The sequence below is a fragment of the Haliotis asinina genome, chromosome 8 (assembly GCF_037392515.1).
Source record: "Haliotis asinina isolate JCU_RB_2024 chromosome 8, JCU_Hal_asi_v2, whole genome shotgun sequence".
Classification (NCBI taxonomy): domain Eukaryota; kingdom Metazoa; phylum Mollusca; class Gastropoda; order Lepetellida; family Haliotidae; genus Haliotis; species Haliotis asinina.
The window spans coordinates 1,909,829-2,054,007 of NC_090287.1; the positions used below are offsets into that span (position 1 = coordinate 1,909,829).

Genomic DNA, 144,179 nt, shown 5'->3' on the forward strand with positions numbered 1-144,179 from the left:
ATGATAGTTTAGCAGTGTAACGGTTTTAAAATTTCCTTTTGAAGACATACAGTTTCACAACCGAATCGAAAAGTTTGGAATATGAAAAGCATGAATGATACACTCGTGTATCTCAATAAAATCGTCATAGTGTGTGTAATTAAATCTGCCTCTTCAGACCACATGAAACAAACGGGTTTTAGAATCAGATTTTACTGGAGGTATGGTCGCTAGCCATTCAGTAGATTTCCTGGCATTGATTTCTGATACATTACAACGCATAAGAAATCAGTTATAAATGTAAAAGGAGAACAATATATGCATCTCCATATTCGTAAGGAATGTGTCACATATTGGACCTGTGGATAACATTACACTGAACATAGGTTCTTGCGGGTACTTCTAAACGTTGATGGTCTCTGGTAGAGCAATATGTCTGATAGTAAAGATTTGTGCATGTCATGCCCAACCTCGAACAGAGGAAGGACCGGGTGCAGGCTATGACACTGTGGGTATTAGGTCAACTACTACGTCCACGTGTGTTATTTGGGTAGGGGAAGTTCGGGCTTCTGAGAACGTTATAATGAACGTAGCGCACAGTTAGTGCGCACAAAAATATTATGGTTTCCGAGAAATTACATAGTTTCCTGTTACAGTTCGAACTAAACAATCGTTCGTCTGTGCATACTAAAATAGAGATAATTGTTTTTCATAAAGCAATATAGTATGTTGAACACTTGAATTCCTTACTGAAATAAAATATGTACTAATAGCTATGGAGGGATGGGTTGCAGAAAAGACATAAGGTGATTAGGGGATGTTTGGGTGAAACCGTGACGATCAGATGACGTCATCACTATCTCTCCTCTACTGCGTTTGGTTTGCTGTACCACCTCATCATGTATACCTCTATACTTTAACGGAGATTGCTCCACCACACACCAGGGTATGTTCAGCTCAACCTTTGACAAATGTCATATGGTGAACATTGCACTGCTTTGTGGAACGGCATCATTTAAAGACTATATAATAGAACATCCCTGAAACGTCCCGCAGATATACATAGTTATATCCGTAGTTTACAGTTGTTCATTGCACGTCTGACCAGCAGTTTTATCAATGTTAGACGCGGTTGTGAGAACTGAACACAGTTTAAATATTCACATTTCAACATATGTGAAGACTCACATCATTTTCAAAATCATTCTTGAAACTTCACATTGAGCAGCCCATGTGCACCAACAGCACGTTGTCACACGTAATCCAGAACGTTGACTTTCAACAAGCAAGTACGATTCCTGACGATATTTATGATCTAATGGAACCTGATTGTTGATAAATTGAAAACAGAGTTTACACAGTGTTTAACTTTTATCCTCTAAGTTTTATATCGTGACGGGTGAATAGGTAAGTGAAATACCTACACGGAAGATTCAGTCTGGGGTTTAGATTCTTAACGACGTGGGGTATAGATTTGTAACGACTTAACGATTTGAATATGCATGTTTGCGTTGGGGAGGCCTGCGTGTTCCTTCCGTGTAGACATGAGACTTACCAGGACACTCTCATGTTAATACTTCACACGAATGGTCTACACAAAACAAAGAACTGCATGTACACGTGAGTCTGCATATGCAAGTGGACATCCACGATACCCGTACTAGTCAGCTATTGTTTATTAACATCGTAGACGTTAATACGTATGAACACATACATGAAGCGTGAATATGATTCTGTTTCAACATATACTCGAAAGGTTGGAAAGGTCAAGATTCATGCTTCCCTAAAAATGATTGTACCACACCTCGCCTACTTCTAAGAAAAAGACCGTGGTCAAGTATTATCATGGTTCCAACTCCATGCGCCCCTCCCTCCCACCTTCCCCTCCCTCTGTGCACGTGACCTGTCTGGACTTTCCCCCATCCGTCACAATAGCCGCTGACAGGGGCCAGACTCCATTTACTTTGTATATCGATTTTAGTTAGCAAGACACGCAAACATGCGTTAGAACCTATTAACACTTGACCTGGTAACTTACAGGAAATTAGTCCATGTCCAATGACTTTATTCCTTTAATGTACAGAAAACATCAAGCTACAGTGCCCGCTATTGACCTTAAATCTTCAACTATAACAACGTGCGTTTTCTAAAATATGTACACAAAAATAGTAAGACCATGTCTATATCACAACCTAAAATGTTTGCTATATTTGTACAAGTCTTATGTTTAGAAGAATCCGTCAAGTAGAAAGATCATAAAATATCATACTATTGGTACCCAATAGGGTGGGATGGTAATGTGCCTGTCACACATCCAGCATACCATACATAGATTGAGCTTTCACAAATGTTATAAGTTGAATTTCACTTTCTCAGTAAAGTACAAATTCTGGAACTTCTTGTGATAGGGCCCAGTCGTATTCTTGCTACTGATAAAGGAGGTAGGAAGAAACACACTCTTCAACACTATAAGGTGCCTAGGGTGGTGACTACTGTTAGCAAACTGGATCCCCCGGAGTGTCGGCCTTTTCTTGTTTTTGTTGTCATTGTTGTTTTTGATGATAATGATGATGCAAAAATATCCTGACATTCTATATCCCCCTAATTTCCTAGGGACATAAGGTAGAGCTTCATGATCATCCACAAAAGGTTCAAGATTACTTGTTGAAAAATATCTATCCTTGATCATCGAAAAAAAATTGTGAAATGCTGAACTTTCTCATTGACGAGAGGCCATTTAAACTAGGAGTAAGCGTACTCGTGGAACCAGGTGTTTTCCACTTTTTGCTGATCCGTATATTTATGCATACCAAACTCAGAATCATAAGAGACGTTTCATGGTTAAATGTTATCATATATATTCATGAACACATACGATATAGGTGCAGTTCAGTCGACGTCTCATTTTCCGTATATTTCATGTACATCTTTGCGATCCGGCTCCGTGACGCCCTGGAATATGGACTCTAGATGTTGATTTTGATATCCATCACTGGTTTGCGTGACCCCGATTCCATTCCCAAGAGTCAGCTATGACACATTGGACAACTGCTGAACATGGTGAAATACCAATGCAAAACTTGCTCATACACTGGCTTTGGATATCAAGTTTCAGTAACCACAACAATGTAAGCATGAAGTACCCCTGGTGTACACAGATTAATCATGGTGATATATGTGTTACCCCTGGTGTACGCAGATTAATCATGGTGGTATATGTGTTACCCCTGGTGTACACAGATTAATCATGGTGGTATATGTGTTACCCCTGGTGTACACAGATTAATCATGGTGATATATGTGTTACCCCTGGTGTACGCAGATTAATCATGGTGGTATATGTGTGTTATCGGGTACGCATGGGGTATAGGTAAGGCAGAATGCCTCTTTGGCTCTGAAAATTTGGTGTCTAAAACGACGATTATATCCGTTAAGGCAATCAACATTTATCACCTTGAAGAACACAATAAAATATGAAGTTAAGTAGTAATTAACAAAATAATGAGTTCATATGAAAAGGAAATTTTTCACCGAATTCTGTTTGAATTGTGTGAAAAAGGCAATCACGTGACTCGTCCAGCCAATGGAACCGTGAATTAATCTCAGTAAATAAACATCACAAAATACTTCAATAACAGCACACCTAGTCTCAGCTCATCAACCAGTTTATTTTCACATTGCTTGGGAATAAGGATCAGTAAGAGCCTTCTTTCGAACAAAAAAGGAAACTTCCCTCGGCTGTGCTGCAGAGCGGAAGGGGTACTGGTGACAGCTTCATGTCGATTCCCGCCACACTCAGAACAGTTCTCAACACCAAACCGGTGCCCGTGGATTTCACCAAAGTGCTAAGTTAAACGTTAGACGTTAGATGTACAGAAATATCAAATAATACAGTAACGTTCAAACTTACTTCGGTTGTGTGTATGCGCGCGTTCGTGTGTTCGTGCGTTCGTGGAGCGCAACATATGCAAGCAACAGCTAGTAATAGACACCTTCCTCTTGGCTCCGAAATCGACACTTATCGGCTTCATCAAACAAAGTTCAGTACTCTAGTGGAGTAATTCGGCATCGTGTTGTTTTCATTTATGTTTTCACCTGACTGCTGTGCGAATCTTATCAAATACTAGATCATAAATTTTGCAGTTTTCCACGTGATGTAAATATTCGTAAACTGTCCTATCCAATGCATTAATAAAACCAAGGAATGTGTCGGTGCTGCCGGTAATGCTTACCCTTTTCACGAACACCTGGTGTCATCATTGATTTCAGATGAGCCATCCATATAATGTTCATGTTATTTTAAATATTTCCCTCGGCGTTTGTAGGAATCATTACAATGATTATAGCAGCTGTACGACAAGTATCCAGTATCACGGGCAAACCAGTCACAGTATGTGTATACTAACCATTTAAATAAAATGTGTATCGTAACAAGAGGGTGACACATATGGAACATGGACGGTGCATCAAACGTAAAATTTAGAAATACCATCCGCACAAGCATATCATACCATCTTTCTAAATTACACAAGCATCGGCTGTTGGTCGCCGGATCAAACAACGGGGTTTGACAAGTTGGAATATAAACGTAAAGCCATACACACGGAATGGTCACGTCGTTTACTTTTCATATTACCTATCAACTATTCCAAATCCAGTTCAACATTATCATTGAGCGTATGACATATGCAGGTTTATGATATGATCCCAGCGTAAACGTATAGAGATCATGTAAGAGCAAGCCACCAACGAGAGTGCCTGACAGGACATGAACTGATCCCCAGCACCGTCAGATGTGTTCATGGATAAGGATATGCTGACATTCTGACTATAAGTGATGGGATCGGGAGTTATAAGGTCAAAGATGTCTGCAGGTTCTACCCAACGTGACAGACCACTAGGGTATTGTAGCTTATCTGTCTCTGTAGACATCCGAGACAGGGGATCAGTCGGGCCATCCCCAACCTTCACAATAACAGATGACAGGCGCTAGCCAAGGTCCAATTTACATGCCGACTGTATTTTAGTATTGTATTTAGGCAGAGATACATATTTAATTTATAGTTTGGTCTAAGCTTATACACTTCATTAACTGACCTTCAGACTTCTAAGTACTCAATGTTCACTCCGCTTTCAAACGTATTAAAGTTTGTTCTGAAACAACAACGTTTTCACGTTTCTTCACATCATTGTTTCAAACACGTGTTTTCCTCACCAGGTGGCAGAGATTCATGCACCTATTCCGTATGCCAGGAATTCGCTCCTGACTCAGACATGTTATAAAAATACACTACTGCATGAACACCGGGTGTTATGTATTTTCAGTGATTCATCCATATGATGTTAGCAACAATGTTTCCTATCAGTTGCAAATGGAATTTGTTTCCGTGGTTAGTCCAAACCTCCTGCACTGCCGTACCATATTTATATAATGTAATCACAGATTTCAGATCATTTTTCATTTCTTTTAATCCTGTTCTGTCCATATTTGACTGTTATTTCGTAAACGTAATTTTATACCAACGACAACATTCCAACCACACGTATTTGGTCACTTCAATCATGGGATAAAGTCCGCGATAACTGACTTTAACTGCACCATGATCGCTGCTTCTGAACCAGGTCACTCGTATGCGTTTGAATTTGGCACGCCACACAAACGCTGTCAAGATCAATTCAGGTTTATCTCAACTGATGCTCTCCAACGTTCTGTTTATGTGGCTCTAGTTGAACAGAGTACCAGGTTTGATTAAATCTAGCATGATTTGATTTCTAAGAAATGTGCTTAATGTGCCATTTGAGGACATTTACTCGATTTTCCTTTGCAATTCCCTATTTTGACTTATATCATGCGTTCAGGCGAACAATTAACTAGATGAAGGATACGGTTATAACGGGTGCCACCAGTGGGATAGATACGTTCATCTCTTCCCGAACACGTGGTCTCATCGCTATTTCAAAATGATTCATACACACATGTCATCGTATCGCATGTTGACAATCACTGGATTGTCTGACCAAGTCTATATCTGTTTACAAGCACACGTAGTACAGCTGTTATACTGCTGAATGAGTACTCATGATTTTGTCAAAATTGTACAATCGACTCTACTCTAGGAGGCATTTCTTATGGATGTGGAAAGTGTTTTGCGGAAAGTGTTGCTTGTTTAGCACACAGTGTCCAGTATGTACGTACTATGACCACACAGTGGAGGAAGAAAATATGTCAGTGTCACGACTTTGACTTATTGAGGTTAGCGTAAAATCTCTACTGACCTGATTATGTCTCGAGTGGGGTAATCATCGATGTCTTAGGAGTACCTATAGTTTGTCAGGCGTGAGCGCTAATGAGTACATTTGAGAACGACAGTAATGTTTTACGTGGTTGGTAGGCAGAATAAGGTTATGTAATGATAACGGTGTTAGTTGTTATACCTTCAAGTCGAGAAGTGTCCGAAAAGTGGTCGGCCTCACCTTGACAAGTTTAAAAATGCAACTGTTTTTACGTTTTATTTTTCTAAATATTATCGGTTAAGCTCAAGCGAATTGTGTTGCCATGTTCCATCTTCACGATCCCCGCCTTGTTCGACTTTTTATCTTGGTACAACCCCCCAAAACGCAAAATCGTCAATAAATGCATCACTAACACGAAACAAAATATGAAAGAAACATTTTTGTGTTTGAGATAAGCAGAAGTCCTCTAGAAGCAAAAGTATATATTAAAGTGCATAAAAATGCAATTTTAACCTACAATCGTATGTTAAAGTGACAGATCTAGATCTTGTTTTGGAGACACTATCCACCCCCACTTTTCGATGACGTAATCAAAGGACATAACTTATTCCTATGTTTTCATTTATTCATGCATGATGCCAAGGATTCAAACGAAAGACTGAAAGGTTACAGACCCAAGTGACAACTCTCAATATATTGTTAACAGTGCCAACTTGCATGTCTGGACAAAATGTTTTTGAAAGATTAAAATGGGGGTGACCTTTAAAAAAGCCTCGTCTTAATATAAATCATGCAGTCCAAATCTTTGAGTGGTGATTTTGACGTGAAGTCATCCATACTATACTGAACATATTTTATATCATATTATCTGAGTCCCTGCCGTCATCCAAGAGGTACCAAGTGACAGATTGTTCTTCACTTTCTGCAATGTGTAAAGGTATATTACACCCCAATATGCAGCAATGACGAATATCTCGTTAACCACATTAACCACATATGTGAAATTCTCGATATGCCTTTGGTAATGATTCTTCCAGAATAAAATGGAAGCTTTTTTAAGATTTGGCGTCGAAAATATAGAGATGCCGACCACTTTTGGGACACCCATCGTACACTGGTATCATTATGGCAGCAGTGGGACCCAGGAGACCTGGAGACCTGGAGACCTGGAGACCGAGGTCATCCCGATTTGTTATCTTGAGCTGTCTCCTTCAGCAATGTCAGAGTTCACCGTTATAATCCTCTAAAACTCTAGATTTTAAATTCGTCCAAAATATGGTGATTAGAATGAGCCGGGATATGGTCTTCAAGTGTACACTCTTTAAATACTTTATATTATTTGAATGCATGGAAAGGGGTCAAATGCAACATATGTATATTTGGGATTATACTTTGTCAGTAAAGTACAGATTCTAGTATTCTTGGAGGTTGGGTTCCTTCTGGAATTCGAACACACTCTACAGTAAGGCACGTAATTGTCAGGATACAAAGTCATCGATCTCACCCAGTGCGGCTTCCTAATCTCCCGCTTTAGGCTGTCACCAAATTTAAAGACATAGGGTATAACAGTCATAGAATATCGCATTAACAAGTTCCCAAAGTGGTAAAAGTTTCGTGGTGACCTTGAAAATATGGTCACGGTTAGCAAAATTAACTAGACTGTGCGTAATCCGTAACTTTTGTTGTCACCTGGAGACATTGAGTAGTCCATGTGATATTGCGTTAAAAAGTAGCAAAAGTGACCGGTTTCGTGGTGACCTTGAAGAAATGGTCAAGGCCACCAAAATCAATTGGTGTCTGTGTAATCCACAATTGTAGGCTATTACCACATTTGAAAACATTGGGTAGAACAGTCCATGAGATATCGCGTTAACAAGAATCGGGACTTACGTAAGACGCCTCGGAATGCATAGTCCCCCGTCCCACGTTATGGATGGGGGGTAACAATAGCTTGTTATCAAGAAAATACTTAGCTATATACTCAACAACTACACTGTGAAATAACTTGCAAACACTACTAATTAGCAATAGTTGGACGCAAAGACCTGCCTGTCTGGGCCTCGTGTATTGGAAGCAAGGGCGCTGACCTCATGATGAGCCCGATCAGCTCCAGTCTGTGCCATTATTTCCCAAACCCCTTTCCTGCATTTATTCTTTTATTCGGCAAGTGCTTATGAGAAGAATAGGAGGAGTGATACCATCTGTTCCAATACTCCAATAACAGTTGAAAGTCAAGCGACGGAAGTACTGTCTGAATACATCATTACTCCTCTGGCCGTTAGTTGTGTATGCACCATTGTGGGTCGACAGTGGATATACATTACTTGGTCTTGGAGTCTGCTACGGAGAATATTCAAATAAGGCTTACGATCACAGAGCCTGGAGATAGGAAATGGCCATGGCACTATTATTTTTAGTTTGGAATGCATGAAAGAGAATCATTTTATCGTTTTCCTGTTGACTTGCTTTATTTGAAGGCTGACCTTTGCAGCCTTTCATCTGACACGACATAAACAGAGGTTAGACACGACCATGCAATCCCGTACATCTTTCTTGGTTCTATAACGCAGTTGCAGACATTCAGTATAGGAGTATGATTCCGTCCTGTTGGATACAACATATACATGACACTGTTAATGAAACCATCTTTATGAAACACTTCCGATAATAGCCCCTGAAAGACTCTGATCGCACTTAATGCTGTATTTCTCAGCCACGTCTGTCAACTGCCGAATTATGAATTCCACTTTTTATCTGAATTCATTGTTAGATCACCCTCCCCGAGTTTCGATGATTGGCGACTCACGTATTTTCGTAGATATCCTTGAATCATTGACTTGGAGGCTGGGTTCACAAGTAACATTTTGTTATGAAATCGTCGGTCATAGTAATACACACTCGTTCCCGCAAACGTATGTTTGTCGCTTCAGTTGAATGTTATGGTGGACATAACATTCACAGTATCCTGGTGGACGACAAGGGACTTAAACACGCATGTATTTTGTGAGTGCCATACGTTTGTTTCTAATTACCGGGTTCTCATTCTGGCAGGTTCTGGTGGCCATGACAAAGAACCCGACTACTATGAAATTATCAGTAGTTTGCAGTACCACACCCTCTTCGGCGGTTTTCCCAACCCCTTAGTTCATCGTTCCACAACGTTGACTCTTGCTCACGCGGCATTTGTTCTGTTCATTCAATGAAGAGAAACAACTAGCCCTGGATGATCTCGTCAAATAAAATGCTGAAACATTGATGTATTGTGGTGCAGTTAATAACCGACAGAGAAACAAGTACTTGACTATACATAAGCTTTGTTAGTCAACCAACCTGGAATATAAAGGATAACACCTTATATATACAGCTTGAATATTGCTAGCGGTATTGTACAACAAACCAACCGACCATCCAAACCACAAGCATAACTAATAGTTACCATATCACTATAGAACTGAGTGCTGTTGCACAAAGCAACCTAAGCGCTAAGACTGACTTAAGTCTATATTAAGATATGAGGTCACGTCAGCGCCGAGAGCGCCTTGTACAGCCGCACCCTGACCTTTGGCTAAGCTGTTTATATAATACCAGCGAGTCGTCATGTGAAAGCAATAGCAATTAATGAACAGTTCTGAATACAAAAACAACCATGCATTGAGACCCTAATGTGGATTCCAGTACATAATATGTAGCTGGTACAACGACCTCCTGAGGTTTCCAGTATGTTTAGACTTTCTTTTTTATGAGCATATCTCCTGTAAATGAACCAGGTGATCGAGAAAAGGTCCTGTCCCACCTGGACCACAAATACAAAGCCGAGTAAAAAGTTCACCTGAAAAAACGGAATTGCATTGGATCATTGCTGTAATCGAATTGTCATCCACTTGCCCCAACCCCCATCCACCGACATACATATTCGAATTAGTCGTAAGATGCTTGATTCTACTAATTTTTTTTCATTTTTCATTTTTTGTCAGGGAGTGTTTGGAATCCACTACCAAAGTGTAACATTCATATGCACAGATTTTAGAGTCACGCCAAAAGTTGATAACACTAGTACTGCTGATTGGTCTTGGCAGCTGTGTTCAGCAAACGTTCTAGATAGATAGATAGATAGATAGATAGATAGATAGATAGATAGATAGATAGATAAAACAAGTTTGATTTGCCGTGTATACCCAGCTCTCTGATTAAACCATTGATATACTGATACTTGATAGGTCATGCGCATCTCAACGTCGCTGTCATTCTGAACAGCTCTATCTTAGAAGATACTCTGAGCGGAATAGTTTGTCCATATATTCACCAAGTGTTTCCGTCTCTTTCCCAGTAGCATCAGCATGGACAAGCCCAGGGCGGATACCCATATTAGGGCCTGTCACTCAAACACAGGCTTATCATGTCCTCTGTGAAAAGTACACATGACATTTGACAACGTTCGCGCTACCTAAACCTTCGTGAACCATAGTTAAGTACGTTTCACTAACCTAATAAACACATGATGTCAAATGGCATATTGAACTCTAGCAGCTGTTTCACTAACCTAATAAACACATGATGTCAAATGGCATATTGAACTCTAGCAGCTGTTTCACTAACCTAATAAACACATGATGTCAAATGGCATATTGAACTCTAGCAGCTGTTTCACTAACCTAATAAACACATGATGTCAAATGGCATATTGAACTCTAGCAGCTGTTTCACTAACCTAATAAACACATGATGTCAAATGGCATATTGAACTCTAGCAGCTGTTTCACTAACCTAATAAACACATGAAGTTCATATGGCATATTGAACTCTAGCAGCTCTATACAATTGTCGGTATATGCCTTCAGCTTGGTGCACAGATGTGACCAGAAATAAGCCTTGAGACGTACAGCTTGTAGATCTGTCGGGTATTACACCTAGCTTATTTGCTGGAAGGAAATCTGTGACTATTTGACAAGGTTGGGACGTCGACTTGGTGCCGTAAGACTTGTGAACAGCCTTACAGAAATAACCTTCGCTCAGAAACATTAAAAATGGTGCAAAAGAAATGCAGTTTTGAATCATTTTTCTTTACATATGAGCACCTAGCTGACGTAAGTCGAAACAGAAGATTGTTTTTTTCTGCAAAATCAGTAAACATGCCATTGTTTCACAGGAGTGTGTAGACTTGTTGACCCTTTGAACAAACACCGAATGTCTCCACTGGTTTTGTTTTTTCTTCAAGTGTTTTGCTCTTTACGCTACATGTAATCTGTGAAGATGACATCTCATTTATATTTGATTATGTATGTGATAACATCATGGTGCCAGACTAAGATCGAAAATCGGCAAACTTTCATGATCACATTCGCCACTTCTTCGAGCATTGTAAAGAATCATAAGGATCCCAGTAATCTTTGTGTAATTAACATTAGCTATATTGATGGGTGTTTCTTTACATTGTCAGGTTTAATATATTGCACAAGTAATGCCCTCTGCATATCTGCAGTTGGCATTGTATAAGCTTTGTATGCATAACGGTGGGTCGACAGTGCGTGCGTGCGTATTTTGGTGTTAAGATTTGAGATGTTATGGCCTGCACAATTTGACAAACTGTATGGATGCGGTATCATATGAAACTGTTCTGGTGCACATACTGCATAACCATTCCAACGACACCACTGTTTTATTGTCTATACGACTGAGGCAGGCTACTGTGTAACAATTATGTAAGTGGTACAAGCAACAGAAAGTGTTGTTTTTAACATTTCCACTCCCACAGGGTGTTCACGTTTTTGGTGCATTAACATCAGTCGCTCGTGGACCGTATGTAACTTACACAAGCAGGAATTGGTGTTTTCCATTAAAACTGCTGGGAAACGACGTATTTATCAAGCTGTTGTTGAGGGCATTCTACAAAATCCATAAACCTGTCTTCTGGCATCGCGATGTGTATGATGTGCTCTTTGTTGAGAGGTAGCACTTCTCCATGTCAACAATGCCATTGCTGTCTGCCTGCTTTGATGGTCTCAGCCGTGTGCCTTGTCAAATAGATCTGACCTTTAGTGTGGGCCTAAGCTGTCTATATAAATGTACGCTGAAAGCAAAAACGATTTAAGAAGATCTAAGACACCAGACACTGAACACAGTATTGAAGACGATCCCTAATGTCAAGTCCTGCACAGAATGCATAGTTGTTATGTGGGCTTTTTGGTGGTTTGAATCGTGTTTAGATTGTACTCGAGAATGTCTTTAATCGACATGTCCCCATACAATGTAAATGCCGTGGAGGAGGGATGTAGCAGAGGACCTGAGAGCTTCTACTGCTGATACACTGTACAAGTATTACCTTTATAGCCTTCAGTTGGTGACCCCATTGTCATGTTCTAACTACACCACTAACACACCACTGTTTGTTTCAGAGTCGCTATCATTACTAAAACCCGTGTGTAAGAAAATATTCTGAGAGACAAAGCTTTCCAGTTTTCTCTTCTCTGCCCACAGAGTTGGTGAATCTGTGCAAGGCAACTGATTTGGTGTCAGACCCACGCCCGATATCTGCATGACAACGGTACAATAATCTGTAACGAAACGTCGCTCTCACGAAACCTACTAAATCTCTTCAACCGGTATGAGAGGGGCCAATATCATACACCACACGTATCCACCTCCTGGGTGGGTGTGGCCAACATCATACACCACACGTGTCTACCCCCTGTATGAGAGTGGCCAACATCATACACCCCACGTGTTCACCTCCTGTATCCGAGTGGCCAATATCATACACCACACGTATCCACCTCCTGTGTGAGAGTGGCCAACATCATACACCACACGTGTCTACCTCCTGTATGAGAGTGGCCAACATCATACACCACACGTGTTCACCTCCTGTATGAGAGTGGCCAACATCATACACCACACGTATCCACCTCCTGTGTGAGAGTGGCCAACATCATACACCACACGTGTCTACCTCCTGTATGAGAGTGGCCAACATCATACACCACACGTGTCTACCTCCTGTATGAGAGCGGCCAACATCATACACCACACGTGTTCACCTCCTGTATGAGAGTGGCCAACATCATACACCACCTCCTGTATGCAGTGTCGGGCAGAACGTTCTCTACAGAGAAGCAAGAAACGCGACTAGTCCCCAAACCAAACATGTTGTGGTTATCATTAAAACATAAATGACATTTGTTTATTTCATGAAGATGAAAAGATGCATACAAAAATATATAAGAAAGAAAGGTATATTTTGAAATCAGTGATCGCAAAATATACTAAACCCAATCTCTAGACCCTATTTCGGATGACTTCTATAACAGGAGGAAAAAAGTGATAATTTCATCATCGTCGCTCCTTCTGTACCAGGTCGCTCAGATGCGCCTCAGTTTGGCACGCCCCACAAACACTGTCCAGATCAGTTCCCGTTAATCTCCACTAAAGTTCTCCAACGCTCATTTCATGTGGCTTGAAGGAGATACTGATGTACCATTGACTTCCAGTTCAACACAGTGTTGGATTCGATTAAGCCTAACCTGATTTCGTTCACAACATTCATGTTTAACGTTTTTATATAAAAACAATCCAATAAAATTTATTCTTGAAAAGATGTTTTCCTATGAGTAAACTTGGTCCAGAACTTCCTTCCAGGGGGAGCAGAAGCTATCTCTTGTCATGACGATACTGAGGTCAGTACTCTCCACTGACATGATATTGTCTCGAGTGGCTAATCATATTCTGTCAGACAGGAGCGTTGAAAAGATGCTCTCTTGCCTCTATAACAGGCATGTCCTAATAGAACAGGCCACTCCCCACGAGCCATTTGCCCTGTCACAGACAGGTATTAGCTTCTAGTGGCGGTATGGTAGTGGTGATAGTGTGTACGCCTACTTGTAAAGAGGTGGTGTTGAAGTATCCATTGATCTCTGCCAGGCTTGTAACACGTGTGTACTTCAATGTTGTGTGACATGTTCAAGCATCTACTAGCCATACCTGGATGATATCTGAACACATCTGAATGGGCACCTTTTTAGATATTGCAGCGAAATGTGTATAAATGTCGCCTTGACGCCAATGTGTTACCGATGAAATTAGTGAACGCGTCGTGACCATTCCTACATGTATCACACAAAGGGTATCACTGATGAGAGTGATTCAATAGACAATACAACTTGTTGTGAGGATAGTCAACACTGGCTATCACTGATGAGAGTGATTCCATAGACAAAACAACTTGTCAGGATAGTCAACACTGGGTATGGCTGATTAGAGTGATTCAGTATACAATGCAACTTGTTGTGAGGATAGTCAACACTGGGTATCACTGATGAGAGTGATTCAGTATACAATACAACTTGTCAGGATAGCCAACACTGGGTATGGCTGATTAGAGTGATTCAGTATACAATGCAACTTGTTGTGAGGATAGTCAACACTGGGTATCATTTTGTAATGACATTACAAATGTCACTGTGATGTCTTAATAACACGTTTTGTCGATCATTCCATGACATGTTCGTATCGCTTTATGTTTGAGACAATGTTGAACAGTTTCACTCACTGCTGTAAGATGAGAATACAGAATAGGTGAATGAAGTGAGGCAAATACTAATGTGTATTCTCGACTGTGTGTACTTCAGAACCAAGCCACCATCGATACTTGTAGACTGGGAAACCTGATCACTGCCAACTGGTTTTGCCTGCCACCATTTCAATTGGTCGTTATGCCAAACAATCTCTGTCTTGTTTATCCTAAGTACACATTTCAGTGTCTATATCTCCATCATTTTGAAAGGAGTCTCATCCATCACAAGGCGGATCGCCAGGACCTAGCAGTCGAACACAGACTTAATATCTCGTCAGTGAAATGTACACATCACAATTGATGAGCCGAGCGTTAACTAAAACACCATGACCTACTACAATCCAATCACCCAATAATCACATCTCAGACAATATACAAGATGTCTGAGAGTCTATACTAAGGTCAGTGTATGACATTAGCCTCGGTGCACATGTGTAAAAGTGACGAGTGATGGTGACGGACGGGTTGATGAACATTTAACCACAGCAGATTTTCAAACGGAAATGGAGGACTATTTAACAATCTTGACGATGTCTTCCGCATGAGCATGAGTTTACAACAGTTATGAAGATTTATTAAGAAATAAATCTAAAACACTATTGGATATGGAAACAATGTGGAAAAGTACACTGAGGAGCAAAGAAAGTACACATGTGCATTTGTTGCTGCAATGCCAAACTTGTGTTCTAACTAATGTAATTATCATAAGGAATGCAAATATCATGTTTCATTTGCCAAAATACAAACAAAAACATGTGTTCGTGTTTTGCACGAATTTTTACAAACTTGTGCTTCATGTCATATGTACGAGTAATTGTCGTACAAAGGGTAACAAACCCGTGTGTCGTGAAGACTGAACAATCACTTGACAATCACTTGACAAAAATCACACGAGAACATACCATGCTTGGCATCGGCGCAACGAGAACGGACCACATGAATGTCACAATTGGGTGCTTCCACCATCCATAATCCACGGGCAATGGGTTGAGCAAGACAAACCATAATTCGGGTGTTTAATCGTTTCAATATGACAGGTCAGACATGTGATCGACCCAGAATTGGACTTAGTAGAGACACAACACCTCAAGAGGATCGCTATCTGCGGTTTATTCATCTACGCCACTGGATGTTGACGGTGACGTCATCATCAGCCACATCATTGGGTCGCCGCGTGAGCCGATTCACCGTGACAAGACGACTTCGTGCTGCTGGCATATGCGCCCAGCGACTGCTGCTTTGAATGGCCTTGAACTTCCAGCATCGTAGGAACCTTCTGCAGTGGCTATAACTAAATCGCTCTTGGTTATTACAATTTCATGTTTCTGATAAAACACATATATTGTAGCGTGCTTCAATATACATTTTCCATTTCATTAAAGGTTTTGTTATTTCTATCTTTTTGGAAGAAACACAACCTGTGTGCTTTCTTTTCCTCTCCCTCCTCCTTTTCCTCCTCAGTTTACATGTAGATGCGTCAGTGCATCGGTAATGCCTTCACTTTTACGGTTTGTTTCTTTAAGTTGGTCAGGCAATTTGCGGACAAAATTGGACAAGCCATTTGTAAACACAAGACCAATACATAGCAAACCAGATGAAGGTTTCAACATTATCGTCCTTCCATTCCTGCAGAAGAGACAGAGAAACCACCACTAGGAGCACGTACTGACCAGATGTTATAAAAGTGTATGGAAAGCAGACAGTGTCCAAAGGTCAAATGAAGTGACAAATAGATCAACTGAAACAGAAGGATGAGTCTGTGAGACCACGCTACAGTTTGGGGAAGAAAAGCCAGCTGGTATGCGTTGATTTGATGAGGTGACTTGCCAAAGGCATCACACCAAAGGAAAAGCTTTTGTTCAATTAACCCGGAAGGACATTTGTAGTAACACTGTTAGGTTTAATGTATTGTGAAACAGATGCCCTGTAATGTAACAAAATATCTTCCTAACTCCTCCTAATGTTGTAATAAAATCAATCAAACAGCGGAGGTATTGTCTGAATGCACCGTTACGTGGCCCCCTGGCCACTTGTTTAGTGTATTTGATGGAGGCAAGACAGTGGATATACTTTACTGTTCATTGATATGGCATGGCTGTGTGCCTCGGAGACTATTCAGATAAGCTTTATGATCACAGAGCTTTTGAGACAACAAAATGGCCACGACACTATTATTTTCAATTTGGAGCACATGAAAGGGAGCCAGTTATTTTCTCATTCCTTTTGATTTGTTCTTTTGTTGGCATGACCGTCTTAGTTATTTTGTCTGCCTGAACATAAAGCGAGCTCAGACAAACCTTATCAGTCCTACACAGTGTTCTTGATTTTAACATGCGGAAGTCGAATGATAGTAAGAGATTTTCAGTGATGAATAAAGGTGCATGATTCCGTCCCGTTGCATGTACGCTGATAAAGAAGTCATCATTTTGTGACGTCTTAAGGAGAATCGTAAGTGGCCAATCGCATTGAAGAGCTCACAGTTGAAGATGTCCCATTTTAGTTCCTTGGTCTTGCCTAGAACAGAGAGTAAAATAGTCAACCTTTCATCTGCTTTAGTAAATCACTAAAATGTACTGAAACTGATATTCAAACATGAAAGAAATATTAAAATCAGTAAAACGCGGCATCAGTAAAATGCATGAAACAGACGTGTTCATATTGAAAAGCAAAGCAACAGTAGTCTTATAAGATCACGGTTGTCAAAAGTAGTTGCTTCACAACACATTTGATGACATGGCTCTGACGAAATAACAAGCTAAACTCAAGAATAGCTAAGTTTTAAAGGTCAAAGGGTGGATTTAGACGGATATTAAATTGCTTCTCTTTTGCAGTTTGTGAAACTTAGAATGGAAAGTGCATCACTGGATCACCGAAAATCAGTAATGGCAACAGGTGTTCGCGAACTATTCCCCTTTCTGTTACTAAATGCACATTAACCATCAGTATGTTAGCATGTTTGCGCATTTGCAGAATTTCGGCCACATGACGAAAACATATAAGCATTCAAGTTTGTGCGAGACAATCAGTAATGAACATATGCAATGATAAAAGCAAGGTCGAGGTCATATACAGTTTTAACCATGAGCATCAGGTTTAGTAAATTCCTCTGAAAGAGGTCGTCGAATGTGTTATTGTGTTATTCAGTGAGTCCATCTCCATGGTCTTTGACATTGGTACTACTGGCATGATATATAAGTCGCGTGACTGAAGCAGAGCAGGCTGACTCCATGCTAAACTAGTGCCCAAAAGAAACGATACCATTTGTTTGCAACGACATAAAATGAAAACAGAACAATAGACACGGTTAAGATTGGTGTTATTCTTTTGATAAATCATTTCTCAATATCTGTACAAGAATTCATTTCAGTCACTTTTGAACACTGAATTTGACAAGACTTTAAAGATGGGTGGGGTCGAAAAATGAACATTTCCTCAGAGCACTAATCAGAGAATCAATATGAAATGTCAACTGAAACGTCTCAAAGTCAAGTCAGTAGCGGGTATGTCCTCCATCAGCCTCAATACACGCCAGAACACGTCTGCGGACTGATGACGTCAAACGTCTGATGACGTTGGGAGTGATGCGTTGCCATTCCTCGAGAAGATATCGTTCCAAGTCCTGAACGTTGACTGGAGGTACAGGGCGACGTCGGATTTGTCGATCGAGGTGGTCCCATAAGTGTTCGAATGGATTCATGTCCGGTGAACATGCGGGCCATGGCAAAACCTGTATGTTGGCGTTGTTAAGGAAGTCCTGTGTCAATCTTGCTGTGTGTGGCCTTGCATTGTCCTGTTAGACAATGATTCAACGAGGTTGTTGCTGAAGAAAGGGCGCCACAACAGCTCGTAGGATGTCATCACGTTAACGTTGCACATTCAGATTTCCACGAATTACGACAAGCCTTGTCTTGACGTCACCACATATGCCACCCCAAACCATTAACCCTCCACCTCCAAACGGCCGGACTTGATGAACACAGTTAGGGGCCAAACAAATCTTCGGTAAACAAGCTACCGTCTATCATTTCTGAAGATGAGAAATCTGCTTTCATCCGAGAACAGAACACGTGCCCAGTCACGATGTTGCCAGCGTCGGAGTCGCCTGGCCCACATCAATCTGTCGTGCCGATGTCGAGGCGTAAGGAGAGGTCCGCAGTAGCGATGACGGGGCCGGATACCATACTGCCGTAGGCTCGTGTAGACAGTCTGTCGACAGATCCGGTGACCCAGTGCTGTAGCCGCCGTGGACGTCGCTGTTGCGGTGCTGTTCCTCAGGTGAATTACCCGGATGTAACGATCTTCACCGAGTATAGTTACTCGTGGTCTTCCACTCCTGGGCCTGTCTGACGTGTGACCTGTCTGTCGTAGCCTCTGCATCAATCTGTTGATGGTGATGCATGCGCAGTCCAACCTTCTGGCGACGTCGACGTGTATCCTTGTTGGATAATTCCAACGGCTCTTTCTTTCTCTCTATGACTGTCAAACGTGGCATGTCTTGTGTTCTTTTTGTTGCTGTGATATCACCGGGTAGACCCATCCGTTTCCTACAGTTTTTATGCACGTGCAGAACATGCTAGAGCGTGAAAAGTCACTTTCACGAAATTTACGTTTTCCCCGAAAGTGGTAAAGTGTTCCCGGTATTTTCCATCAAATACGCTTTGTCTGGGATATGCAATACGGATTGGCACGTTTCCGTACAAAGCTGGTATCGTTTCTTTTGGACACTAGTTTATAAAACGTCCCTATAATCGTGCTCACCTTCACGCTCTGCACAGATGCATTTGCTAACATATGTAACTGGACAAGGACCAGAGAGGTGTGTCCTTGCTCATTCAGGGTATGCGGACTGAAATCTGAAGAGTTTCTATATCTATGATGCAATTCTCCTTTGCTGTAAGCAAGCACATGTTTGTATACGATTACTATGCTTAATCAGTTGCAGTCATTACTACCATGCAGTATACATAACCCAAATGGGCATGCTCTCAGATATACCGTGTGTGTTAATGCTCACAATATGTTGACGTGTAAACGGAACATAATACAGTTAAAATGGGGAATCCCTTTGATCATAATCTTTCAAAGTGTCTCTGAGGAAGGAATGTGAAACCCTACCACTGAATAACTGTGAACTGTGATGTCAGGTTTGATGTCATGGTGTTATCACTATCCCATAAAGATCCCATAAAACGAACAACAAAATTCCAGAATCATAAGAATTTTCAGTGAAATGTGAACGCAACTGTGCTTTGGGTATTCATAATCCTATCAGAAGAATATTAGATCGTCCATCGACTTTACCTCCTGTCCTTTCTTGGGTGATGTTGGCCACGTCATCAGTCAGTCAGTTATGCTATTGATGCACTTCGGCTACGTTTGTATGTAAAAGAATCAGTGCGTGAATCAATAGGGTTTTACATCGCTTTAAGCAATATCCTAACACAGTGACGACTGAGTACGATAAAACAAGGTTTCATTAACTGATCCGTGTTGGGATTCCAACGAATCTTTTACACTTTTTGTATTTTCGAATTAGATTTTGCGCTGATATTAGGTGTAAAGCAAGACTCGTGTACACTGATTAGAACTAGTTTTCCTTCAAAACAAAATGTCTGCGTTTGTCAATTTCAGCATTCTAGGGAGCTTCACACTGTAACAGATGAGCTCTTGTCAGACTCACGGTCTGTGTCACTTCTCTACGGTCGAGTACAAGCTCTTCCTACATGAGAATATGGATATTAACAGTTCCAGGTTCACGAATACATATAAATTTCCGTGGTTCTAAACCAATGAAGAAGTGAGGAAGTAACGCCAAGCTAAAACATCCCTGATTTATGTGTTCGTTTCTATATGCCAGTTGAGAAGCAGGAACTGTGATCTCCGAATTGATCGAGCTTTCATAGATGTTGGTATTAGGCGTTACTAGGGTAACAGATGTAGTTATATATGTGAATCTCTGACGTATTAGCCACATGTACTAAAACAGCGATTGTGTGGTTGTCAACAGTATTAATAATACTCTGTACAGCCGACCAGTACGGTTACCATCATCTGTCTTCAGACAGTTCAGACAGTACAAGTTGGACCAAACATAAATGTTTAACACGAAAATGGTATCCCTAAACATGGTGAATCCTCCGACACAATGAAGTACTGCATATCCTTTCTAGAAAAGACACAAATCCAAAATACAGATGAAAGGCATTATGACTGTATGTAAAGACTATGTCAAGACATGACAAATTGGACACAACGTACTCAACGTTATAACCTCGACCAATTATCAAAATTATCCTAATTTAGATATGATTACTCTTCATCCTTCATTGGAAGGCCTTCCTACAAATGTACAGACGCGCCTTAACTTCAGTTCCCATCGCCGACCACTGTCCATCAAACGTCCGATCACAACTTGAAGGTAGATCAACCGACCCTGCTTGTTATGACAGCTTAATTCAGCCATTCGACTGAGGCCATCTGTAAGCTGTCTCTTTCGGTCTGATGAATGATGAGAGATTAGTAGTATCTCATCCCCTACCACATCGGTTCCAGAAAGAATTTAGAGTAGAACTGTAAACCTTGGAAAATGTCAAAGCGTTCTTCATCTACTTTGACAGTTAAAGGCAAACTTTCCATTTCCGAATCAAATATCTTACAATGATGATCCACGACAATAATGAAACAGACGATTTCCTATGCACTCTTTCTGTAAACATGTCATATGTAGCGTTCTATAAGATAAGTAAACTCATTTCCTGAACACTTCCTGGACATCGGTCTTTCACACTATAATGACAGTAGGTCGTTCACACTGTAAGGACAGTAGGTCGTCACACTGTAATGACAGTAGGTCGTTCACAATGTCTCATACTGTAATGACAGTAGGTCGTTCACACTGTCTCATACTGTAATGACAGTAGGTCGGTCACACTGTCTCATACTGTAATGACAGTAGGTCGTACACTGTAATGACTGTAGGTCGTTCACACTGTAATGACAGTAGGTCGTACACTGTAATGACAGTAGGTCGCCCAGATCTGACCCACGATTGACTCTGCTGTTGCATCTATCGAAATATTGGCTACGGAAGACAATCGAAAGATTGAGTATCCATAGGTAATAGAAATCATGGCTGCCATAGGCAATCGAAATATTAGCTACCACAGACAGTCGAAATTTCCGATGACTGGTAATTCCATTTCTCTTACAGTTTCCAGTGTAAACACGAACGTTGGCGCAATTCGAGTGCACGATTCGAATATTATGAGCAAACGTTTTTGCGTATCATATTGTGATGACATCAGGTGGTAGCTGGTTTTCACCGAAAGGTCAGACTTTGAAGTCTCATCTACCTATCCAGTATAAAACTGTCTGATGTCTTCACTGAGACATTTCATGTTGTAAAATGGACCTAAACTTACAGCAAGAACTGCTTGAAATCCTGGTAGAAACGCCATGCTAGACAAATGTTGTGAAACGTTAACACCAAATGTTGCAACTGTTGCATTATTGCTCCGCATGATAATAGACGACATCACGAGGAGCTGGTTATTGGGAACGTCATCCCTCGTGTGGGGAGTCTATCGTTTCATTGATTCTATGCAAAGATCTGAATATGAAACACATGAGACAGAGTTTCTGGTCTCATTAATTTCAAGTTCACTTGGGTAAATTAGTGACGGGGAATTGCCTACTCCATTGGTATTGAAGGATACCTAATCAAGGATTACCCAGAGCTTAAGTTGGCAAATTTCCGTCATTTGATTTTGTCAGTCCGAGCAGAAATTGTGCTGACTATCACAATGACACAGGTCCGCACGAGAGGAGAGCATTTCCTTTCATTTATCACAATTAGTCCTGAAGGATTGACGACAATATGTAATACTATCTGCCCAGGCCACGTGTAGCAGGTGTCCCGTGAATGAAGGAATGAAGCTTTTCCTTGTGTTTGACACGTGAGATAGTGGTAAAGAAACATTGACTATGGTTGAAAACATCCCAATTTGGCCCGCTTCTGAGACAATGAAAAGAATTCCGTTTACCGCCATTGTATTAGTTCTTCTTTTCTCAACTACATTTTTTGAATATAGTGAGCCCTTCCTTCACGGTATTGTGAACTGGGATCTTTGAGACGGGAATTCGGTTTCATATTTGGTGGGCCGAGCTGTAGGTTTCTCTGATCTGTATGTGAAACACAGGAGCTGAATGGCCTCAGGTTCTCGAGTATATCCAAATGTTGATAGAACGGATCCATATGGTTTGGGACGATTTCTTGTTCAGGTATTATATCGGCGGTTTATGAGTCAAATGCTTCACATGTCAGCGGAAAACCTTTTGTTTTAATCCTAAGCAAAAATCAATTATTCTGAGGGATGATTGTGCACCTAAACAGTGAACCGAACTCACACTGCACTCTGCTAGTACACTTTCACGGGCGTTCACAAAAAGTGGGGACAAACATCATCCTTCACCATACACAAATCAGCAGGGTGTACGGCAGCAGTTTAACTACAGACATATCTCAGTGTGTTGGGGACACTTTGTTGACAGCTGTGGTCAGTTTCATTCATCAATGCCAAACAATATATCTTTATCACATTTCGGTTTGTAGAATCAGATCTTTCACAATTAATTTAGTCTCACTTTTAGTGAGATGAAAATGAATTCAGATATGTAGTTATCAGCAAAAATTGCAAATTTATACGCGATCAAAGACAAGATCAGTCAGTTTCGGTCTCAGTTTTAGTGTCTCACGCAAATAGAGCGAGAAGATGCCGACAAGGCTTTTATGGGCGCCTCTTGCAGCACTGTTCTTCAGCGCAGACAGGCGTTACTTTAAACGTGTTGGCTTGTTGTGAGAGTAAACAAGATTATTTCGTGACAACAGTAAAGATATTAAAGTGATGTATCCTTCAGGATATCAGAGAATGTCTCCCAATAATCTCCTGTGCCAGCGCCAGGCCATTGAGGTTGTCAGACCTCTCTTCCTTGTGCTCATTCTCCGCGGTGCTCCATACTGTTTCACAGTTACAGAGATCGCCAAGTACAAACACATTCTGCTTATACCTTCTTCCAGTTCCACCACTCGATACCTCTCAGACCCAGCCAGAGGGAACAACAACAGACCTGTATACAGAATTCTAGCTATTGCAATTTAGCTTTCGTGTATGCCCCACTTAAGGCTGCATACAAGCGAAAGCGTTCTGGGTTATAAAAAATCTTTGAAGTGTCCCATGAAAACGAAAGAAAATACACATCCACGTGATTTAAATCATTATCAGTAAGCACGCCCAGTTCCTGGAGCCGCTGGGAAGCCTATTAACGCCCAGACTGCAGCCTGGAGGTACTTGTGGGACGGAAACGCTTATCAGTTCAGTTCATTCGTGGAGCTCACTGGGCGCTGGATTGTATCCTGTGAATGGAAGGCTATAATTGAAAGCATGGTTTTAAAATTTTTCTAATGTGAGAAGAGATTGTGTTCTGTTAAACTTGTTTCACTCGTTTTAGTTTCATGAATCCATTGGTCGACAACTTATGTCGTGAGAGTGTGCAACTGAATGTAACCTCGTGGAGTTGAATTTGTCAACAAGAACAATCCCTAACAAAGGAGATGCTAGCAAACAGTAAGGTTTCAGTTGCCGAAACGGGTGGGTTCTGCAGCAATAGAATGATACAAACATTGTTGTGAAAGATAGTATGTCTTGTTTGTATGTGTGAAGGTAAATAATACAGAACTGAGTCTATGTAGAACGGGTAAATTATAGACAATGTGTTGTAAAAGGTAAATAACACGACAACACAGTATCTATCAGTTAAACGTCGACAAGAGGGGCACATATTGGCTATCCGTAAAAAGGTAAATAACACGACAACACAGTATCTATCAGTTAAACGTCGACAAGAGGGGCACATATTGGCTATCCGTAAAAAGGTAAATAATAGATCACGTCTATGTCTAAAACGCAAATACTTCAATTTCAGGTCTATGTCTAAAGGGTAAATAATACAACATGGCGTCTATGTCTAAAGGGTAAATAATACAACATGGCGTCTATGTCTAAAGGGTAAATAATACAACATGGCGTCTATGTCTAAAGGGTAAATAATACAACATGGCGTCTATGTCTAAAGGGTAAATAATACAACATGGCGTCTATGTCTAAAGGGTAAATAATACAACATGGCGTCTATGTCTAAAGGGTAAATAATACAACATGGCGTCTATGTCTAAAGGGTAAATAATACAACATGGCGTCTATGTCTAAATGATAAATAACACAACATGGTGTCTATGTCTAAAGGGTAAATAATACAACATGGCGTCTATGTCTAAAGGGTAAATAATACAACATGGCGTCTATGTCTAAAGGGTAAATAATACAACATGGCGTCTATGTCTAAAGGGTAAATAATACAACATGGCGTCTATGTCTAAAGGGTAAATAATACAACATGGCGTCTATGTCTAAAGGGTAAATAATACAACATGGCGTCTATGTCTAAATGATAAATAATACAACATGGCGTCTATGTCTAAAGGGTGAGTAATAAACAACATGTCTCTGTGTAAAAGGTAAATATTACAACACAGTGTCCACGAGTAAAACATAGACAAGACGAACACGTAGTTAAATAACACAACATGGTGTCTATGTCTAAATGATAAATAATACAGCATGGTGTCTATGTCTAAATGATAAATAATACAGCATGGTGTCTATGTCTAAATGATAAATAATAAACATGTTGTCTGTGCCTAAAGGTTAAATAATGCAACATGGTGTCTATGTGTAAAATACAAATAATTAAAACATGTATCTGCGTCAAAGGTTAAATAATAACAACATGTTGTCTCTGTGTAAAATGTAAATAATACAACACAGTGTCAATGAATTAAACGCAGACAGACAAGACGAATCCAGTGCTGCCTGTGCGTAAAAGGTAAATAACACAGCATGGTGTCTATGTGTAAAGGGTAAATAATAAGCATGGTGTCATTGTCTAAAATATAAATATTACAACATGATGTCTATGTCTAAAGGGTAACTAACACAACATAGTGTCTGTGTATACTCCTCAGGGAGATGAGATTGATGTGACGCTGAGACGGGCATCCAATGATCGAAGGAAACAAATACCAGCGCCGTGAGCAAGCAATAGTTGTATGGACATGTGCGCTATATAAATATAATATAATGTTAATCCTTCGCCTGGACGAAGTCGGCTGGTCTCAAATGTGAAACTGGGGGCTTCCTGTTTGCTGCTCAGGACCAATCACTTCCCACTCGCAATCGCCAGAATGTGATTCTTAATCAAAATGTGAACATGAAATATCGTCTTTGCAGTGAATGTACAGAGACTGTCCAACACCTTGTCAGTGGGTGTCCTTCCTTGGCACAAACAGCATATCTTAAAAGACATGATGGCCTGGCTCGCTGCTTTTACTATCGTCTCCGCCATGCCTGTGGCTTGGGTCCCGAGGTCCATCAATGGTACAACCCTGAACATATCCAGGGCGCCCTGGAAAATGATGCTTTCAAACTTCTCTGGAATAGGCCAATATACAGCCTGAGACGAATTGCTGCCAACAAACCTGATATTGTCCTTTTCGATAAATCCAATGAAATTAGTCATATCATCGAATTGTCTGTCCCTTTTCGCAGCGATGTGACTGGCAAGATTCAGGAAAAGCATGATAAATATGCGGACCTCGCCTTTGAAATGTATCCCAAGTACACTGTCGTCAGGCTCCCCATTGTTCTCGATGCCCTTGGTTTGGTACCTCCTGATCTCTTGGCGCAGATCAGGAGAGTGCTCCACTGGGAGCACAGCCCTTCTGACAATCTGTGTAATGCAGAAGGCTGCAGTGTTGGGGAGCCTCCATATTCTCCGGAAAGTTCTTGGTGGGTCCGACTAGGCAGTGTTTTTTGGTCTGCGTGTAGTGGGCGCGAGGGCCCTGAGCTGATGATGAGCCTTACCGGCCTGACTGTGTCAAGATCACCCAAACACTCTCTGCTGCATACATATCTATCTTAATCTGTAAACATAATAATGTCTAAAAGATAAATGAGAAAACAATAAATAAACTGCAAGCAAAGTATCAACTCGGTTTCGGCTTGGTAAACAAGATTAACACATTTATTTTCTCGTTTCAGCAGACGGAGTTCAATGTCATTTATATAAAGGTTTTAACAGAAGTGGCGATATATTTTCCTTTGTCTTACTCCAGTGCTGCATTGGAAGAATGCGAATATTTGAATATGTATCATTACAGTGAATTTTATATTCTGATACATGTGAGCCTCGCATTAAGTATAATTGTAACTAACTTTCCGAAGCAATAGTTACTGGTCTATATGGATTTGGATCAGGTGTTTGCCCCGTTTCCTATATATCGGTTGAACCTGTGCAGCAACATGACAGTCCTGTGCCTTGTCCCTGCTTGATGGGGCGTACATTGTTTAAAATATTTGCTTGGTTTGAATGTTTTTGCTGCACAATCATTATTTTTAGTACGTATATTTTGCTTTTAGACATCAGTGACACGAGATTTTCGATATCGGGTGATCACTGAATACATTTTCACACCAACAAAGACGTTTGCCAAGAGGACGGCTGAAATGTCACCACCAATCAGGGAACTATATGTATGCGCAAATAAACGGCAAATGGCTACTTAAGACGAAAGTTGAGTATATATATGCAAACGTAGGCTTGTGTTTGGTTACCTAGGACATGATCCGTTTTACAAGTGGTAATTATCCATTGCGTTCGTGATGTCTAACATTCGAGCGAAAATACGTGAGGGGATGAGGGAGGTTAGTTTTACGCCGCACTCAGCAATATTCCAGCTATATGGCGACGGTCTGTAAATAATCGAGTCTGGACCAAACAATCCAGTGCCCAACAGCATGAGCATCGATCGGCACAATCGGCGATCGATGAAATGAGCCAACCAAGTCGCCAGGCCACCCGATCCCGTTAATCGCCTCTTATGCCAAGCATAGTCGACTTTTGTGGCATGCATGGGTTGCTGACGGCCTATTCTACCCGGATCTTCACGAGTCCGAGTGAAATTAAGGCTACTGAACAGATCCACATGAGATGCGTTTGAAATACTAGATTCAGACGTCGTGTGTTGATCATGACTCCTCATAGGTTACAGACTGTAATGACGTAATAGATAAGCACAGCACAACATAAGCACTTTGTAATTTCTATGCATGCAAATCAGCAAGGTTCATGCATATATGTTGGGTGCTGTTTACAAAATATGAAGGGGTGAAAGGAACACATTTCCCTTTCTTCATTATTCAGAGACTGAACATAGTGTATGTGCTGAATCTGCACATGGTCAAGTTAGTCTATATAAGCCACTGATGGAATCAAACCCATTTCCAGCAAATGATGACTCCCCATTCCAAAAAAATCCATTCTGCAAAAGAAGAAACGATATAATGTGAGAATATCAGTGAAAACTGTTGACAACTGATGTTTATGTAAAGGGAAGGATGTCGTGTTCTACACGCAGTACCCCTGTACTTGACAATAGCAAAATTCTAATTATGTGTGACGTAAGGTTTTCCAGTCAACTTGCGATAACATGTATTTTCGGAACCCATTTCCGAAATCAGTGTTGCAAGCAGAATCGTTCCTTCAATATTGAGTGACGATACCAGGTGCGGGTGTTCGTAAAGAGAGCATATTTGCCCCACAGTCGTCTTCACAATAAGCTCACAAAGGAAGCACAAAGTACTTTGTGACTGGGTCGGCAATATCACGAGATATGTGTGGATAACTATGTTTGAAGAGTTTAGACATGGGTCCAATGAAAGTCTATTCAAGTGGACATTTGGAATGTTCTTACTGCAGATTTCACTATCCCTGTGTATCGCAGAGAAAGTCGCTGGATGTACGATCAGAGGTCACTGTGGCCATCTTGTGAGAAGACACATGTACAGAATTACTTCTAATGCGTTTGAATGTCACAAGTACTGAGCTTTGAAAAACTGCAGTCAGACAGAAATGAATGTAACCTGTCATCTTGATCAAAGCAAAGTTACAAGAAGAGACGTTAAGTGCAATACCATGTCTTAATGACTTGCCAGTGCACATGTGTTTGTCTGCGATTGATACATAAAGTAGGAAAATGAATACAAGTAGTCACAGGTGCAGCCTAAGCCATATGAAGGCTCAGCCAAGCTCTCACCATAATCAACACGTCAGAAGACAGCCAAGTGTAAACTATGTCAAGTTCTGAGACTGTCCCCGAGGACAAGTGGGCCCGCCTCGATGTTTGTCTAGATTTCAGACTGCACGCCGGCCCAAATAGATTCTCATTCTCTTACACCATCAAAGAACCATTGAAGACTCCTTCCTTGTGATGAATGGGGAAACCACATGAAGTCAGGGGACTCCAGTTACGTTGTTAACATCGCCTGCAGGACGGACGCTCCCGTGATGAAGATGTCTACCAAGCACTGCCATCATTCATTGCGTCCAGAACACACTCCAGGATCATCCTGGCTGTTGGTATCTCAAGGAGAGGGAAACTCGGACAAAATGCCTGTCAGTGTTATTTGTATTCTGTCGTATCGGTTTCATGAGATGGCTTTGAGAATACAAACACGCTTTGAAGTTTTAGAGGTTACCTCACTTGTCCCTTAAGGCATAAAGAATATTGTCGTTGAAAGGGTTCGCTTGGATCAAACTCTGTTAGCACATACATGTTCGATAACAACGAAAGCCTTACCATTGGGTTACTTCCGATAGTGTTTGGGCTGATAGGCATGAAGGGCAGATTTCAAAAGGGAGAGAAAATAGTCCCAACTATGGTTGCTGATGGCAGGAAAATTGCTTCACTGGAATATAGATAATATAAGTGAATGAAAACGACATAAATCAAGAAAACATGGTTATCTGTCAGAGTCTCAAAACTATAATGATGTATTTGAATCATCTATAGCAGGTTAACACGTACATGCTTTAAATTATTGTAATGTATTTCCTTGTTCATATTTTCCCATGACGTTCTTCGGTCTTTGTTTTTCCTGTTTATAAACGCAAAGTAAGCTTCTTGATTGAAATAGGCGAAATACATTGATTCCTGTCACGACATATATCTACATTATTGATGGCACATTACACTTATTTGGGTGGAAATATACATAACTATAATCTTATACAATTACTGTCTACACCAAAAGTAACATTTGGAAAGGGAAGGTCAGAGGGAAGAGATAAATTATAATCAAATTCTCTCATGGTCACGCAGACACAGGTTTGAATACAACAGTTCTAAATCACACTATTGACTGAGGATTTCCTCATCATTACAACCACCTATGGGACATGCTGACACTTTTTCAAACACAGTGTCATTATTCTTCGAGATCTATGCCTATACACGTCCTAATGGTTTTAACACACATTTCGCATGTCCATTCAGTGTCATCTAATGAAAATATATCAACAGAACATATGTGACGTAATATGATGTACTGCTGTGCAAGATAACTCAACAGTCCTATGTCCTTCACAAACTGGTCCCCTAGGTGGAGTCCTCACTCACATGGGTACAACGCGTGAAGCGCATTTCTGGTGCACCCTGCTGGAATGTCACTAAAAGCGATGTAAAAACACACTCAATCACAACGATCCACATTTCTGGAACAAGGCACCATGTCATTGGGGCACGACAATATATGTGTGAGGTCTCCATCCTAGTGTGTTCGGGTGAGAAAATCTAAGCACTGCAGAGCTATTCATTCTATGCAATAGACAGTCGACCCGAAATTTCACCTCATTCCTATTCGCGTGAGAATAGACGTTATATATTCATAACACAAAAATACAATCTGTTCATTTGTACAACATTCCTTGAGACATATTTCAGTGAAGGTGAGCTTTTTCTCTGACACTATCACTTAACATGTTTTAAACATTGGCAGTCACTTATTTAAAAAGCGCACTGTGAAAAAGATGAATGTACTGATGGAATATTTATAGTGACGCACTGTTTTGTAACATGACATCCATGACTACATGAATCAACTCACACATAGATCAGCGTCACATACATAGACAGGGAACAGTCTATCTCAGTGTGTGAAACAAGTAACTTTGCTATGCCCAGTCAGAGGAAGAACTGGGAATTTGTCAGTCAATGTCCCAGCTAATCCCGGGGAAGCGTCACAGTACACTAGTGCAAAGCAGTGAAACAACATTTGACGTCTTCGGAAATTAAATGCTAAAAAAGAAAGGGGTTCCTAACTCAGTCGATGTATCCAGATATGACCTAATGGACACAGTGTCAATGGCGAGCAGAAGTCATTCAAATTTAAAGTCCCTGTTCAAACTGACACCAAACATGTGATAGGATCGATAGATCCTTTGGCATGATCCTGCAATGGTTGCCCTAATGAGGAAAATTTTTTATAACTAGTATTGACATGTTTCATAGGTAAGGTTAGAGCAAATAATTTATTTCAAAAAATAAAGAAACCGTGATAATAAGTATATATGTTACAGGGAATGTGTCAAAACGGGGATTTCATATAATCCGTCAAAGAATCAGTCATTTCGTGAAATCAATGTGACTTCCAGGAATTTTATGTATTCCCTAAACGTTCAAGGGATTTTATGAAATATCTGAAATACTGGCTAATGGATTTCACGAAACCTTTCTGCAAGCCTTTATCAAAATAGAGAACTCCAAATTTATACTGCATGTACTGCGTGATAAACTTCACTTGAAGGGACAAGATAGACTGTTATGGCACCGGCTATTGACCTTCAGTCAGTTGAGACATTAACAACATCTGCCTATTTTGTCTAGTTCAATCAAGTTTAATCAAGCCACTACATGCCACTGCGTCTATACAAACTGCTTTGGTTGTATCTATATTCATCCTTAAACCAAACATTTTAGAGACATTATTGAGAGTTGAAACTGCTGCCCAGCTGCAGCTCTCTTCACATCCATCAAGGAATAATTTAGTATCATCTGCATATTGTCCTCTGAAGGGTATTAGATTGAGCAATAATGAACCAAATGTTTCTTGTTCAGTGTCAAAGTAACTTTTACCTTTCAGTATATTCCAACTGAGTGAGGGCGGTGTAATACTCCTTCAACTACCGGATTCAGCGCCCGAACACAGGTTTCTGGTATTTTCACAACGTGACACGACACGAATGACGTCTATTTAATAACACTAAGAGGCACTAATAAGAAAGGTATCAAGAGAACGTTCTCAACGAAACATTTTCAAAGGTGTCACAAAGTGTATCTCTTTTTTCATATTTACAGCTGAATACATGTTGTAGCTATCACCGACCAATGGCAATGTGAGTAGCCTCCAACATCGTCAGTTCCTGACTGGGAACTAACTCTTCTGGAAAGACAGCAATCTGGGGCAAGACAACACCTCACCAGTCTACATCGGACAAGTCTCTCCTTCTTACATCTAATCAATTACAGAATTTCCTTTCTGGAAACGACGCAAGACTGTAATGACAACATGGAAGTGTGCGGAGAGCCAAGGAAGCTCCCTAGACGTAATGTATTGATCACTTTGTTTCCTCCAGGATCACCGTTACTCTATCTTAAGTCTTGTAATTGTAGATCGGTTGATAATTACATTCGGCAGTCTTTGTAATCTGGCGGTACGTGTTTTGGCCATCTTGATTTATTGAATGTGACATGACTTCTTACCACATGCACGGCAAGTCCTCGTCCAGTTTTTGGTGGAGTTTGCAGTGATTAGTGCAGAACACGGACACAGCATCATGTTGTTTCCTTTGAAATTCTCTATGAAGTTTCAGACTGCACAACTAAGAAAGCATACACCTGAAATATACGACGGAACACTGCAAATCTAAGCTCCAAAACACAATCAGTATGTAATACATCACCTTCAAATAGTAATTTAATGTATGTTTCATTTTAGCTGTCATAAAAAATAGTGAGTGGGTTACAGTGTCCAGTATATTTTTTGACTGAAACGTTTCCAATGTTTCCGTCAATCTGCCCGGGTGGACGGAGTAGAAACATTCTGTCGGCGGCACCATTCTGTCGGCGGCACCCGACACACGTCTCTGTCATAGTTATACGGACCAGGAGCGGTCAGTTTATATGGTTACATCCACTGGATCAATACCATATGCATGGCTCCATACACATCAATAGACAAAGCCTGACGTCCGGCCGGACCAAACTGTTCTTCTCGTATTACAATGACCACTGGTATTACAAGGAGATACTGGCGTTGAAATGCGAGGCAAATCTTTTCCTAACTATCGCTAGCGTTTGCAGACGACACAAGAAAACAGATTTAGAGTTATCTCCCTTACATCGGTTTGCATTTCCGTGCATCATGCGTGATTCAATGTTATTACCACGAAGCACCGAATGAGTTGCCATCGGCGGCGGGGTACATTGAAATGTACATGGCTTGTAACTCGAGTACATTGAAGTTAACAGAAGAGTTCTTAGCCAATCAGAAAACGACATTTATGTGTGAGGTAAGATAAAAGGTTATGTAGTCTATACTCTGTATAGACTCTGTGGACACTGGCTATGTAGGTTGTGTGGTTATAGATCGTGCAGGTTGTGTGGTTATAGACCGTGCAGGTTGTGTGGTTATAGACCGTGCAGGTTGTGTGGTTATAGACCGTGCAGGTTGTGTGGTTATAGATCGTGCAGGTTGTGTGGTTATAGAACGTGCAGGTTGTGTGGTTATAGACCGTGCAGGTTGTGTGTTGTGTGGTTATAGATCGTGCAGGTTGTGTGGTTATAGACCGTGCAGGTTGTGTGGTTATGGGCTATGTAGGTTGTGTGATTATAGACTGTGCAGGTTGTGTGGTTATAGATCGTGCAGGTTGTGTGGTTATAGACCGTGCAGGTTGTGTGATTATAGACCGTGCAGGTTGTGTGGTTATGGGCTATGTAGGTTGTGTGGTTATAGATCGTGCAGGTTGTGTGGTTATAGACCGTGCAGGTTGTGTGGTTATAGACCGTGCAGGTTGTGTGGTTATGGGCTATGTAGGTTGTGTGGTTATAGACCGTGCAGGTTGTGTGGTTATAGACCGTGCAGGTTGTGTGGTTATAGACCGTGCAGGTTGTGTGGTTATGGGCTATGTAGGTTGTGTGGTTATAGACCGTGCAGGTTGTGTGGTTATAGACCGTGCAGGTTGTGTGGTTATAGACCGTGCAGGTTGTGTGGTTATGGGCTATGTAGGTTGTGTGGTTATAGATCGTGCAGGTTGTGTGGTTATAGACCGTGCAGGTTGTGTGGTTATAGACCGTGCAGGTTGTGTGGTTATGGGCTATGTAGGTTGTAATTAGATGCAGAAGGTTTTACCTTTACATTTCTATGAGAACGTCTGTTAAAGGTTACCGGAACCATGACCACAAGTAAGAACTGGCTTCACTAAAAAAAAACAATCAATGACATGTATGTCCGCTTGGTGTTAAAGTGTATCTTGCTGTGCTGCCCCGGCGTCGTTTGCCTTTACCCCAGCCACAGGCCTTATCACCGAAAAAATCATCAATATCAACTCAATCACTTCAGTGATCCGACATCACCAGACATTACCAACGGCCTGTATTTAAAGGGCCGTCATTCCAGATTCGTCCGTGGTTTCCGGTTCTCGTCTTACAATCAACCGGAAATCGATGGCAATAAACCTTCGTCTTATTCCGATTGGTTGATGGGCGGAAAGATATAAAAGAGGCACGGGAATATTGACTGGAGTATAAAAGGTCACAGAGTAGTGTAATTGGTACATTGAGGCACTCACAGAGCAAAGTCAACCACGTACTAACCACATTCCCTGAAGGTTTACTTCACTAGCTGAGTCAATATTTGCATGCCTGAAACTTTCCACACTGTAGACAATGATGCAATTCAGGCTTTTGATACTGGAAATGTATTACGAAAAATTCCTTTTGAAATCTGCTAGACGTCACATTGAACGCAGTGATTGAAAAATAGGTCAGTAAATACAGCAAGTAGTAAATGTAGCACTTTCTCAAATCAAAATAACTGTGTAAATTGAAAGAGTAATTGGAAATTGGATGAAACTGTTGTTTAGGTATCAGTGTTGACTGGAACTAAATACAACTAATATACCAAGACACTGGACAAAGGCCGGGGAAGGTATAGAACACCAGTGAGAATGCATACGTACATTATCAAATTGTTCAAGTTGCCCAATACCATATAATAATGCTGTCACTGACATTAAGAAAGAAACTGACTAGAGAAATGTGAATACACAGACCTGATGGTAACAGTGATACGTTTTGTCTTTATTTATTTAGTGTATTTCTGTTTTGGTCAAAGCAGGGGCGGATAAAGCTTTTTGAGGAAACCTATTGAAAACCCACTGAGGGTGCACCCTTCATCAACTCACTGAGTTTCAAAAGTCATTTAACAAATTTCAGGACGGAAGGGTGGGGCGAGCACCCCTGCACCCCTACCCACCCTGCTTTGTGGTTCCGCCAATGGGTGAGAGATAAATATCCGTGACGAATATGCACACCCATGGGGCCAATGTTTTGTCCTATTGTCCGACCGACTGTAATTTGGCCGCCGCCTCGCAACTGAAAAGCAAAGGAATGTGGTTGTAAGTTCCCTGTACTCGAACTCAGGACCAAAATGCCGACTACTCATTTCGGCAATCGTCAACCTGGTGTTTCCTCAGTCTGTGTTTCCTCTGTGTTTCTGTAACTTACACATGTCGCTTTGCATGAAAACAGGAAACAGCAGTACAGCAAATACACGGTTATTTGTTTGCATAATATACTGTGTTTACACTCAAATACCACAACAGCAAAGTAGGAAATGTGGAATCGGAATTATTTTACTGACGCTTCTAACATTGCCTGTTCCACACTTAATGTGGTTGCTCGCCACAAGCGTGAAGATTGGGAGTCAGTGAGTTGACGTTTACGCCGCACCCAGCAATATTCCACCTTCATGGCGGCGGTCCGTATACAATTACGTCTGGACCAGCCAACCCCGTGATCAACAACATAAGCATCGATCTGCACAACTGGGAACCGATGACGCGTCAACCAAGTCAGCAAGCCTGAGCGCCCGATTAGTAGCATCTTACGACAACCATAGTCGCTTTTTATGACAAGTATGGGCTACTGAGGACCTATTCTACCCCAGAATCTTCAGGGGTCAAAGACTGAGGTTAGAAATGTCTTCAGCAGCCCATGTTTATCGCAAGAGTGAAGGAGTGAGTATAATATTATCCTGCTTTTAGTAATATTCCAAATTGTCAATGTTAGACAAGTTTTATCTCATTTGATTTTCGGCGGCAGCACCACGGCGCATGAACTTTACACGTCGTAACCATATGGGACATCGAACCCGTGATTTCGGCGTGACGAGCGAACGCTTTAACCACAAGGTTACCACACAGCCCAATCACTGTCGTGAAAGTGTAGAAGTCATGCCTTGCCATGTTTCTGTTTCAGGAGCTACTGACAACTGTTAATAATGAACTGGGAAGTATAATTAAAGGGGGACTACGTTGTGATAAGTTGGTGGTCCCGATTTCATTCTGATGCGCCCATCCTGCGTATGTTGAAAACGTTAACCATGAATACGGAAAGAAAACTGAAATCACAACTACCCTTGTGTTTTAGGGCTCAAATCTAACTTAACAAATATCTACATGTAATTCAAATCTATCAGTATTAAGTAAACACTGAACTGTATATGCATCCTTTTTAACCAAAAAACATATATTCAAACATCCCTCAGTGCCTTGACTTGAATACCACAACCTCACTCACAACATCAACGTATTGTCTCTTGTGATTTCAGTCTGGCCGAATGTGCCAGCGCAATCCAACAGAGAATGTTGTACATTCTACAACTGCTCGTGGCTTTGCGTGCTGCACAGTAGCAGCTGGTTCAGTGTGTGTTAATGTCGGATATCACAGACGGGGACAAGTTGCTATATCTGTACATTAACCTCATCCTATCTCACGTATCAACACACGGTAATAAGCTAGGTACAAGCATTTCCCCTTGAGCGAATATCATTCAAACCCCATGATGTCTAAGTTTCCTTAAAACTGATACATGAACGCTGAACGAGAATTACGTTTGCGCGGCACGTAATCTACCTACGACCACAAGATTAACAGATATGTAGATTCTTTAACTGCCTGTGACGCTCCTACAATATCCAGTCCGAGATAATATACATGTCTTGTTATCTACAATCTGAATGTATCATTTAACACTGAGCACCTTAAGCCACGACAGTGGGTTTGATTGTACAGCCTGCAGAAGATTGTTTGTCTGGTGCCATTGGGATAGTCGCATTTTTATGTCAACGTCTTTTCTTCAGATAAGGGGCTTGGGGGATATTACTGTAACAGATGGGTTATCACGACTGTTCACACAGTGCGGCAAACCTCAGTTCACCTTCTTTCATTACATCTACCCACTGAAGATATGGCGAGAGTTTTTCCGCCTGCCACTCATATTTTTCTATGAAATACTGGGCCAACTTTCCTCTTCTTCTGCTCATTCGCGCAGTGTCATATAAGTCCATCCTTTTATCTCTTTGTTTATTTATTTCATCCTGACCAGGACTTGTGACGTCATTAGCAATGACGTCAATGGGCAACATCTCCCATTCCGGATCATCAAACTTCAAATCTTCCATGACGTCATACGGTCGTAGTGTTTGAGAAAAAAAACCATGAGTCTCTGTGTCATCTGTTTTATCTGACAATTCCGTAAGTTCCGCTAGGGGAAGCTCTGCGTCTGCTGTATCAAACTGCTCCCAATCTATAATCCACATCCTTAAAACCTCGGGTTTCTGGCCAATATCTTTCGGCAAGGGAAACGGTAGTCCATTAGGGTCACCTTGTCGGTGGTATCTGTCCTCAGGGTCGATATGTCGGTACGTCGCTAGCCATCTCTGCAGCTGTACCAACAGCTCTTGTTGATAAGGAGATATGTCCTCAGCTCGCCTCAACTCCTGCTCGAGTCCTGCTACATCTTCCCTGACATCCCTCCAGAACTCCGACAGTCGTACCTCCACCACCCTCCCTATCACACACGGCGACAGTGCCGCGTGTATTTCAGCCGTGCTGAATCCAATAAAGCCCATCAGCAGGGGGACATTTTTCTTCCATGTGTCCTCGTCTCCAAAGTCAAGATGAAAAGAAGGATAATGTTCCATCTTCCTTTGAAGAATCATATTCAGGAAGCTCGCATTGCCCCTGATCTTGCTGCAATCGTAGATTCTTTTACCGAACACACCCCACTCTACCCATCCCTGTTCACTGTTGTGATGACTTATCTGCCTGTGTGAATATGGTGGAAGCTTCAGGAACCTTTCTTGTTCCTTCTCTTTGTCGCCCTCTGCTGTCATCTGCTCGATTGGGGCCCAGTGCCCCTGGGGATGGACCTGGTGCGCACCATAGCACTGACCACTATGCGCCACATTTGGATATACCACACTGTAGGTTTGGGTATGTGATGGTACAGTTTGTGGAAGCTTGTTTGCCTGGGAATACTGACGGTAACCAGCGTCAGTGTTGGTGTTTGCTGTGCCGACAGTAGTGGCAATCTTACTTTCAGTACAACCCATCACGTGCAGCTAGGCTTGAATTATTTGGCCATGAATACCTGCAAACAAACAAACAAACAGTATCTGCTATATTACCAAAAACATCATTACCCTTTTTATCTAAACACATGATTGTTTTTCTGTGGTGAATGTGATCAGTGCCGTTGTGAAATTAACTTTTCAACGAAGTTGACGTATAGATCCTTGTAACATGTCCCGTTTTGTCAAATAATACCTTGTTACGTGACAGATTTATTATTCATCCATGGATGTACATGAGGAAAGGTGCCCACAGTTCTACTCCTTTCCTCAGCTGCAGCTTGGATGCTTATGAGCAATGGTGTCCACAAATCTACGGTGAAGAGAATACATACAGCCACTGCTTGTATAACAGCAGTATTAAAGTGCAGCTGCACTTAAACTCACGCTTATTTAACATCGATACATGTTGTATCTAGACCGATATATTCTCCACCCTATATTCTCCTACATTCGTTGATGTGTGTTCACTAATGTTGTACCATTACTGAGTCAGTACCAACCCTATCGTCATATGAATTGAAATTAGTGAAATATGACGACACTTTAAGTGACTTGATGGTTTCCTTTATGTTTTTGACAATGTCGTATTATATCTCACCTAATTACCCCCAAAGAGTAAAACTCCAGGTTTGTCAGTCAACATTTGAAGCAAACCATGGCTTTGTCTATATCAGTTTTAACCATTCTTATACAAATGAAGTTAGGGCACACTTCAACAAACGTTTACGGACAAAAGGTGGGGTGCGTACTCCTGCAACCCACCCCCACCCCTTTCGGATCCGCCTATGCAAAACCGAAACTGTAACCAGCGGGAATGTGTCTATTTATATTATGATGTATTTCGTTTGAACTCTTAACATAGATGACAGAGAACTTAGTTTGTTTTTTTGTTATCTCATTCTAAAACCGACCCGTGAAGGTCCCGGGGTAGAATAGGCCTTCAGCAACCCATGCTTGCCATAAAAAGCGACTATGCTTGTCGTAAGAGGCGACTAACGGGATCGGGTGGTCAGGCTCGCTGACTTGGTTGACACATGTCATCGGTTCCCAATTGCGCAGATCGATGCTCATCTTTTTGGTCACTGGATTGTCTGGTCCAGACTCGATTATTTACAGACCACCGCCATATAGCTGGAATATTGCTGAGTGCGGCGTAAAACGAAACTCACTCACTCATTCTAAAACCTACCTTAAATCCAATGATGTATTTGTCGCAGCTGAATCAAATACAAAATGAAATAGGCGTTTCGTGGTCGGACTTAGCCAAGCGTGATTTTGTAAACACTATCCAATATGGCGAAAAGCTCATTGAGTGTTCGTGTTCGTGTAGTTTCCAAAACATTACACACGATTCTAGGTTTATCGGCGACGTTTTAGAACCACTGATGATTTAATGAGAAACAGATATTGATCAGTGATCACTGATATTCTACTTTACAAAATCAAACATCCGTGTAATTATTCTATTTTCCAAACATGCACCAAATGTGTGTCAAAAATTTTCGGTGTACCCCATTTTTCATGGTCAGTTTCAATATGTTTCCTTTAGAAAATTCCCGCAGAAGTCGAAACTGTGAAGTGTGTTTGTGTGTGTATTATATTTTAAGTTGCATTGGACATCAGCTTGAGGGTTGAAGCGGAACGACAGGGGCTAAAACGAACACGAACTAAAACAGATCCAATAATACCGAATGGTAATTATTATATAATTATTAGGAAACTGTAATAAACGTCTGAGGAATTATACAATTTCCAAAAACTATATCTCTCAGACATATGCAACTAACAGTCTATCTTGTATAGGTAACGTCAAGTCTACTTCCGGAAATGCCATTTGTCTACCCAGAGTTCTATGCGGTTAGCATAGTACCTATACCCACACCACATTCAATCGGAACTGTGGATAAGAAGGTGTCTGCCATAGGCCAGAGAGATGAGACGATTTAGTCCGTTGAAATACTGTACATGTTTCTTAAGTCGTATATTTTAGTAGAGTCTACATATCTGATTAAACATCTTTCGCAACCACCAGTTTTAAATATTTTTTTTTCTTTTTTGACAAATATGCTCATATTTCTTGGTATTAAGAGGTGCTGAGGTATTATATTTTGTGTATTTATATATTTTCTATTGTTAGATTTAGTAAAAATGACTTACATTGGTCACATTGCGCCATGTTTTATTATTCGTAGTTTTGGTCAATTAAAATAATCTAAATATATTCTATATTTCGGTTTCAAACGTAACTATTTGGATCAAATGAATTATAACTGTAAACTAATGTACACATATATCTTTGTCATGCAGTAATTTACACCGTTACAAAGAAATGTTTATTTCTCGAAGCGGTAAGAATTCATTACACTGGATACGTCAGCCATTTTCTTGCCGGTTCGGTGAGCGTATTCTGTTTATTAGAATTATTCCAAGGGTTAGGGTTAGGGTTAGGGTTTAGGGTTAGGGTAAGGGACCTAATCCAATGTAGTAGGTACATGTATGAGTACCAATTGTTTTCCTGTTCCATTTTTAATACTTTGTTCGCAAAGAAAAACGAGTGAGTTAAATAAACGATGAAATGGTTTAATGTCGAAATTTTGGGCTGAAGGAAATCGGCCTCCAGCAACTTTCACCTCTAGATCTACATATTTTCAAGAATGATTCGAAGTCTAACTCACCCTCGTGTCGTCACCAAACATGCCCATGTCTCACACATTCCTTAGCGCGATCCACGTTATCCTTACTGTGTTCCCTACAACACTTTTCTGTCACGAAAGCACACAATGATTTTTATACAAGCACGCCATTCATGCATGCACCGTGAAATCAAAGTCTGACGCCTGACGTCAACAACTGTTTTCAGTTCGAACCAGATCGGCTCATTCAACACAGCATGGTATCTTGTAGATTATGGAATAGGGCGATCGTGCCAAATGACATCGGGACCATTCGGCAACCGTCAGAAGATTGAAAGCACGAGGCACCAAGTCTACACGTAAACTCCGTAAGTGTCAGTCAAGATGATCATGTATAGTGGGTCATGGTTTCTCTGTGGAAAACCAATGATCATCCTTTCTTATTAAAATGAATTTCTAGTTTAGCTTTTTCTGTTACCCGCCAACCTTCCAGTTTTGTCCTTTATATAAGATCACATTACCTAAATACATGCTGCAATGTATCTATTTTGTAGGAACAAAAGGAGTTTCCATATCATTTTCACTGAGAAAATCCCGTTTACATAGGTTGTGCGGTTCTGGCTGTGGTCGGCGCCCTAAGGAGGTAAAGTCACTGTGATATATAAATATGTATTGTTACAAACCTCACTTTCGCAGTTGTAGTAGAATATTTGTAATACTCAGACCCGTCTCTAATCTATGGCGGCTTTCGTAATCCGTGGAAGGTTTGATTTTTCTATTGTTACATGACGCCACAGCGTAATGACGTCATTACGCGATGGCGTCACAATCGTTAACGGTTCCCTACGTCATACGACGCTAACTGTTTATGGCGATAGCAATCTAAGGAAAATCTTCAAAGCTAAGAAAGTGGAAACCACTGAAAGTGCCGGGAAACATATCTGAAACACCACTAGTCTTACCATTACCAAATTCTAGATAATGTTGCAATGCCCGAATAATCATTAGTCTATCATTTTAGCTGTGTGTGAAATATGTGCACTAGATCTACATGTATCCACTTTAGTCTTATGAATTATGTCGACTATTTTCTTTCGACTACCATCTTAATCACAAACCTTGGTTCGGCTACACTGATTCTTTCTAAACGTAAAATAGAAGTTTCCATATCTCATTAACCCACTGACATCAGTAATCGTTTTATCTTTTACAGATGACAGTCTCGTCGATGGGAACCTTCACTGAATGCGGGGGCCAAAACATCGAGACTACTACAAGGTTCTCTACAACAGAAGTTTCAACAAGGACGAGGTTGGTGAGCTCACTGCTAATGTGTAGGTATTAACGATTAACAGCAAAATATTAATTCAAAATTGTTGGCGACCTTTGATGATAGAAATGTTTGCTCAATTACAAACGACGATTAGGAGAAATGCTCAGGTATAAAGAGTTGACACTGAAGTTAACAGATCCTTTGTTTTAATCTTCCCAGTTCGAATCTTCCTGCACCACAGCCGGCGACAGCGTGCTACACCCCGAGACTTCCCGCTGGAGCAGTCTGCAGACAAGCTCGAAGATGAGTTCTACCCGCGGGAGAGACTGGTGGTCTTTTTCAAACCAAACCCCGCAGTGAACACGGGCGGAGCACCTTTATAACTTCTCGTGAGGACGTCAACCCTAACCCTAACCGTAATCACCTACAATTACTCCTGGAGACAGAGAACTGTCACCGCATCTAAGAATTCTAACTGTGGCCGAGAGCACGAGGTGACGGACATTCAAACCTCCCAATAGGTTCCAGTTGAACAGACATCAAATCTGTGATGGACAGATTTAGATTTATCATCCAAAACTGTGTTCGACAGATCATATTGCTTGACAGTAGATTTTGCACAATGTCCAGACAATGCCCTAACGTCATGAACTTGATCATGTCACAATGATATGACATCGTTGCACTGTAAGTCTACTCGCAGTACTGAGTTCAGTGATGTACATTTTTCACTGGAAAGTAATGAAGAGTGATTTTGGATGTTAAATAGAATCTCACCTTCGTGTCTCCTGACATCAAATACATCCGATATCAGAGGACACTTGGGTGAGATTCTCAATGTATAATAAATCCATGTTTTTACACTTTAGTCACTTTTTTTTCTCTTTCTTTTTTCTTTCTTCATGTGTTTTTGATCAGTAAAAGGAGAGCAAACGCATTCGATAATAAGTATGGCCAAATTTTAGGACACTTACGTGCCTTCACACCACAAACTAAATGTTGTCAAAGTCAAAGTTTTCGAGTTTGAGAGTGTGAACATTCCAACAACTCGCGATCATTACCAGTGTCAGAGTTGTCAAACTGTTGTCGACAAACAGGATCGGACTCTATTCTCACCAACTTTTCCATCAAACACTCGGTGTGGTCAAACTCGAGTTTTACGTGTGAAGTGCCAAACTGCCAATCGCAGTCAACGAAATTGTCAAGTTACCACACCGATAGAGATGAAGCGCTCAAATGACTCGAAAGTTTGACAACAGTTGTTTGCCGTGTGAAACGTCGAGTTGGACAAGTTTTAAAATTTCAGCAACACATGTTGTCAACTTTAAGTTTGCCATGTGAAGTCTGCTTTAGTTGTGTGGTAGTCGTAAACATTAGCAATATGGGAAGATAATCTTAGCTCTAACTGAGCTTCGAAAAAAAATCTAAGCCCAGAGATATCAGTCAGTTAGAAACACAAAGATGAAAATCCAATAACCCCTAGTCTACCGAGCTGAAGTGTTCTAATTATGATGAGCAGGATATCCGCCACAGATTTGGGTAGGAACGCCAACTAGCCATGGACCCTCCGCATATTAGGGCAAGTACGACAACTAGCCATGGACCCTCCACAGATTTGGGTAACTAGGGCAACCAGTCATGGACCCGCCACAGATCTGGGTAGGAACGCCAACTAGCCATGGACCCTCCACAGATTAGGGTAACTAAGGCAACCAGTCATGGACCCGCCTCAGGTTAGGGTAGGAACGCCAACTACCCATGGACCCGCCTCAGATTAGGGCAGGTACGACAACAAGTCATGGACCCGCCTCAGGTTAGAGTAGGTACGGCAACTAGCCATGGATCCTCCACAGATTAGGGTGACAACGGCAACTAGCTGCGGATACGAAAATATTGGATTAGAGGCCTGCCATGGTTCCAACGCCTATCTATGTAAACGATATGAAGAGCGCACCTAAAAGTTTACATTAATGCGGTCTCTTGTGATTTACTAATATGTGCGTTTGTGTACAAACAAGAGAAAAGACCGGTCACGTGATATGCAAATTACCGGTGACAGTGATGTTATGCCTAGTCATTACTACACCTGAGTGTAAACTAGTAGCGACAGACGTTAGGAGAATGCCATTTACGCGGACGGAATCTACCAAATAACATATCGAGGAAGAAGTTTGGAATATTCATTTATATTTTAGTAGATATATAACGCAGGAACCTGGAGACCGAGGAACAGTTTCAAGGTGATCCCTGGTGCTAACTATATCTAGTATATATAACGATGATACACTTATTGAATTCTATAGCCACATTAAACATAGTTTGCACACACACACACACACACACACACCACACACACACACACCACACACACACACACCACACACACACACACACACCACACACACCACACACACCACACACACACACACACCACACACACACACCCACCACACACACACACCACACACACCACACACACACACACCACACACACACCACACACACACCACACACACACACACCACACACCAGACACACACACACACACCACACACACACACACACACACACACACACACACGACATGTATATAATCGTTTACGATCGAGGCTGTTCATTTCCGAGGAGACACGTCATTCTGTCAGATATAAATATCATGTCAATAACTGCAACGATACCTTTTGAAAGTTAGGCAGGTACTTCAAGCTGTTTCGCTGTTTCGACATGCCATATACTATGCCATATTTTTTCTCTACATGGAAACGGATTGCGCGATGCATATTGACATTACTTCTGATTACAATATGGCGACAAAGAAAGGCTTCTAACGTCTATTTCAAGTTGTAATAAATGACAAACATGACTGAAAACATACTTCGTGTGTGGCCGTGTACTCTGAAGGGACTTCCTGACGTGTTGCACTCCTCTTGAACCTCCAATGTATACTTGTTCATCTGCCACACGACCGCGTGTGAAATAGATATATTTAAATTATTCATACCAACATAACAAGACACAGCCACATAGATTAGACGTGCATATACACTTGTATGTTCAGTACACCGCGGAGTAAGTCTCACCTGTAATCTACCTGTTTGCCTGTACAGCAGTTCCGTGTGAATGGCGATCTTGAATGGCCGTAGATCAATACACGTACCGTGCTACGTACGTAAGCGAAATAGTCACAATTACCCACAGAGTATCGATATCGACACAGAGAATATCTGTTATGGTTACGAGCATTGTGACAGCTCAACCTGTTGATATCGTTCCATAACAAAGTCGCTTAACATAAGAAGCCCTAGTGACAATACACGACTTGGCAGTGCAGATCTTGATATCCGACATATTACTATAGTTTAGTAATCATGATGTCCAAATATCTGGAAACAACATTAGTCAAGTTTACACTGACATTTATTTCAAGTCGTAAGAGATATGTTTGCACGATTCAATTTGTCACATACGTGGAATGTCCTCGAGAGCGTGATTTCACTTCTACATGTGGTTTCACTCTCATGTGTATTTTAACTCAAATCATAATTGGTTTCACGCCCACATACACCGTGCCCCCTGAAATCAATGCACACACGTGCTACCTTACAACTGTTCAGAAATAGTGACACATATCTCTTAAATATATCTATGTAAATGACTGTTAACAATTGACTATTTGCAGCATTGTGAACAGCTGTTGCTCTAAGGTGTTGTGGTTGTGAGATCAGTTTACATGTCGGCTGATTCGTTCCTAGACAGAAGCCCACTGACACCCCTGAGTGTACTGGCACTCCTGAGAGTACTGACGCTCCTGAGAGTACTGATATTCCTGAGTGTACTGGCACTCCTGAGAGTACTGGCACTCCTGAGTGACCAACCAGAAGCCTCTACAGTCATCTGTTATGTACACATTCGTCCTTGGTAATGACTTTGTTCCAAACTATATTTTCACTGTGTCCACTTGAAGGCATCGTTGTTTAATAAGGAAGCTAGTTGTGCATTAAAGGGCTTGAAGAAGTTATCGAGTACACCACGTGTTTCCGGCCACATGTCACCGAGCTGTTTCCCGGATTCTGTTCTCTCATTCTCGATTCGACGTCCAGCAATGTATTTCATCTCCTTGTCAGACAGCGATGCTGAAAAACCACAATACCACATTTTGTTTAGGCTAAGGCCGTGTACCTTTATTCTTATTCATACTACTTTCTTGGAATTCCCTACATTCATCATGTCACTTTCGTTTAACTCGTATGAGCCCAGTTGTTTTGTGTCTAGTATACCTTTGGTGTATAGAGAAAGTAAGAATTTGGAAACTCTCATTCACGGAAACTGTGGTTAGTCTAAAGTGAGTCGGGACAATGCCATTTTACTAAATGCATTGTGTTCTCGGCGAACTGAGATGTCAGGGAAAGTCCCAAATCCATTCCTACTGGATGAAGTGTGTATGGCCGTGAGAGTTTTCAGAAGTATTCAGGTAATGTGATACACATCATACCTCCGGCGTGGTGAGCGAACAGAAGAACGCCGCCCCAACCACTTGATGAAACTCTGAAACTGTTACACTTCAATGTTTCACACTTGTGAATGGGGAATGTGCACTTGTTACCTCAAGCGTTGCCACTGACCATTTGTGAAGCAGTTTGACTGTAAGATATAATTCAGTGACGTATCAAAACCAAACGTAAGGTTAAACACTTGCCTACTTGGAGGAACTTGTAAACACCAGCCAGAGTGTGTTCAACCTGGTTAGTGTAAGCCTCAAAATGTATCACATGTATCTGTTCCCGAGGGAAGACTTTCAACCAGTCAACCAGGTGAATGTGGTACATGCTGGAACGAAGGCCGATCTGTAACAATGTATATATAATGCATGTCATTGTGTAAGAGTGGAAACGTCTTTTAAAGGATACCTAACAGAGTATTGTAGAAGTGTATCACTAATTATGGGAAATTATGGTGATGTAAACGGAAGTGACAAATGTCTACCATATTACCCGACGACACCTCTTGACGATTGTGAATACGTCATAAGTGGCAAGAAACGACTGGCAGTCCCTGATGACACCTGGTGTTCGGGAGAAATTTAGCACTGCCGGCGACTCCATTCGCAGTACACGCAGAGGTGGGTCAGCAGTTAAGTTGAACATGCCCTTTATAAAGCTCGCAACACAGGCCCTCGTGTCTTTGCGAGGAATATATTTTTGAGTTGAACCCCTCCTCGAAATGCTTCACAGTACAATGAAGTCATGAACAGTTGTACTGTGAAGCATTTCGAGTCAGAGGTCTTCTCAAAAATAAACTTTAATCTTTAGTCCTCGCAAAGAAACGAGAATCTGTGGCTCGCACTACTCACTACTTGTAATGTTATTTTGATACACTGAACGTTAGCGTAATTCCCTCCCACATTAGTCACGCCGTATACAATACAAGTTAAATAACACTTAACTTGGTCATAACAAATGTTGGTTGGCGTTCTGAAAGTGCAATCTTGTACCACAAAAGTAAGTTAGACCCAGTGGCAATAGTTGGAAGAGTATCGCTCGACAGAGAAAGCCGCGTAACAGAGGATATATTACGTCACTCTGAAGCTATGTGTAAAGATTCTGAATCTACAGGTGAGGCGCTTTAACTGTTTTCCTGCAGTTCTAGTAGAGCTGTGTAAATAAAAGGAAAGGGTCTAACTAATTTTTTATTTGACCAATATTGTACAATATCAGATCATCAGAAATATATCTAACTATACAAGCAATGTTTTTTTGCCAAATTCTCATGTTCTCAGTAGAAGGCAAGATGATTCGCATGAATAAACGACTAAATTTATATTGATATGGGTAGAGCTGATTACTAATTCTTGCCTAAACTGGAGTTCATTATTTCAAATGTTTTGTTTCTAAACAAAATGTAACCTGGCCTTTTCACGCTTAACATACTTCCTAGACCTTCTGGAGATACATATGGAAGTGTACACATGGTCAGGCTCGGTGTCATACTGCCCTTCAATCAATGATTACGTTTTACCGTTTACAACCCCATATTTATTGCTATTTTCTTACCAAATAACCAGCCTGAAGGCAAATACCAGCAGCTTTTACCAAGTCAGGAATTGCCTGTCTGCATGTATTAAAAATGTCAAGGCTCACCGCTGTAGTGAGGTAATTCTCCTCTGTGGTGTTCATGACGCAGGAACGGAGAGATGAGTGTGACATGCAGTTTTGGAACTCGGCTATTTCGTTGACCACTAGATTATGAAAATGCTCCTTGGAAATGTTGTACTTCAAAACTCGAGCCTTCATGATGTAGTACGAAAACGACCTGCGACAATAATTAAACCCTGTCAACAGCCAGTCGAAGTATTTCAGGTCCCTGCAGAGTTGGTTAGGTAAGCAGGTGTGGGAGTCGCAGTATCATCGTATACGACCTGGTACCCATGTACTACTGAGCCAAGTGCACCCATGGCAACACAATATATAACATCTTGTGGAATATTTTTGATAATCACGACTAATTATCCTGTAAAGTTGGCATCTCCCTTGACCAAAGCCACTATCAGAAGCAAACGTTCATGCACCTGGACACCCACACATCTTTGAGGTATGTTTCAGCTTCAATAGTGGACTTATAATAAAACATTTACTTGTCAAAATCTTGCAGAAAAATGTTTTTAACCTTTGTGTGAAAGTCAGCATGAAATATGAAGTTCAATTTACATGTTGGTCATATCAAATGTCGTTGGTACTACGGTTGTAGAGAGAAGTCTTGAAAGGGTAATCAGATAAGTCTGTTATGACTTTCTTCTCAATTCCATGATCGTCCTAGCCGAGCATTATGTTTGTGGTTGCGTCGGTGAAAGTTGCCCGCAGCATTTAACCACTAATACCTGGATGTAGGATTCCTCAGCGACACGAGTATCTTGGCTTTGGGGTTCAAGTGATGTACGATGTTAGCATTGGTGATACATGGTTCTACACATCCCTCGTTGCCAGGCAACATGTGCCACCAGGTGTTTCCGGACATCGTGGAGGTTGATCCATCCCCTACAAACAGCTCATAATTAACATACGTTTGTCAACGCTTAAATATCTTCCCAATGTCATATACTTATATGGACGTGAGACATTAAGGGGCCTGTCGCTATACCTCTCATCTGTAACACGTCAGTCCAAAAGACGTTCACACTGAATGTATAAAATGTATATTATTTTGTGTATCAGTTACCAATATCACTTCAGCATCCGATTAGTCACAACCTACCTGTAATTAGTCAAAACCTACTTGTAATTAGTCACAACCTACTTGTAAGTAGTCACAACCTACTTGTAAGTAGTCATGACCTACCTGTAAGTAGTCATGACCTACCTGCAATTAGTCACAACCTACTTGTAATTAGTCATGACCTACCTGCAATTAGTCACAACCTACTTGTAATTAGTCATGACCTACCTGCAATTAATCACAACCTACCTGTAATTAGTCATGACCTACCTGCAATTAGTCACAACGTACCTGTAATAAGTCATGACCTACCTGCAATTAATCACAACCTACCTGTAATTACTCATGACCTACCTGTAATTAGTGAGCTGACGTTATCTGCTAAGTAGTCATCTTTAATCCTGTTGGAGGAGGTTTGTAGAAAGTCTAGGTAGGTCTCGATCGATGAGCAACCTTTTTCTGGAAGATAAACGTAGCTATACTACCGACAAGAAATAAGGGAACTAATGAAATAATAGCGAATTTGAAACTGCTTTAAATATCCACTAAATCAATTTTAGGCGTCAAGTTCAATATCTGGTGTGTCCACCGTGTTGGGCAACACATTCATGGCACCTTGATGGCATGCTGTTAATCAATTTCCGGATGGTTGCCCGTGATATTGCCCACCATTCCTCTTGGAGAGCTGCACCAAGCTGGGCCAGGTTGGCGGGTCCTGGGTCCCTGGCGTACACCCTTCGACCAAGAACGTCCCAGAGATGTTCAATTGGGGACAGGTCTGGGGACTTAGATGGCAGGGGCCGATTTAAACCTATCGCGTAGAGCAATTAACGTAATGAGACGATCCTGTCGTGGTGTCGTTGATTTTGGTCTACCACGCCCAGGTCTCGTTGCAACCCCACCCGTTTGACGGTACTTATCCCACAGGCGTGAAATTACACTTTTTGATTTACCCATCTGCCGGGCAACTTCACCTTATTTTCTGTCGGTAGTATATGTACGGGACACAGTCCGTATAAAGAAAGGGAGGTTTGCTTGAGAGTGATTGATTTGATGACGAAGCGTTACTGTTACAGACAAATAGCGAGTTATCAGCCCTTAGCTGATGTTATGCTCACCTCTTTCTGTTGCATCATTGTAATCTGTCCGGTTCTGTATTGCTTAGTAAACAGTACATCTGTGTCACAAATTCAGTAGGTGATGATAGCGGCCTAAACTTCTCATGCTAATGTTACATACTTACGAAAGCGTAGAGGAAAAACCCAGAATGGTTCCTTTGTTATAGGTGACAGCACACTTGGATGCCGGGTGATTCTGGAAAATATATCTGTTGTTCCACACTTTGCTTGACCAATGAGATAGAAATACGGCAAGCACCTCAGAACCGGCTCACGGCTCTGGTTAGCAGGCAGTTTCAATGCCTTGTTCATCAGCGTCAGTTTGTCACAGGTGGTCCGGTGGGGATGCTGGGTCCACCAACACGGATTCTTCATTGTGTGCACCGTCTCTGGTAGTTTCTGAAATGAATGAGTTTGACATACATCGACATCAACGAGGAGGAGTCTGCAGGGTGTTAAGAGAAACACTTTGCAGTCTATAGAAGATGATGATTCTCACAGACGAATAAGGTTCATAAGTAGGTAACTGGTGGTAAATGAAGAGGGCGATATCAGTCAACATCAGTCAATATCAATGTAGCTGTATTGCTCGTGCAGCAGTCATTGCCATTTACTGAGCATAGCCAGGACAACACACTTGGTGGGTTCACTTAATTTATCCATTATGTAATGATTACTTGATAATAAATGTATAATGCTAGTTTATTTCTCCATGTGATATGATGTGTCCAAACATATTTGTGTTCTATGTATGAATTAAAGTATACTAGTATATGGAATCTGCTATTAATTAGGTGTTGAGGCAATGTGTATGAAATGGCTTAGCAACGATAATTACTGTCAGTGTTAAAGCCGCCAATGTGACGTCACGTCAATGTGCCTTAAGAATACGCCCATAGAACAAGGCAAATCCCTATTGACACATGAAGGCTCAAGTAATGAAGGTGAATCAGTCTAAGTGTATTTCGTCTCAGAGTATTTCGTTACACTCCACCATTGAGTCTAACAAAACCTTATGGGAGGTCGCGTCAGGTAACGGTCCAATACATTGCATATGGACACAAGCACAACCGTCAACTCTGTCCTTCATATTTGGTCTCTTTGATTTGTGTGAAATATTAACAGCTTGTTAATGGTTTAGCTATTCAGTCATTATATTCCTGGTATCTCTCCCATCTTTCGATGTGTGGTCATTAGCCCAGTTGTACACTCTCATTTGTATCATGCGCTTTTTGTTCAGTACAACCTGAATTTACAAGTACATTTTCATATTTCCACGTGCTTTCATCAGGTTATCCCGATTCCGGTCATTTGCACAACATTTAACGTTGTTCTGAAGAGTTTGTTATGTTCTCGGATGTTTTCGGTTTGATAGCATAAACGCATCCGCTTCGCGGCCAGGTCATGGCTTTTCATGCTGCACGAGGTTTTGCGCAAGGTCCGACTGACTGCGCATCGTTGACAGGGTTAAGAAAAAGAGTATACTTTGAGTGTCAGAGGTGAAAGGGTGTTGATGGGTTGCTTTCCCCAAGTATTAGAAATATTAGAAATAGAAACATAGTTGGAGAAAGTTACCCATTGACAATTTGATACTATCTAAATAGGCAACAGTTTCATATTCAGTTTAAAGTTCATAATTTATTAGTTTATTTTCTCATTTCGTTGGTTACAAGGGGATTTCACGTTTAGTTCGTTAAAAGGTAAGTCAAAATTTATCTTAATAAGTTAGTTTAATTTCCACTGCGCAACAAACGTTGTTTTCCCATATCACTTTCTTCATTTTTGTTCTTTCGCCATCATAAGTAAACCACTACCCGAAGAGTTTGTGAAACTTATGTCATCCTTTCAGGCTCTTGGTACCTGGCCTACTGTTGATACTGCAGAAGACTTGGTGAAGTGGATACGAGCATACACTCAGACCAAGGTGAAGGTTGAGGATGGAGTCTTTTTCATCACCAACTGTTGCAAATATAGTCTAGCAATCCCTGCGTGGTAGGACGGCCACGGTTGCCATGTGTCTTGGTCCTGAGGCTGATATTCCCACTAAACCTTTGGATGTATTCTTACAGACTGACTGTGCAGATGGAGAACATGTCCCATATTATGGCCACATTGAAGTTGAACTGCAAGATACAGGAGCCATACCCTCATTTCCATGTATGTTACTAACTGCTCCAGACACATCCCATAACTCAACACTCCCTGTGTTACTTGGGACCAACATCTTGTCCTCATGCATGGACACATGCAAACAACAGTATGGAACTCGTTTTCTCCAACAGGCAGATATTCACACAGCTTTGTACGTGGTTTTTCGGAACATGATGCTCCAGGAGAAGGAACTGGGAAGAAACGATTACTCACTGGGGAAGTTTAGAGGTGCTTAGGACCCGTGAAGGTCCCGGGGTAGAATAGGCCTTCAGCAACCCATGCTTGCCATAAAAGGTGACTATGCTTGTCGTAAGAGGCGACTAACGGGATCGGGTGGTCAGACTAGCTGACTTGGTTGACACATGTCATCGGTTCCCCATTGCGCAGATCGATGCTCATGTTGTTGATCACTGGATTGTCTGGTCCAGGCTCGATTATTTACAGACCGTCGCCATATAGCTGGAATATTGCTAAGTGCGACGTAAAAACTAAACGCACTCACTAGAAGTGCTTAGACTGAACGACTGATAATACCACCCAACACTGAAAGAGTCATTGAAGGATATATATCCAAGCCTCTTGCTTATAAGGATACGTTCGCAATGATACAGCTGACTACTGGATCTGCAATACCATCTGACCTTGATATAGCACCAACTGTCATCAACTACCATTATGACAACAAGATTATGGTACAAGTACACGTTGCTAACGTAACAACAAGGACCGTGGCCATTCCAACCCGTGCAGTTTTGTGTGAACTCCAAGTCGTCAGTATCAAAGATCTTCTCCAGAGTGAAAGCCAGGGTTAAGGTCAAGATGTAATGAATCTCATGGACTTCAAGGAAGCAGCAGTGACACCCAAAGAGTTGGAAATTGGCAAGCATGTTATCTCACAATATTTGGATGACTGTATTTTCCAACAGGGAGACAGACTTAGGGCATGTCCCAATACTTGGATGACTGTATTTTCCAACAGGGAGACAGACTTAGGGCATGTCCCAATATTTGGATGACTGTATTTTCCAACAGGGAGACAGACTTAGGGCATGTCACAATACTTGGATGACTGTATTTTCCAACAGGGAGACAGACTTAGGGCATGTCCCAATATTTGGATGACTGTATTTTCCAACAGGGAGACAGACTTAGGGCATGTCCCAATACTTGGATGACTGTATTTTCCATCGGTGAGACAGACTTAGGGCATGTCACAATACTTGGATGACTGTATTTTCCAACAGGGAGACAGACTTAGGGCATGTCACAATACTTGGATGACTGTATTTTCCAACAGGGAGACAGACTTAGGGCATGTCACAATACTTGGATGACTGTATTTTCGAACAGGGAGACAGACTTAGGGCATGTCCCAATATTTGGATGACTGTATTTTCCAACAAGGAGACAGACTTAGGGCATGTCACAATACTTGGATGACTGTATTTTCCATCGGTGAGACAGACTTAGGGCATGTCACAATACTTGGATGACTGTATTTTCCATCGGTGAGACAGACTTAGGGCATGTCACAATACTTGGATGACTGTATTTTCCATCGGTGAGACAGACTTAGGGCATGTCCCAAATGTCAAGCACCGTATTGACCTTGAGGATGAGCGACCTTTCAAGGAGAGACACAGAAGAATTGCGCCATCAATGTATCAAGAAGTCAAAGAACACCTACAACAATTGTTGGCATGTGGTGTCATCCGACATTCATACTCCCCATGGTCATCTAATGTGGTTCTAGTCAGGAGAAAGAATGGAAAACTACGCCTATGTGTGGACTTCAGACAGCTGAACCGTCGGACCATCAAAGACTCATACTCTCTGCCACGAATAGAGGAGATATGCGATGCACTAGCAGGATCAAGATATTTCAGCACACTGAACATGAAATGTGGATGTCATCAGGTAGAAATCGAGGAAACCCATAAGGAGAGAACAGCTTTTACTGTAGGTCCTTTGGGATTCTTTGTGTACCATTGCATACCATTTGGTCTCTGCAAGAGCCATGCAACACATCAACGGGTAATAAATGAATGTTTTGAAGGACTACACCTTAGAATGTGTATTATCTATATGGACGATATTATCATCTTCTCCACCTCATACGAAGAACACCTAGAACGGCTTGAACAAGTCCTTTCACGGTAAACACAAGTTGGCTGATCGGTGAGAGGAAGATCCTTATGTTGTTCTCTTGCAGCCAAGCCATGACATCCCTGTGTTTGTTGTGCAAAGAGAATCTGGTGAGGGGAGGAAGAGGACCCTCAATAGAAACCATCTCCTGCCCATTGGATCAGTACCAGCGATCACGGAGAACAACGGCATACCAAGAAAGATACTGAACAAGACTGTAGAAGATGACAATTAGGATGATAAAGAGTCTGAGTATGATGCTCCATTCTTTTTTCTTACAGTTACTGAGGATATTACTATCATCAGTGAGGACACTAAAAGAGAGTGTGGCCACTTCAGAGTCAACAGGGGACGATCTACAGTCTCTTGAAGTAGCAGGTGATGCTTCTGGTGGTGACGACTACGTACCTGATGACGAAAACAGCTCAAAAGTAGAGCCCGCAACAGAGCAACCATCACAGAACACCAAAGTGGAGCCAGAAGAATCAGTCAGTGATGATCTACCCCATCCTGCGCCTCCTGATACTCATCCTCAACCCATACCGGCACCAAGAAGAACTAGTAGACTAACAAGGGAAGCCTGCTTGGCAGACCTCGGGAGATTACGTGATGTGCCAGACTTCTGACCAGGATTGGCAACAGAAGAGTCGACGATTGGAACAGCTGGCAGCAACAGGCATTCTGGGGCACCTCAGCACCAGTATCTCCAAGGCATTGCTTTCCCTTGTTGATGAAGAACCGGAATGACGAGAACGTCATTACTCAAGGGAGGGAAGTATGTGCCCGGATGAAATATTTGTAAATATTCTGTTTTATTCTTGAGTTATAACTGAATTGAATATTCAGTTCAGCATATTTTTAAACATTATATAGTTCACTCTTCAGTTTCTCTGACCCCTCTCTCTCAGCTTACAATCATCCTGAGCACTGCCACACAATAGCCAATCCAAGCGTGCCACTTACCGTCCGTTTGTCTTGAACCGTATATGCTTACTAGCTGTCCCCTGTTTAAAGGTTGCAGTCTATTATCCGTTGAGATGAAACATTACTGGTCACTGGTCACAAAGCACATTTGGATGATTTGGACAGTTTGTTGGAGCTCGCGGGATCATTTCCAAAGGTTAGTCTCTTGCAATACTTTTTGTAGTTTGTACATATTCATGTCATGTATACAGTGTGTTTATGCTTTGATAATTTGACTGCTTTGTCACACTGTAGGTATTGAGTAGTTTGTGATAATTAGTTGCTTTGCAGAATGCAATACACTTTAAGTTTAATTATTTACAAATGGTAAATAATTTGGTAAGTTATATATATCATAACACTGAGATGTTTCAGGGAGAAGTGAAGATACACGATTGAAACATGTAGGAGAAGATCTGTGTTATGTTATTATTTCAGAAACTACTTCTTATATATCTACAACTGTACGCTCGGTATTCTCATCACTTTCTTTATATATATTGTTGTGAAAGCCTAAGTGCTAGGGAAAGGCGCTTACCTTGTGCTTGGTAAGCGTTGATGATGGGGAGATCGTAGTCGGTTTTCGTAGTCAATGTACGTCTTGTCTGTTCTGTGTCCAATCTTGATCTGTCATTTGTCACCTGTCAGATTTGGCGGGTAAGTTGATCACGTGCCTCGATCACACACGGAAACATACGAGTATCACTGGATGGCCAGTCCAATGAGACCCGATGTACGAGTGCGGAAGCGCCGATCTGGATTCTTCTGGACTGGCACACACTCTCTGGGACTCAGCAGGGCTGAGTCAGGATCCAACAGGGGACGTCAGCAGGTTATGAGAAAATCACCTAGGGTTGAGCAGCAATGTTGTTCTATCAACCGAGACAGTTCACAAAGCTCATGATTAGAATCATGATTAGTATATGATGCACATCTGAATAAAAAAAATCCCCATCCAGGTTGTTTGGTGGCAACCGAGTCGGTTCACATAACATACCAGACGAAATAATTAACCCAACAGTCATAAAATATAAACCAGATCAAATCATGTCAGAATGGTATTTTTGTGGGTGTCCCAGAATCTAGACCAGGTCGGTGGACTCCGTTCCAGTCCTGACCAATTCAGATTAGGGAATCCCTATTCTCCAATTGTTCCTTTTAGACCCTGCAGAGCTGCCTGGCATTGATGTGGGAACGCTCCAGGACGTTAGCTGAAGTGCTTTGTCTTGCCTTGGCTACCAGAGTTGCAACTTCACCCAGTAATTTCGGACTATTAATGCCTCTGCGACCAGGACGAGGCCACAAGTAGGGGGCATCCATTTCGAGGACAAATCCAAACCATGTCTCGGGGAAGTTCTGGGTCCAAAGATCCTGAGAAGCAATGGAGGTAAACCTTTGATTAGCTTCAAGGCCTGCTGGCTGTGCAACTCCTCGGGCATTCCTGAAAAGGGGCCCTTTGATATTAGTCCTCCACTGTTCTTCGAAGATTATGGGCTTGTTGGGATTAGTCATCCTAAAGAGGTCTTCTAACACCTTACCCTGTTGCTCCCAATCCCCTGCGGTAAAGTCAAACCCTACTTCTCCCAGGGCAATCACATTTGGTGAGGACAGCAGACTTTGAGGTTCCTGCAGTTGACTGGGCTGTGTGGTGCTCACATTTTTCGGATGCAATCCAATGGCAGTCTTCCAACATGGATGGGAGGGGGGATCTTGAGGCCAAGTTGGAGGATCACAAAAGACTTGGACAGCTCTCAGCAACTCAAAGCTGGATCCATCTTGTGGCTGGCCCGCTTGGTCAGGGACTTCCTCCAAAGGCATGGCAGCGTCCAAGGGGAGCCTGCTACACATCCTGTCCGGATGGAAGTGAGTGTCAAAACCTCTGGGCACTCCCCCCAGAGATGATGGTCTGGCTCGCTGTTGTACTGCTGGAGGTGGTGGAGGTATCTCCTTCTCGGACGGCACTGTGGATTGGATGGCTGATACAATCGGAGAGGGACAACTTGCTAGTGGCAGGATGTTTTTAAAATTCTTAAAGTGAATCCTGACCATCTTTGAAGTGATGTTGAGTAATGCGGCTAAAACCCTCCAATGAAGCAAACAAGCCAGGCTCTCCAAGGGCAGATTGATGGTGTCCAAGGGGAGGGGCCAGTCTTTCAGCCGGCATAGCTGTGAAATGTGCTGGATACAACTTCCTCAGAGAGGAATATTCGGAGGTACGAGGCTATTCCGCAGCACAAACTGGTGGAGGTCTACCCAGGTCGCCCTTGCTCCCAAAATTTGCCTACCAGGTCTTCAGTGGCAACCATCATGTTTGATGCTGTCTCTGGTGATGCTGGTAGCGAATCCCGTAGACAGTATGGTAGATGAGCCGTGCAGACATGACTGCGCAATGTCTGTGAGCGTATACCACAAAACTTTATAGGACAAAGGGACCCCAAGCCATGGTGGTGACTACTCTGATAACGTGCAGCTCCCTTGTTGGCGACCATAATGTTGAGCCTGTCGTTCTCTGTTCTTACTATTCTGGTTGGAGAAGATGCCGTAGCATTGGGTTGTTCCTGCCGTGATGAGGGACGTCGTACCGACCTTCTTGGAGAAGAACATCTTTCTCGTCTCCGAAAATCTCTGTCTGCTGAATAGCGCAGTTCCTGCCTTCTGAGGACCAATCTCCTTGGAGAGGAACGCCTTTCCCGTCTTGAGAGCTTTCTCCCCGGCGAAGTACGTTGGTTTTTCAACGCTGAATTGTAATAGACGGCCGTCTGTCGGAGATCGCTGGCTTGGCGTCCTGGATAATGGACCGGCTGGATGAGATTCATTCCTGTGGCGGGCTTGGAGTGGTGATCGCTGGCCTGGCCTCCTGGAGGAGGGACCAGCTGGATGAGATTCATCCCTGTGGTTTGCTAAGATTTATATGACGGAGGATACTGGTCTCTGGTCAGGACTCGGGCGTCTCCGCTTTCGGGGTGATGAAGCTGAGGGTTGATGACTCCGCTTCAGCGGTCTTTTGGACAGCCTTCATCCCTGGTGGAGAGTCTATGCATGTCTGGGACCGGCGACTCGAGGATCTGGAATCACGTCCACTGTAGCCAGGTGAGTCGTACCTCTGCTTGACAGGGACTCATCCACGGCCCAGTATGATGTGAATACATCACGGCTTCGTCCACCTCGTCTTTCATTGGTACGACCATGTCTTTGGAATACCATTTTCTGAAACAATAGCAAGATTCCATTTTAAGATAAATTGTCTCTTTCCGTCTGACAGCCCGGACAAAGATACTTATCCATAGTTTGGGCTATATTCTTGGTAATCCCTACACATGCTCCGTGAAACCATTGGTCACACTGGTCACAACCTGTTATCACCTTCCCATCATCTGGCTTGTTACAGATGCAATAATTAAGTTGATTGCTGAAGAGCCAATCCAAGTTGAGATCCTCTGGAGCCTCTAAGGAACTGTTAGTCTTAGATAACCTTCAGATCCAGCTTGGAATTACACCGTCTCAACAAGGCTAAAGGCGATCGTGGTGATGTACGGATATTGTCTTCCCTTTCCGGACCTCATACAGGGTGTTAGAAGTCTGTTTATTTATTAACCCAGGTCCTTTCCAGTATGGGGACAACCTCTTACACTTCCCCACAGTGGAGGCAGTGTCCAATATATACACCAATGCCCCACCTTAAACTTTCTGGACAAAATCCTCAACTCATAATCCCTCTTCATATGGAGCTGAGTAGTTTGCAATTTTGCACGGGCTAAATGATGCACATCACCAAGAGCTGAGGTTCTTGGTCGGAGTCCAAATATGGAGTTTCCTCCCGAGTTTCACTGAAGACTAGCTCTGCAGGTTGATTAACTTCTCTACCTAGCATCAGCATATTGGCGGTGTATCCCGTTTGCCTATTGACTGCAGACCTCAATGCCCCTACCAGTTGTGGTAGAATTTCATCCCATTCTGGTTTCTGTCAGTGTAACAACGAATAGCTTGCAAGAGGGTGCGATTAAATCTCTCTACCTGTCCATTTGCAGAGGGTCAATATGGGGTTGTTCGAGTTTTGTGTATTTGAAGTAGAGTACAAGGTTCTGTGAACAATTTGCTCTCAAAGTTCCTTCCTTGGTCTGTGAATATTTGAAATGGGCAAAAACTGTCGACGGCAGCTTTGGCTGTCACTTCAGCTGTTTGGGTAGTCAAAGCTATGCACTCCACCTATTTAGTGAGCTGATCAACCATCATCAAGATGTATTGGTTACCTGAACTGGTTTTGGGCAACGGGCCAATGAAATCCAGATGAACTCTGTCCATGGGTTCTCCTGCATGGAAGTTGATCATTGGTGACCGGGCATGTCGCACTGGTCCTTTGTTTCGGCTACAAGTTGAACATGTGCTTACGTACAATTTTATGTCACGTACCATGCCATGCAAGTAAAACCGCGTTTTGACTCGGTAGATAGTTTTTTCCATTCCCAGATGACCTGCTGCTGCCACAACGTGGTTTAACCTTAGCACTTCTTGCTGTAATGATTTCGGGACCACGAGGGATGCCATGGCTCATATTGTCTTTTCATTAATGAGAGGATCAACACGTAACAACCCCTGACCATCGATCCAAAATAAAGTTCGGTTCAGCCAATAGCGCTAGCTTTTTGCTGCAGGACTGGACAGAAAGAGACTTGATTCCCTTGGTTTCACTGCTACGCGGATTCATACAGTTTGCACATCGGTTTTTAGTTTCATACCTCAATGCAACTAAGAAATACACAGTCAATCCTTAAGTTATTTTCATTGCGATTATTTGTTTACTGCCGAAAAGGGATAAATTTATAACTAAAGAGCATTAGGGTATTACTCTAATAGCCATTGAAAAAGGTTAAAACGCTCCATACAGCGAGTTTTGCTTTATATAAGGACATCACGTGACCCATTCATCAATCCTTTCCCATGGTCGTGTGACATATTTATTTTGTCACAGATTTCACACATAGGCTTAATCCTGTTCACCGCACCATTGTGAAAGCCTAAGTGCTAGGGAAAGGCGCTTACCTTGTGCTTGGTAAGCGTTGATGATGGGGAGATCGTAGTCTGTTTTCGTAGTCAATGTACTTCTTGTCTGTTCTGTGTCCAATCTCGATCTGTCAATTGTCACCTGTCAGATTTGGCGGGTAAGTTGATCACGTGCCTCGATCACACACGGAAACATACGAATATCACTGGATGGCCAGTCCGATGAGACCCGATGTACGAGTGCGGAAGCGCCGATCACTACATTATATAATTAAATACATACATACACATACATGTTTATATATATGACGTCAGATTTTGTCTTGACGTCACAATGCGACTGTATATAAATGTTGTGACGCGGCGTTGCCATTGAAAGTAATACAATAGAAGCATAAGAAAAACAAGTACAAGTCCAATACATTGCGTTACTGATTTAACGATGGACACATTTCTTTAATGGAAACGTTTTCTTTAGCTTTACGCAGCATGGCATCAGCAGTATTCATCTTTTAAAAAGGGAATATTTCAAATTTTGCTTCCTTTCCTGCTGCGCATTTGTCGATGTGAGCGCTTAATGGGATGCACCTGGCTTTTGGGTCCTTAATCTGTTGTTTATGGACGCGCATTCTGTCCCTCAAGCACTCCGTTTATCCAATGTATTCTTAATGACACCCTGGGCATATACTAACATATGTTTTGCGGAGCAGTCCATGTTAGAGCGCACATGAAACATTTGTTTCCTGTTTTTGAAATTAATACATGAGCTTTCAAGTATATACTCACAAGTTCCAAAATTTCCCCGTTTACATTTTGAGACACTGACTTCTGTATGTTTAATACATGAGGCGAATTTGGCACTTGTCAGTATGTGTTTTAAATTACAGCTTTGGCGTTTACTTTTTATCATAGTTACATTTGCCATAAAGATGAAAAATGTAGATATTGTTTAGTATCTGTAGGTTTATAATATATATCTGTTTCTAGGCCACGTCCACATAGTTTTACCATGGTGTCTAAAAATGAAATTTCAGAGTAATTTGAATACATGGTAAAATGTAAATGTTTGTTCAAGTTATTTAGGATGTTATGAAACAAAGTTAACTTTTCATTTCCAAAGGGCCATAACATGAAGCAGTCGTCAAGGAAACGTCGCCAATTTGTTCTGAAGTATTCAGTGACTTCAGGTCCTAACTGTTCTTTCACTTTGGTTTCCAGAGTTCGTTCGAAATATCCTAAAACTAGCGTAGCATATGGGTGCCATTTCAGTTCCCATTACTGTACCCTTTATTTGTCTATACTGTTCTCCATCAAAATTAAATGTCTTATTATTCAATATGAATTTAACACTTCCTATGACGAATTCCTTCGAGAATCGTGTTGGGAGTAATGCTGGATATTCGTGTAACCAGAATGATACAGCTTCAGTTCCTAAATTGTGTGGGATATTAGAATATAAATTTTCACATCAAAAGTAACGAGTTTGTTTTTTTCTTGCGTTTGTTGAGGTAAATAGTTTTGGAAATCCATTGCATCTCTAGTATAACTGTGAACTTTTGTAATAAAAGGTTTAAGCAGTATGTCAATGCAATTACTCCACCGATGTGTAGCACAACTAGGTCCTCCAATTATAGGCCTAAGTGTCAAATCATTGGGATGTTCTGTTTCAATGTAGTTATCATTAGAATTTTCACACTTATCTTTAATATCCCGACATTTGTGCACTTTGGGTAATCCGTAGAAGTTCCTTTCTTTGCAAATGAAAGGACAAGGTATGATAGAGGCCCTTACTGGCCCACAACATGTCATGATTATCAAAAGGACAAGGTATGATAGAGGCCCTTACTGGCCCACAACATGTCATGATTATCAAAAGGACAAGGTATGATAGAGGCCCTTACTGGCCCACAACATGTCATGATTATCAAAAGGACAAGGTATGATAGAGGCCCTTACTGGCCCACAACATGTCATGATTATCAAAAGGACAAGGTATGATAGAGGCCCTTACTGGCCCACAACATGTCATGATTATCAAAATTTTACGACACGATAATTTTAACATAAAAAGGGCTAAATTAATTGTTGAAGTTACCTCCAATTGCGTTTTTATGTTTTTAGTGTTGTTGGTTTTCCTCTTTGAAGACCTCAAAGTTAACATATTTTACAATATCTTCTAGAAACCTACATTTTCTGATTTTCAGAGTGATAGAAATGTGAGCAAAAGCCTGACCCATCCCAATTTTTTCACCACATATGAAGAGAGTAAATTAGAATGCACACCTAAAAATTGTGGTGGGTCACGCTTTTGCTCACATCAAAATCTTCAAAGTAAGTACATTTTTCGGTTTATGAAATTGCCCCATACAACATCTAAAAAAATAAACATTGACAGAAAATAACATCTTTAAAAACAATCCATCACATTTACACATCTGTGCCATGGTACACTATATTTTGAATGGTTTTGTGCTCTAAAATACACATATCAAATATCTTTATTAAAATCTTTAATATCATAAGGCTCTCGCAAGGCTGATTTATGAGCGGTAAACATTTTTGGTTGTTGGTCTCTGCTAGAAAAGTAAGAAGACGTCTGAAGAGTTTCAAAATATGATCAAGCAGCACTGTAAAAGTGAGAATCTTTGATATTATGTCAGAATTTGATCATAGTTTTTCTATCATCTGTTTATCAAACACCTTTGAGTCACCTGTCACTGTCAAAATAACATTCAACAGGATTGCCATGTACAAACATATGCATTTGCAAGAACTTATGTACCTTGATGTTTCCATATACGATTTCATTTCACCGAAATGACAACACTTAACTGTATAAAAAGGATTTGTTTTCAGCTATAATAAGAACATTGTATCAAGGTCTAGCAGATGATGAACACAAGCAGACATCAAGTCATACATAGTTGTAAAGTGTAATATATAAGCTTAATTTCACATTGTGAAGCAAAGGAACATGTAGCCTAATGGTTGCAATAGTGAACTGTTGGGTTGGGTTTTTTTGTTATCAGAAATGCAGACTCAAATCCATGTAACTTTTGCTCTTTTTTCAAAGTTTGTTTATCAAGTCTACAATGTTTAACTAAACTCTTTAACATTAAATCCAAATATTATAACTTTTTTCTTAAGTTTGGTAATCTATGTTACAACACTGTTGAAACAAGCTTTAATTAACATCATGTAAATCTTTTCTTAAGACACTGACCATTCACCTTTTCAAGTCGATCTAGTTGCCTTTGTTCCCAATATTTTGAAATTCATATTTAATATATTTTGATCTACTTTAGGTTTATACACTTTTGAATACAGCACTTCTTGACAGTGAATCAGAAACTGAGATTGATGACTGTGTCAATGAAGGGTAATAGTTGATGTTTTATATCCTTAAAGTGGATAAGTTGTGAATAATTACTCTGCGAAGTCTTTTGAATACTGACTTTAACACTTGCATGGTGTTAATATGAACCTGCGCTGACAATGAAATTTCACCCGAAATGGGCCCCTTTGAGGTCAAGACCTGTGATTTTTAGTGCAACATGGTTGGCTATTGTAATAACGTATGATAACTGAGATCGCAACTGTATATTTGCTAAAACTGGTTGTAAATGCTGACTTGTAATACTTACTAGTTAGAATGAAGCTGTGCCCAAAATGTAGCTTTACCCAAAACAGGCCCCTGTTATTCTTACTACAATATGATTGGTTAATCATGCTTACATGTTGTTTTCAGCCCTAATTGGCCCCTTGAGGTTAAAACATTATGACTGACATTGACATGTTTTTCAGCATGACTACCTGTCGTAAAACTGCTGTAATTTGTATGTAAATAAAATGACAGTTGTAAATAAGTCATTATGGCACACTGATATTTCAGACTTCTTGTTATTTTTCATGGGAACTGATAAAACCCATGTTGGGCCTCTCTGCAATGCAATTACACCTCAGATCATTTAAATATAGCATTTTTATGCAAAGCTAACTTGTCTCTAAACAATAAACGTGTTTTCAGCCAATTCTATTAGTGGGCCAAAAACCACCCTTATCATACCTTGTCCTTTGTTAGGTAATCTAACTCCTTTTCAGTTGTTTCATTTGAAAATGTACCAAGAAAACCTTTAAGTTGTTTGTGAACATTGGCAGTGTTTATAACTTCATAACGTTATAGTTTTCCTGATCACTAATTATTTCCATGGACATTGCCGTGCAATGTTGAACGTCCATAATGACAACAGTCCCACCTTTGTCGGCCTCTTTGATAATGATGTTTTTATCATTAAGAATATCTTTAAGTGCAATCCGTTCTGAATTGGAAATGTTAGACTTTGGACATGTTTGTGGTAATAAAGGGACATTGGATACAGAGTCAATGAATTTATCTAGATGTGAATTCCTACCTTTCTTTGGAATCCAGTAACTTTTGTTCTTAACAAGTGATATATCCTCTACTGTATTAGAATCATCAAAATACTCACTATTCCTGAATTTCCGACAAAATTCGAAAATTGATAAGATATATATCTGTCTTAAACTTAATCTTTGCCTAATATACAGCTGTTGTATGAATGTGCGATTGTGTAAACATAATCAACAATCCTTAAACGTATTTGTTTGCATTGTTGTTGCTGCCATTCGATTCATCTACACAGTGTGTAATATATGTTTCATTTATGCGTGCAGATGTAGCTGTATTGTTCGTGCAGCAGTCATTGCCATTTACTGATCATAACCAGGTCAACACACTTGGTGTTTTCACAATATTTTATGCTTTATGTAATGATTACTTGAAAAATAAATGTATAATGCTAGTTTATTTCTCCATATGATATGATGTGTCCATACATATTTGTGTTCTATGTATGAATTAAAGTATACTAGTATATGTAATCTGCTATGAATTAAATGTTAAGGCAATGTGTATGACATGGCTCAGCAACGATAGTATTCTGTATATGGTTATATATATGGTTATATTAATGATTGATATTATCTATCAGCATATAGATAAATTTTGTCTAAAGGATGTTTTAATTGTTTCATTGTTTGTTTTACATGATCATTAATAAAGGTCGTACTGCGAACACCAACGTGTCTGTTCATATATTGAGACAGTTCCGGTTTCACCAACGCCCCACAATTTCCGTTTTTCACGTTTTGAATATTGCACGATTTGCAGACCGCTCCGTTGCATTCGTTGCGTCTCGGCGATTGTTTGGTTTTTTTTGTTTGTTTGTTTGTTTTCTTTTGTTGTTGTTGTTTTTTGTCTGTTTGTTTTCTGACTGTTTGTTTTTAGTTGTTGTTTTGGTATGTTTTTTTTGTTTTTTTTGTTTGTTCGGGTTTGTTTTTTTGTCTTTTTTCGTTTTATACAACCTTTCCACAACCTTTCCACAGAAAATGTTTATGTTCAAACCTCTTGAGATTTGGGGAACCTTGTAATTGATATATTTGCCATAACGTGTTTAGTTAAACCTTTCTAGATTAAAGATGTACTTCCAGAACATAAAAGCGAATTCATCTTATGAAAATGATCATGAACAGTTCAGTATGACAGTAGATATTGGAGCAGATTGCCAGTTCCAGTGACTGGAGTGATATAATATAGTATTTGGAAACTGAAACTGAATCTGTGTAGCTTCAGACAATGTTACATCTGATGAATGTGTCTAAAATACATAACCGAGGAATGAAAACATATCAAACTTTCATCTTCATATTTCCAACCCAGTAAGCTTAGAAAATATTCGGAACTTTCAGACACTGCTACATTTGAAGGTAACATGTTGGACATTGGGCTTATACCTACCGTACTGAGCACACGGAGGTCTCTCCAGAAATCCACGACCATTTTCCCTGCCTTGATATTGTCTTCTAAGTCTCTTGCAAACAAAATCCGTGAATTATTGTCTTCATAGTAACGTTCCTCCAATACGCAAGGTTTTGACAACAGTATTGTTTCAGATGATTGAAACACATTGGTAAGTTCTGAAAATTGTAACATGGAAGATGTACGCAGGTAAGTATAATACATCAGAGTCCCCAGAACTGCTGCAAGGATCATGGTTTTGAGGCCTTTTCCCATCCTGCTGCATTCGCTGGTGCAGACCGACAGTTGGAGAAAGTGGCAGTACTGCTCTGCAGGTTAGCAATCAGCGACAGATGGGGCGACTGTCAAATCTCAAATAATCAATCTGATACTGATTGACAGCTGTGCCTTACCTAATCTTAAGTGTGCCGGAATGAACACTGCACAGTTCTTCCAGCTGTCGATTGCTAGATATTTATTTCGTAAGGATTTGTATTGTTTCTGTTATTCATGACAAGAGAGGCGGCTAATTTGCCCCTTCATCCTTCCTCTATCAGATGCAGTTACAACACTAACAAAATGCACTTATCCGTGTTGGGTGTCTATTTTCCCCTATCCCCACTAGGTCCCAAGCCCAAAGGAGCAGTGTTGTTACACGAGATTAACGCTCTGACTTATAGCTTGTTTCCCCCATATCTTGAGTGAGTGTTCACTCTTTGTCATCCACTACCTTGGATAAAGATCTTGCCTTGGGTGAGCGTTCACTCACTATCTTTAGTGTTCACACAGTGTCATCCAGTTCATAGTATAAAAACTCAGACAACTTAGACAGCTTCTCTCGAAATCGCAAACGCACAGGTACAAGTTGAATATATTGATAACCTTAAAGGTTGAGAAGTGGGTTCAGAAAGGTCGCCAGACGTGGAACCACTTTGACACCCAGGGTCCCCGTACAACAAACCATCTTGAAGGGCGGCACCCTTTATCAATGTGTGCACCATAAGCTCAATAACGTCATCAAGACACCTCATCCTAACTTGTACAAGTTTATCAATGCGTGCACGATAAGCGCAATAACGCCACCAAGACACCCCATCCTAACCTGTACAAGTTTATCAATACGTGCACGATACGCGCAATAACGCCACCAAGACACCCCATCCTAACCTGTACAAGTTTATCAATGTCATCAAAACCACGCAGGCCAAGAATGAAGTTTCAATAATCCGTCTCCATTCCACAGGTAGAGTGAAGTACAAGAAGAATAAGTATTGAGATCTGCAGATTCAACTCCAGACTCTGAAGACCAAATACCAATGTTGCGAAATTGATGCCATGTTTGCTGATGCTGCTTCCTACTTAATACATGTCGACTTATAAATTATAAAGTGTATGTTCAGGTGATAAACTGAAACAGACTATATCAATCTGTATAGAAGTTTGTGTTTATTTAGTACGACTAAGCCCTGAGCCCAAACGTTATAACCATTCCCACACAGCCCAACGTGTTTGTTTGTACAACAGAGTAGTTACAGCCAGTTTGGGCTAGGCGGGCATGTGCCTAATGTCCTACCAGTGGCGCAGAACAGAAACCAGATTGTGGAAATTAAAGAACTTGATTAGATCTGAAACTGAGAGGAAAATATGAATTTTGTTGCACACGTCAATACTTGTCCAATCCTGGAGTGTGCACAACTGCACAACACAGATGGAATACTCGGTATCATCAGCATATGCAGCCCGAAAGATCTTTGAGATGAGAACACTCGTGCCAGTTATCTGCTCTAGTCACTCTGCTGCTGTTGCTGTTGCTGCTACTGCTCTGTAGGAGTGTTCCAAAGAGCAGTACCAGCAGCACCAGAAGCAGCATGGAATGAAATCAACTACTAATTTCCCAGAGCGTCTTCATTAACGTCCACTGAACGTATTCAGAATGAGCACTATTCCTCCGTGTATGAAAGAAATGCATGCTTCGCGTACAATGTTTCGTTAATGTTGATCGCTGGGTTTGGATTCCTCTGATCCCTCTTCAGACCATCAATCACAGCATTATATTCAATTATCCCCTGCTGATTGTGGGAATAGGTATGGGCAGAGGGTGGGACTGTTAGGTTCTTGTGGACTACTATTTTCAACCAAATGAATATAACTACAGAAGATAATGATAAATGATGAAATAAATGCAATAAAATAATAGTTTCTATATTCCACAGCAGAATTACAACTTTATTCACAGCACTAACTAGCTACCATACTCACTTCCAACACAATAAGTCGATCCTGTAGTTTCTCTTTAAACAAAAATACAGCATAGTTAGGAAAGGTTTATTATTGACAACACCATGGGCATAGGATATATTAATATAGGAAGATAATACACACCTACTCAGTTACAGGAAAAGCATATACAAGCTGGTAGAGGAATATATACAGAGTAAACACTGGATGTAGAAGGCAAGTAGTTCACATCGCTCAAAGATGTATGCAATCTTGTGACATGGAAATGATGAACAATATCAGTGCGTTGAGGTCATTGGCAGTATTAATAACAGGAGGTTCTTGACAGTATCAGTGACGTCGAGGTTCTTGACAGTATCATTGACAAGAGATTGGATGTCACGATCCAAAAAACAAATTCATGGAAATATCAGATTCCTAATTTACCTGGTAAAAGGGTAAAAGGCAGATATGCATTGGAAAGAGGTTGCTATCCTTAAGTTGCTGCAAGTCTTTTCATATAAAAGGAAGTAAATTATCTACTAAAATGCAAGACTGTATATCAAAAGACTAGGTCTAAACCTCAAAAGGCACACAATATTTGCGTCATGAAACACATGGCACCATGTCTCCAAACCGTGTTGCTATCTGCCTATACCGATTCGATGCGGAACGTTATTCACTCCTGAAGACATCGTGTATACACCAGTTATGGAACATAGTGGATAAAGTAACATATGTTGAAATAAACAATTTTTTTATAAGAATGACGAGTAGAAACAATTACAGCGGGATATGGGTTCTTCCGAATAAAGCAGTCCATCACTCGAATGCTCGTAGATGTCAGTTACTCATGCATAAAATGCCAATCCTTTCACAGCATGTACTGCGAACACATTAACGCATTGTGTATTGTTTCATGGCCAGAAGTAAAGTACTAATGAAAGCTGTTAGCTTAACTAGGTTAAGGGGTAGCGTGTGATGAATACACTTGACAGATGTATGTACAAATATACAAGCTATATTTTACACGGCAGAAAGGCGGAAGGAACAATTATGCTTGTATTCAAAGCTGAACTGTTACTGCTGTCTGATGTGTCGTGAATATATCGAGAAATACCGCATCGGAACTGATTCAGCTCCACAACATATTGAGAATATCCCGCACTTTTGTTACTATTGAGTCTGGGTTACGGTGTGGACAGAGTGAGAGGCTGTGGTGTAAGACAGGGTACGGGGGTGAGGTGAAGTTGAGGACAGGGTGCATGTGGTCTCAGACCTTGTTCACAGCACGTGCAAGTTCGAAAACTGGGTACATGGTTAAGGGATGGGTGAATGAGTAAGAGGATGGGTGAATGGTTAAAGTGCTGGGGGAATGGTTAAGGGGGTGGGTGAAGAGTTGTGGGAATCGTCTCAGTTTACGGATTGTTAGTAGCTATATCAAGAACCATAGCAGTGCAGGAATCGAAAGTAAACATACCTTTTCTGATTGAAACACAGAAATAAGTACAGATAATTCATACAAAGTACTGACGGACTTACGAGAACTCCCGATCCCGTTATATTAAGTGGTCCTCGCTACAACAATCAACTTAGACACGACACACACCTGCCGAACATTTGTTTATCTTTAGAACACAGTCTTAGACATGTATTTATGTAACCTCATAAATCAAGCAGGAATATCAGACATTCATTACGTTTGTGTGTTCAATATCACCGTCATATGGCATGTTCAAACAGACTTTAGTGTAAGTCATTACAATCAATAACTTTGGTACAGTATACCTATGATCAAAACTAAATTATTATTTATCGCCTAAGGTAACCGTCAGCTGTAGCAGCTATGTATATCTATGTCATTAATATTCTCCCGCTGCCCTGATCGCCACGTTACATTAGTCTCAATGTCGAACTTCGTCGTATCAGAATATGCACATCATCCTCAGTATTGCAGGATAATTATATCTCCACCATTAACGATGTCAAAAAGTGAAGATAAAAATAGGAATTAGAAGAACACCTAACATGGCAAGTTGACATCTGTAGATAGTGCACATGGTATTTAGGGGCGCCTAAACACCTCGTGGACATGAACAATGCTCTCTTCTCGGCGCAGGGCCAGTGACGCTCAGAGTGTCCAGCTGCCACGCTGAATCACGTGACCGTCTCATATAAGGGTGTATCCTTCTAATCCTGTACTGACACAAACAAGGGCTTTGATTGGACAGGTCTTCGGCTCTTCTTCGGGGGGATTCACACTCTGCCTGGTCAATGCTGGCATTCGGACACATGACCGCTGATGCGTCGTCCGCTAGCTGCTGGCGACAGTTGCAGTAAGGTTGCCCTTTGTAGGGGTTCTGGCGAGTCCACACCCTGTCACACTGGCCCATTATTGAGTTGCAGCGTCTGAACTTTTTGCATGCTTGTCTGGTAGTTAAAGGTTGAGATTCGTCGTAGATGCTGAAATATGAACCAACTGGCAATGAAACAACCATGACAGAATTCTTTATGAATATTTCAGGCATCCTGGCTGTTTGTTGTGAACAAAAACGTCGTTGGCGGACTGTAGCACTGAATCTAGAATCCTCATCACGGGGCTAAGAGTGAGTATAGTTTTACGCCGCTTATAATATTCCAGCAATACCACAGTAGGACACACCAGAAATGGACTCAGTCTTCGGGGTGACTAGAGAACGCTTTAACCACTAGGCTACCCCACCGCCCCCGCGGCAATAAGAAGGTAAACATGCATTGTTAGAATCTACTATTGACAAATGGCTGTAGCGGTGTTTCGATGTAGTGGTCGTCCTTCGATACCTCAGGATACATAGACAGCTTATGAGACGTAGAATGCATGTGTTTACTTAGGGAATCATTACAGCTGTAAGAGGTGTAAGGTATTTTTGTTACGATAAAATCGATTGTTAGGACATGTGAGAAGGGCTTTATGAAGATTGTTCCACTACCATGTCAGTGGTTTGGGGTTTTAAATAAATAACTCCAAAAAAATCCAAAGAACTAGACTGGACTGGGTGTTTAGTTTGGCTGTATAAACTGCTCTATCCATACTCCAATAGGAATCGGGTAACGAAACAGCCTTTTGCGTCATTGAAAACATGGCGGATTCGGTGGAGATTTCGGTCGGTTGCAGGATTTGCAAAGCATGTGAGCCGTTAATTGTCTTCGGCAGATATTTCTAAATATTTTCATAATATTTTTTATGAAACTGGTCAAATGACTTGATGACTTTCTCCCCTACTGTGTTTGAAAATAATGCACGTGATATGAAAGATGGACTGTGATTAGTCAATAGACAAAGAAGGGTCATAGCCACTAGTGGAGCTACAATCAAGCCAAGAAAAATCCCAGTCTTGTTAAGTAAGGGTGTGACTACACTCTTAGTCTGCTTCGGGAAGATAGGAAACGTTCAAAACAACATGGAAATCATCAAACGGTCGTAAAAAATACTTACCTTCGTAAGCCTTGTATAAAACCAACAGCGAGGTTGTATATAGTAACAACAAACTGCCATAACAAACATGCCGATGCCTAACTGTAGCACGCGATTATCACAGGCATTATACTTATTTAATCACTATTAAAATTTGATTCACTGTTACCAATTAGGTCAAACATAATCAAATATCGTAAACTGCCTAACCGCTGGTAGAGCGTCTTCTTTAAAACCGTTGTCAACATTGTTAGGCACTTGAATGCGATGATCTGATATGCTCACCTACAGTTGGCTTCCTTTATCTGCTACTGTTGCTTTTGCTTTTGGTAGTTATCGAGTAATAAAGCCTTCACAAAATATCACTACAATATCGAAAGGGAATACGTAATCTTTGAATTTACTAAAAAGTCTTCCCACTGAGAAAATTGTTAGCTTTACAATGAATGCTGCTCTTCCTCAAAGATCAGACATATCTGGCGGATGATCAAATGGTTTCAGTGTAAATTAACATAAAGCACTCTGGACTTATTTGTGCACATGATGAATTGATGAATTGAATGTGCATGTCCTGATTGGCGAGGGTTTGTTCTTCACAGGTTTCAGTGTGGAATACAAACTTGTGCATACACAATTACTTACGGGCATCGTGAATTTTGACAGACAGGTTGGTCCTCTGCATCGAGTTGGACTGTTTGATTTCCTTCACACGCCGTCTCTGCCGATGTATAACAAACATAACTAAGAAGTTATAACGTTTGTGAATTTGTGTGTTTTATTCTTCGTTACACCGCATTTCAGTTTAAAAGAACAGACCAGGTTGCAGAGGATGCGGGTAAAAACTAACTAACTTTGTAATGAACAAGAAAAAGGATACGAAGGTTTTTTGTGAATATCGATATCGACCAACGTGACACGAACAAGTAGATTTCACTTAAAGTGCCATTTTTTCATTGTAGTCGATATCAACATGTTGACACTTTCTTGATATCAATAGTTGTATAACAGTATCCGTTTCATGTTGTAAAAGGAAAGGAAAGGAACCTATCACAAACCAATCACTCACTTCCCTACTGTTGTTTCATCAGGTGATGTCAGTATGTTCAATGTATACTCCCGGTCATAGACCGCTGACAGGAGTTTAACACTGTATACTCCCGGTCATAGACCGCTGACAGGAGTTTAGCACTGTATACTCCCGGTCATAGACCGCTGACAGGAGTTTAGCACTGTATACTCCCGGTCATAGACCGCTGACAGGAGTTTAACACTGTATACTATCCGACTGATCATGTCATGGTCCACGCATAGTTACATAACATCTTGCTGAAATGTCTGGCCCTGCCAATACCATGTATTCATGAGGAACAAATCCCAGGCATGGCAGACAAGCATGTGTTGCAGAATGATGTCGTTATTTACTCTTATTAACCAGGATTCATGTCGAAAACTACATCGTTGCGGACATGTACATACCGAGTGATTTCCATAAGACAAAATATAAAGTTGTGGCAAATTCTTATGCTCTTGGAATTCTAGCTAGAACCTTGTCAGTAAGGGTGCCAAATTCTTATGCTCTTGGAATTCTAGCTAGAACCTTGTCAGTAAGGGTGCCAAATTCTTATGCTCTTGGAATTCTAGCTAGAACCTTGTCAGTAAGGGTGCCAAATTCTTATGCTCTTGGAATTCTGGCTAGAACTTTGTTAGTAAGGGTGTATGTATATTTTGCATCCAGATGGATGTGATCAGCTACAGTTCCAGATAACTATTCTCTGAAATGTACATATTTTACAGAAAAAAGTCTATAATAATAACAAGTAAAATATTATCAAAAGCAGCCTCAGCTGAGACTTTCTTCGTTTTCAGAAGCACTGGAAATCTAGACTTGCCACATATTCTACACTTCCTTGGATATGTTTGTTTCTGGGTCTGCATGACAGACTACAGGTATACTAACGGTGCCTTCAACATACTGACCCTTCTCACGCCACTGAAACACGTCCTGGGGGCGTAGATCGTCACACGACGAGTTGAACACACGAGCCACAGGACCGGTCAGTTTCAGTGGACCTTCAACTGGAGATACCGTGATGGTGACATTGGTACCGCTCACGGTGCCGTACTGTGTCGCCCCATTCCGCTGAAACAAAGAAAAAACTTGTTGCAACATGCCTATAGTCGTTTACCAGCATGACATAATTAACACATCTCTGCAATATGAAGGAAACATAAATATACATAATCTAAATGTTATATATAATACACTCATTGAAGTATTGTATTGATTTTGTAGTTATCATTAACCTGATAATATCTGAAACAAACTGTACCCGAATGATGGAATTATTATATCCAAACTACAAAATGGTCGAATTTTCAGTACATTTGCTGAAACAGTTCAACTCTGCATCCATGTTGGGGCATATAGTTAAGGAATGTAGTTTACGAGCATTTTATGGCCGCTTCAGTTAATATCTGCATGTCCGTAATTAGCCATAACCTAATTTTTTACGGCCGAATGTGGAAGAACCACAAGTGAATGTTTTAGGTCTGTGACTGAAGGAAGCACTGTTTTTGTCATCATGGTATTCACATGGCAGCTCATTGTGGGGTTAAAGCGCTCGGGACGGAAATCTCGGCACTGCTTCCAGGACCAACTAACACATGTCTCACCGCAAATGCCTTCAACACTTTTGATGCGGCGTTAAGCAATATTCAGTCGTTCATACCCTGAAACTATCTGCGTCTAGATACTGGCCATCGAAGTTGGAGTCAAATCCCCTGGCGAAACAGAATAACACAGTGTTCTCGAGGACCCCTGTCCTCGCTTGGTTGGCCTCCTTCTGAATACCGATGTAGATCTGGGACCGCTGAAACAAAAACACACTTCCATTATCCACTTTATCAAAAACAGTCAGTGAGTGAGTGAGTTAAATTTCACGCCACTTTTTGCAACATTCCAGAAATATTATAGCGTGTGTGTGTGTGAGTGTGAGTGTGAGTGTGAGTGTGTGTGTGTGTGTGTGTGTGTGTGTGTGTGTGTGTGTGTGTGTGTGTGTGTGTGTGTGTGTGTGTGTGTGTGTGTGTGTGTGTGTGTGTGTGTGTGTGTGTGTGTGTGTGTGTGTGTGTGTGTGTGTAAAATGCATATACACATTACATTGTGTAGCCAGCACTGTGTATGAGTTGGGACAGCGGAACATTTGGCTATCTATTGACATCAGTACATGTTTCTTATTTTGTCATTTTCATTAGTCTCAGCTGTACACACTCAGGTGGATCGGTCAAGCTCGCGGACTTGGGTGACTGCACGTCACCACGCACGATAAAGTACATACGTTAGTAACATGTACAAACTATACACATTGAAATAGACCTGGAAACAATCTATTGACATGTGTCTTGTCTTATTTTCCTGTTTGGGAGTAATTCATGACATCTTCAATATTGATTTCCGTGAATAGGTTTATATTCTCACAAGTCCAAAGTTATTCAACCACGATTGGGCGATGGGTCAAAAGTAGTTCCAGTGCAAATTAAAAATATCATAATGAGGTCCTTGTCCTTGGCTTTCATTGGTTGAAGATATGATACAGTTTGATTGGATATTTGAATTAGGTGCAAACAGATGGGACATTGATGAATTGCTTGTTCAGCAAAAAACAAACATTACTATTTAGGTACGTTATAAGTCGCTTATCAGAAAATACATTTTGACGGTCACACGTGATATACCTTGTTTTAGTATTCTTGTGTATATATGTATACATAAATGGGGCAGATGCAACTTTGTACATAGAGATTTTATTATTTTAGTGTTTTCTATTCTGCAGATGTGCATATACATTTATCGGTAGGTTAGTTCAAATATAAGTTATGATTCCCTCAAGCCCTTAACACACCCAAGCCATGAAGTGCTCAACTGATTGGCCAAGCCAACTGTCCAAATAAAACCTATTGTTTATCACTCTGCACACAGTCACACAACAGACAGGCTGACAGAAATACTTTCTATTAAACTTAGAGCAACATATCTCTGTATATTTATATTTAATTTTTTGTATCTATATGTTGCTGTACATCAAACCTGTTCTATTAAAGTAAACTAAGTGTTTGCTATTATCTAAATCTCATTCATTACCTATTTACATAAATATGTTAAACCAGGCTTATCAATTGTAAGCTTTTGTAATTACTAAGAAACAGCTTTTTTGCATCTTCACTCTTGTGTGCATGAAACAAGAGTCTGAATGTGTTGTAGAATAGTCGTATTTAGGTTCCGATGTGGGTAGGCATACAACATGCGAAATATAACAAAAGGCATGCAAAATTGTGTAAGTGTATTATTCTTAGTTACAAGAGTATACATATAGATTATTCAGATATATTCTGGATACAGTGTGCTGCTGTGCTGGTCGACACCCCAGTCTCATCCGGGGTAGGCTCATTGCTTGTATTTGAGATGTGTATCAAAATATGTCTTACTGTTTTGTACAATGAACTACATGTATACCCATTACTAAAGAAGTGTAATATAAATCAGTTAACCTCCTACCCTTTTACTACATCATTACAATTTGTAAAACAAATGTTCATAGTCGTATTGCAATTAGACTATTTACGAATAAAATTATATATCTTGCTATATGCTTGGCAAGATTGGTTGTAACCTTACTGTGTATTGTATGTTTTCTAGTCTGTTTACAACTACTAGTCCGAACTACTGCACAATGATGGTTTTATTATATGGACTATTAATGCATCATAATTTCTGTAAATGTTTCAAGATTTATGGATGTTTCTTTATCGTGAATAACACGGCGTTTATTGTATGCTTGCTCCTTTATCAGGTGACCTCAAGCATATACCCCGAAACGTCGTGTTATTCACAATTGAGAAGAGTGGGTGAGTTTAGTTTTACGCCGCACTCAGCAATATTCCACCTATATGACGGCGGTTTGTAAATAATCGAGTCTGGACCAGACAATCCAGTGATAAACAACATGTATCTGCGCAATGGGGAACCGATGACATTTGTCAACCAAGTCAGCGAGTCTGAGCACCCGATCCTGTTAGTCGCCTTTTACGACAAGTTTAGTCGCCTTTTATGGCAAGCATGAGTTGCTGAAGGTCTATTCTGTCCCGTACCTTCACGGGCCCAGTTAAGACGATGGCATCCATAAATCTTGCTTTTCTTATGCATTCCACTTCTAAATTCCATTCAGAGAATAGACATAAAAATAGTAAACAAAATGTAGCCAGTGTACATATATCGAAAAAAGACAGCGTATCTTGGTATAGCAGCCTGCATTGTGGCCATTAAACGACACATGGTCTGACCTGGCAGGCACTCGCTATAGTGGTCTCAACATTTGCTCAGAAGCCGCCCCTTGTTGCTTGTGTGCGTCTCGTTCAGAAATGACAGTCACGTATTTACAGTAAAACCGTGAACAGTGTTTTTGCGAATCAGCTATGGAGTCGGAAGCATTCCTTGCCGGGCGTTAAAGGAGAGTTAGCCAGTAGTCTGACATTCTGCCCACATTTCTAGTTTCTTAACACGAACGCTGCAGGTGTGATTAAATGATGTGAAATCCTAATAAAGACCAGAAACTGGTTTCAGTATATTGAAAGTAGCAGTTGCGTTTCATCGGTGGTGGGTGGCGATATTTGGACTTAAGGACGCTGATCGCAGAAATCAATTGACAACTACTGCAAATATCTCACTGACTGTTGTCAGATCTTTGTTCGATGTATTCGAGTATAGTCAGAAATCTCGTTGGTGTACTTGAGTATTGTCAGATATTTGTGTGGTGTACTTGAGTATTGTCAGATATTTGTGTGGTGTACTTGAGTATTGTCAGATATTTGTGTGGTGTGCTTGAGTATTGTCAGATATTTGTGTGGTGTACTTGAGTATTGTCAGATATTTGTGTGGTGTACTTGAATATTGTCGGATATTTGTGTGGTGTGCTTGAGTATTGTGAGATATTTGTGTGGTGTACTTGAGTATTGTGAGATATTTGTGTGGTGTACTTGAGTATTGTCAGATATTTGTGTGGTTTACTTGAGTATTGTCGGATATTTGTGTGGTGTACTTGAGTATTGTGAGATATTTGTGTGGTGTACTTGAGTATTGTCGGATATTTGTGTGGTGTACTTGAGTATTGTCGGATATTTGTGTGGTGTGCTTGAGTATTGTGAGATATTTGTGTGGTGTACTTGAGTATTGTCAGATATTTGTGTGGTGTACTTGAGTATTGTCGGATATTTGTGTTGTGTACTTGAGTATTGTCGGATATTTGTGTGGTGTGCTTGAGTATTGTGAGATATTTGTGTGGTGTACTTGAGTATTGTCAGATATTTGTGTGGTGTACTTGAGTATTGTCAGATATTTGTGTGGTGTACTTGGGTATTGTCGGATATTTGTGTGGTGCACTTGAGTATTGTGAGATATTTGTGTGGTTTACTTGAGTATTGTCGGATATTTGTGTGGTGTGCTTGAGTATTGTGAGATATTTGTGTGGTGTACTTGAGTATTGTCGGATATTTGTGTGGTGTACTTGAGTATTGTCGGATATTTGTGTGGTGTGCTTGAGTATTGTAAGATATTTGTGTGGTGTGCTTGAGTATTGTCAGATATTTGTGTGGTGTACTTGAGTATTGTCAGATATTTGTGTGGTGTACTTGAGTATTGTCAGATATTTGTGTGGTATACTTGAGTATTGTCAGATATTTGTGCGGTGTACTTGAGTATTGTCGGATATTTGTGTGGTGTGCTTGAGTATTGTGAGATATTTGTGTGGTGTACTTGAGTATTGTGAGATATTTGTGTGGTTTACTTGAGTATTGTCAGATATTTGTGTGGTGTACTTGGGTATTGTCGGATATTTGTGTGGTGTGCTTGAGTATTGTGAGATATTTGTGTGGTGTGCTTGAGTATTGTCAGATATTTGTGTGGTGTACTTGAGTATTGTCAGATATTTGTGTGGTGTACTTGGGTATTGTCGGATATTTGTGTGGTGTACTTGGGTATTGTCGGATATTTGTGTCGTGTGATTGAGTATTGTCAGATATTTGTGTGGTGTGCTTGAGTATTGTAAGATATTTGTGTGGTGTACTTGAGTATTGTCAGATATTTGTGTGGTGTACTTGAGTATTGTCAGATATTTGTGTGGTGTACTTGAGTATTGTCAGATATTTGTGTGGTGTACTTGAGTATTGTCAGATATTTGTGTGGTGTGCTTGAGTATTGTCAGATATTTGTGTGGTGTACTTGAGTATTGTCAGATATTTGTGTGGTGTACTTGGGTATTGTCGGATATTTGTGTGGTGTGCTTGAGTATTGTGAGATATTTGTGTGGTGTACTTGAGTATTGTGAGATATTTGTGTGGTGTACTTGAGTATTGTCAGATATTTGTGTGGTGTGCTTGAGTGTTGTCGGATATTTGTGTGGTGTACTTGAGTATTGTGAGATATTTGTGTGGTGTACTTGAGTATTGTCGGATATTTGTGTTGTGTACTTGAGTATTGTCGGATATTTGTGTGGTGTGCTTGATATTGTGAGATATTTGTGTGGTGTACTTGAGTATTGTCAGATATTTGTGTGGTGTACTTGAGTATTGTCAGATATTTGTGTGGTGTACTTGAGTATTGTCAGATATTTGTGTGGTGTACTTGAGTATTGTCAGATATTTGTGTGGTTTACTTGAGTATTGTCGGATATTTGTGTGGTGTGCTTGAGTATTGTGAGATATTTGTGTGGTGTACTTGAGTATTGTCGGATATTTGTGTGGTGTACTTGAGTATTGTCGGATGTTTGTGTGGTGTGCTTGAGTATTGTGAGATATTTGTGTGGTGTACTTGAGTATTGTCAGATATTTGTGTTGTGTACTTGAGTATTGTCGGATATTTGTGTGGTGTACTTGAGTATTGTCAGATATTTGTGTGGTGTACTTGAGTATTGTCAGATATTTGTGTGGTGTACTTGAGTATTGTCAGATATTTGTGTGGTGTACTTGAGTATTGTCGGATATTTGTGTGGTGTGCTTGAGTATTGTGAGATATTTGTGTGGTGTACTTGAGTATTGTGAGATACTTGTGTGGTTTACTTGAGTATTGTCAGATATTTGTGTGGTGTACTTGGGTATTGTCGGATATTTGTGTGGTGTGCTTGAGTATTGTGAGATATTTGTGTGGTGTGCTTGAGTATTGTCAGATATTTGTGTGGTGTACTTGAGTATTGTCAGATATTTGTGTGGTGTACTTGAGTATTGTCAGATATTTGTGTGGTGTACTTGAGTATTGTCAGATATTTGTGTGGTGTACTTGAGTATTGTCAGATATTTGTGTGGTGTACTTGAGTATTGTCAGATATTTGTGTGGTGTACTTGAGTATTGTCAGATATTTGTGTGGTGTGCTTGAGTATTGTGAGATATTTGTGTGGTGTGCTTGGGTATCGTCAAATATTTGTGTGGTGTGCTTGAGTATTGTCAGATATTTGTGTGATATGATGAGTTTCATGTAGAGACACCACTGGTTAATGGCGATCCCAGACGTTCGAGTAAGATAGACGTCGTGAATGATAGGTATACATGTAGTTAAGTGGACGTCCTCTGATTACATATTCCGATGATTTGAGACACATACATGTAAGCCGAAACAAACCTTCAAACAGCTGACAAACCTCTAGACACAGAATAGATAGCCTTCAGAAGTCCTAATATGCTATATGAAGTGTTTTTGCATGCTCACGTTTAAAGACGTCAGGAGAAATTCGGTGCAAGAATTCACCTACAGTCATAGAGTTAAAAGCACAATTTAAACCTAATATTAATCACGTACATGAACCATACTTATTTGTTACTCAATTTTTAAGATACACACCCTAAATCTAATCTGAGAAGTATCACACAAACAGCTAAATTCCTGCACGAACTCGACACTATGAACTTTTACTCATGAATCACCTTTCAAAATGGCGGTCAAGCCCGTGACGTCACCACGGGTTGGGCAGAATAAACCCTGCTCTTTCAGGTAAAAACCGTTTCGACTGCCGTTGAGAATGTAACACACTCAAACCATGTTTAAAGAGTTCTGTGTGCCGCTGACCCGCTGGGTTCAAAGCAACCCTGGAGAAACTATTAAAAAGCTGAGGCGACATTTTGTATTAGTTGAATTACATCATAGCGGACATTAGCAAGCCTCCAGCGAAGCCTTGCATTGTATCTCTGGTGAGCTTAAGGTTATTTATTGCCGGTCGCTAAAATCATGCTATATGAATACACTAAAAACTGGCATCATCAGGAAATATCTTCCATGTCCAGTTGCACCTACAGGTGATCGATGTCACATACTAATCAGATTGTAAATGGAGGTATAACTCTAACTTTACAAAATATCGTTTCAGTTAAATGTTGGTGTGGAATAGCGATCAATATCAACTATTAATCTCTATCAGTGTATATATCGGGATATTCGATGGGAAACTAGCATGTATTTGGGGACTGGTGTACCATTCACCACTGGATATGGAGAAGCCGTGGAGGATTGGCTCATTGCCAACAACCTAAAACCCCGTGGTTATTTTGAACAGGGACACACCAATGCATGGTTGATGGGTGTTGGTGGTGACACAACCGCCAAGTTGTACTTTCATTAGGTGTGTACTTAACATGGAAGTCAAAATGTGATCTTATTTCCAGCAAATGAGAGACTCAGTGAAACAGTTAACAATAAAAGCGCGATGCTTTGTAGATAACAATTCCTTTACCATGTTAGTTATCGCCCTTGCCTTCATTAAGACTAATGAAAGTCCAAAATGCCAACCAAAGAAATAAGACATCCGTAACTTGCTGTGAACTTGAAATGTTTCTACTTGCTGACTTTAAACTCAGTCTTATACAGGCTCATACACACAGTTCACCTGCAGATTTGGCTCACTATGTTAGGAAACGATGAAGTGTACCTTATCACAAAACGTTTAAGTAGCTAACATTCACAAAACGTGTATATCATTAAGTTTAACCTCACGTTGGAAATTCAGCTGAAATTAATGACTTTAATTATACCTTTCGGACACATGTCGTTTGGATAATGACTTCTACGAATATGGCTATGGAAAGTGAGAGAGTGAGTGAGTTTAGTTTTACACCACACTCAGCAATACTCCATCTATATGGTGGTGGTTTGTTTATAATCGATTCAGGACTGACAATCCGGTGATCAACAGAATAAGTATCGACCTTTGCACTTGGATACGATGACATGTGTCAACCTCTTTTCGGAGACTGATTCTAACCCGGACCTTCACGGGTATTTATAGAAAGATATTCATCCATAATTTCTCCGAAATGTGTAAGGGGTGGTGGGGTAGACTAGGTTTTAAAGCGGTCGCTCCTCAGATCCGGTTTCGATTCCATGTGGATACGAATGCAATGAGTGAAATCCATTTCTTGTGTTCCCCGTTGTGAAAATGCAGTGGTATTGCTGGAATATTGCTGGAATATTGCTAAAAGCAGCAAAAACCATACACTCTCACTAGGAATTGCTACCGTACCTCTTTAAACTTGACAAGAACGTATACAGTCCGGAAGACCTCGTCGACTTGGATGATGTAACTCTGAGTGACGTCGTCAACTGCCAACATTGACGTCACAGAGGTTCCAAGCTGAATCATGTAGTAGGCAGGAATAAGGAACTCCAGGGCGATGGGATCAGCCTGAAAACATCCACAGACATTCTGTTAGAGACAGTGCAAAATTTGCAAAGCAATACGTCGAAATGATTACTGGCAAAATACTTCCAGTTGCAAAAAGTATAGTATGAGAGAGAAGCGACTTGAACGTTAATTTCAGGAGGGACATATTTCCCGTAATCACTTGTACCTCGTGACTCCCTATTTATAGACCATTCTGTAATTACACCGAGAAAGCAGTATTTATGAACTCAAAGCTGCATCTTGTTATGCACGTCCTTACAACTAAATCAGTAATGCATGGATGACACAAACTGCTCAAGCCTAAACGAATTGCTTACGAACCACAGTACGGCACAGTAGTAGACGATTTTAGTGACTACAGCCCTAGTGAATAGATTAAGTTTACTTTTAGCAGCACAATAACATATTCAATCTGTAGTTTGACGATCTCGCCTAGATCTGCACGTGACATTGACGTAGTATCTTACTTCACTCACAACCTGTCACAAAGTGGGTAACTGTGGTTGGATACAAAACGGCAAAACCTGTACATTTTTAAAGGCCAGCATATAAAACAGTGAAAATCTGCAAGGGATCGACCGAACGCTGGAATTGAAGACGGTACACAAATCCGAGTCCGCGTCGACGACAGGTAAAATACGCCTTATCGGTGCACGTGGTTGATTGGAAAAAAGAATCATTTGAGACATGACAGACTGATTCGACTGACGCTTCGGGGCATCTTGTAGAGAAGGGAGAGACAGACGTGTCACTGGAAGTCAAATCGTCAATGTATCGATGATATATTGTGAATGAACGTAGTGGAGTAAAAGTAGTTCCGGCATCAAGTGAAAATCTACAAATATACGATCGACCAATCAACGTCGATAATCACAAAACTGAACAATGCGCAAAAATCAAAGAGATGTTGCATGCAAGGTATCTCCTCACCCGTATGGGTAGTATGAGGAATGAGTCCTTGAGGTTTGACCACATGTTGTTTGTTATAATCAGTCTCACGTGGCTCAACGCGGTAAGTTAAAGCGAAAATTGAGTTAATAAACGAAGTTTTATCACCAGTATATGTTCATACTGTAACCGACCTCTAGCGAATCCTGGCGTAACCAATAACAAAACACACGGAGAAAACACATGGATAAATGTGCTCTCCAGTTTATGTCTCGGGTCCCTGGACACACTAATCGGACCAAGCCACACACACACCTCACCACACCACACCTCTCTCTAGACACGCACTCACGCAAGCGTGAGTACGTACGCACATACGTACCTACGTACCTACCTGAACACACACACACACACACACACACACACACACACACACACACACACACACACACACACACACACACACACACACACATACATACATACATACATACATACATACATACATACATACATACATACCAAACAGTCATCACAAGGGAACACTAGAATGTTGAAATACTGGAATACAAGTATTGATTTGATTCCTTCCTCTTGTGTTCGAACCCGTGAAGGTCCCGGGGTAGAATAGGCCTTCAGCAACCCATGCTTGCCATAAAAGGCGACTCAGCTTGTCGTAAGAGGCGACTAACGGGATCGGGTGGTCAGACTAGCTGACTTGGTTGACACACGTCATCGGTTCCCCATTGCGCAGATCGATGCTCATGTTGTTGATCACTGGATTGTCTGGTCCAGACTCGATTATTTACAGACCGTCGCCATATAGCTGGAATATTGCTAAGTGCGACGTAAAACTAAACTCACTCACTCACTCTTGTGTTCGATCACCAGTACCTCTGATCTTTAATATACACCGACGTGCCTCCTTATGGTTTAGTTAATTAATTATAATTAATTCTTCAAAAGGTGTGTTAAGATTTTGAGTTTACCAATGTCAATGAACAGATATCGTTTTGAGAAAGTTTGCAATATAGTTTGCAATATAATGTCTTTCTGTGTTTCTCGACTCCCTCAACCAGTGGTCGACAGCAGCGAGGACGAGGACTCGAGTACCATCTCACTGCTTCATAGCGTAAATCAAAGAGTTTTAAGATTGGCAGGCAGGTAAAACTTCACATACAACCTTCACACCATCAGTAAACAGAATGTGTTACTGAAGTCACACTTCTTCCAAGTCACCAAATGTGTGTACCCAGTGACCTTTGAACAAACAGACTATAATACGCCAAGGTGTATGGGAGTCTATCACAATCTTAGCACCGTTACGTCATATCCGGGTCATTGTTTGATAACACGTGGATCTAATTATCCCGGAACTTGAAGAATCCATGTCCCTTCTGTGAGATAATCACCTTTCCTCGCGATTTTAATCACCAGAGCTCCTAAGGCAACCTCAAATCAGGAGACCGTTGTTGTCTTAGACACGCCATTGTAAACAGACAGGACTTCGCTAATGCTTCTCTAACAAAGATCTGCTACTGATCTCTGTCACTGGGGCATTCCACCCTGTCCAGGTCCCAAGTTGGCTGGCACCGGTAGTCGTGAGTTCGAATCCCGCATCATGTTTCCATGTACGTTAGCATTGTTCTCGGAAAGAGTTCATGGGTTTCAGCAAAGTAGTAATATGTTGTATCGATCCAGACTTTCCTCTACCATGCTGGCACTGGGAAGATATGCCTGAAAAAGTTACAGTAAACCAACCACAACCACTAAAATGTTTCCAGAAATCTCCACCTGGATCCAGAGGCAAAATTATGTCTGACATGGACATCCCAGACCCGCAATGAGAGTATGGTCACTAGCGCGTGGCTACAACATGTGACCAGGCTATTTCCACGTCTAGAGGATATGTTCATGTATCATCCACTTCTACGCTGATCTGGCTGCTTTTTGGAAAGTCGACTTTTTCAGATGAAGGCGTAAAACATTATTCTCCTAAGAATGATTTACGAAAAGTGAGATTGTCATGAGAAAGGTATTGGTGATTTCAAAGGAATGCTGCGAAGGAATGGGAGTGGAATTATTCGCTCATCAACGCAGTCGTATGCTAGATAAGCTGGAATATTTATTTTAGCAGCAATAATGCTACTTCATGTCAACAGCAATTACATCTCAAAACTTTGCCTTTAGACGATATTCCAATGTTGATGAATACAAGCACAAGCTCCTGTTGTTAATTAAGGTCATGTACTAGATTCTGATCCATGTTTCTACCCGTAGTGATAAATACCAAGTCCTTTATAAGAATGTTAATGTATGTTTCTACCAGTACTGATAAATGCCAAGTCCTTTACAAGAGTGTTGATCCATGTCTCTACCTACACTGATAAACACTAAATCCTTTACAAGAGTGTTGGTTCATGTCTCTACCTACAGTGATAACCACCGAATCCTTTACAAGACTGTTGATCCATGTCTCTACCTACAGTGATAAACACAAAATCCTTTACAAGATTGTTGATCCATGTCTCTACCTACAGTGATAAACACTAAATCCTTTACACGATTGTTGATCCATGTCTCTACCTACAGTGATAAACACTAAATCCTTTACAAGACTGTTGATCCATGTCTCTACCTACAGTGATAAACACAAAATCCTTTACAAGATTGTTGATCCATGTCTCTACCTACAGTGATAAACACAAAATCCTTTACACGATTGTTGATCCATGTCTCTACCTACAGTGATAAACACTAAATCCTTTACACGATTGTTCATCCATGTCTCTACCTACAGTGATAAACACTAAATCCTTTACAAGATTGTTGATCCATGTCTCTACCTACAGTGATAAACACAAAATCCTTTACAAGATTGTTCATCCATGTCTCTACCTACAGTGATAAACACAAAATCCTTTACAAGATTGTTCATCCATGTCTCTACCTACAGTGATAAACACTAAATCCTTTACAAGATTGTTCATTCATGTCTCTACCTACAGTGATAAACACTAAATCCTTTACAAGATTGTTGATCCATGTCTCTACCTACAGTGACAACCACCGATTCCTTTGCACAATTGTTGTCCTCATCAGAGTAAGGACTGACTTCAGATCGAAACTGCCCTGAATTCCTCACTTTCATATCCACACATCCAGGTTCAGTAGTGTTGAATTCCCCGGCAGTATGCCGGGACGCAACTATTAGTCTCGCATAAGGGTTCAACTTAGGGTTCAACATTCAGAAATCCTGACGTAAAATATCTTGAAAGAAAAACCTATTGTTGTTTCCTTTCCTTATGCCTGTTATGCTAAATTTCTAACAGCTATACTGGGGAAAAGACAGGGAAACGTACAAAAGTACGCCTCTCATACATACGTTCCAGGAACCGGTTTCTAAAGTTCTTTGCATCATAATGTCAGGACTAATTCGAGAATGCCAAGCTTGTATAACCTTTCATGCAAATGCAAACTGTTCGATGATTATTTCAAACGTGAGTAGTGTGTTATATGGATCAAAAGCTTTGCAATTGACATGAGTATTCAAACCAACCATCGTCCAACTGCCCATGAGTCTGGTTTGTCATAGCACACAGTTTTGTTTTTGTGAAACTGTAGCCATAGAATACAGGTGGACACCTGAAAGTGTCGCGTCATTGGGGTATGGACACAGCATTCCGGCGGGATGTTGGCGTTACTGATGACCTTTTTGTGTACTTGACCCCGTGTTAAAGGGCAAAAGAAGAAAACTGGATCACGTGACCTCTTTCTGTTTCTTTGTCACTGATAGTACGCGATACACTGAAGTAACGAAATTGTCGACTAAGGATCATCGAGCATGTATATGAATGACTGTATATGAATGACTGTATATGAATGACTGAATATGAATGACTGTATATGAATGACTGTATATGAATGACTGTATATGAATGACTGAATATGAATGACTGTATATGAATGACTGTATATGAATGACTGTATATGAATGACTGAATATGAATGACTGTATATGAATGACTGAATATTCGTGGTTGGAATATTCGTATGTTATGAGTCAGTGTAGTATTCAGTCTCCTTCTCAGTGTATTTTGTCTCCTTTTCCGTTGATTTGTGTTCTTAGCTAGTACGTCACATTTGCTCTTGTGTAATCAACTTTGCCCTTTAGAATAAATTGCACTTTGCCTTTGATTAAGTGGCCATGAGATTTGTCATCCCCCAAACATTCGTTTCATTTACAGATGGGGGTTTGCTAGGATAAGCGTTAAACGGGTGAATTCACTCAAAATAATATCTCGATTTGGTGCCACGTCGACAGGTGATACACTGAACGTGGTCACTTGCCAATAACAAACATTCCATATACTTCACACAGCAGAGCTACGCGAACAATCAGTATATGAGAATATACATATCTTCCCGGTATTATGTATGAGCGTGTCTCACACATGACGTGTACTCTCCAACTGTCCAATTTCGAAGATATACTCGCCGATGATGAGCTATATTCTTGGCCACTATGTGATATATATACTAATCTGTCACACATGATATACACTCACCCATCATGCATGACATACACTTGCCCATTATGCATGACATATACTTGCCCATTATGGATGGTGTGTACTTGCCCACCATGCATAACATACCCTTGCCAACCTTGCATGTCATATACTTGCCCTTCATGCATGACATATTCTCGCCCATCATGTTTGACATATACTTGCCCATCATGCATGTCATATACTTGCCCATCATGCATGTCATATACTTGCCCTTCATGCATGACATACACTTGTCCATCATGCATGACATATACTTGCCCATCATGCATGACATATACTTGCCCATCATGCATGTCATATACTTGCCCATCATGCATGACATATACTTGCCCTTCATGCATGACATATACTCGTCCATCATGCATGACATATACTTGCCCATCATGCATGACATATACTTGCCCATCATGCATGTCATATACTTGCCCATTATGGATGGTGTGTACTTGCCCACCATGCATAACATACCCTTGCCAACCTTGCATGTCATATACTTGCCCTTCATGCATGACATATTCTCGCCCATCATGTTTGACATATACTTAGGCATGATGCATGATATACACTCGCCCATTGTGGATGGTGTATACTTTCCCACCATGCATGACATACACTCGCCCATTGTGGATGGTGTATATATACTTTCCCACCATGCATAACATACACTCGCCCATTGTGGATGGTGTATATATACTTTCCCACCATGCATGACATACACTCGCCCATTGTGGATGGTGTATACTTTCCCACCATGCATGACATACACTCGCCCATTGTGGATGGTGTATACTTTCCCACCATGCATGACATACACTCGCCCATTGTGGATGGTGTATACTTTCCCACCATGCATGACATACACTCGCCCATTGTGGATGGTGTATACTTTCCCACCATGCATGACATACACTCGCCCATTGTGGATGGTGTATACTTTCCCACCATGCATGACATACACTCGCCCATTGTGGATGGTGTATACTTTCCCACCATGCATGACATACACTCGCCCATTGTGGATGGTGCATACTTTCCCACCATGCATGACATACACTCGCCCATTGTGGATGGTGTATATATACTTTCCCACCATGCATGACATACACTCGCCCATTGTGGATGGTGTATATATACTTTCCCACCATGCATGACATACACTCGCCCATTGTGGATGGTGTATACTTTCCCACCATGCATAACATACACTCGCCCATTGTGGATGGTGTATACTTTCCTACCATGCATAACATACACTCGCCCATTGTGGATGGTGTATACTTTCCCACCATGCATAACATACACTCGCCCATTGTGGATGGTGTATACTTTCCCACCATGCATGACATACACTCGCCCATTGTGGATGGTGTATACTTTCCCACCATGCATGACATACACTCGCCCATTGTGGATGGTGTATACTTTCCCACCATGCATTACAATTTACTTGCCCACCATGCATGACATATTTTCGCCCATCATGTATGACATACACTTGGCCATTAAGAACTTAACTCACCTGTCTTTTCTGATATAGACCTACCCTCTATCATTAACGTTCTAACCGATCGTCTTTGATAATATTCTTGTCAACAACCTATAATATATACTATCTATTACATATTATCTGTTTAACACTGCCCCAAAGGTACGTGTGAAGCGCACCTTCTGAAATGGAAAATAATTGTGCTATTTCCTTCACCAACGGAAAATGTCGAAGTTGACGTTTTGCGTGTGAACTGTATGGTTCATGCAAGCACCTTGCATAACTCACCTTACTAGTACTGGTCTGAACACTGGCCTGAACATCTCCACCATCCGCACCCTCGTCACTGCCCTTGGGGACGACTGCAGCTACGACAATAATCACAACAATCAGCAACAACACTATTCCCACCGCTATGCCAACTTTGAGGAAGAACTTCTTGTCGTCTTTCTTTTTCTTGAAGAAATCACCGATGCCCTTAAGGCGGTCCCCATTTTGAGCTTTCTCTGGCATCGAAATGTTTAAATCCAAGACTCTTTCAGTAAACAGCTTTCCTTCAGATCACGTCAACAGAAAACAAGTTACATAACTAGATTAACACTTTCCAAACAGATTGTATGTTGTATCTTGAATCACATCCGATTAAAAACTAAAAAAATATCAAAATATCCGGAACAATTTTTCTACGAGGATCAAAACTTGAAAAACGCAAATGGCGACAGGTGCCGTCTGCAAGCAACCTGTAACAGACCATACACAGGGAAACAGTTTCAGGTGCCTTTGAGGTTTGCAACACTCCCAGTGACCGTCTCTAACCGCTGAAGCTAGTCATCACATTTACGGAATAGGCTCACGTGCCCGTCCCCGGTGCGTTTGGTTTCGATCAACTGTAAGCCTCAAGCAAACACGCCATCGTGCCACGTCCCTGTCAGTAAACCTGAGTCAATGTGCTGTTGCTCACTGACAGGTATGGCTGCCTCAACATTCAGGATAGGACGACCTGCTGGATGTGCAAAACCGATCTTTCCCTTAAAGCTGTGGCATTTACAGATGACTTCTGTAAGATAACAAAAAAGTGCTATTTCCGAATTGTTAGTGGTCTCAACGAGGAGGCTGTGGAGGTGCCGGATTATCTGGCTTTGATCATGCTACTGATAATGTGCCAGGTATCGCCAAGGGTACCTTTCCTCGTCCACTTCTTTCTGTGTTTGTTTTGCCAGGTTATGAGAGCTATCTATTCAGAATCTGTCCTCACATCTTGATGCACTTGTCACATCTTTACCCACCTGTCCTCACATCTTGACCTACCTGTCGTCACATCTTGACCCATCTGTCGTCATACATTCTGACGCACCTGTCGTCACATCTTTACCAAACTGCCGTTACATGTCGACCCACCTGGCGTCACATCTTGTCCACACCTGTAGTCACATCTTTACCCACCTGCCGTCACATGTTGATCATCTGTCCGCGCATCTTGACCCACCTGCCATCTCATCATGACCCACCTGCCATCACATCTTCACCCATGTGTCGTCACATCTCTACCCACCTGCCGTCACATCTTCACCCACCTGCCATCACATCTTCACCCACCTGTCGTCACACATCCCGACCCACCTGTCGTTAAATCTTTATCCACCTGCCGTTACATGTTGACCACCTGTCGTCACATCTTCACCCACCTGCCATCACATCTTCACCCACCTGCCATCACATCTTCATCCACCTGTCGTTACACATCTTGACCCACCTGTCGTCACATCTTCACCCACCTGTCGTTACATCTTCACCCACCTGCCATCACATCTTCACCCACCTGCCATCACATCTTCACCCACCTGCCGTCACATCTTCACCCACCTGCCATCACATCTTCACCCACCTGCCATCACATCTTCATCCACCTGTCGTTACACATCTTGACCCACCTGTCGTCACATCTTGACCCACCTGTCGTTACATCTTCACCCACCTGCCATCACATCTTCATCCACCTGTCGTTACACATCTTGACCCACCTGTCGTCACATCTTGACCCACCTGTCGTCACATCTTGATACCACCTGTCGTCACATCTTTACCCGCCTGTTATCACCATTCATTCCTTCGGGCAGGTAGACCCAGCAGAGCAATATACCTGGTATCACCATTCATCCATTCCTATAGTGTTAGGAAGATAATCGACAATATTAATGTCTGACCTCAAACCAACAGTGAGGCAGCGCAACCTGAACACAGCCACAGTCAATCATGTTGACCAATATCCGCAGTATCATTACTGTACGTCTTACTGACCACTATCCAAAGCATCTATATTGTGCGTCACCCGGTCATCACTGTCCAAGGTTGCAGTACTGTTTGTCACTTGTTGATCAGTGTACGAGATAAAACACTGACATCAGTCCAGTGATCGCAAGTGCTTATAAATAGGAACGAAGAGCTCCTCTGTGTGCAAACTGGGCACGAAGACAAAGTTTCTTTGTCTGATATCATACTCCGCACTAGAACGTGTGTTGGACAATGCACCATGTTGTCAGCTGTGTTCACTTCTAGTCTGTTCGCTACACCATGTAAGTCAGGTTCATCCCATGTTATCACATCGGAATTGATGGCTACGTCGGTTTGTCAGTTTGCATAGCATTTAGTTATACTACAGCGTTCTGTACCGTACATACATTTTCCACGAATGTTTGTTTGTTTGTTTGTTTGTTTGTTTGTTTGTTGATGTCGCACTCAGCAATGTTCCAGCTCTATGACGGCGGTCTGTGAAAACCCGACTGTGGACCACACAATCCTGCGCTTGACACCTATAGCATCTATCTGCGCTGTTGGGATACGCGTAAGATTACACGTGTCAACAAGTCAGCGAGCCTGACCACCCGATCCCTTTAGTCGCCACTCACAAGTATGCGTTTCTAACCCGAATCTCAAATCATGACCTATGTACGTTAACGAGTGACAGTGTATACTAGTATCACTATTAAAGGGCCAAACGAGTTGTTACGCACTGCGATAATTTCTGTATGACATTGGCTATTCTGGAGTAATATTTGCGCTGCATCACTTTAATGATGCATAAAGACGGGCAATTTTCGCTACTACTGAGGGCGGTTGGGTAGCATTCGCTCGTCTCGCCAAAGACCTGGGTTCATTTCCCCAGTTGGGTAGATTGTCTCCAGTTCATTTCTGGTGTCCACCTTCACTATACTGCTGGAGTAATGCTTACAGCGGCGTAAAACCCAAATTCACTAACTACTATGGACGAACTGGCCTTTATACGGTTACATTCAGAAGCAGCAGTAGTAGTAGTAGTAACAGTAGCTGTGGTAGTGGTAGATGTAGTAGTAGTGGTGGCGGTAGTGGTGAATATGGTTTAACGCTGCTTTCAGTATTTCAACAATATCACAGCGAGGGACACCAGAAATGGGCTTCACACAATGTCGGTAATCTAACCCGGTCCTCAGCGTGACGCGCGAACACTTTAACCACTAGGCTACCCCGCCGCCCAGGAAGCAGCAGCGGCAACAGTAGTAGTAGCCGCAGACGTAGCAGCAGCAGCAGCACCAGCAGTAGTAGTAGTAGTAGTAGTAGAAGCAGTAGAGGTGTTTAAGGCAATATGTTTCTTATATAACGGGCCGTGTTCAGATAAATATTCTTACAATTAACTGAACAAAATTACTTGTATGTAACCTTGTATACACTGTACGTTTTGAAATTTAAACAACAATATCCATGATTAAGCTTGGTTCATTGTGTCAGTTAGATTCACTTGCTTTCCACCAGTGAGACGAAACCACGGACTTATCGTGCCCAGTTTCTGCAGATGCACGTGACACATGATGTCTATAAAAGACATGAACGAACAATGGAGGGAGTCCACTCTCACAAATTTGACGGGTTGAGCTGAGAGCTACCTTTCGGGTACGTTATCACTTCCACTTGTGATCTGAACAGAAGCTATTTTGTAGGTGTATTATATCATTTTGTTTAATTGAACACTAATTCAGTGTCGTTTGTGAAATCTAATACATGGGAAAGTGCATGAAACGACCACACATGCAAGTTGTTAAGTTTGTCAACTGAAACTAGCTATGATATGAGCTTTGATAATCGTTCCTACCATAAACAGAATTGTAGGATTTACATACATTTTCCTTATTTCACAAATAGTTGGGGTTTTTTTTCAAAACATCTGTTTGTCTTGTCCGACTGTCTCGTATTAACAACATATTATTCCTTTCCCATGTGATCGTCCCACTGATTAAATGTTTAACGGAGAAGATTAGTTTAATGTTCAGCTAAACTATGTTGAAAAGACAGAGAAAATGTTTTAGACCACATATTCACATCAGCATGATTTGTCAGATGTTATTACTTTGTCTAATTATTGCCAGATAACTATGTGTATTTTAAGAAATAATGATTGTTTTATACCAGGAATGTCCGCTTTCGGGGTAATAAATCTAGACTATAATCTAGAACGGTCGGTGCAGAAACACAAGACCGGCGAAAACAGCGCAGGCGAGAACCGGGATTTTCACCAGCACAGCATGAACAACATCGTGAAGCGCAAGAAGACGGTCTTCTTCCCAGCCTCGGGGGTCTGCTCAGCTCAACACGTCCAAACGGCGGTCAGGCAACATGTAACCGAAGATCGTTTTTACTTATGTTTGCTTATGCAGAGTCCCAACGTCCTTGGTGACCGTAAACGACAGTAATCATACGGTACAATCATGGTATCAACTGATAGGTAAACAGTGGGTCTCAACTGTCGTGTTATAATGGGTCTCAGTAACTCCTGTCGGAAGATGCGGCCAAATTGATGGGATAGTGAAGTAGCCGGCTACATGACGATGGTGCGGATCGCTCACAGAATGGATCTATGGTTTGTCTGGTCCAGACCTATTCCGCTGTTATATAGCTGGAATAGTGCCGAGTGTGGACTTAAGGGAGGAGCGTAGCCTAAGTATTTATGCGATTAAGTGTCTCGAAGATCCCAATTTCGAAAAGATTTACTGATCTCAGGTTTATCAATGTAGACATGTACTTCTCAAATTTAAATCTTAGAATCTGCCACAATCAATGCAATGACGTCATTGGTGTATTTTAGGAACGCCGTGTGCTTAGCGACAACAGCAACATCTCGCACAGTACAGCAGTCGCCCCTAAACCGATGGTGCAGTGTACTGAATACCCCAAAGCTGTCAAGGCAAAGCCGGCATTTCGTGCAACTCCTGGTAAGCAGGATGTAGATTCACCTACTCCATACATATTTCCATGACATAACCCTTGTCTGTGTCGTTCCTGGATCAGGAAAACCATCAAAACAAAAACATAAGCAATGATATACTCCATTGGTCCTGGAACCCTTGTTCAAAGGTGGCAGATTCATACTGGGCCATAGCCTACTGCATACCCACCAGCCCTTAACTATAACAAGAATATCCCGTCATGGGTTACAGAGTTGTTTGCATGCATTGACCCGATCATAAACAGGCCTCCTTAAACCTCCCTTAAATCATTGTCTCGGCTAATAGTGGACATAGTGTTAACGCTGCAACGAACATAAATGTCCAAATACTATCCCATCGGGAATCGGTATCGTAGTTCAATGCAATGGCTTCTTTCACTGTTGACTATTGACACTGTCGTCATCAATTGACACAGTATGTAACATGGGTGACTGATGACACTACTACGTATGTGCAACTGTAACTTCTAGAAACTTCATCTTGAACCGACAGCAATTTGTCGAGTATAGTATATAGTATTGTATAGTATAGAGTTTCTTAATTATAGATACACGATAAACAGATGGTTCTAGTCACTCTGGCAAGCTGTTGGTTGGCAGGTAATCAAGGATGCCGGAAGGTCAGGAAGCACAGACTCAGTACCAAGAAGAAACTCTGCATCAATGGTCCAGAGCGCGTCATTCCGTTTGGTAAGACGTTCACCTTACAGTTCGTTATCTTGAGTTCTAAATTTCACATAATGAAAATAACTATATTGAACAGCAAAAGAAAGGCAAGTTCCAAAAAAATGAAATATAAGTGTTCATGATTGTCTTGACAAAAATCAGATTTGCGTTTCTTTTGCTGTCAGTATATAAGACATTTCCACTACAATACAGTATATACACTTGACCCCTTGTATAATTCCATCTAGACAGTAGCACATCTCGTCTAGTACATCTAACAGATTTTACGCGATGATCAATGGCATTTGTTTTTACGTCCATATGGAACTACAGATAGAACTGAGGTGGCGAGTTTGTCATAATTAGAATGAAGAGATTTCATTGCCCGGACTACCCAACATTAGGTTTACCAACTGTGGTATTTCCAGACGAGCCTATGGACCTTGATGATCCTGCTCTACGACTCCGCCACCTGCTGAAGACAGTTCCTGTTGGCATCAAGGATATAGACTCGGACAAGGGGGAGCTTTACAGCCCGGCCTATGCACAAGACATCATTGATTACCTGCAGGTCGGTCCGCGGGTCCGTGTTGCATCCAGGAACCTCAGGGTCCAGTCAAAGATAGGGATATTTATGGGTATTTATGGACAGTGGACCATTTGTGACACCATTCTTTGTGTCATACCACAGGATGTTTAAAGGTGGTTGGTTTTACCTGACTGGCTTGATATGAGGTAGGGTTTCCACAAATTGGAAAATATGCGTTGTACATTGCATCTTTAATCCTACACTATTTAGGGAGTCCAGTCCCACACACCAGCGCGCTCTCCAGCAGTGCCCAGCAGTGTCCGACCCGTGAAGGTCCCGGGGTAGAATAGGCGTTCAGCAACCCATGCTTGCCATAAAAGGCGACTATGCTTGTCGTAAGAGGCGACTAACGGGATCGGGTGGTCAGGCTCGCTGACTTCGTTGACACATGTCATCGGTTCCCAATTGTGCAGATCGATGCTCAAGTTGTTCATCACTGGATTGTCTGGTCCACACTCGATTATTTACAGACCGCCACCATATAGCTGGAATATTGCTGAGTGCGGCGTAACACTAAACTCACTCACTCACTCCAGCAGTGTCCAGCACCATCACCGATCTAAGCCATACAACCACAGCATATCGTCGACATTGTGCACTCGTCATAAGGCTGAGTGGGTTCAAACATAACCCCCAAACTACTAAAGTCTGTTCTTCAAATTTGAATTTGTAATGAACTTGAACTGTTTTACTGAACTTAGATTGAAATAGCTACTGGATCTACTATCTAAATGTTTATGAAAGTGCCGTGGTGGGTTTGGATAATGAGATGACCACAGGACTTATTACCACGATCGAACATGTTTGTCCTTTATTTATTCACTTAAGTTTGCAGTTTAGATCCCATTTTGTGTGTTCCCCTATTTATCACCATCAGTATAAAATTATCTTGATCTACAGGCTGTGGAAACTCGGTGGTCATTCCCGACGGACTTCTTGGAGGATCAGACTGAGGTGACGCCCAGTATGAGAGCTGTCCTAGTGGACTGGTTGATGCAGGTCCAGGTAATGTCGCGTTACATCCAACTCACTACTGCCGAGTGTAGCGTTAACCAACACTTGAATTTACTTCTCAAGAAGCCATCTACATGTTCCCAACATCCAGCAATTCCAGCCAATGGTCATTTCTGTTCGGCTTGGTTTTTAATAACGTACATACGTGGTTTTCTTTTATTGTTTTGAGTATTAATTGTACTCTGACGTTCCAAGTTGAGTCCCTTCTTGAATGATTTCCCCTACTCCACTAGTGTCATGAACGTCTCAGTGACGACACGCTGCACCTGACAGTTGCCCTCATCGACCGCTACATCTGTCACATAGTTCCGGCTATACACGAGGTTCAGCTTCTCGGCATCACCTGTGTGCTGATAGCTGCCAAGTTCGTGGAGAGATTCCCACCCGAGGTCAGTTCTTTGAACAGACGGGAAACGTCTTCCCAAATGCAACAGTAACCCTGAACACATACTGGACAAAATAACTTAGGGATATTGGTATTTTTATGATTGATATTCCATCAGTCTGTCGATGAATATAAATAGAGCATTATTCATAATATCAAAGTATTCATACATCCTTACTATTTTTGTCCAGTATATTAGTTTCTAATGCCAGCTAGTCTGTTTAGTTTCGGGACTCGTGAAGGTCCTGAGTAGAATAGATCTTCAGCAAACCATGCTTGCCACTAACGGGATCGGACGGTCAGGCTCGCTGACTTGGTTGGCACATGCCATCGGTTCCCAATTGCGCATATATCGATGATCATGTTGATCACTGGATTGTCTGGCCCTGACTTGATTATTTACAGACCGCCGCCATATAGCAGGAATATTGCCGAGTGCGGCGGAAAACTAAACTCACTCTCTTCAGTTTCGGGAATTAGCTCTGGATTATTTTAGCAAAAATCTACATTTTAACATCTTTTCGATCTCGCTTGATTTGTCTGTGTAAACTGACACTGACACGGAAAGTGAAGAGTCTCAAGTCCGGAATGTGTGTGAGCTGTGGGGACATGTTTTGTTCGTATTGGTTTAAAAGATCAAGTTTCAAAGAGCAGAATATTTAAAATGTTTGGCGACTTATTCGGGTGAGCTTTATTATCAGATTGTATCAGTCATCGTCACATCAGTGTGTGGGTCGAGTACAGGGATGTGATGTTGACGAGTATTGTTTGTTTGAGATATCAACCCTGTGCCACCTGACTGACAACACGTACACGGAGGACGAAGTGATCACCATGGAGATTCGGGTCCTCAAGACACTCAAGTTCGACCTCAATATTCCTAGTCCATTTGCCTTCCTGGACAGATTCCTGCAAGCTGAAGAAAACGATTCAAAGGTTTCCTCTTGCAATATATAGGACATAACTAATTATCTATTCACAATGTGTAACAAATATCCTAAACCACTTCATTTCCAAAGCTACGTTTCGAGTCGCATTCAAATAACACGGTGCTATGAAACTTGTTCCAATCAAATTGCATGTTTGTTTGAGAATTATTGTAATGACGTTGCCTGACTAAATCACAGGGTTGATAAATGGGGAAAGTCGGGTGATCATGGGGCCGAGGTAGCACACACACCTCGGTCTTAAGCTCCTGCTGTTAGATCGAGCGGCTTGCAGACAGTATCGTGTTAAAGCGTCACCATATTTGTTGCAAATCGATGGTATGTAAAACGTTGTCTTCGTGCCTCATGAGGGGTGAACATTGCTAGCCATTTTCCTCCGTTATGTCGTACTTCTTGCAAAATTCAATCAAATCGATCATACGCGTGAATGTATTTCTCCGACCGCTGTAACACTCTGTTCAAATCCATGAGTCATTCACAAACTAACCACTAACAATATCTCATGTCTCAATAACTCTTGAATTAGTCAGTATGGACCAAACAATCTAAACTAAACAAAGTTTGTAATCATGGGTTTGTACTTCTGCCCAGGTCTCCCATCTATGCAGATACCTTCTGGACCTGTCCCTCGTCAGTTCTGGTACCGTCAGGTTCGTGCCGTCCATGCTGGCTGCCGGATCTCTCTATCTCTCCAGGCGCATCTTCCTGTCTCTCGTGGGACAGGTGTGGTCCCCGAATCTCGCCTTTTACAGCAAATATTCGGAAAACGACCTGGTGCAGTGTGTTCGTCACCTCGACAAGCTACTGACTAAGGCACCCACTGGGAACCACAAGGTGACCCGGATAGCCGATGTGCATACATACACGTATCTACTCTTATGCTTGAGAAGAGACGGCAGAGCACTCTTGTATTTGAGATTACACGGTACAAATTATAGCACCTAGTTGAGTACATCCGGATTCGAACCCACATCCTCAGTCAGATACTTGTTGAGCGGGTTAGGTGGCTTACTTTGTGTGCTATTGATTAAGGTGCTGGCAATTCGAAACCCGTGAAGGTCCCGGGGTAGAATAGGCCTTCAACAAACCCACGCTTGCCTTAAAAGGCGACTATGCTTGTCGTAAGAGGCGACTAACAGGATCGGGTGGTCAGATTTGCTAACTTTGTTGACACATGTCATCGGTTCCCAAATGCGCAGATCGATGCTCATGCTGTTCACTGGATTGTCTGGTCCAGATTCGATTGGGTACAGACCACCACCACATAGTTGGAATACTGCTGAGTGCGACGTAAAACTAAACTCACTCACTGTCGTTTCGAATCCCGGGTTGGACTCAATACCCCAAATATAGCATGTTACGTTTGACCTATCTCTAAATGGCGTTGCGTAATGGACAGACAATATAGTCAACAGGTCTGTTTGGTCAAAGCCCTTGGTATTGATTTTGATTAAGGTTGTTTTACACGTCAAAAACTGAAAACTGCATTATTCAAAGTAGTTCATGCAATGTGAATTTGTTTCAGGCTGCTCGGAACAAGCACGCGAAATCTGACTACGGTTGCATATCGTCCAACCCCCTGATATTGCCGGTGATGTGAACACGATGACTGCGTGACTCTGGACACAAAACATAGTGCTATCTTTACAATTTGTACAGACATTCCAAATATTGATCCCTGGATCGGAATGAGACGTTCCCCCAACGCACGTTAAATACATGCACTGAGCACTTTGACCTTGAAATAAAGAAAAAAAAGTAACGCAACGAAGAAAACATAAACATTAAAAAACAATTTGAGAGTTAGGACCATTTGTACAGTTTTTTGTGCGAATTAAAAGCATTTGTATATAATTGCACACGCATCACTTTTCCGTGTTGACTTTTCTCTTCCTAATCTCTGACGGCAGGGTCCGCACTTTAGAAGCCGGGAACAACAATATAGAGAAACCTGATGGAAAACAACGTAATTTCGTTGTGCAATGTTTCGATACATATTGTTGTACCGTAGTCTAACAGGAACGGAATTCATATTTGATCCAAGAATCTATTGAATGTTGTTATCAATTAGGGTTGTCGATATCGTCCACACTCCATATTACAAGCTACCCGTGAACACCCAGGTTAGAATTAAACTTAGTAACCTATGCTTGTCGTAAGAGGCGACTAACGGGATCGGATGGTCAGGCTTGCTGACTTGGCTGATACATGCCATCGTATCTCAGTTCTAGACCGATGCTTCTGCTGTTGATCACTGGATTGTCTACAGACCGCAGCTACATAGTAGCTGTAATATTGCTGAGTGTGACGTAAATGAAATCACTGACACAGGATCAAGAGGTGCGGTAGGGTGGCTTAGTAGTTGAAGTATTGTTCGTCACGTCGAAAGCCCGGGTTCGATTCCCAACATGAGCACAATGTGTAAAACCCATTTCTGGTGTCCCACCCCCCAGCTCCCTAAAGGCCTGTATGAGTGCAGTTTGGACGAGCAGCTGATACCTGATTATATTCGTGCTTAGTTACAGGTGTAACTACACTTGAAATAATATAGCAGACAATATCCGTTTGATTTGATCACAAATGGGTATTATTACGTGCATCGGATATCCTTGGCCTTATCTGCAAAGGGACTGTTTTCATGAAGAACATCTCGCATCACTCCTTCACAAACACCCTACACCAGCGAATCCAAGCCTACACCCACTCGCAAAATACTTCCACTCCCTCCAGTCAAAGCTTCTATCATCGTGGCCTAAATGATGTTCTATGGCCATTGCTTATGTTGGTTCAAAGAAACATATCATTCACATTTTATATAGCTTGATTTATTTTTGTTCATTTCTGCAGTTGGTAAGAATAAACAAAAAAGTGAAATGTTTCTCGGGAATGGGAGCGTCGCCTTTAAAGAAAAAAATAAAGAATTTTTAATTTGCAGCGTCCCGATCATCTATTTGTCCACTATAAGAATGAGTGTCAGTAAGAACTAGTGTCACCGAATCTACAACTCACTACACATGCTTAAAAACTTTCCAAGCTGTATTTCTGAGAGAAACACATAAAAAATGTGTTCCTCCCTTGTCACTTTTTTCTATCCAAAATTAATAATAAGTCCTACCGCCCTCGTCTCTTTTCAAAAAAGGGTGCCCGAGGAACATTTCATCGTTGACAGGACAGACAACACACCCTATCTTGAAAGGGTTCAAACAAATATTGCGGGTTGGTACAAGAAAATATTGACACAATATTGATAGTGCAATAGTAAAAGTAACAAATATCCACCGAGTAAAGAATATCTTTGCAAATTTCAAACAAAACAACTTCCGTATTGGGCTTGCAGTGTTTAAATATGTTTTGTTACAATTAATCCTTTCAATCCTCATAACCATCAGAAATACAACCTTTCAGTAATCATCTCGTATTGATATCTAACATTAGATTTTTATGCTAAAAGGTTAAATTTGAAAATTACGTTTCACCATTGTTTTCTAAGCGCACGACGTGGTATTCCGTACGAACACAATGCAAATCCATGGTGTATTCTTGGCACCCGTCCATACAGGAACAGCTGGGAACCTGAGAACCCTATGCCCTGATGGCGTAGACGGGGTCACCCACCTGGACCCTGCCACCCTGGTCAAGTGCCGAGCTGATCCCGAGAATGGGCGACTTCCCAAACCGAGGAACACAGCGGATCCTGCAACAAAGAAGGTCTCATGCCTGTTGTTTTACACCGCAATCTCGTATCCCTTGTTCTCTCTAAGATTGACTTGGACGATCCTTTATACGAGAGTATGGTTATAAGGTTAAATCAATTTGAAAATGTATAAATGAATAAAAACAAATTTTTTGACTTACCTGCAGTCACAGAGTTACACTTAAAATTAGCACATAACCATGAAACACAAGTTCTATCTTTAACACTAGAGGGCGGTGGGGTAGTCTGATGATTAAAGCGTTCGCTTTACATCGGAGACCCGGGTTCGATTCTCAACATGGGTACGGTCTATAAAGCCCATTTCGTGATGCTGCTGGAATAGCTCTAAAAGCGGCGTTAAACCATACTCATTCATTCACTCTTTAACAATACAATAAAAAAAATAGGCTATAGGTCCCCCTAAACGGGTTGGTCACCATACATAGTACCAGTATAACTGTTACCTGTATGGACACCACCCCTACACATGCTATACTGTACCTAATGTTAGCCAAAAACCTTAAGTACAAATGTTCTATGATGAAAACGAGGAAAGATATGAAGATTCGATGATAGAAATGGGTTTACATACTCTCCTGTAGTACATTTGTATAAGTTAGGGGTAAGAAATAGTCCTCATAGCGGCAGGTGAGATACTGTATCATTAAATGGGGGGCACCTTGTCATCAGGCAGTATCGATGTAGCCACGACTTCCTGTCAGTTGGTGAATATGTATATACGTATATCAGGTGACGGGATCCCGTGTCCGTCCAATGCGGGCAGATACGCAGTGATATCCACTGAATGTGCCTTATCCAAGGTTTTGTCAGTTGATACGATGATACCATCTGTTATTGTGGTGTACACTCACCTCTGCAGCAGGTCTAGGGGCTTCTTATCCTTTATCCTTTGGCCGGTTTTGAAGTCAACGTTCACTTTGATGCATCTGAAACATGAGATACATTGTGTGCAAACTGTAATCTGACCATAACATTTTTACCTAAATACTTACTTTAATACAAGTAAAGTGTTAACTTTCAACTTTATCATGACCTCAGGATTTCTTGGGACCACCTGGGTTCGAATCTGCTTCTTACAGTATTATAACTTACCTCGGGGTACAGTACAGGGTTCGTAGAATGGCCTGGTTGCCGATCCTTACCGACTGCCACTCGTCCTGAAACATGACACGGTGACTCAAGGTCACAACACACAATCATGGACGTTCATTGGTCTGTATCAGTCACTCTGTCTCGCGTTCAAAGATATCCGCTGGTCAATAATCAAAGTAGTATGCCCCTTCTTAGGTGTTCGCTGGTATGTTTTCAAAGTACTTCAGTATTTTCTAGAACATGACTTAATTAAACTGTCAAGAAAAAGAAGTGGGGTCACTTTCTGTTACTCCTGACGAACTGGTTAACTAAGGGCGTTGGCGGGGACCTGATGCGCTGCCATCAGGCCTCCAATGCGACACGATTCATAGGAACCAGTTATCTTACTATGGATGTTTCCATCTGCAAGGACCAGGCACATATACGAAACGCTGGGGACAGATGATACACACTGACACTCTGTATACACCAGGTATCGGTGCTTCCTTCTCCAAGAACCAGGGGATAGACACGACACACTGAAACCGTGGACTTACTTCATCAAATGGTCTGCTTCCCTTCACTACGATGGTGGGTCTGAAGTGGTTGAGGGAGAGGGGCTGCTGCAGCTGCTGGTTCACGGCGTCCTGGGACGTCTGCGACATCAGCAGGTAGGCACAGAAGTCGCTGTAGACAGCCTGGCAGCAACAAGGAATTACAGTGTAGTACAGTGTAACACCCTACATCGTTAGCGGGGACTACTGTACTAGGAACACGTACATCAGTTGACGATAGGTATATATACTAACTATAACAGAACTGTGGTTCATAGAAAGTGATTAGAGTGAGTGAGTTTTGTTTTACGATTAGTCAGTCAGCGTCAATGGCTAGTTTTAATCCTATCGTTAGCGTTTTTCCATCTTACTCAAGACATACTCTGGGGATGTGGGGTACAAACAGCTGGCCTTGACAGAAGCAGTATGTGGGCAAGCATGTCCCTGTAAGCCGGCATTACCCATCTCTGGTTTGACAAAGGGTAGAACATCATTTCGAGCCATCATCTATCAGACTGCCTCTGGCAATGATAACTTCAGTCCTCCAATCAGCTGTTTTGCTATCCCATGAAAGTACACTTCCTAAACTGGCATAAGCGTCACTAAAATATCTCCTGGACGCATAAAGACAGAGTTGTCTAGACCTTGACACCAAAGCTGTCCAGTTCACTCCCCGACAAACATCATACTATCCCAATCTTGAATCTCATATGTTCTTTAACACCAAACTGGCGTGTCTGGCGATTAATTCCAAGCAAAACTTATCTTATTGCTGAACGTCATAGCCGGATGTTGTGACACCTCGACGGGGCCGTACAGCACAAGGATTTAAGCAGGTGTTAATGTGTCAGTTTGGTATCGATTCCTTGGATGCACAAACCAAATGATTCACTTGTGTTTTTGTCCTGCTTCAGACGACACCTCACAGATACGATATATTGTTTCGATGAAAATTCATTTCCATTGCGGCATTCGTGTAGGAATATTTACAGTGCCGCCATATAGCAGGAATATTGCTGAGTTCGGCATAAAACCAAACTCAGTCACTCATTCAAGTTGGAAGCATACCCATGACAATGTATTTAAGCTTTATTTACAATACCACAAGTGATTTTATCGGCTTATGCAAGAAAAACAATCACTGTCAGGTAGTGTAAATGTCATATTGTCTCCGGTGATGCCCCACCTGCACAACACCACCCAGTCCCTTGTTATCTACCACCCACATGGCATTACTCGGACACCTGTTATCCACCACCCACATATTACCCAGACACCCGGTATCTAACACCGACATGGCATTACTCGGACACCTGTTGTCCATAACCATACAGCATTACCCAGACCCCTGTTATCCACCACCCACACGTCATTACCCAGACCCCTGTTATCAACCACCCACACGCCAATACCCAGACACCTGTTATCAACCACTGACACGCCAATACCCAGACACATGTTATCAACCACCTACCCGGTCGCCAGCTATAGCTGGACTACCCCAGGATTTCTTCTCCTGTGTAAGATCCCGCTTCTGAAGCCCGGGGGCTGAGTGGAGGAGCCTGACCCCGTCCCTGGCCAGGTACTTGCTGAACCAGTTGGCTGCCTCATCCCCACAGTCTAGGCCCTCGAGCGTGGCGTTGCCGCTGCTGTGACGGGTAAACAAACACATTACAACAGGAGCCTAAAATGTATCTAATGTAACACACCAAATATTGGGAAGGTTGACGTCACATCCTGTTTGATGTTCACATATACCACCAGTACTACGTGGAGGACAATGGCTGTCGCACTGGGCTACGTCGTTCAACTGGTCTGGGGTCGAATCCGCAGACTGACATTATAACGAAGCTCATCTATCAGTCGGTTCGTCGGTTCGTTACTGTAAATGTTCCCACATCCCACATCAATAGTGGATGGAATGCGGAGTGGCTGTTGACAACTACAAGCTATTACACACATCACACCCGTCGTTCCTCCCACCGCACTACCCACCCGTTCACCGCGATACGTATGTACCAACTCTACCACAGTCGTACCTGCTGACAACATCAACAACTTTGCTCCTATCAACGACTGGGGACGTGGACAACGAGAGAGTCGGCATGTCCGGAGCGTCAACGATCAGCTGTCCATCCCTACACGCAGTTCTGACCAGGGCTAAAGTGGGCATCTGACTGGAGGTCAGCATGTTGTAACTGGCGTCAGTGACCACCCAGTGTCTGAAATGAGACGCAGAGTTCGATTAAACAAAGGAACACTACCCACCTCGTAGAGGCATAAAGCTAAAACACAGGTGCACCACCTATCTGGTAGAGGCATAACGCTAAAACACAGGAACACCATCTACCTGGTAGAGGCATAACGCTAAAACACAGGAACACCACCCACCTGGTAGAAGCACAAAGCTAAAACACAGGAACACCACCCACCTGGTAGAAGCACAAAGCTAAAACACAGGTACACCACCCACCTGGTGGAGGCATCTCGCTGATGTGCCCCCGATGTTCGTCCCTCCCAGAAGTAGGAGTTGACACAGACACAGCAGCTAGAGAACAGTAGCTGTGTTCACCTACGTCACATAGATTTCTGGACAGTGCTCCCCCATCGCTTATGCCCTGTCGCTATACAGCAACATATACTAGTATCACTGCTGGAAAGAGAACACGCATACATTGTCCCTGACTGCTTTCACGAGCAGTAATTTTTTTAGGTATCTTTCAATGATTAACGAAACGTATGTTTATATTTTCTACATACCTTTATGTTTATATTTGTAGTGTTTAGAATATTGCCACTGATCCTTAATGGAACGTCATGCAATAAAATATCTTATCTCATCTTCTCTTATCCTATCTTATCTTACTCGTACATATCTGGGCAATCGTGGGTTTTTCAGGGCAGTGAAACGTGTTTTAACAATATTCATAATGTGTTAACTTATGTCGCGATAATACAGGACACGTGGAGACTCTTGCATCTTTGCTCTCGCTGCGGACATGAAGGATATGACATGTCCTGTAGAGTGAGTGAGGTGGGACCATTTGGTTAGCTGCACATGGCGAACAACCTGTATTCTTCCAGTGGGGATACACACATAAGGCTTTCGTTCCACTGCTGCACAGCAGAAAATACTTATGACGCAATCCCACAAAAGCTGGTCCAAAGCTGTACTTGCAATATGGTTCTAGTTCGGGGAAATGATTAAGGATTTTACGAATGCTTTATCAACTGTATCCCTGAAGCCAGTATATCAGATTCTATGTTCACATTTAATCATATTCACAGCCCATCTGATCACATTATATGAAATCTGGAGAGAACAGTTTAACTGTATTACAATACCTTCAAATCCATTACTTTCACTGAGTATATTAACTAAAGTTGGCTAAACATGTGCATAAATATTGGTAATTAACCAACCGCTAATGTTTCCGTTGTGCTGCTATTCTTGTACTGCCAGTGAACGCTAACATCTCCATGTGGTGAAGATTACTTCCAGTGATAATGTAATGAAAATGATATTTTGCTGAACCTTGGTTCAAACTGACATCCCGACCATCTGTCCTTCAAACAGGTCATGTGGCCTTATGTATAACACTTCCCTCACCTGTCCAGAATACTATCTGCAACTTGAAGACCTAGATTCGTGCAGTATCCGCTCTCCACGTTGAAACCCCCGCAGGACTTGATCGGGTAGCAGGTTAAACTGGCCACCTCCCCAACCAATTCATAGTCTCTCCTCCTTGAACCCACAATGGCTGACAATATGTATTTGATAACCACCCCTCCGGCCAGTGTCAGGAAAACAGCGGCTGGTTGTATGTCCACGCCCGCCATGTTGGGAGTTGGGTCTATTTGTTCGGTGTGGCCCACATGTGGTACTCCTGGGTTACTTCTCCTTGGGCACTATGTCACCGCACATCAGACGGAGCTGGTTTAATATATGTTTGTGTGATATATGAAAACCACAGAGATACATTGGTGTTGTGGTGTTATGTAATGAGATCTGTATCTCTGACACGCTGTACGGACTGTCAGGTTTCTATATGAAATCTGTCACTGTAGATAATCAGTTAACCGAAATCGTAAATCAAGCCCAATCTGGGACACACGATGACAAAATGAAACAGATAAAGGCTACGTTAAGGTAAACAAAACGTGTTCTCGCAGCACCTGTTCCTCCACATACCGTCTCCGCTCTATATATGTTGTGACTTTCTGTAACTTTCTTTTGGCAAGTGGGCTTTTAGGGTAATGTTTTTTTGCTGTCCAAGATTTGTCTCCAATCGTTTGTGCTTTCCGTTTTTGGTATATGGTTCACATCTTACAAAAACATCTAAAACAAATTTCTTCAATGTGTAAGAAGGAAGTCACATTAAATAACACATTAATGTCACATTATACAGACACCCTGAATAACTTACCGTACATTTTCCACGGGATTACACCCGTGGGGATGAACGTTATAGGGAGATAAAACAGAAAACAGTGAACAGATAAAAGTGGAATTAGTAAACGAATACAGCATTCGCATGAGTCTTTTGTTTCTGCGAAATATGTTTCTATAACATTCTGAATGACGTCAGTCGATATGACTTTCTATGTGTGAGAGTCGTGATAGGTCAAAGTAAATACTGTGGTTATAGGTAACTGTCTAGATAAAGTATGGAAATCTTTCTTCTCTTCAATCTTGTCGCTGACAAAAATGCATCAAACATGTTGGAGAAATTGTCACAACAAACAGTAGGAGAAGCACTGTTGCCTGACCTTCACCATGCCCCAGCTTCAGATACAAGGTGTTATTGTATGTCTTAGTCGCGCCACACTCTAACACCTTTTTCATTATCCCAAGCAGTTGATACTTGTACACAGTTGATGGCTATAGTTGATCTATACACGTCAACACAATTGATGCCTATAGTTGATCTGTACACGTCAACACAGTTGATGCCTATAGTTGATCTGTACACGTCAACACAGTTGATGCCTATAGTTGATCTGTACACGTCAACACAGTTGATGCCTATACCTGACCTTCACCATGCCCCAGCTTCAAATACAAGGTGTTATTGTACGTCTTAGTCGCCCCACACTCTAACACCTTTTTCATTATCCCAAGCAGTTGATACTTGTACACAGTTGATGGCTATAGTTGATCTGTACACGTCAACACAGTTGATGCCTATAGTTGATCTGTACACGTCAACACAGTTGATGCCTATACCTGACCTTCACCATGCCCCAGCTTCAAATACAAGGTGTTATTGTACGTCTTAGTCGCCCCACACTCTAACACCTTTTTCATTATCCCAAGCAGTTGATACTTGTACACAGTTGATGGCTATAGTTGATCTATACACGTCAACACAGTTGATGCCTATACTTGATCTGTACACGTCAACAGAGTTGATACTGGGAGTTGGTACAGTTCAGACAAACGTCTATAACTGATTCATTTACATATGTTCAGTAGGATTTAAATTTTTACTCAGTTTGATGAGAACTTTTGAAATAAACAAACTCATTAAAATAAAAACAAACCTGAGATAGGTATCATCCTATCGGAAGGTATAATTGCTGAAACCCTGGCCATTTGAAGACAGCTTCTCGGCTATCGTGGGAGTTGAATATGCCAGTTCGTTAGGAGAATTAGCGCACCGACGTTCAGTTACTGAGTAGCATTATGATGAGGAGTATGTGGATCATATAAATGTATGACTGTCAAAAACAAGGATTGAAATGAAACCATAGTGGTTCATGCCACGGATGTTTAAAAGCTTTTGGAAAAGTGTTTTATTGTAAATGAAAATGTTTTTGGCCATCTGAATGAACACATAATACATGTAAATTTTTCGCATTACACTATCTTTGAAAACACTACTGGGGCACTTGTTTACACACATTATTCATATTGACCAAAACATCAAAGTTTCATCAAAGTTTCAGTAGGCTGTTCAAGAGCAGTGACGGAAAGACGTCCGGCATGACGTCACACCACTGTTACATCACATACAACGCTATGGAATAACTACACTCTTCCAAAGAAAAACACACAGGTGTTTACAGCAGTTCAATTCGATATATTTTGACAGCAATCGTCATTGAGACAATTCCCGTGTTTGAATCACGTTAGTCAATCAATCAATCGTTATTCAGTACTTAAACAGGCCACCGGCAGTGTAGTGTAGTACATATAATGTTTACATGAGTACATAGAAGTCATTTACAAAATCTTTTCTATTTCAAACCCTTTTCTTTAACTCCAAGCGAAATACATTGCCAGATACTGTAGCAATAATGTGGTCGTATCTGTTAATGGTGAAATCAGTTTTCTTATACTTGGATGCTGTAATAGCATGGCTTTAGCTATTTCATTCGTAGAATCGCATTAACAGGAGAGATTAGGGGGAAATATAATTCATCCTCAACACTATTCATATTACATAATTCTGTTTTCTCTTTGTATACCTGCCAGTTACGATAAATTATTTTAGGGAAGAGCAACGAAAACGAGTGAGTGCTATACGAAATTTCTCTACGTCGATTTTTACTAAATAGTCATCAAAACGTAAATCCGATTTCCACTGACTATAGCATCAACATTTTGTTGACACAAGTAATGATTCCAACCGAGACTGGAAATACATATGTTCCTTATTCGTGTAACTGATACCATGAAATCTGCATAGGACTGAACATTATCACCAGGCAGTCTGTTTTCTATAACAACTATAATCTGAGTCACCCGATTACATTTCCCATTTTCTTTATACACTTTCATCATATCATAACATCTTTTCGGAAACCTGTGACATGGCGTATGCAGTCATTTTACTCAGTACTCTGTGGTGGAATATATAAGCAACGGGAATCCGTCTCATTCTCCGTAAACCATGATTTTACATGTGATCGGTTTTACATCAAGAAACCTTGCGTACGTCTATAAATGAACTCTTTCAATACTGTCATATTGCTGTATTTCATATTTCAGAACCATGTAGAAGTATTGGACTTACATTCATATTTTAAAGAATGCATTAAAGGACATATCACCTAAAGATCTCATATTTTTACAAACTTAGACCTTTCAAGGCTTGTACTGACGCTTGTTTTGTGTTCTTGGACCAGGAAATGTTATGAGTCAAATGTGCGCCAAGGTGGTCCCTCGTATAGACCCTGAAGCAAACTTTAATCAAGATAGCCCACGCAAGTCTAGAATGTTTGGCAAGTCTAGATTTCAACAGTTTCAGGGAGAAAGTCTCAGGGCTCCTTTTCATTTCATTTTAGTTTCTTTCACTATGGCCTTTTTTCAGTACAATGTCTTCATTTCAGAGACTAGTTGTCAGTCTAACGCCATGGTACTTATAAACAGGGGGATATGTCCTCAGTGGTAGATGAGAAAGAGTGGTGGTTCAAAGCAATGTTACAGCAAATTTTGAACATTGACCAAATCCTCAACTCTTCCCACTGTTTGACCGCACACACTTGCAGTGAGTGAACTGACTTAATGCTGACAATGACGACTATACATATATGTTCATCCGTGCGTCGAATTTCAGTCATCTATGTTCAAAATCAATCGACTCATGCACACTTAAATACATTTCCTTCTTTTTGGCCTGTGCGAGAGGTTTATTTCTTGTATTTCCAGGGTATGTACATTCCTTTGAGAGGCAATATTGATTAATTACCACAGGCGTTAGTCTTGTGATAGCTGGCTCCCGAAAACCCAATCTGCTCTTGTTACCATCAACCCAAGGGTGTCTAAAATGAGAACAAAATCTGGGATTCGAACACCCACCTCAGAGACCGATGTAATAACAAATATTTTTAAAATATGTAAGCGTCACGAGTGTTACGTTACACAACCCTTCATCACACAACACAGTACCACAAATGACCGCATCCAACATTTGCAAACTTTCTGATGTACAACTATCGCGATACTGGGAAGTCACAAAAGAGTTAAAAACGTGCGCTAGAAGTGAAGTTGGATGAAATTTTTTGTGCTCACCAGAGAGATTTGAACACAGTCATACCAAGCAAACGACATCAGTTTACCTTAGTGTATGTAATTAAGAGTTACCCCCCTTTCACCAGATTTGGGTCTATATACTGTCCCTTAACGTGAAGTATGGGAATAATTTTGTGTGCGAGACAATACCTTCGTGTAACTCGTTGACTGCGTGTAGATGATCCTACGTATTCACATAGTTTAATGTGACCAATAATTAATTAATGATGAACGGTTTGAGTTAGGACAAAGTATTCATGTTTACATAATACAAGATACATGGAAGTGGGGCTGAAGGAGTCCTTGTCGTCACAGGTACTATAGATGTGTACCCAAGGTACGTTTCTGTATACAGAAATGTGCCCTAAAGACAAGATACAGAAACATACCCGGTACCCTACACGGGGAACGAGCCTAATCCAAAACCGTGTGTAGTTGTTCCTGTTCAACAGACTGCGAGTGGTATTGTGCACCATAAAATATTCGCTACTGTGTTTGCTCATGTCATATATAACGCATATTAAATCAAATCAAAAGCACCTGTATTCCGATTTTGTTCAGGTTTGTATGTGTCTACCGACAACGATCTCTTTAGCAGAAGCTGTGATTAGATGATGTCAGATAAGACAAACACTTGAGAAGGACTACCTGCACAATATGGTATTGATAAAGCTTCAAGGTTACAGCTTGTTGATGTAACCAGGTAACATTGTAACCATGTAACCATGTAACCATGTAACCCTGTGATGTGACGACGTTGCTTCGGGACCGTTGATGTGCAGTTCTGACGTCACTTCTGGTTCAAAGATTCTGCCATTTTTACCAAACTTAAGATATTTTTCGATAAATATATTTTCCACACGCTGTGCATGTTTTCAGAGTGTTGCTAAATAGCTGGAGTATTGCGGAGTGCAGCATTAAACAAAACATCAAGCATGTCTGTGAAAGGATGTATTCGCCCAGTTTAAGATGCACTGTTGCGTCGTATGTGACTGAAGCGGTCGTAATATACCCTCTGCCCCTATGTGCAACGCATGATGAGCAATACTATGTGATCTCCTGTACTAAGTATATCAAAGATAGAGAATCATTACAATCCTTAGTCCTGATCAAGAATGTGCTACACTCTGTAAAGTGAACAGTTTTTAACAATTTTCACTAACAAATTTCCAGAAACAATATCCAAAATTTGTTGTCATTTTTACAATTTTAAATGCTTTCTGTTGATTAGCATAGTCTCCTTGTACTGTTTTAAGGTCATTATACTACATATGATCGGTGAAATTGTTATAGTGTACATCATTTATATGTCAAATGTATCTTTTCTTATCTTATCCCGGCACACGAAAGCATCAAGCCGGCCTACTCTTTTCTTGCACAATAAAACACACCTGTTGAAAAAGTGTCACTTTATGAGATGGTCCAGGGGCCTAGGCTATTGAAAGGGTCGCATTACCCACAGAGCCTTCAGAGCCTTCAGAGCCTTGAACCCTTTCCCTCCACAACAACTTCACTAAAAACATAACGAACAACAACAAAGAAATAAGGAAAATACTGCTTTTCCACCTAGGTGGGTGAAAACATCCTGCCCTTCGACGTGACGAGCGAACGCTTTAAGCACTCGGCTACCTCACCATAAAGACAGAGGAATCTTGTGCAAGGCGTATCTCGTTAGGTCTGGTGGCAATGTTCACGGCCATGAATCTCACCCATAACTGATCATGGATGACACGCGTACTTACACTGTCATAGTTTTAATGGGAAGAGACACATTCTAACTGCAATCTTAATACTCTTGAAGATGGAAATGAAAGTCATAACTGGCAGGTGTTGACAGGTAAATATGTTCACAACTTGCGTCCACACAGTGCACTGAAAAGATGTGTAACGGAATTGATAGAGATGTTCTAAATCAGCTCAAGGATTCTATGTCTTTTCGTCACTTCAAGACTTCCCTTGACAAACTTATGTTTTCGCTGAACGATGGTCCTGTGCACGAGTCATATTTCTGCATACAAGCGTCAAAACATACAGGACAACGTCCTGCACAGTGTGCTGAGTCACTCGAGAACCCTGATACCGCACATTCCTAACGATTTCAGCATTAAGCAGTACTTACATCACCTGGTTAATAATTTTCTTATTTCTTAAAACTTTCTTTCCTAGCAACCTGTATTGAATAAAACGCTTTGGAGAAATGTTCGAATCAAATTCTGTCCAAGACAAGATACACAAATAAAAGATTTATTGCGCAAACGTTCTAGATCATCTGCCCAAACTATTGTACTTTATTCAGCATTCGACATACGTTTGGCAAACAACTAAACAGCTATTAAGGACCTCCAATACAATTTACACAGAAATCAAATAAATATGTTTCAAAGAACAAACTGAAACAATTTCCAGTCTACACATTTGGATCACCGTCACTGTGATCAAAATGAAGAACAGTATTTAATGCCTTGTAGTAACTATTCAGATGTAAGTGATACCTTATTTATTTACTTTCCTCTAAAAGCAGTTACTTGGGTAACTCTCCACCGCAGAAATCATTAGCCTCTATTTTACTGATATCGAATAGGATAGCGTAGAAACAACCTGCTATTATATATAGACCTTCTGAAATACCTTTAGACAGTACTAGGTCAAAGCTTGTGTACAGTTATGCTGACTTACAATGTAACTGTTTGTGCAGCCTGTTTACTATTGTCAACACGTGTGTACAGTTATGTTGACTTACAGTGTAACTGTTTATGCAGTCTGTATACTATTGTCAACATACGTGTGTACAGTTATGTTGACTTACAATGTAAATTTATGCAGTCTGTATATTATTTCACTGTTTCTACACTCAGGGTTTGTACAATCAAATTTCTTCAAGTTGTCTTTTGAATATTGTATTAAATCTGACCAGTTGGTGTTATCAGAAAGGGTATAATTCCGACACAACAGGTTCGCTAAACCTCTTCCCTTCTTTAAACAATCAGGAATTAACAGTCACTCTCTGTGGAGATGTGGCTGTGGAACTGTCTGCGTGGATGACCTTCAGGTGTAATCTTATAGACTGTATCCTGCATCACCAGTGTTTATACCAAAATACCGTCACCTGACCCTTGACAAATGACCTTCGACCTGGACCGGTTAGCACATGTTCCGTTAGGTCTAACCTTACAAATACGCGAGAGAATTTTAGCTTTCAAGAGTATCTGTTTCCACAACACACAGAGGGGGGCTGTGTGGTTGAAAAACAATAGTTCTAGAACAAACGTCAAACAATGGCAATTGGAACCTGGCAATATCGCTAAGGGAGACAATTATTGTTCAGTTTCCTTTCCTGCTGGTATTTGCAGTGTGTACCAGGTAGAAACGATAAAAGATATAAGATATATATTTATTGCATAGCCTTCCATTAGGGAACAGTGGCAATATTCTATAAACTACAAATATAAACGTAAAAGGTACAAAGATATAGAAATATTCTGAATATTTAGAACAATACATGAAATAGTGCTGTTCATCTTCAAGGACTGAACATTGAGTACAGGGACGGTCTTGCCCAAGTGTTGGTGGTCATCTTCTCCCGATACGTTGCGTGAACGTTCCATGTATAATCACTGGCAATATTGTATAAACTACATAAACCAGATATATAATAGGCCCAGAGTAACAATACATAAACTAATACAAATTTGTATAATGACATAGGACAATCTAGAGATCTTCTACTAGGGTTTGAAGTGGTTTCAGACTAACATCCAGTTTTTTACAGAAAATACGGTTCCTACATTATAATGATACAATATAATGGAAAGGAGCCCAGGAACTTTCTTAATTTTCTGAAACGGTGGCTGCTTTGGTTTGCCTTATATTGTTGATTATTCGTGGATAGATTTGTTTTAGAGTCTGTATTCAGGGTCTGTAGGTGTGATAGCAGTTTATTTGTAAGCTATTTGGTACATTATTTTTAAACAAGAGGCTAATACATCTGTGGTGGTAAGGCTTTCAGAGTAACTAATGTTAGAGCAAAGGGAACTATACTATGGAGAGTCTTACATGTGAATGTTTACAGCAAGTCGTAAATAGTGGGTGTATGGAAGTGAAAGTTAGTTTCATCTTTTTTAGGAGTTCTGTTCTGTTTTGACAAGAATCGTATGAATAAACGTCCCCGTACTTTATCTATTATAGTTCAGGGCAAAACTGTACTCTATCACACCATACATGGGGTAGAATAAACTGTATTGTTAAAATGTAATTATGTAATACTTTTCGAAATACATTATGTGAAAAACATGGGGTATACAGTGCTACAGATAAGGCGCGTGTTTGAGTATTTTATTAAATAAAAATCACATTTATTCAATTAATTACAAATCTAGGAGTCCAAGAAACGCATAAAAATCACGAACAATTAGTAGACTGACAATTAGTTCCTGAAATGAACATATTTTACTGAAAAAAGCTCTTAGCTACAAAATAATATAATGAAATGGAGCCCTGAGACCTTCTTCGTTTTCAGAAGCAAAGGGAATCTAGACTTGCCACATTTTCTAGACGTGCATGGACTTTCTTGGATATATTTGCTTCAGGGTCTGTACGACAGACTACTCAATTAGCTAAATTGGCTTGCGTATGATTCATCTTGGCGCCCAACAGCCAACAACCCAAACTCTATGCCTATATATACATATACTATTTTAGCCGAAGCCCCACCTCCCAACGAAATGAGCACGTCCAGACTGTGCATTCATGTTGCTGACCTTTGCCCTACCTAGTTACAGACCCGGCGACCGTTTCGTTATTGTTAAAATGTTACACATGTACACGTATACTTCAGAGGAAAGCGTTAAATGGCGTTGCATGTTGCATGTATTTCGCCTGTTTGTTTTTTCTAGTATTACGTATCAAACGATGTGTCTCCAGACGTGGAACAGAATATTGTGTAAGCCTGTCTGGACTTCTTGACTAGTATCGTTTGTGGTCGGATGGAGTCATGTCGCCCCAATACGGCCCTTCTAAAATATCACGAAGCTTTCACAAATACAAGCTCAAACAAACTATGTATTATCTAAAATCTAATGCATTTGAAATGTATTTAGTATTAATCAATTCGTTCCGAGCATATGATGGCTGCAGAATAAAGGTTTCTGTCGGCGTAGAAATACAGATGTATACTTTTTGATAAATGTGTTGATGTTCAATGACCACTTTCTTATCTAGATGCGCTTAGAAACAACATAATGAATCTCTTGGGCAACCTCTAACTCACCCGTCCATCGCCTAACTCACCCATCCAACCATGAAATTACCCATCCACCATGTACCTCACCCATCTACCCTCTAACCGACCCATCCACCCGCTAACTCACCCATACATGCTCTAACTCACCCATCCAACCTCTCACCCATCCAACCTCTAACTCGCCCATCCATCTTCTAACTCACTAATCCAACCGCGAAGTTACACATTCACCCTCTAACTCACCATCCAACCTCTAACTCACCCATCCATGGTCTAACTCACCATCCAACCACGAAATTACCCATCTACCCTCTAACTCATCATTCATGCTTTAACTCACCCATCCAACAAAGTTACCCACCCACCCTCTAACTCAGCCATCCAAATTGTAAATCACCATGAACCCTCTAACTCACCCATCCAAATTGTAACTCACCATCCTCCCTCTAACCCACCCATCCAACTTCTAACTCCCCATCCATCTTCTAACGCGCTAATCCAACCCACGAATTCACCCGTCCAACCACCAACAAGTCAATCTCACTTTTCACTTGTCAGTGAGAATAGAATATAACTGTTTCTCCAAAACAGTTTCGATAATAGCTTAAATTGTTCTATACGTTTTTCAGCCATGTTTATTTTTCACGTATACACCATATCAGCGCCAGTACTTGTGGCATCCCTTCTTTCATTAAGCATAAATATGCCGAAAACAAGAATTAAAAAATCTAAACTTTATTCCCCTCAAAAGCCAAATATTTGCATCTGTTCCTATTTATTTCCCGACTGAATAGTCTGTGTTTGTATAGCGGGGGCTTTCAATTAGATTGAAACGTTTTTGAGTTGAAGACAAGCCAAGGTGATGTCACTGCTGCTTCCGTGATTATGTATCTTCCGTCAAGACGGGGGCGGCGAGGGCGCAGCGTTCATTTGTTAAGTCACCAGACCAGAACCCCATCAGATAGATTTCACTAGGGAAAAACTCGACCATTCAAAAACTCAGCCCTAATGAGATACCCTGCTAAGTGGATCAGAGCAACTCACTAAAAAGTATACTCACATTTGGTGAATATTCTCATGTTATTGACTTTCAGCTTTCAATCTAAGAAACACTGCCTGTGAGGAAGCACACGTGACTTTTCATTATCTACACTCAAACGTGTAGGGTTTGTTTATCTACGAAACATATTTTGTTTAACACCCCACTTAACCATAACGAAGGATCTCCAGTTGAAATTCACAAACATGTCCCGCTCGTCTCTTCAAGATAAACCAAACACATTAAATTCAAGCAACGAACTTAGAATATACAGAAATTTCAATCAGAAATTACACTTGAACCTAAAACATTGCAAGATAGAAAACGCCGTATCTACTTCACAAAGCTAAGACTGAGTGATGACAGACTAAACACTAGACTGAATAGAAACCCAAGAGACCACCTACACGTTTGATGGTCCGTCTCTGTGATCAGTGCTCAGTCCTTGTGAATGAAGAACACTATACATGTCACTCCTTATTCAATTCAACTTCCTCTCCAATTCACTACTATCAAAGCCTTACCACCACAGAATTTATCTTCCGTTTACCAAATAATAAACACAGAAATTATTTGCTTTCATAAGTAATAATGCCAGGTCAGCGTAGGTATTTGAATTAGAACATGTATTGTTTCCAGGAAATATTATACGTTTGTGTATTTCCAGTCCCAAGCCGACAACCCCACCCCGACAGCCCCATCCCTAAACCCTCATCCCGATAGCCACACTACTCTATAAAGTCCACGATATCGGCATCACTCTTCCTAGATGCACAATGTGTGAAGTCCATTTCTGGTGTTCCCCGCCATGATATTGCTGGAATATTACTAGAAGCGGTTAAAACCTTACTCACTCACTCACCCACTCACTCATTCACTCACTCACTCCTACAGGCACACTGCAAAACAACGATTAATTATGTTTCGTGGATACTAGGCGTTGTGCTCAGAGTTTGTTGGTCCTCACATCTGATAAAACTCAAACAGATTATATCTTTCCCAGATTCGCCCACCAGAATCTCAGAAATCTAAAACAGAATGTGAATTTTGAAAACACACTCATTTATTTTCATTTTAAACAAATGTTTACTGGAAACGAATGTCATTAATAAACAATATGCTGTTACTGTCGTTTTTCACCGTACCTATTACACCTGTGATAACAAGTATACATCGCATATTGAGATCACTTGACGTATAATACTTATTTCACTCTGTCACAATCACTTGAAAGAATTATACATTTAATTTAAAATTATTCGCAATTTTCAAACTGCCCCAAGGCGCTGATTCCGTATTAATAGGATGAAAGGAAACCAACAAATTGTATAGTGAAGTGTTTGCTTTGACCCAGATTTGAAACACACATTGGTGCAACTTGCATAAATATTACTTTCCTTCATTAACCTGACAAGCACTGCAGGGTTGACAGAGCACTGTTCGGACACACGGAGTAACGAGTACAATCAGCTTGTTATCGCTGAGTAACCAGGTTCTTGAAACTTACTTTCAAATCATAACTGCAATGTTTCTAAGCACGCATGAGCTCCTTCAAATTTGTAGACAATGTATTGGTAAGCATGGCTGTCAAAACCGAGAGATTAGTGGGTACAGGAAAGTGTCATCAGGTGTAAACAATATGTATCTAATGCTCAACGACGTTGTAACATTGTCTGCGACATCTTGGATTAGTCAGTCCATCACACCTCATTTCTGGTTTATTAATGCACATAGACGCATTGCATAGCCTGGCTCCGAGTGACACGCTCTACCTGTCCAATCAAATTACCTTTATGAGTAATATAAATGTTGTACTTAGTTTAGGTTTACGGTGGTGACACCGAAACAATGACGTGGGAGCCTGGTACGGTTAACCTTGCTCCGTATTAAAGTGCTCCGGGTGCCTCCTGAATTGTAGTTGATGTATGGATGGTAATTTCTTCCTGCCAAGACGCACGTTTAGATGATCATGGGAAAGCACGATGCCATGTTAGAATGTGGTCCTCAGTAAGATACTTGATACTTAAGTCCCATTCGGGATTCGAACCCCAGTCCGTGAGCCCGGCACCCAATCACCGTCAATTTCTCCTTTGTATGGCTTCCACTTTAGTGGAAGTCGCGGTGTGTTACGGTGACGACACAGCACAAAAATGGGGTAGTGGGAAAAGGTTCTACGACAGAGCCCGGGTACAGTCTGTAACAACCTCAGAAATTTCTGACAGGCTTGCAATACTCTTCTGACATTCCGATAAGTATCTGGGACTCAACCATCCCACTGACGGTATTCCTGTCTGTCACGACGTATCAACCCATAGTTATGTAGGTGTATACGTTCGTGAAACCAACGCTGAATCTGGTGGAACATAGGAGGACATAATATTATCTTATCACATCCAGCAGATCCCGACACAGTTAGGGGACACAACTCTGCACTGCGACACCACGTAATTACTTGGAGGCAGATATATCCTCCAGGTCGTTTCATACTTGAAACAGTTCAGTTTCTTACACCTGTGCGAGTCCAACAACTGATGTATATCAAGATCCACGGACTATAACAACTGCATGTGCCCAAACGTGTAAGTCTGGTTTCAACCAAAACCCTACCCTGCTGCATGTTCCGCAGCTACCACGCTTGTCGGTCTCACAGTTCCTGGACCAAATTATATTCCTTTCAGGTTTGTCCATCATGCACCACTAAAGCCTTAAACAAGTCTAGATTTCACCAGGTTAACCTGCTGTTCCATTTCTGTTACAGCGGGTTTATTTGTTACAATCCACATCTTCAGAGACTAAGCGTTAGTGTACTCCCACGCAATCTCTACCCATTGTTGGACATGTGTACACCCCACCTCCGTCAGACCCCCCTCTTTGAACTCCGATAACACCGGTTAGCCGCCTCCAACCTGTCAGACGCCCTGATTGACGAGATACGGCATCGAACCCGACCCCTGTCCTGCCCATGCATCGTCAATAAATGTTAACATGTAGAACTACTGTGAAAACACGGGTTGAGATGGGCGCTACACCTGTTTAAATCCTCACCAGGCCTCACAAACAACGTCAAGCTTTCACAGTACCGTGAAGGTCTTAATTGAACCAAGATTACCTCATTGGCCATCTTGACACATTCTGTCGTAAAGAAAGACGGATGCACCTAACAGAACAAATCAAATTCGAAAATTCAAAAACTCCCGAGACCCCCTCCAGTGTCCTAATTAACTTTGATTGAGGCTAATTAAACCTTGAAGAATGTTTGCTGTGCTCCGACAGCGAACGACGACCGTTGCTATTTGATCTTGGCAACGCGCTACTTACACTAACAAACCGGTGGGGTTATGCGCAAGATAGATATCTCACTTCCGTGTTTTTATCTCCGACCTCCTCCGTGCGCCCCTTATCATATCTAGCAAACTGTACATCATCCGCCTTTGCTACACAATTACATAGAAAACTAGTAGGTTAGAGATTAACTAGAAGAACATGTGGAATATGGCTGATGAGCCACCTAAATTAGGTAACTGTATAACCTGTCAATGAATGTGTCTCCATTCATGACTTTGACCCTTCAAGTCTTTGTCTGTGGAAGCGATCTCCAAATGTTTACGAGTTCGAAAGAAATGATTTCAGTGATTATGTTTCTGGGTTTATTATCACAATATTGTACTCAATAACTTATTAACTTCAGCGAATCTGTGTCCGCAATGGAATGAATGCACAACCGCACACTCTTGAAACATAACTACAACTAAAGACTAGGTGTGGTCCCGAGGTCCTGGGTATGTTCTGATCTAGTGCAGTTGTGGTATGTCCTGCTGTATTGCAGACTAATGTCTCCTCTTTCCTCCTGTCACCATCAACGAATGGAGGCTGTCGCTCCACATGACATAATCAGCTGTGATCATGCTCCCTGTGAAGAGATACTATGTCATTCAAGTGAATGTGAAACCTTCAAAAAGCACGATGTTGCAATTACTGTCTTCTAGCCTAGGATTAAATGTAGCAGTTACCCCGTACCCCCAACTGCTCTGTTCCTATCTCATGTTGACCTTTGGCCATCTCCGCGTGCAGAGCTTACTTTTAGTTCAACGAAGCAGCGGAATTATTTAATATCTCATCTATATGGCGGCTCAGTGTACGGAATCACAAATTGCATGCTCTGTCTTCATACATGGACCACACATCAGAAGTGTGGTCCAACACTTACAGAACTCACTCACTCACTCCATCCACTGGTGTTCCCTGTGTAGAATGATTCAGTGGCCGTATTGGAGAAAAGGGAAACATGTTGCCAAAGTCAACTTTCAACTTTACGGCCGTTGTCGGACAAGGTTGCAATTTATTAGAGACGGCATAAGTGTCGTGTGACAGAAACAAACAGAGCAAACATGATTAAAGGTCGGAGAATCACGGTTTAAAACACTTTGCGGAGATCGGGACGGTAAACATGTGTTCCGGTGTTACGTTTATTTGTTCCCTGTGGTATTGAGTTTCAGGAGACATGTTGCCAATACGTGATGCAAACGGTGGAACAACACAGAGATGACACACTTGCCTCGTTGTGACAGGACGAGACCAAACTGGGCGTTTTTTTGTGCCCCTGGGGATTTTTATACGGTAATTTAATCATCTCACGAATGACTGAGACAATACTTGCATTCCTAGAGCGGGAGGAAGAAATTCCATAGGCCACATGTCAAGAACCTACACTGTTTGATAACACGGAAACAATTTGCCCTGAGCAAGGGTTGTGAGAGAAAACGTGTTAGGAAAGACCCAGTGGAAATATCCAGACCTAGTTGTATAAGTATGCATGCACGTGCATTATGCTGGCTAGACCAGACAGTCTTATCCGATAAGTACCATCCAGGTGTGTGACCAACAAACGGATGTTTTACTTCCGTTACTTCCTTTACTTTACTCACTCTGGCAGTGATAGTTAGGGTGCCGGCTCAGACTTGACCCAAGGTTCTACTGAATGCTGAGCCCATAGACGTATTGTAATTGGCATAGTGTAAAGTATGGAATGGATTTTGGAATGGAATTTGGATTGGAATGACGGAATGAAATTTGGAATAGAATTTGGAGTGACACAAATTTGCTCTTTGTAAACAAGTCTTCATTCTAATATGCTGAGACAGTTTATTAACAGTTGGTCACTGATAGGAGCTAGAAGACATGAGTGTCAGCTTCTCTCTTCAGCCATGGCCCATCCACCACATGCTCGAAGGCACATGACAAGTTTAAATAATACTTTCCAGGTTATGTAGATAATAAGAACAAGATGTCCCAAATTAAAATGGTTTACATGTAGTGTATGTGATTCCTATGTTAGGCTTTTAAGTGGGCATAGTGGAAAATAAAACAGTTGAGGGACTGTGAGACAGGCTGTTGCCACAACTCTGTTTGCCACTAGCCTTATCGTCCATCTGGAGGGGTGTATGCGGGAGGGCAAGTGTCTCCTGAACTGTTTACTGTCAATTTAGTTTTGGTTTGGAGGCCGTCACAACTCTGGTTTGTTTAGTGTAAGATGAGTATATTCCATTTATTTCCATTCCAAATTCCATTCCATCATTCCAATCCAAACTCCATTCCGAAATCCATTCCAAACTTTACACTGTGCCATTGTAATTGTATCCTTCGAAGAGGCCAGTTTACATGAAAGGACACCAGGTTGTTATTAATGTTATCATTTGTTTTAAAAAAAATTGCCATTTAAATTATTACGTTATAGACACGTGCAAGCCTAGGTGACTGGGGTAAAGACAAAGGCCTTGTTGCCACGTATCAGAGCTCTGTATGTTTGTTTACGCCACAATCAGTAATACTCAGACTATATGACGACAGCAGGACATAACTAAGTCATAACTAGTGACTGACGTTGTGAACGATGAACACATTATGAACACACATCACCTTACCACATTACCTGTTAATATCATTGTTGTTGTTGCTTTTGCTGTTGCTGTTGCTGTTGTTATTGCTGCTGCTACTGCCAGATCGGCACCAATAAAATGGCGGCAATGTGTCATTACCGTCACGACATCAGATCGCCAAGTGTGTATACCGTTGTCATTATCAATCACTGGTTTATTCGATTCAGACCTGATATCAGTGAAGTATCCCAGAATGCAACTCATACCGACATTCACTCACTCAGTCTTTATCTTAGTCCGCTGTCCACCCTTTCCACATTCCTTTTATCTCTTAGGAAAATATACAAGTCAGCGAGGTTGTGATGACACTGTACTCACCTCACGCGCTATCAGCGGTGTCCAGAGCAAGGTTGAATTAACGCTTTCCACAACAAGCATATTTCCCAGCTCACAACAATCACACATATTCAATTGAAAGAACATTTAATCATAATATTTTCTCATTAAATAAAACATGAAACTTGCACTAGTTTACTTTTTGAGAAGGGTGTGCCTTATTTTAAATTTATACAAACATCAGTATCCACACTCACTGTTTGTCGTGCGATGTACCATTATCAAAAAAAATACTTAATTCCAGTCACACTGCGTGACGAAGTGTACAAACATATCAACTCCTGCAACTGTTTAAATTTGGCGAATCCCATGACGATTGCCGTCTTTCACGCCATCAGAACATCTTAAATGTACAACACGTTGCCTAAACTAATTATTTTCTTAGATTTTTCAAACTTTTCTTAAAGCATTTTTTTCTTTCAAGGGGTCGCTGAGTAAACACTATGCGAATCTGATACGAGGCTTACAAATGAGAAAAGTCTAACACGTCATGTAAATTTCACAAGGGAGGTGATCGGCACCTGTTGGTGCGCATTTCACGAGATGCTATCTACATCAATAAATAACCCATCTCCGCACAGATCAACTATTCCACGGGGGAAAGTTTAAACATATGTCTATGTCATATTTCATACGATTATTCCCCCGTGTGTTGGCACGAGCATAAAAAGGGAATCTTTTACCGCTAAATTAACAAATTAACCACCGGAGAACTGAAAACGAGGCTCTGGGAATATCATCACAAGGTTCATTTCTTCACTCAATTTGTGGATCGGCGACGGGAGACGAAACGAAACATTCCGCTTCGTCGGGAGTGAGTGTGCGCTAGCTCTAAAGTCTTTGTCCCCGACAACATTTTACGTCGTTGTTCTGAAGAAGCGACAATGCATACGCTGCGATGCTGATGTTATCGTCTTCAAGAAGGAGAGAAAAATGGCTGGTTGTTGTACTGCCGTTTTTCCACTGATGTATCAGCCCCTCTGTCCCTGCAGTGAAATGTTGATGGACAGTCTTGTTAGTGCGTAGGACGATATGATCTTCTATTGTCATGTTATTATTGTCGTTAGGGAAATATGATGTCATTAGACTGTTTCATAGAACATATAAGACGAATAAAGAGGTTTCATTCTGAAGGTTTCTGATGGCTTCACGGTGATATACCCGCGTGCGACAACAATATACTGTCACAGCCAAATATTTTGCGACTGTGATTTAATACGTAATTCAAAAATAAATTTTGAACATTATTCAAAAACAGATATAGATAAAACTAATTCCTCTGGCAGATGGATAGTTATGTTTGTTATGTTTTAGTATTACCATCATGTCCAGGCGCTTGTGCTGCCACATTTGTCACAACTACTTCTACTGTGACTCAAGTTCACAGTTCTGTTTCCGGCAAATGTTCTGAACTGATGTTCTATATGGGCACCTACTGAAGTACAACTGTTGCTAGTAAGTCTGTGTGTAGCTACAGAAGTAGAACTGTTGTTATCAAACTCCAGCCTGCTGCTGAAAATGTTATGTGTCAATCAAGTCAGCGAGCCTGACCACCGGATCCTGTAAGAGGGTTGGGTGGACATTGTCAGAACGTGTTTGGGCCAATACATAGCCCTGATACATGGCTTATCGTTGAGTATGAATGATATGGCGTCTTGTTACAGTGCCGAACAAAAGAAGTATACAGCCATTTTAATGAAGGCTAAATATGAATCAAACAATATATTTCTCAACTGGGAAATTTTAGATAGGAATACCTCAGTTGTGTTTTGCACATCTAGTTTGTAGTTTCTCGAACACTGCTTTGCTGTCAACACAGCAGCGAATCGATAACGCTTGTACACAGACAATTTTTCAATTGTATCCTATATTTTGTCCAATACTGCACCCATCACAGAGCGCGTCTGTAGGGCGAGACTATAGAGTTAATATCCTTAGAATCCTCTGAAGGACCAGAATAATGAGGTTTATGAGAAGATACAGATTTATCCTAATCAAACAATTCTTATCATCAGTTTTCGTAATCACCAAGTTATCATTTCTCATTCTCATGGCGAGTGTTCTGTTGGCACATGGAAACGAATGCCTGCTAAAATAAAGGGAGGTAATTTGGCAGTGAAGCAGGATAACACAGTTGATGTTTCCCGAACGGAGGTGCATGCAAACTTACACACATCTCTAATTACGATTAGCTTGAATAGTAGTTTATAGATTATATAAATAATAAGAACCACATCTTCCCAATGGAAGACCGACTTCTTTAGAGTATACTGTCCGCTTACCAAATCATGCCTTTTGTAATGATGGAACACAATGGACATGGTGTAAGGGGACAGTTAAGTGCGATAGTGGCCAAGGTTATTAACAATGCCCGAAATAAAGATTCAAATTGTGACTGCAGGAACAGTTGATGTATAATCGATTGTGTATTTTGGACTAATAATTTCCACAAGTGTTGTGAAAAATACACGATGACTTCAGATCTTCTCGTTGCCTGACATTGCGACACTGTGATGTCTACTCGATCAGATAAGGATCGCTGGTTATAGTAACCGTGAGATAACGCCGGTTCATCCACGGAAAAAAGCAATCACACCCATAGTATTAAAGTAGCAACATCTGCTCAACTCATTTTCCGCTTTAGAACTTTTAGTTTTTACCTCGCCGCAAGATAAATAAACATATAAATCACGCTAATCCTTAATCCTCTTGGGACGCATTCCATCTTTTAGATAGAGGGTCCAGTTTCAAAACAAAACCCATTTACTTGACACGAGATGGGAATAGATTTTAATTACCGTTAAAGGCTTTACGAAATCTCAGTATATCGCACTCACGCTTCCTCATCTTAAATAACACGGGTCTGAATGTTATCGGATCCGTATTCCGCACGCGAGCTGCGGTTTTGTTTCGTTTCGGTTCAATGATGTCACCTGCTCATGGCTGTAACCACACTGGCATGAGGTGGTGCTGTCAGGGCAAGTTAAAGGATTGATTGTGTCTTGTTACACAAGTATTTTCACAGTTCGGCCAACACCCCGCCATCTCCAGAAAACACCATATGTAAATGCCCCAAGCTAGTTTTACATGGTGTTTGGAATGGAAGAAACTTGCTGTTAAACTAGGTTTCTTTTGTTTGTTGGTTTGTCATGTGGCATGAGAAAACTGATTGGCAGTATTGGTGTAGGGTATTTGTTACAATCTTCGTTGGGGGATTGTCGTCAGCACAGGTACGTACTATAGTTATGTACCCCAGGAACGTTTTTTTATTGTATACTGATATATACTCTGAACAAAATCAAAATATAGAAACTCACGCGTACTTTATACGGTGGAATGAATATATGTGTGCGTGCGTGCGTCAGTTGAATAAAAACAGAATGCCGTTTTCTCCGACATGTTTCAATTTTATCTTCAGGGATGCTGTTCGTGAAGCATATATTGCACAACATAAAACCGTTGTTCCCGTCCAGCTAATAGTTAGTGGTGGGACATATTGTATTAATGCTGATTCTCATATACATTGCTGCGCTGTTTCCAGTTTCAGTCCGAAACATTAATGGTGTCATGTACCTGTTACGACAATTACATACTTTTCAGCTGAGCCGAATTTTTTCGTGTGAAAGTGAAAATTGACATCACAAACAAATATGGTTATACTGAATTCAAATTCTTTGGTATTTACAAATGAAATTTAATTGTAAATTTTAACAACATGGTATGTCTATATTTTATGGCGAGGTATATGCATCACGACCTTAACCAAACCTTTCGAGCGGCAGAGCCTTATTTTGAGATTTCTGCGATTTCCGGGGTTCTGTTTGTCAGAGGACGTCGCATGACAGAGCACGCCGTACGACGTGTGTGCAAGGATTAGAAGGTGCGTAGTGTCGCAATATACAAGTGCTTAGATCAAACTAACAATGCTTTATGGTTCAACTTCTTTATTATACAAGGTCACAACGTTTCGAGACAGTTCCTAGTCTATCGTTCCGGTGAAGTGAGGGTACAACCAAAGGCTTGTAGTATATATACACATAACAGTAGACAGATAACAATGGGTAACAAGATATATAGGTTTCTATTAATTGATGTACATGCTTCAACTTATGTACATGCTTCAAGTGATTGGCGTGCAGGATTGTATTGATTAGGTTAACGAGTTACAGGTAAAGATGTTTGTATAAAGATTAGTCACTGAGGATAAGGTGGTTCCATGCATTGGGTAAGTAAACATCACCGTCTCTGTTGATTGAGGGCTTGTTCCGCTTGATTGCATTGGCATCTAGGAGCTACCGTTTTTTGAAGTCATTGGCGTTCCTAACTGATGTCCTGGTGTTGTCCCAAACAATCTTGTGATTGGGGTTGTACATGATGTGTCCACATACAGCAGACTTCTGAACATCAATCAATCGGACCCTGTATATCAATTAATAGAAACCTATATATCTTGTTACCCATTGTTATCTGTCTACTGTATATACTACAACCCTTTGGTTTTACCCTCACTTTGCCTGAAGAAGAGACTAGGATCTGTCTCGAAACGTTGTGACCTTGTATAATAAAGAAGTTGAACCATAAAGCACTTTTAGTTTGATTCCTCCAACTTCTAAATGCCTTTGAAACAACTTAAGTGTTTAGATGTATCGAATAATACTGATTAATATTTTTGTATCCAGTTAAATGAACTAGTCTAAACATTCTGGACCGGTTATTGTCGTAAGTTGCGCAATGGGACGGAACTTAGTCAACAGGAAACGAGACTGGTGTATAATCAAACGCAGTTGATAGCTGGATGTGCTGAAACAAATGTGTTGTGAATTAAAAATTTAGTACTTTTTCCTTGGAATAAGAAACGTTGTTTACACGGATCGATGTTGTGATGTTGCTTCCAGATCCTGATAACCATTGTCCCCGCGAGATGCCGTGCCTGCTGCCTGCCCAAGGAAGGTTTATTCGTGCTCCGTTTGTCACCCTAGAGTCTTTGTGTTACATTCCTTTAACATCAGTGTCAGCCAGAACGCTTCACAATAAATCCAGAAACTACACAATATTTCTTTAATGTGTTGTCCATGAAACCTACTGAATACGGTCTTCAAAGTATTAATCTAATTAAACTTCAACCCATGCCTACCTAAAGACTTCATAAACCTGTCGTAATAAAATTCAGTGTTATTTAAGAGTCGATCATCCGCTTAATTAGCGCTGCGATTTTCACAACAGTGACGCTGTACCTGACGGTTGTTGATGGACCCGATCACAGCAGTCTCCTGTTGTTCAAGCAGCTGACATTATAGACCACTTGGGTGGGGTGGAAGCACAGAATTGTCATGTTTTGAAAAATGAACTTCAAATTTTAAGTTTGCAGAGTTGAAAGAGTGTGATTTTGTCTTCAAAAACCCTGTATTTCAATTACATGAGGTTTGTGTTTCTGTTTTGTTTGGTTATTTTGGAGTTTTCCCAGTTTTTGGAATGCAGATAAGGCATGGTGAGAACATGAGAATCATAGGACTGTTCAAGTTACCTGGTTTGTCTTTTAGCAGTGGTATAGGCTGGGGGTTTTAACAGTAAACAAGTACTCTATAAAGACATGGATCCTATTTGTTCTTTCTGAGTAAATTATTCGTAAATTTGTCTTTTTGAACGAACACAAAACGTTTTTAATGCTGTTGACTTTTAAACTATCATTTACGAAAATAATGCTAGTTTTCGAATTAAGGACTTGGAACGAAATGCTGAAATCTGAAGGAGCCCGTTTCTCTCGTTATTCACATTCCAAGGCTGTTACACGGGAATACCCAAAATAATGATCCACCGAAAGTATTTACCTAAAAGTTATACTGTTTTAAACTGAGTCAAATATATTATTAAGCACGAGACTGGTAAACACATAAGATCAATCTTAATCAAAGTTCAAGTTCATATGCAAGAAAAGAATGAGATCTCATAGCATGGCCACAGGCCACGACTCGGTAACATTGTTCCGGATTTTAACGATGTTTTTAGCAACCGGATCACCAGGGGGCCGGGCAAATGTCGTGGAAAACAATTTAACATCTCAAAGACCCAGCCCAAAGATCAGGAAGCTCGTTGTGCGATTGTTTAAACAAATGTCAACAATGCCCCTCTTTGCCTGCTTACGTGATTGTCAAAAGAGAAACATGTTGCACTGTCTATGGAGTCTGTTTTGAATGATAACAAAAAATGCGGCTTTTTTGTTTTCGGATCGTTCATTTTAGGTTGAGAATGCTAGGGAAATTTATGAATGTCAGTTGTCCTTTTGTTTGTGGTGTGTGGGATTCATTAAACACCCACCACACCGTGGAGATGACAAATGAAGTGATGCGGCTGTGTACTCAGTTCATTGGTTTTCTCAACAAATAGTTTACATAAATGCATTTTATTGTAATTTACCTCTCCGATACTCGTCAGCTTATTGGGTGGGTTTATTTATATCGCCAAATAATAATCACACAATAGGTAAATGTACTCACCACGAAATGATGCAACTAGACTTCAAAGTCACATGATCCATTCTCCCACCCAACGTGATTTAAGTATCCGGATGGTAACTAGTTTTAGTCATGTGGTATTTTGAAGGCTTTTTTAAATCGCTCAAGATGGTTCTACAGCCGGTGTGCACATTGAGGACATTCTGATAGTCTCATTTTGGAACGATGTGATTTCGTCATGACCACACCTGCACGACTTAACTTATCGTTGTCATGGTCGATGCATCACCCTCGTCAACTACAGCATATTGCACACGTGGTTGCGAGAACTCTGATGGGTGATAAAAATACACAACTCAGGTCATGTATTTGCTGACTGGATCTGCTTGCTTTTAACTTACTAACATGTTCCATTATGCAGGAAAAACGCAAACACAGACGTAAACCTGGCGTCTTTTACGCGTAGGTATGTTGTATAAACGTTATAGAAGAACATCGTGAGCTGGTGGGAAATGGGGCAGTTGCTTTCTATTCAATTCTTATCTCCTCTATTTTAAAGAATGTACTGTAACACCTTTTCTAATCACCACACAGTTAGTCTCAACTTCCGATGTCATACAAGCATTCACATGTGAAAGTAGAGACATTACCAGTCATACTGTACTAGGAAAGTGAAACCATATTAGTGTACTACTTATCTATTACACACAGAATCGCAACCCGAAAACCATATTTCTAACATATTAGGGGCTACAGATATTCATAGGGTGGAAAATACCAGAAAAGTTCAAAGTTGTATGGTTACAAACCCTTTAAAGTTGTCCGTTGTACGTGTGGCCAGGTAGGATATGGTGTTGACCTCATCATTGATAAAATTACAAGAATAAACCATTTTAGTCAATTTCTATGAAAGAAATATATTTTTTTTTATAAAAATTCTTTAAGAACATGCGTAATGGCTATGTTTGGTAGACGGTAATACACGGTGTTTTCTCCAAAATACACGATTTTATATAAAATGTCCGCGTAGAAATAGCGACAATATTCTTTAAACTAACAATATACTCACTAATAAACGTGTATATAGTGACCCATGACTATATAGAGATGTTCTAGAGTACTTGCTTCAGGTTGTACATATGATAGCAATATTGTTAAAAGAGGGCTAAACATTTCGGGTGGTAATGCCTTGAAAGTAATCAATGTGAAAGGAAAGGGAAATAAATAAGGAGTGTATTACATCTGAAGACATGTAGTAGTGTTCCTCATCCTCAAGGGCTGGGCATTGGTCATCCAAAGGTGTAGGTAGTTCTGATGTTATTCCAAGGTTTTAGTCACTCAGTCTAAACTTGGTGAATCGGGTACGGAGTTAATTCTTTCTTCACCTTTCGGTGTTCTAGGTATGCTTCTAATTTAATTTCTCATTGACATTTTCTGAATATTATAATTGTTTTCCTTTTTTTATTTATTTCGCTTATCTTGAAGATCATTGTGCATTTGGAACCAAGCCATTGATTTCGTGATACTGCAGATGGGCGTCTGCGTCACTCTGTTTAGTATGTGGTGGGTGGGCAGTGACGTAGTACAGCCAAATAAATACGATGCTTTCTGAGCTGATAGTAGCGGATATATTTTATTTCACTTTTTACTAATGTATTTCACAAATTCATTTCTAGAAGTTGAAATGAGTTGGGAACATTGAAGTTACACTCAAATATATTGTCTATTGATTATTGATTTTCACATCGAGTAGCGTTTCTTCGCCAGTATGTATCAGTTTTGACCACTGTTTCGGAAAAGCAGGGTCCATTCCATGCCATTCCATACAACCTTTAACCTCTAATCCTGAAGAAATGAACATCACGAGGAAACAACACTCACGCTGGTACTTAAACTATCAAAAATGTTATTTATATCTGTTTTTAAACTCATTACGCAAACAAAACAAACATTCTTCTCCCCGCACCTGTGAAACGTTCACATACATTAACATCTCATGTCGAGTGCACGAGATGACCGAGCGGACAGTCTGTGACAGCATTTCCGAAAAACCTAAATCTAACGTATCAATGATTTTCACAGAAAGTGACAGGCGTCAGTCAGCTGATTTGTTTTCAAAACAAACATTATTCTAGTCAGTGAGAGTGCTAATTGACACCACTGTCAATTTCACAAGACCCCCACGGGGTGGTCGAACAATGTTGTCACTTACTGGAATTTGATTGACAGTTCTGCTCGATGTTCATTGACATATGTGTATTTCAGATATGGCGCTGATATTGTGTGCTGTGCACTGGTAAGTTAAAACAGGTGCGCGGAACTACACTGACACCCTTGAGGCCTAAAGGTGATACGATCACAGAGATGGACTTCATTAACAAGGACTTTCAATGCATATTTTACTGCAGTTCGTACTATTTGACAAATTTGTAAAGTGGCATTTCACTGGTTGAACCATGCAGTGCAAGATGGAAATGCCAGTCTCACCTTTTCTTCATAGTTTGACTTTTCGTTAGAGAAATACAGACTTGAGTCAAATATTTGACACCCTACAAGTATTCAAATATGACAACCGTACAGCTTAGAAAGGTCGCTCAATAGAAGAGACCTAGACGATAAAGGATATTTGTTTCTCAGTGCAGAAATGCCTGTTGCAAATATACTATCAAAAAAAAGAAACGCATAGGCGATTTGTGTTTATAAAAAATCTATTGATTACCTATTGTTTCCAAACAACCGTCAAAATATGTAACAGAAGTGTTGATAACATGATTTTACACAACCGCAAAAGTAAAACTGGATTTTACCTGAAAATGTTGATTTTCATGAGATTTCTTACAAGGATTAGAAAGACATAAATCAGCTTCAATTTGAAATCACTACCTCACGTCTTGACTCTGCGACAGGGAACATCGCCATTGAAAGGATGCATGCTGGAATTACCAATCTTTTGTTACCAGGCGTCTGATTGTTAGTTTGAGCAAGATATGGCTTGCAGCTCGTTGCAACCAAACGGGTTTAACAAATGGCCGTCCCCGTACAGGCAGACCTCGAGTTACCACTGCAGCCCAAGATCGGTACATCCGGGTACTACGGTTGCTTGATCGTACAGCCACAGGTGAGAGCACAGAAGCCAGGGTGCCTGGACTTCAGAGGATCTCCGGTCAAACTGTACGGAACGGGCTGAAAGAGACTGGTCTGAGAGCCAGGAAACCCGACGTTGGGGTCGTGCTCCGTCGTCACCATCGCGCCCAGCGTCCCCGTTATCTAAGAGTACCCACTTGGTTGTATTACCTTCTTCTAAATTTCATGCACTAAAGTCTATTTGTGGACGAGTTATGAAAATACGATGTCACGACTATATCGAAATTTCGCATCATAATGGCATACAGAAGTGACCATAAACGCCATAACTGGGCATGATAACTGTACTGATGAATCGTCTTTTATGCCAAATAATATGTTCTGATTGTACCCCTCAGCCAGGTACAATCGAGCATGCACTTCCTCTGAAGATTATAAATATTTTTTAAAAAGTTGTTTGATAATGGTTGAAACAGCTGCAAAGCTTCTGTAACGTTTTACGATGCATATAAATTTGCTGCATCAGTGACCAAAATATGCCTTTGGAAATTCATTATTTTCACCGAAGGTTTTCTGCTTTTGTCTTCAAGTGTTGACATGCTCTTGCATGTGTTTGTGACGTGTCTCCCTGGTTCCACAGGAAACGCTCACACCCCGCACACCTGGTATCATAACGAGTTGATAGTAATTCATAAACACGTGCTTGTGACAACTTTAGAATCGTACAATAGACTGTTTTTGTCTGTCATAATCGTGTAATAATTGAAAAGGTAATACGTCGATTGTATTTCCAAGCTAATTTCCAGTACCACTGCCACGTCCGAACCTGTGGCAGATAAGCTGCCCACATGCACTCTTCTGCTTGTCATGACAGGTGACTAAGTTGCAGTCGTGAGTCAGGTCCAGCGATGCCGTCGATTGCCTTGTGTGTACCTGACCACGGTCACTTGGCTCCAAACATCAACCACACGTTTGTCTGTCAAGATTTAAATAGAAGAAGGACAGAAGAAAATTAGTTGATTCCGTGTCACATACTTTCCACATATGTAAGTGCATTTCATCGATATGTTGTGGAAAATATCCAGCCTATTCAGGCCTATGAGACACGATTATGCATTAAAAATGCGTTAAAATGTATTGAGTGTACAACTCATGAAACAACTGTCAATACAAAGACGGTGCATATAATATGTTTAAGACGACGCTCAAACATACTGAAAACCCCTACGGCTAAAGTGTTACAGGTCACTTAATAGTATCTTTCATTATGGTAATGAAGAGCTCCGAGGCAGATAATGGTAACAGTGGATATATATAAAGCTTCTTAATTATACCAGTACTGATATCTGTATAGAGATTACATTTCATCAGAAAGTGAAATTCATCTTCGATCTCGCCAAGATCACAAAATGTACACATTCGTTCCTGGAGAGGGATTCCTAGTTCGATCTAGAGGGAGAGTGCCACACCTGTTTTGCTAATATATTACGCCAACGTCGGTTACATATCGAACTTAGCTACAGGTAAGCTTCGCCATTTAGACTGGACTTGAGTAACCTGTATGTACCTAATTTATTTCCATTAATTAAACCTCGGTCGTTCCAAAATTCAATTATCCGATCTTCTGCATCAATAAAAAGTATCCTCCGATCTTTTAATCAGTATGAAGTCGGGTTGGGATATATTCCTAACATTGGAGATATTCAAACTAAGAGACTGTAACCATCTCACAGCAGTGTTATACCATGACTTTCAAAAATCTTTCGACCAGTTGCTGACAGCCCAGACGAGTCAGTCCGGATTTTTACTTCAACCAGCCCAGTTCGCCCCTCCCAGTTAAATTCGACGTTTTACATCCAACTCCTAAGAAAATATCGGCAGGCACGATGCTGAACATTATTCAAACATTTGTATTCATGTCGTCCCCTGATACCGACCCCGTACGACAGTATAGGTCGCACAATATTGCTATATAGGGTGTTGAAGACTGTTAATGGCATCCCACAGACAGATTTGAATTTGCTGATAATCACCCCTAGTGCCCTATTAGCAGATTTGGCGAGCTCCTAGTCTGTCGAACAGACCCTGAAGTATATATATCCAAGGAAGTCCACGCAAGTCTAGAAAATGTGGCAAGTCTAGATTTCCATAGCTTCAGGAAATGAAGAAAGTCTCAGGGCTCCATTTCATTATATTATTTTTTTCACGTTTGAACGTTTTTCAGTAAAATATGTTCATTTCAGAGACTAGTTGTTAGTCTAGCGAGCTCCCTAACAGTAAAGTTTAGATCTGAATGTTCCTAGAACCACAGTCCTGAGTACTTGTACGAATCTGCATAAGATACAACCTCCGTACCAAGTTTGAAAAATTCGTTCGCTTAAATGTGTTCGATTTGGGCGATAAATAACAACTTTAGTTTTCTTTATGTTTACAATCATCCTCCATTTCGAGCACCGTGCGACAACCACATCAAGCATGCTTTGTAAACTCAGCGGGCGCTATAAGGGCTATATCATCGGCGATCCCCTATTCTCACTCCACAGTCAAGGTTATTAATTTCATTAGAAAGGCTGTTGGTGAAAATAGAAAAAAAGTGTAAGGGAAAGCATGCAGCCCTGTCGGACTCCGGATTGTACACTGAACGGGCTTGTGAGAAACCCACTGACATTCACTTGACTGGTTGTCTTATCATACATTGATTTAATAGCTTCGTAGAATTTACCATTTATTCTTAAGAGTTGCCCTTCATACCGGGGTAGAATAGGCCTTCAGCAACCCATGCTTGCCATAAAAGGCGACTATGCTTGTCGTAAGAGGCGACTAACGGGATCGGGTGGTCAGGCTCGCTGACTTGATTGACACATGTCATCGGTTCCCAATTGCGCAGATCGATACTCATATTGTTGATCACTGGATTGTCTGGTCCAGACTCGATTATTCACAGACCGCCGCCATACAGCTGGAATATTGCTGAGTGTGGCGTAACACTAAACTCACTCACTCACTCACATAATATGTTATTATCCTCCATCCACAGAGAAAAACGGAGGTTCAAAATGTGACTGTAAATTTTACACGGCACGGAGATGAGCGAAACACCCCGATATGTTAAGTGGTCGGTTTCCTCATAGGGACTATGATGTTATTTCGCCACATGTCAGGACATGTATTGTTATTAAAGCAATAGTTTAAAAAATATACTTATGCATGAATGTTTTGTAGTGTTTCTGCAGGGATTCGCCGTCGACTTGCCACGTTTGGCTCTAGATATGTATACCACACCCGTCACCCCTTGTAGAGTTAGATCTGAGTTTAAACTGTCAACATCAAATGCCAAATAACTGGATCAACACAATTAATTTCCAAATCATTCAAAACACGTGACACATGAATATTCTCAAAATCACCACCATTACCCGCAGTAAATAGAGTGCTATATTTATCCTTCCAGCTCTCCAAAACAGTTGATGTATCTGACGTCATAGCGCCATTACATAATACCTCCCAGGGAATCATGCTCATGCCTGTTGCACCTATAGTCCTCCAACAGTCCATCGAGTTCCGATTATTGTCCTTATCAAGTAACCGTTGCTGTTCACTAGCTTGATATTGCCTTTTACATTTACGTAACAATTTGTTGAAATGCTTTCTGGCACTGATTAGTCCCATTCAAAACAATTACTTGTACTATTACTAAACAAACTGTAATTTCATGTTTTAATAACTGTTGATAACATTTGTTAGATGCATTTGACCATAGTAAGTTCATGTGTCAAACTATTCTGTGGCTGGGTATTTGAGACCCTCAAGTTGGATTGAAGAGTACAGTATTTGGATCCATGTGCAGACTTTCTGTATAAAAAGTACGATTTTAAATTCAGTTTTTAAGAGAAAATGTTCGACAAACCTTCAGTTGATTTGGAGCATCTTGTGAATTCAGCTTGTCGGGTGAGTCGGGATGTTGGTACGGACGTACAAAGAATCCTGCTGTCAATACAGAATACCCTAAAATTCCACAGACCGGATTAACTACACGTGAACCATCGTTTCACGAAGAAATGTTCTTATAAATGTAACACAATCATAATTAACATAAAACATGAACACGATCAAATGCGACAACAGTTTGAAGGTCATGAAGTATACATATGTTCTACATGGTGATATTTTTTACATATCTCACGACAATAACGTGCTCTCGGTAGCTTTACAACATTTAACGCGGTTACGCCACCCCACCATTGCACCCCCTAACGTGCGATACCTCATCGCCAACCAACCTAGAACTTACCACCCCCGGACCAGTCTCCCTGCCATGGCGGTCCCCCTACTGAGGCATCCCGCGAATATGGCAGTCTTGGGAATGATTGACTGCTAAAACAGTCGCTGAAAGATCCTAACGAGAAATCGACTTGCAAATGACCGTGTTAAACCAATCATTGACTACCCATCGTGCACGAGCCTCACGTGCAACAGCGGGTGAAGCTGACACTGACAAGAGTGATACATACAAGATATACGCCAGGTGTTACGATATGTGTCATACTGCTCCTGAAGACACGGATGATAGGCTGGCACGATCTGCACGAGTCTCTATTACGAAGCGTGCAAATTGGTTACGGTGCCTGAATCACTTGCAGCCAGTTTTCTGTGAAATGAGACACGCCAAGACAGTAATGCACACCGGAGAAATATCAATTTTTCTTTGTTTATTGTCATGAAAAATGTTTTATTTTTATTTAAGCGTTTATGGTTATTGCTTTGGTTCAACAGCTTCTCGAAGTCTCGCGGAACAAATGAGTCACATATAGATCAGATAAGATAATATTTATTGCGCACACATTTCAAACAAGAACATACCCAATTTAGATACATAATGAGATATCTTTCCAAGCATTTGTGTATTCCTTGTTTTGATTTGTTTAGGGCAATGTAATCAGTTAGTCACGGAGAGTTGGCACTTCAAAGTTCATTATTACATATTTTGTTTGGGTTTTTTTCGACGGAAACTCAAATGCCCTGTCATTGTGTCATATTCACAATTTATCTTCCTGCGGAGACAAGAGGAGTCAATCAGGTTTATTGTCACGATGTATTTGTTCAGCATGTTCAGCCAATAAATCAGTGTGAAAGAGTACGGTCACGACATTCCGACAGCAGGCCGATAACCGGTCAGGACAAGAACTGTACCTATATTGTGTTATACTTGTAGTTTATAGAATATTGCCACTGTTTCTTCGTGGAATGCTATGCAAGACATGAGCCACTAAGCTTGATTCATTCAAATGTTTATTCTCAATTACATTCACGTCACTCCTTGGACCAATGAATAACTTCCATTTCAGTGCTGAAGACATTAGTTATTTAATCCTCTGTTTGCAAAATGAAACTTCAGGATCGCTCTTGTAAATAAGGCGCTATCTCTGAATCACGTGACTCGTGATATCTATAGACGACATGGTATTGTGGACCTGCATATATGATGTATTCATTCCAAGGAACGAAATGAGGCTACGGTCCATGGCTGTGATCTAATGCTCTTCAAATCGCTGTTCAGATGAAACTGGAATTGTATAAGCAGCGAAGGTCAGAGGGCAACATCTTAACAAAGCCACGTCTTCCCCTGTAGAACATATACATGTGAACTGCGTGTCTCCTAATCTCATCTAAGAGAGGTTTTAATTTTTAAAAAAATAGATAAGAATGCGTGTCTGAACCTATTACTCCTTCGGGGTACGATCATGAGTTTCTCGTCCCCAGACCCTATCACGTATGATGGCCATTCGTTAATACAGAGCGCCACTTGACTCGGCCTGTTGCAATGTTGAAAGATGCTCCAGCGTACTGCAGCGATATCATTACACTGTTCGCACGGGCCCACTCTCCGCCTGATAGATATTCCACATGATCGTGTCCCAGAGTGACGGATTTAGTACTCAGAAGCAATCTTCAGTGAAATAATTAACAAATTAAGTCAGCGAGTTAAAACCCAACAACTGGCAATCTCGTAATTCGGATCATTAACTTTCCGTTTGGGAAGCGGTATTCACTGCCAAACGAAACATTCCGCCTGACACTTATAAAGCTCAATCTTTTGTCCATGGCATCAGTGCCAGTGTCTGTGGAAGCATGCCTTAGAAACAAAAAATGTTGAAGCTTGATTTTATCAGGAAAGTCTCCGTAGCAGGGGACGCGCCGGGCATTGTTGAGAATGTACTGTAATTGTAACGTATCCAACTGTTTGTCAAGTTTGTTGATGCACAAACAATTGTAGAATCTGGTTGCGGAGTTTTCGTACATTTATCCACTTTGTCGGGTTTGGAATTAGCTGCCCTAGCATCTGTATTCCAAAAGAACAGACTCTTGTTGGCGACCTTTTTACGCATGCTTGTGGAACGTATTAGCCATGACAACATCACACCCACAGAAACGTTTTGGCGTACAATTACTTGTTACGTAACTCTTGACGCTGGGGTGGGGTAGGGGTGGGGTGGGGCACTTTTTTATTAAGGCCTCTATATAAACAGGCCATCTATTTGATTCACAGATGGACTCACACTACGTTGTACAGTAAGTACATGTAGCCTCACATTACCTTGTACAGTAGGTACATGTAGCGACACACTACCTTGCACTGTAAGTACACGTAGCCTCACACTACCTTGTACAGTATGTACATGTAGCCTCACATTACCTTGTACAGTAGGTACATGTAGCCACACACTACCTTGCACTGTAAGTACACGTAGCCTCACACTACGTTGTACAGTAAGTACATGTAGCCTCACATTCCTTGTACAGTAGGTACATGTAGCCACACACTACCTTGCACTGTAAGTACACGTAGCCTCACACTACGTTGTACAGTAAGTACATGTAGCCTCACATTACCTAGTACAGTAGGTACATGTAGCCACACACTACCTTGCACTGTAAGTACACGTAGCCTCACACTACCTTGTACAGTAAGTACATGTAGCCTCACACTACATTGTATAGTAAGTACATGTAGCCACACCCTACCTTGTACAGTAAGTACATGTAGCCTCACACTACCTTGTACAGTAAGTACATGTAGCCTCACATTACCTAGTACAGTAGGTACATGTATCCTCACACTACCTAGTACAGTAGGTACATGTAGCCACACACTACCTTGTACTGTAGGTACATGTAGCCACACACTACCTTGTACAGTAAGTACATGTAGCCACACACTACCTTGTACAGTAGGTACATGTATCCACACACTACCTTGCACTGTAAGTACACGTAGCCTCACACTACGTTGTACAGTAAGTACATGTAGCCTCACACTACCGTGTAGTGTAAGTACATGAAGCCTTAATACAAGACGCTATCATGGATGACAACTTCTTTAATTCTTTTAACACGACGTTTCAAGGCTAATTCTTGCCCCTTCGTCAGCGTCACACTACCTTGTACAGTATGTACATGCAGCCTCACACAACCTTGTACTGTAACTACATGTAGCCACACACTACCTTGTACAGCAAGAACATGTAGCCACACACTACCTTGCACTGTAAGTACATGCAAAACCACGATCTATGGTACTGAGATGTCAATCAATAATCTAAATCCATTCCACCACTGAGATGTTTAATATTTGTTTGAGAAACTATTTTGTTTTTAATAATAACAGGGTCCAAAATCTTCAGTACAGCCGGACCATCATGCCCAACGTTCTGTTCAGCTTGCACCAAGTGACTATCGCCAGTGCTTGAGCCAGAGCATGTTTGACAAATGTCAGCGATGGGCACTTACTGCCTCCCACCTGGCTGCGGTTTACCAAGGACTTGTACAACCCGCCAAGTCGCTGCTCTGCTTGGATGCGGATGGGCGCTTACACCTGTGCGTCTCTCTTGTCATGGAGATTGAAGTGTTCCAGTATGTTTAAGCTTGTTTTAATTATGCCGAATACACATAAACCCATTTCTTTGTCATTCTTGGGTGATATTAGCCTTCAGTTATTTTTCTTACGGATTGGAGTGGAAGTTATTTTCTTTTAAAACATAATGATAGCTTGTGAAATAGGCTTGTAAGAGATCAAAAGGAAGATAAGGGTGTAATTTATGGGAATTGTTACATTTCTTTAAGCCCGTAATGGTCCGCTTGAAAATGTTCTTTCAAAGACATACATGAAACTGGCAGCACAATATACGATTAGTTAATTGAAATGTTATTTGTTTGAAAAACGTTCCAGTTGTTTGAGAGACGATGTTTATGCTTGACTGAAATCTTTGAAAATGGAATTGTCACGTCAGGAATCGCTGGCATTTCAGATCTAAAATTACTTAATTAATTCCAAATTACAAACTCGCCAGCTTAAAATCACTACACCAAACTGACAGGACACAAACTCGATACAACAAATATATAATATAAAATGCGCAACTCTGAATGTTAGGACAATAGCGCATAATGGTAGTAGGAGCATTAACAGGAACTGAAAATAAACATTACGTGTATATGAATTAAAACAAGAGACAGAATGAGGAACTGTGTCAGGTTCATGTCTTGCTGGTAGTTATATCTAAGTATAAGCTTTCCTTCAACATCTTTTTAAAAGTGTTAATTGCAAAAGCCGGAAGCAATGAACAAATTGAAATTGAAGTTTGAAACACATTTCAAACAAACACACTCAATGTCTCGGAAATGGACAAATTGAGGCAAGGTGCCTGCATCAAGCACTTTGAAGTCTTCAACATTTACAGTCGGTGAAAGACGGCACGCTTGATTACTTTCTCTTGAAATGACAAGTGTAAATATTTTCCCCGATTTGCTTACAAGATGGACAACCAAAGAAGCCTTCTCAGGTTTTACTCCACACAAACAAATTTTCAGAGTCTTGAAAACTTAATTAACTTTCACCTTTGCGGGGGATCCCGTCACTCATGTCACGTGATTAGCAGCACGTGACCAAGATGAAGCTCGTTATCGTGAGAAGTCAAGCGAAACATTGGAGGATACTTTGACAGACAAAATATTGACTCGATTTAATTCTTATCGGGTGGCCTAAATCTATTTTTTCTAAAAGATCTTGTACTCGGTCAGCTGATGTGAGCCAGCCCTACAGACATTGCAAGTTGATGATGGGTGGAGCTGTTGTCGTTTGTAAAAGTAATCACCGACTTTCATTGTAATTAAAGTCCGTTGTGTATTTAACAAGAAAACAGCTACGCTGTGTATCCAGGATTGTGTAACTCATGCCGCAGGTTACAGGTCAGATGTATAACCAGGACGTGATATTAAAACGTCACTATCCATTCAGATAAAATATCACTTCCGTTTCATCGCCTTTGGATACGTATGCATACCGCTTACAGTATAGGAATCCTCGGCTGCCATTTATGAAACAGCCTTTTCTGTAGAGCCATACATTGGCGATGAGTGTTTGTTATAGTTGTTTTCAAATCAAATTTTAGATTCCTGTGCCAGAAAGACAACACATAGAGTCACAAGTAAATGAGTGAGTGATCAAGACGATAAGTTACGGCCATAGAAGTCTGACTGAATGAATGAGCGACCATCAAAATGTATGGCCAGGGAAATGTCACTCACTCACTCACTCACTCACTCACTCACTCACTCACTCACTCACTCACTCACTCACTCACTCACTCACTCACTCACTCACTCACTCACTCACTCACTCACTCGATAGGTCACTCGATGGTAATATTCGATTCGGACAAACCAGAGACTGACAGCGCCATCCATGAGTATGCTTAAGGCTATCGAGTCAATCGTGGCATCCGTTTCAGTCTTCTGCGAAACATGAGG

General features: G+C 41.1%; 5 protein-coding genes and 2 pseudogenes across 8 annotated transcripts; 2 read left to right on the top strand and 5 right to left on the bottom strand.

The window, feature by feature from the left end:
• Positions 1-36,508: 36,508 nt before the first annotated feature.
• LOC137295091 (uncharacterized) lies at positions 36,509-45,456 on the bottom strand. Its single transcript, XM_067826378.1, has 2 exons — positions 45,426-45,456; positions 36,509-38,445 (listed from the first exon to the last, which is right to left on the bottom strand). The coding sequence occupies exon 2, from the start codon at positions 38,405-38,407 to the stop codon at positions 37,193-37,195; it is 1,215 nt and encodes a 404-aa protein (XP_067682479.1). The 5' UTR covers positions 38,408-38,445; positions 45,426-45,456; the 3' UTR covers positions 36,509-37,192.
• An 823-nt stretch (positions 45,457-46,279) lies between these two features.
• On the bottom strand, positions 46,280-67,015 carry LOC137294294 (carbohydrate sulfotransferase 15-like). The gene is made up of 7 exons (XM_067825294.1): positions 66,740-67,015; positions 50,787-51,060; positions 49,898-50,002; positions 49,209-49,365; positions 48,472-48,643; positions 47,031-47,178; positions 46,280-46,467 (listed from the first exon to the last, which is right to left on the bottom strand). The coding sequence occupies exons 1-7, from the start codon at positions 67,013-67,015 to the stop codon at positions 46,280-46,282; spliced, it is 1,320 nt and encodes a 439-aa protein (XP_067681395.1).
• On the top strand, positions 54,355-55,704 carry LOC137294204 (uncharacterized; annotated as a pseudogene).
• LOC137294206 (uncharacterized) lies at positions 57,079-58,808 on the bottom strand (annotated as a pseudogene).
• A 4,016-nt stretch (positions 67,016-71,031) lies between the features above and the next one.
• Positions 71,032-90,587, bottom strand: LOC137294295 (uncharacterized). Its single transcript, XM_067825296.1, has 6 exons — positions 90,363-90,587; positions 82,965-83,126; positions 75,140-75,280; positions 74,388-74,550; positions 73,053-73,128; positions 71,032-71,419 (listed from the first exon to the last, which is right to left on the bottom strand). The coding sequence occupies exons 1-6, from the start codon at positions 90,585-90,587 to the stop codon at positions 71,032-71,034; spliced, it is 1,155 nt and encodes a 384-aa protein (XP_067681397.1).
• Positions 90,588-93,883: 3,296 nt separating this feature from the next.
• On the top strand, positions 93,884-100,797 carry LOC137294000 (uncharacterized). 4 transcript variants are annotated; one of them, XM_067824914.1, is made up of 10 exons: positions 93,884-93,998; positions 94,515-94,708; positions 95,188-95,314; positions 95,929-96,018; positions 96,423-96,565; positions 97,484-97,588; positions 97,831-97,986; positions 98,760-98,918; positions 99,521-99,763; positions 100,455-100,797. In XM_067824914.1, exons 2-10 carry the CDS (start codon positions 94,517-94,519, stop codon positions 100,527-100,529), a joined length of 1,290 nt encoding a protein of 429 aa, XP_067681015.1. In that variant the 5' UTR covers positions 93,884-93,998; positions 94,515-94,516; the 3' UTR covers positions 100,530-100,797. The 4 variants fall into 4 exon arrangements, with proteins under 4 accessions (XP_067681015.1, XP_067681013.1, XP_067681012.1 ...); XM_067824912.1 differs by having other exon boundaries at positions 93,899-93,998; positions 94,515-94,720; XM_067824911.1 differs by having other exon boundaries at positions 93,920-93,998; positions 94,515-94,720; positions 96,423-96,577.
• Positions 100,798-101,732: 935 nt separating this feature from the next.
• On the bottom strand, positions 101,733-108,333 carry LOC137293701 (mitochondrial amidoxime-reducing component 1-like). The gene is made up of 7 exons (XM_067824406.1): positions 107,880-108,333; positions 106,309-106,491; positions 105,744-105,918; positions 104,273-104,413; positions 103,737-103,801; positions 103,496-103,570; positions 101,733-102,623 (listed from the first exon to the last, which is right to left on the bottom strand). Exons 1-7 carry the CDS (start codon positions 108,107-108,109, stop codon positions 102,512-102,514), a joined length of 981 nt encoding a protein of 326 aa, XP_067680507.1. The 5' UTR covers positions 108,110-108,333; the 3' UTR covers positions 101,733-102,511.
• Between the last annotated feature and the right edge of the window lie 35,846 nt (positions 108,334-144,179).

What these genes read in the sequence shown, in the direction of transcription:
- LOC137295091 (XM_067826378.1), bottom strand. Translation starts at nt 38,407, where the DNA reads ATGGGTTGTACTGAAAGTAAGATTGCCACTACTGTCGGCACAGCAAAC.
- LOC137294294 (XM_067825294.1), bottom strand. Translation starts at nt 67,015, where the DNA reads ATGGGAAAAGGCCTCAAAACCATGATCCTTGCAGCAGTTCTGGGGACT. An exon ending in ACCTCCGTGTGCTCAGTACG is followed by an intron (nt 51,061 to 66,739) that starts GTAGGTATAAGC and finishes CATTCATTTCAG; the next exon opens with AAACTACCAGAGACGGTGCA. An exon ending in CTGAGGAATCCTACATCCAG is followed by an intron (nt 48,644 to 49,208) that starts GTATTAGTGGTT and finishes TTATTGTCGCAG; the next exon opens with GTCGTTTTCGTACTACATCA.
- LOC137294295 (XM_067825296.1), bottom strand. Translation starts at nt 90,587, where the DNA reads ATGCCAGAGAAAGCTCAAAATGGGGACCGCCTTAAGGGCATCGGTGAT. An exon ending in TTCTTGTCAAGTTTAAAGAG is followed by an intron (nt 75,281 to 82,964) that starts GTACGGTAGCAA and finishes TTTTTGTTTCAG; the next exon opens with CGGTCCCAGATCTACATCGG. An exon ending in TAGACGCAGATAGTTTCAGG is followed by an intron (nt 74,551 to 75,139) that starts GTATGAACGACT and finishes TCTTTGTTTCAG; the next exon opens with CGGAATGGGGCGACACAGTA.
- LOC137294000 (XM_067824911.1), top strand. Translation starts at nt 94,517, where the DNA reads ATGTCCGCTTTCGGGGTAATAAATCTAGACTATAATCTAGAACGGTCG. An exon ending in AGAGCGCGTCATTCCGTTTG is followed by an intron (nt 96,019 to 96,422) that starts GTAAGACGTTCA and finishes TGGTATTTCCAG; the next exon opens with ACGAGCCTATGGACCTTGAT. An exon ending in CACCCACTGGGAACCACAAG is followed by an intron (nt 99,764 to 100,454) that starts GTGACCCGGATA and finishes AATTTGTTTCAG; the next exon opens with GCTGCTCGGAACAAGCACGC.
- LOC137293701 (XM_067824406.1), bottom strand. Translation starts at nt 108,109, where the DNA reads ATGGCGGGCGTGGACATACAACCAGCCGCTGTTTTCCTGACACTGGCC. An exon ending in GTTGTTGATGTTGTCAGCAG is followed by an intron (nt 105,919 to 106,308) that starts GTACGACTGTGG and finishes TACCCGTCACAG; the next exon opens with CAGCGGCAACGCCACGCTCG. An exon ending in ACCCTGTACTGTACCCCGAG is followed by an intron (nt 103,571 to 103,736) that starts GTAAGTTATAAT and finishes CTCATGTTTCAG; the next exon opens with ATGCATCAAAGTGAACGTTG.